This window comes from Anolis carolinensis, chromosome 3 (assembly GCF_035594765.1).
Source record: "Anolis carolinensis isolate JA03-04 chromosome 3, rAnoCar3.1.pri, whole genome shotgun sequence".
NCBI classification, from domain to species: Eukaryota; Metazoa; Chordata; class Lepidosauria; order Squamata; family Dactyloidae; genus Anolis; species Anolis carolinensis.
The window spans coordinates 113,677,466-113,806,031 of NC_085843.1; the positions used below are offsets into that span (position 1 = coordinate 113,677,466).

At 42.0% G+C, this 128,566-nt stretch overlaps 3 protein-coding genes and 1 non-coding gene across 5 annotated transcripts; 1 reads left to right on the forward strand and 3 right to left on the reverse strand.

Annotated features, from left to right (window-relative positions):
• The first annotated feature begins 25,351 nt into the window (after window positions 1–25,351).
• Window positions 25,352–42,101, forward strand: cnot11 (CCR4-NOT transcription complex subunit 11). The gene is made up of 7 exons (XM_008121264.3): window positions 25,352–26,105; window positions 31,641–31,805; window positions 36,948–37,100; window positions 38,646–38,848; window positions 39,263–39,465; window positions 39,851–39,947; window positions 40,576–42,101. The coding sequence occupies exons 1-7, from the start codon at window positions 25,655–25,657 to the stop codon at window positions 40,771–40,773; spliced, it is 1,470 nt and encodes a 489-aa protein (XP_008119471.1). The 5' UTR covers window positions 25,352–25,654; the 3' UTR covers window positions 40,774–42,101.
• A 1,311-nt stretch (window positions 42,102–43,412) lies between these two features.
• On the reverse strand, window positions 43,413–80,283 carry rnf149 (ring finger protein 149). The gene is made up of 8 exons (XM_062975384.1): window positions 79,745–80,283; window positions 72,493–72,743; window positions 70,420–70,488; window positions 68,506–68,588; window positions 66,343–66,439; window positions 48,412–48,598; window positions 45,823–47,572; window positions 43,413–43,647 (listed from the first exon to the last, which is right to left on the reverse strand). The coding sequence occupies exons 1-7, from the start codon at window positions 80,151–80,153 to the stop codon at window positions 47,517–47,519; spliced, it is 1,152 nt and encodes a 383-aa protein (XP_062831454.1). The 5' UTR covers window positions 80,154–80,283; the 3' UTR covers window positions 43,413–43,647; window positions 45,823–47,516.
• On the reverse strand, window positions 44,490–44,599 carry LOC134298171 (small nucleolar RNA SNORD89). The gene has a single exon (XR_010005120.1). It is a non-coding gene; the product is annotated as a small nucleolar RNA SNORD89 (small nucleolar RNA).
• Window positions 80,284–85,082: 4,799 nt separating the features above from the next.
• creg2 (cellular repressor of E1A stimulated genes 2) lies at window positions 85,083–110,187 on the reverse strand. Of its 2 annotated transcripts, XM_003227875.3 has the most exons (4): window positions 109,680–110,183; window positions 101,152–101,321; window positions 90,968–91,081; window positions 85,083–90,463 (listed from the first exon to the last, which is right to left on the reverse strand). In XM_003227875.3, exons 1-4 carry the CDS (start codon window positions 110,106–110,108, stop codon window positions 90,316–90,318), a joined length of 861 nt encoding a protein of 286 aa, XP_003227923.1. In that variant the 5' UTR covers window positions 110,109–110,183; the 3' UTR covers window positions 85,083–90,315. The 2 variants fall into 2 exon arrangements, with proteins under 2 accessions (XP_003227923.1, XP_008119469.1); XM_008121262.2 differs by lacking the exon at window positions 90,968–91,081 and having other exon boundaries at window positions 109,680–110,187.
• Between the last annotated feature and the right edge of the window lie 18,379 nt (window positions 110,188–128,566).

Sequence of the window (128,566 nt, forward strand, 5' to 3'; positions counted from 1 at the left end):
ATTATTATTATTCAATTGTATTATTACTACTACTATTACTACTACTACTACTACTACTACAACCATGGGGTATTTCTTCTTGAAATGCTTGGGACCAGAAATGTTTTGGATTTCAGATTTTGGAGTATTTTCATATACATCGTGGGACTCAAGTCTAAACCTAGAATGTCATATATGTTTCATTTCCACATTGCCTGAAGGTGATTTTGTACACAATATATTGTAATAATTTTGTGTATATTTTGGATATATTGAATCATCAGAAAGCTAAAGTGTTACTATCTCAGCCCCCCAGGTGGACCATTTTGGATTTCTAGATAAGGGATACTCAAACCTGTGTTGTTGTTGCCCTCACAGTTCAGTGTAATAGTATGTGCCTTGGTGAATGTAGTAAAACAAAAGGAAATAGCAATTTTAGAGTGTGTATGCGTAATGTTGTGTGTTTGAGTTATGATGTTCCTATGATTTGATAGAGTTTTCTGAAATATAGCCTACAGTACATAAACACTGAATAACAATCTCACTCTCATAGTGGAGGTGGGGCAAAGAAGTTCCAGCTCCAGCACAGAGCGGATATGGCTTCCAAACTTAATTTTTGGAAATGAGCCAGTGGAAATACAGTACTGTATGCCAAAAGAACAACAGGGCTCACCAAGATAATTATGATGCGTTCCATTAATGTATTTTTGCATTTCCCACAGTGTGGTGGGAATGGAAAACTTTCCAACACCCACATGCACATGCTCCTATAGGTAAAGTGCAGAATTTAAATGTTATTATTGATTTATTTAGAGTATTTATATCCCTCTCTTCAGCAACAAAGGCTCTCAGAGCGACTTACAAAACATTAATTTGCCCTCAGGCATTCAATCTACATAAAATAATAAGATATGACAAGTAAGACATGATGGAGCTGTGTCTGTCTGGCTGCCTCCCACACGTGGCCAACAGAATGACAGTTATATTCACATTTTAATGTGAAAATTGCAGAGCAATTCTGTACTCTCATTCATGGATGGGGTGGGTAGCTCTTGTATTCCCACCTTTTATTTCCCTGTGGAAGTGCTGGAACTGCATTGGAAAATAATCAAGAATAGCCTTCTCCAGTCTGACATGCTCCAGATATGTTGGAATACAACTCTCATTACCCCATAGTCATTGGTATTGGGAGTTTGCAATCCAACATATCTGGAGGACACTAGATTGAGGAAAGATGATCGAAGGATAAATAGACACAAGTCAAATATTAGGAATAATAAAAACAATAGGAATAAGAATACCAAACTTCAGTCTTTCTGGGCATTATATTTTGGCTCACCTCAAACAAAAAAAAAGTTTTAAAGGGAGACTGGAAGGAGGAACAGGTGGATTAGGATATATCCACAAAACTCAATCAATTGAGAGTGGTTTAAACATAGATAATGGCTTCTTGTCATAGTACACACAGTACTACACCAGTAGCTGATTGACATTCCAGTTACTAAATAGGGATTTAATGCCTGATTTATTGCAACACTTTATTGGTCCTGTACCCATATCAAGGCAGTAGACCAAGTCCCCCACCCAAAAAACCCCAACTATTTGTATGTTTACTTGATCATCTTGGCTTGTATGTAAAACACATCTTCTAGTATCCCTTTAACTACTTTTTTGAACATCATTGACAATGAATTTGTGACCTCATCACCATACCCAAATATTTCACATTTCTACTACTATATAAGGAGCCCCTGGTGGTGCAGCAAGTTAAACCGCTGAGCCGCTAAACTTGTTGACTGAAAGGTTGGCGGTTCGAATCTGGGGAGTGAGGTGAGCTCCTGCTGTTAGCCCCAGCTTCTGCCAACCTAGCAGTTCACATGCAAGTGTGAATAGATCTATAGGTACTGGTTTGGCAGAAAGGTAACGGCGTTCCATGCAGTCATGTCAGCCACATGACCTTGGAGACGTCTACGGACAATGCCGGCCCTTTGGCTTAGAAATGGAGATGAGAACCATGACCCGGAGTCGGATACAACTAAACTTAATGTCAAATTGAAACCTTTACCTTTTTACTATTATATACACTTCCACGTTGGTATATTTATGTGTGTACCAAGACTTCCTACCTTGTGTTTACAAAATTCACGTGGCGCACTTTACCCAGTCCTTTTTTATGTCTTTTTCGTGTTTAAATCATGTTTTATTAAGCTTGTCATTTTGTCTTTATATGTTAATGTTTAAAATTTTATAATTGTGCATGTCTTTTCTTCATTTGATGTGTTTTATATTGTTAGTGTTTTTACTTGGGCTCGACCCCATGTAAGCCACCCCAAGTCACTTCGGGGAGATGGAGGTGGGGTATAAAAATAAATGTATTATTATATTATTATTATGAAGTGGGTTGAAGTTCAGGAAAGCTCATGTAATAAATAATTCTTCTCAGTTAATCTTAAAATATTTGTATGCTGAAACAGACTATGGTGACTCCGGTAGATCTTTGTATTATAGATAATTAGCATTACACAGACATATCTAGAGTTTAACCACTACAACATTCTGGAACATTTTGCTCCTAGTGGTTTATTTGAAATCAGCTGAACTCTGCAAATTCTTTCTATGGTTTTATCATAGAAAACATCCAATATCATACCTCCTCTCAAGCACGGGTGCTGCTTTTCTGGCCACGTTAATTACCCTGTTTCCCCTAAAATAAGACATCCCCAGAAAACAAGACCTAGTAGAGGTTTTGCTGAATTGCTAAATATAAGGCCTCCCCCGAAAGTAAGACCTAGCAGAGTTTTTGTTTGGAAGCATGCCCATCAAACAAAACACCAGAGCATGCAGGATTGGTAAAGGTACGTACCATAAAGTGTTATACATGGAAATATTGGCAGTAATAAGAAATTCTTGATAGGATTCACAGTTTATCTGGTTATGCTGGTTTGTGATAACAACTACTGTACAGTATATAATAAATGTTCATTTTTTTGTTCAACAGTAAATGTGAATTCTTCTTCATGGAAAAATAAGACATCCTCTGAAAATAAGACCTAGCGCATTTTTGGGAGCAAAAATTAATATAAGACACTGTCTTATTTTCGGGGAAACACGGTAGCAAGAGTCAATAACTGGCTTTGTACTTTCAAGGGTGCTGTACAATTAAATGTTCTTCTTAAACAGCAGGTTAACTGGAGGCCAAGATCCTATTCTATGTATGTAAGTACAGTAGAGTCTCACTTATCCAAGCCTCACTTATCCAAGGTTCTGTATTATCCAAGGCAGTCTGCCTTTTAGTAGTCATTGTTTTTGTAGTAAATGTTGCAATATTTTGATGCTAAATTTGTAAATTCAGTAATTACTACATAACATTACTGTGTATTGAACTGCTTTTTCTGTCAATTTCTTGTAAAACATGATATTTTTCTTCTTAATTTGTAAAATCATAATGTAAGTTTATGTTTAATAGGCTTTTTTCTTAATCCCTCCTTATTATCCAAGATTTTCGCTTATCCAATGTTCTCCTGGCCCGTTTATCTTGGATAAGTGAGACTCTACTGTAGCTGTTGCTTCTTTCTCTTTGTAGTAACAATTTGCCATTAAACTGCTGCAAACTGGATATACTATACTGATTAGTTTGAAACCAAAATAGAGCTAAGCACAGTAGTGGCCATAGTAGAATCAGGCTGTTCAGTAGCTTTTTTCTGAACTTTTGTGCTCTGCATCTTGATTACTTTTTACAGCTGGGGGGTCAAACTAGAGTACTTCAGAGCATATTTTCCCTAAGGCATTATAATAGAAGTAAGAATGATGATTATTCTTGTATTAATTCTGTAGGAAGTTGTCTTGCCAACACATTGTTGATGTGATCAATAACATTAAAGCATATTGTAAGATTAAATAATATATACAGGAATGCACATAGCCAGAATTACATATCTTCCCACAAAACTATGTGAGAATGTTATGCAATATCCTTAGTTTGTTTTACTTCATAATCCTTCAACTGAAATATCTTTCAATATGTTTTTGTCTTTGTCTCTGTTCTCCCCCACTCTTTTTTGTGTGTGGCCATGACAGACACAATAGGCATACACATTGTTTAGGCTCATTAATCTTCATAATAACGCCTTTACTTTCCATTCCATGCTATTCTGACTAACCTTTAGGCAGCTGTACAGAAGATAGTCTCTGAACTGTACTCACACAATACAAGGTCACACCATGTTTCAAGACAGTTTAAAAAATCAGAATAATGCCAGAATTTATCTGGTTATATCAATGTTATTACTGACCACAATAATATAGAAAGTGTATGCCTTGCCTTGCTATTTTGCTTTTTCCAGTCATTTTATTTTGAATTTCAAATATACCACTGGTGTTTCAAAATGTAAATATTGAAAGCAGCTGCAGAAAGAGATGGAGTACATTCTAAATGTGTTCTGTTATCCCTGAAATTTGAGCATTAGGCTATGACTCTGGACAAAAGGGTTCAAATCCACACTCAGCCATAGAAACCCATCAAGTGACTTTGGGTATTTGTTATGCATTGTTTTTGACACGAAATAAATAAACTTCGGGTAAAAGGTCACATTTTCTCAGCCTCGGGAGGCAAAAGCAACACCCCTCCCCCCAACTAAATCTTGCCATGAAAATCCCATGATAGTTTTTGGGTCATCCTAAATCATAAATGATTTGCATGCACACACAGTTGGTACTAGGTCTAATCAGGAAATTAAGTAAATTAGTAAGCTGATTTCTCTTTCCCACTCATAGATCTACACTCATTCTCTACTACTACTAATAATAATAAAACTTTATTTATACCCCGCCACCATCTCCCCAGCGGGGACTCGGGGCGGCTAACATGGGGCCATGCCCAAAGCAATACAAAATAATAAAATATAAAACAGCATATCATAACATAATTAAAAATAATACAATACATAATAATAAACATCACATCAAGAAATCAAGAAACAGTCAAACAAGAGCAGGCCGCATGAACACAAAGATAAAACCCGGAGTGTGAGGGACAGAGGGGTACTCCAATGTGTACAGGGACATATGAGAGTGGGGCAGTTTAGAGGATAGATGTTTGGGGGAAGTAACACCGAAATATATAACAGAAGTTACTCACCAAAAGCACAGCGGAAGAGCCATGTTTTCAGGTCTTTCCTAAAAGCTAACAAAGTGGGAGCTTGCCTGATTTCAGTAGGCAGTGAGTTCCATAGTCGGGGGGCCACAGCAGAAAAGGCCCTCTCCCTTGTACTCACAAGGCGGGCCTGGGATAACGACAGTGGTGATAAAAGGGCCTCCCCGGATGATCGTAAAGATCGGGCAGGTTTATGGAGGGAGAGACGGTCACGGAGGTAGGTGGGTCCCGAACCGTTTAGGGCTTTATAGATTATGGTCTGCACCTTGAATTGGGACCGGAAGATGAACGGCAGCCAGTGGAGCTCCTTAAACAAGGGAGTGGATCTCTCCCTGTAACTTGCCCCTGTTATTAATCTGGCAGCCGAGCGTTGGACCAATTGTAATTTCCGGGCCGTCTTCAAGGGAAGCCCCACGTAGAGTGCATTACAGTACTCCAGTCTAGAGGTAACTAAGGCATGTACCACCGTGATCAAGTCAGACTTCACGAGGTATGGTCGCAGTTGGCGCACAAGTTTGAGTTGTGCAAAGGCCCTCCCGGCCACCGCCGACACCTGAGCCTCAAGCGTCAACGCTGAGTCCAGGAGGACCCCCAAACTGCGGACCTGTGATTTCAGGGGGAGTGCAACCCCGTCCAGCACAGGCTGCCACCCAATACCCCGATCAGACGAGCGACTGACCAGGAGGGCCTCTGTCTTGTCGGGATTGATTCTCAGCTTGTTCCTCCTCATCCAGTCCGCCACAGCGGCCAGGCACTGGTTCAGCATCCGAGGGGCTTCCTTGGAGTCAGATGGGAACGAGTAGTGGATTTGCGTGTCATCTGCGTAGAGATGGCAACGCCCTCCAAAACTCCGGATGACCTCTCCCAGTGGTTTCATGTAGATGTTAAAAAGCATGGGGGATAAGATAGATCCCTGCGGAACCCCACAGGTCAATGGCCAGGGGTCCGAGCAGGTATCCCCCAGCTTCACCATCTGGGAACGACCCTCCAGGAAGGACCGAAGCCACAGCAGAACTGTGCCACCGAGCCCCATCCCAGAGAGTCGTCCCAGAAGGATACCATGGTCGATGGTATCGAAAGCCGCTGAGATATCCAGGAGAACCAACAGGGTCACACTCCCCCTGTCCAGTTCCCTGCGGAGGTCATCCACCAAGGCGACCAAAGCCGTCTCAGTACTGTGCCCAGGCCTGAAGCCAGACTGCGAGCAGTCCAGAAAATTGGTATCATCGAGAAACCCCTGGAGCTGCGTGGCAACCACCCGCTCCAGAACCTTGCCCAGAAATGGGAGGTTGGAGATTGGTCTGTAGTTGTTACAAACCGATGGGTCTAACGAGGTCTTTTTTAGTAGCGGTTTTACCACAGATTGCTTAAAACAAGATGGAAATGACCCCTGACCCAAGGAGGCATTTATTATAGCCACAAACCACTCCAACAACCCATCCCTGGCCAGTTTAACCAGCCAAGAGGGACAAGGATCCAGAGCACAAGTGGTCGCCCTCACAGACCCAAGAATCCCCTCCACGTCATCAGGAAGGACAAGCCGGAAAGAATCCCATAAGATCGAACAGACAGGTACCTCGGTTACCTCCGCTGGGACCACAGTTAAGCTGGAGTCCAACTCACGACGTATCTGAGCAACTTTGCCTGCAAAATGGTGCGCGAAATCGCTGCACCGAGTTGCCAAGTCATCAGGAAGCCCCTGGGTCTCAGGAGGCCGCAGTAGCTCCCCAACAACTCGGAACAACTCCGATGGCCTGTTGGCCGCAGACGCTATGCGGGCAGTCGTGAAAGCTTTCCTGGCTGCTCGCAGAGCCACAGAGTAAGCCTTAATAGCGGCTTTAGCCCGTGCTTGGTCAGACACATCCCGAGATTTCCTCCAGATGCACTCTAGTCCCCTCCTCGCACGCTTCATCACAGCCAGCTCCTCAGTGAACCAAGGAGTCAACGTGACTCTACGCAGCGAAAGGGGACGTTCGGGAGCGATCGTGTCCAGTGCCCTTGCCAACTCGCTGTTGTAACGATCAGCCAGGACATCGACAGGATCGCCAGTCTCCAGAACAGGAAGATCCCCAAGAGACCTCAGGAGTCCATCCGGATCCATCAGCCTCCTGGGGCGGACCATCTTAATGGGTCCACCACCCCTGCGGAGGTTAGAAGCCACGGCGAAACTTAAACAGATCAGATGATGGTCAGACCATGACAATGGAAGAATATTTTGCTCTTCCATTCTGACTATCCCACCGTCCACAATAAAAACCAGGTCCAACGTATGTCCCGCCTGATGTGTGGGCCTGTCAAGACCCAGGCTGCAGAGCACCAATAACCATACACAGAGGCCAGAATCTATCTAATATCTTTATTGAAGGAATATATAAAGTTAATAAAAACAAGTGTAGAAAATAGTCCAGAATTAGACCTTTCAGGAAAGGTCAGAATTAGTCCAAGAAAGCAATGTCCAATAAGAAATATTAAGGTCCAAAGTTGTAATCCAATAACCGAAACACTCACTTTGCCAAGCAAAGTGAGGGGAGATGACAAGGTCCTTTAGTCCATGAAACTTGAGCGAGGCTAGGAAATAACTTGATACTTGAAACAAGGCTTGAACGTGGAACAAGGTAACTAGGAACAAGAACAAGGTCCGTGGAATAACTTGGTAAAATCCGTGGTACAAGGCAAGGAATGGTCCTGGGAAACAAGGCAAAGTCCGTAGGTAAACAAAGGCTGGGAAGCAAGGCGAAGGCTGGATAGCAAGGCAAGGCTTGAGCGAGAGCGAGGCTTGAATCGGAGCGCGCTGTCCAGACACGACCCGCTCCGTAGGCTGACGAATTGACTCCGCGAAGTTACTACGCGGGTAAAACACCTAAATAGAGTCTAGCTTTCCCGCCGAAGCAGTTCTCTGGGAATCAGAACCGAAAGCTAACTCTGAGACCAGATGTGAGACTCCCCAAAGATTCTCACGAGAAGCAGTCTTAATTGGCCACATTCTTAGCTGCAATCCTTGCACTCCTGCGCGAAGCTGAATCCAAACTTCTCTGTTGTTTACAAAACTCCCGGCGCAAGAATACGGGAGAAGTAGGCTCTGGGCTTGTTTGACATACTTCTGGGACACAACTTTCTTGCAGGTGCAAGGTTCCCAGATCTGCCTGGGAAAGATCTGGCTGAGAGGAATCCAGTTCAGACTGGGAAGGTAAAAAACCCAAGTTTTCATCTTCATCAGGAATTACAATGTCCTGAGCAGGACTACAAGGCCCATGGGTCATCACACTATCCCCCTCCTCAAGGCCCCTCCCAAACTGGGGCCCTCTCCCCGAGGCGCGAGGTCGTGGTTTGGTGGGATAGGTCTGATGAAAGCGACGGGTTAGATCAGGAGCATGGACTGTGGAGGCGTCTTCCCAGGAGCGTTCCTCAGGGCCAAAACCCACCCAGTCAATGAGATATTGTAGGCGGCGGCGGTGAAAGCGAGAATCCAAAATGTCCTCAACCTCGAACTCCTCCTCCCCATTCATCAAAACAGGAGGGGGGGCCGGTTGGTCTGTATCAGGTCGCACACCATCCGCCGGAAGGAGCAGGGAACGGTGAAACACTGGGTGAATGCGCATTGAACGCGGAAGTTGGAGTTTGAAAGTCACGGGGTTAAGTTGCGCCACCACTGGATAGGGGCCAATGAAACGGGCATCTAACTTCCGGCAGGGGCGGTGGGAGGGCAGGAAGCGAGTGGACAGAAAAACCCGATCTCCTACCTTGATTTCGGGGCCCGGCTGGCGATGTTTGTCAGCGTGGCGTTTATAGTCCTCCTTGGCTTGGTCCAGTTGCTGGAGCAAAAGTTGTTGCACCGCTGTGAGTTCCTGCAGCCAATCCTCTGCTGCGGGAACTTCTGAAGTTTCAATGACAGGGGGAAAGAAACGTGGATGGAAGCCGTAGTTTGCAAAGAACGGCGTTTCTTTTGTAGAAGCTTGAACTCCATTGTTGTAGGCAAACTCAGACAGTGGTAACAGAGAAGCCCAATTGTCCTGTTGGTAGTTTACATAACAGCGAAGATACTGCTCCAAAGTGGCATTGGTGCGCTCCGTTTGCCCATCTGTTTGGGGATGATGAGCTGAAGATAAGCGAGAGTCTATGCCCAATAGTTTTTGTAGTGCCTTCCAAAAACGAGAGGTGAATTGAGATCCACGGTCTGTGACTAAACTCTTGGGCAATCCATGTAGTCTGAAAACATGTTGAAGAAATAGGTCCGCAGTTTCTTTGGCCGTGGGGAGGCCTTCACAGGGAATGAAATGGGCTAACTTGGTGAAAAGGTCCACCACCACCAAAATCGTGGTGAATCCACAGGAAGGTGGTAGGTCAGTGATGAAATCCGCGGAAATTATTTCCCATGGGCGAGATGGGGTAGGAAGGGGGTGTAAAAGCCCTGAGGGCTTCTCCCTTCGTATCTTGGAGCGCTGGCATACTGGGCAGGTGTTGACATATTTTTCCACATCCTTGCGGATCTTGGGCCACCAAAAATCCCTTAGGATCAAATGCATAGTTTTAAATAGTCCGAAGTGTCCTGCTGGTTTGCAGTCATGACACAGACGAAGCGCTTTTTCCCTGCCCGGTCCGGGTGGGATATAAACATGATTTCTATAGTAGAGCAGCCCATCTTTGAGCGAAAAGGGAAAGTGCAGACCTTGGCGAAGTCGGTCCTGCGCCCAGGCATCTGCTTGCTGACTAGCCCTGATTTCTTGAGCACAGATGGGTCCTGGAGTAGGGGAAGTTGAACCAATGGGAATGGATTTGGTGTTCCCCACCGTGAGCGTGGCAAAGTTCTCGGGTTGTAGCAGTTGGGATTCAAAGGTCTCCTTGCGTCCTGCAGCGTATTCCGGTTTACGTGACAGGGCGTCTGCTTGCTTGGTTTGGGCTGGGGTCACATAATGGATCTGGAAGTTGAAACGTTCAAAGAATAAAGCCCAACGTTGCTGCCTCTGATTTAGTTTGCGGGCAGTTCTTAGATGTTCTAGATTACGATGATCAGTGTGGACTTCAATGGGAAATTTGGCCCCTTCTAGCCAATGTCTCCAAGTTTCAAAGGCTGCCTTTATGGCCAGTAGTTCTTTTTCCCAAATGGTGTAATTCCTCTCTGGTGTGGTTAGTTGACGAGAATAAAAGGCACAGGGATGGAGGTGATCTCTCACCGGTTGTAAGAGTACAGCCCCAATTGCCACATCAGAGGCGTCCGCCTGCACCACAAAAGGGGTTCCAGGATTTGGGTGCTGTAGAATTGGCTGGGAGGTGAATAGTTTCTTTAGTTGCTGGAACCCTTTCTCTGCTTGATCAGTCCAGCGGAAAGGCTGCTTTCCACGGATGCAGCTAGTGATGGGGTCGGACCAGCGGGCAAAATCTGGAATGAACTTGCGGTAATAGTTCGCGAACCCCAAGAAACGCTGCACCTCTTTCTTGTTAGTTGGCGCCCGCCATTCCAATACTGCTGAAACCTTGGCTGGATCCATGGAAAGCCCTAGAGGCGAGATGCGGTAACCAAGGAAATCTACCTCTTGTAGATCAAAGGCGCATTTTTCCAGCTTGGCATAAAGTCCATGATCCCGCAATCGTTGTAACACCATTTTGACGTGGTTCTCATGTTCTGATTGTGATCTAGAAAACACCAAAAAATCGTCCAGGTAGATTATCAAGAACCTGTCTAGATAGTCCTGAAAAATGTCGTTGACAAAATGCTGGAACGTTGCGGGGGCTCCGCATAAACCGAAATTCATAACTCGGGACTCGAATAATCCGAATTTGGTCTGGAAGGCGGTCTTCCACTCGTCCCCTTCCCTGATGCGAACTAAGTTGTAAGCCCCCCGAAGATCCAGCTTGGTGTAAACCTTGGCTCCTCGAAGCCGATCCAATAGATCCGAGATTAAGGGCAGGGGATAGCTGTTCCGCTTGGTGATATTGTTCAATGCTCTGTAGTCCACCACCAAGCGTAGTTCCCCTGACTTCTTCTTCACAAACATCACTGGGGAGGCGGCTGGGGATTGAGAGGGTCTGATGAATCCCTTGCGAAGGTTTGTCTCTAGGAATTCCCTGAGAGCTTCTTGCTCTGGTTCAGTCAGGGAGTAGAGATGCCCTCGCGGGATCGGGGCCCCCTCCACCAAGTCAATGGCACAGTCATAAGGTCTATGTGGGGGTAATTTTTCGGCTTCTTTCTCATTGAATACATCCCAATACTCGGAGTACTTCTTTGGCAAGGTGATGATGGGCTCGGTGTCCGTGGCGTGGCATACCTTGGCTACGAGGCAATGGTTTTGGCAGTACGGTGAAGCAAACTGCAGTTCTCTGTTGGACCAGGAGATGTTAGGGTCGTGGAGAGTCAGCCATGGAATTCCCAAAATCACAGGGAAATGAGGAACCTCGGTAACAAAGAAGGAAATCTCTTCCATATGTTCCCTTATCCACATCCTGGTGGGTTCCGACCACTGACTTACGGGGCCCGTCTTGAGGGGGCGGCCGTCTATGGCTTGCACCACACGGGCATTCTTGAAATCATGATATTGTAATCCCAGAGAGTCGGCATACTCTCTATCGATGAAATTGTTGGTAGCTCCAGAGTCTATCATGGCGTGGATCATGACGGGTCCCCTTTTTGCTGACCATAATGTGACCACGAGAAGGAACAGGACCCCGGTTGGCGGCTCTTGGATGGATTTTTTGACCGGGTTGGCGAGCCTCTCTACACCCGGTCGTTGGCTTCCCCCGCCGGCTGTGTGCCAGTCGGCTCAGACGTCTTCGTCTCCGTGGAGGACGCCGCCGCAAGACGGGCGGCAGGCTTCCCTTTGGCTGGGCACTCTCTGGCGAAGTGGCCCCCGTTCCCGCAGTACCAGCAGAGGTTTAAGCGTTGACGACGGGCCTTCTCGGCGGCATCTAGTCTGGGACGCACATTGCCCAACTGCATCGGCACCTCCTCGCTCCCTCTGGGGTATGGGGTTGGCGGTGGGGGTCTCCAGACCGGACGTGGCTGAACGCTGGCGGGAGCGGGGGGTTTTGCCCCGGCTCTACCGCCCTGGCCTCGAACCCACTGTTTCCTGTTGGCAATCATGACTTCAGCCCGTAAACATTGATCAATGAGTGCCTCGAGGGTCTGGGGAGGATCCACCTTGGAGATTTCTTCCAGCATTTCAATGTTGAGACCCTCCCGGAATTGTCCCCTGAGGGCTACATCGTTCCAGCCGGTGTTGTGGGCCAGCACTCGGAACTCGGCTATATACTGAGACATAGGTCTGTCTCCTTGGAAAAGGCGACGGAGTTTGTGACCGGCTGCCTCCAAATTGTCCTCGATTCCCCAAGTCTCCTTGAGGTGGTCCAAGAAGCGTTGCGCTGATCTTAGGTGTGGAGAGGCTTGGTCGTACAGTGCCGTCGCCCAGCTGGCCGCTGGCCCGTCTAGAAGACTGTAAACCCATGCCACTTTGATGTCTTCTTGGGGAAACTCGGCAGCACGGGCCTCTAGATAAGCTTGACATTGGCGACGGAAGACATGAACCTTAGAAGCTTCTCCAGTAAACTTGGTTGGCAACGCCATGGCCGGAAGACGAATTCCGCGTTCCTTCAAACCCCTTATTTCTCCATCCTGTGCATTGAGCTTATCACGGATTCGGTCCACCTCCTCCTTGTCGATGGTGTAGGTAATCGGCTGGCCGCTCGGCCCAGGTACGACTCCGGTAGACATTCTGGCCGAGGTTAATTGGTGCTTAGGGTGGCGGAGTCAAACTGTCAAGACCCAGGCTGCAGAGCACCAATAACCATACACAGAGGCCAGAATCTATCTAATATCTTTATTGAAGGAATATATAAAGTTAATAAAAACAAGTGTAGAAAATAGTCCAGAATTAGACCTTTCAGGAAAGGTCAGAATTAGTCCAAGAAAGCAATGTCCAATAAGAAATATTAAGGTCCAAAGTTGTAATCCAATAACCGAAACACTCACTTTGCCAAGCAAAGTGAGGGGAGATGACAAGGTCCTTTAGTCCATGAAACTTGAGCGAGGCTAGGAAATAACTTGATACTTGAAACAAGGCTTGAACGTGGAACAAGGTAACTAGGAACAAGAACAAGGTCCGTGGAATAACTTGGTAAAATCCGTGGTACAAGGCAAGGAATGGTCCTGGGAAACAAGGCAAAGTCCGTAGGTAAACAAAGGCTGGGAAGCAAGGCGAAGGCTGGATAGCAAGGCAAGGCTTGAGCGAGAGCGAGGCTTGAATCGGAGCGCGCTGTCCAGACACGACCCGCTCCGTAGGCTGACGAATTGACTCCGCGAAGTTACTACGCGGGTAAAACACCTAAATAGAGTCTAGCTTTCCCGCCGAAGCAGTTCTCTGGGAATCAGAACCGAAAGCTAACTCTGAGACCAGATGTGAGACTCCCCAAAGATTCTCACGAGAAGCAGTCTTAATTGGCCACATTCTTAGCTGCAATCCTTGCACTCCTGCGCGAAGCTGAATCCAAACTTCTCTGTTGTTTACAAAACTCCCGGCGCAAGAATACGGGAGAAGTAGGCTCTGGGCTTGTTTGACATACTTCTGGGACACAACTTTCTTGCAGGTGCAAGGTTCCCAGATCTGCCTGGGAAAGATCTGGCTGAGAGGAATCCAGTTCAGACTGGGAAGGTAAAAAACCCAAGTTTTCATCTTCATCAGGAATTACAATGTCCTGAGCAGGACTACAAGGCCCATGGGTCATCACAGGGCCCAGATATAACTTGAGTCAGCCCCATGGTCGTCATGGCAACCATGAAATCCTGAGCTGCACCTGTCAAAGTGGTCTCGGCATGAATGTTAAAGTCCCCCAAAACTATAAGTTGTTGGGAGACCAGGGCCGAATTGGAGACCACTTCTGCTAGCTCGGACATAGAGACTGCTGGGTCGCGGGGTGGACGGTATACCAGCAGAATCCCCAAGCTGTCTCGGGCTCCCACCTTCAGGAAGACACATTCAAACCTCGAAGACTGCGGAACGGCGCATCTGATCAGGGCGATGGACTGCCGAAAGATCACCGCGACTCCTCCTCCCCGCCCCCCAACCCTGGCCTGCTGATGCACCCCGAAGCCTGGTGGACACAGCTGGGTGAGATTCACACCACCCAGCTCGTCCAACCACGTCTCGGTGATGCAAGCCAGATCCGCTCCCTCATCCAGGATCAAATCCTGGATGACAGCTGTTTTACCGTTTACAGATCTGGCGTTCAAAAGCAAGACCTTAAGGCTGGGGGGTCTGTCCTGAAGACTACCACACCTATTCCTCTCCAGGGTCGCAATAACTCTGTTGCGCTTCTCCCTGGGTCGTTGGTGACCGCTCTTCCTTCTCCCCCACACCACCTCAATGGGGCCCCACCCATGGGAACCCTCTTCCTCCTGAGAGATTGGCTGATTGAAATTGCCATTTAAGGGGGATAGTCAACTGTCCTGACATGAAAGGCCTCCAAGTGTGCTTGATTGTTTAAAGGAGAGGCTTATCTCTGCTGGTATGAGAGAAGAGGAGTCATCTAATATGATAACATCATCTAACGTGGGAGGGGGACTCGATACAACTGATGACTGATGACGGGGTTGGGGGGTAGAACAGACATGGCTTGAAGTTGGGGACTCTTGTATATCGCGATTCAGCCCGATGGCTAGAGGGCGAATCAATGGGTCTACCAATACCCTCTTAAGAATGATACCCCACTGTTGGAGTTTGGGTCCGTACAAAAGCAGTTCTTCCAATAACATTCTATCTTCCAGCCCAATGAGAAGACATAAGGAATGGTTCCAGGATTGATAGTCTCTGCGAAGCCAGTCAATGGTCTTAATCTTCACTTCCGACCGGCTTAGAGAAAGAATTTGTGAGATAGATATCTGGACCGCTCGCTTAGATGTCCATTTGCCTCTATTCAATAAAGAGTCCGAAACTTCTACTGCCACCTTGTTGGTTCGCAACAGATTGTAGGAAGTATCCCGAGATTGTCCAAACAGTTCCAGGGGCAGCGTGTTGTTTGTCCTCTGAGAGACTCTATTAGTCTCCTTCCAGGCAACCCTCCCCTGACCCTCTTTCCCAGAAAACAACCCATCCCCGTCCTTGGCCACTTCCAAATCTGACCTATTCACTACCTTCTGCTCCTCTAGCTTTATTCTTCCACGGCCTTCCTGAGCTTTTAATTCCTCATTAATGTTAGTAGAACTGATTGGTACAGTTGTTATAGTGTCTATAGGAGAAGGATTTTTCGCAATCAGGGAAATTCCCTTGAATAAATGATCAATTTTCTTGTTCAGTGTTTCCAGTTGATACCAAACAGTGCTGAATGATTTCCCCAACAAATCACATAAGTGTAGAAGTTCATTTTTCCTCGGAGATTCCTGCCAACTCATTTCTAATACTTTCTCAAGCACCTTCCTATAGTAACCACTCAAAACTTTCAAAGTTAACATACCATTTCTACTGTCTCTTTCCACTCAAGCAAATACCAACCAACATGCACACACCATCATTCACATTCTAATACCATCAATATACCAGTCAATTAACCTCAAGGAACTCACAAATCCTATGTGATCACTTCCTATGTCTAAGTACCAAATACACAAGCCCACTTCCTATCAACAATCAGATCTGTCTCCCTGCATCAAGTTTTCTCACTCCTATCTATAATATACACACATAAACACTCAAAGGTGAGGAAAAAAAACACACACACACACACACAATTAAAAATATAATAAAGTAAAATCAAGTAAAATAAAATAAAATAAGTAGAATAAAGTAGATGGCGGCTTCAGCACTGAGGATCCTGGCACCGCTGCTTCGTAAAGTCCACCCAGATCACAGAAGCCGATGAAGAGGCCCAGCTGTCTTCTCTTTGAGAGTTGATGGAAAGGCTTGGGGGGCCGCCCGGTCCGGCACGGCTTCCAAGGCCGAATTCTCACGATGAGGAAGGCTGGGAGGGGAGCTGGAGGCAGCAAAGGCAGAGGCAGAAGCAGGAGGAGCTCAGGCCGGCGAGGAGTTGGGGGAGGGCCGACAGGAGTCGAGAGAGGCCGCCCGGTTCGGCGCGGCCTTCATCATCAAAGAGAAGCTGAGGAGGAGGCCAAGGGTGGCCGCCCGGTTCGGCGCAGCCACCCAAGGACAGCGGCGGGAGTGGAGGAAGGTCTCAGGGGTCGCCCAGGACGCCCGCTGGAGGCCGCCCGGTTCGGCGCGGCCTCCACGATCGAATAGGAGACCGAGAGAGGCCACCCTGTTCGGCGTGGCCTCAATTTCCCCAGACAAGAAGTTGGAAGCAGTCACCTGGTTTGCCCAGCATACACCACCATCGGTATTCTGGGTTTTGAAGGCTCTCGGCTCTCGGAGGCTCTCGGGCCGAGCAGATAAAATGGCAGCCGGGCTTCTTCTCCTCTTCTCCCTCCCGATCCTCTGAGGCTCCCGTCAGCAACACCTGCAGCCCTCACATACCATCCAGGACCCCGAGAGTAGGTCAGAAATCTCTCCCCTCTGGCAATAGCAGCAAACGGGGGGCCCGCAATAAAATATATAATGGTTTTAAATTCTTCACCAGCAGCGCTGATCATAGGGGCTGTTACTACGCCACCATCTTTAAAAAAAAACAAAAAACTACTACTGACAATTAATGTTAATAATATAATAATTGCAAGGTCACCACTGGATGTGAAAGCTATATAGCCACGTGGCAGAAAATCTGTAGATACTAGTCAAGTCTTTGCTCTGATAGGACATGTCCTTTAAAATAGAGTAACTGAGAAATGCATCTTTCAATTTTATTGTGCAAAGAAAGTCTGATAAAACAATGGCTGGAATTCTTTTTGAGGCACTGTGGAAATGTAAAAGCTGTGTGCACAATAACTATGCTTTTTCAGAGATTAAATGCAGTTCATAGTGCAGAAATCATTTCACATGCGATAAGCTCACACCCCACCCTCTTCACTTTTTACTTGGTAGGTGGGGAGCAAAGTGACACAAAACTGGTAGGTGAGCTCAAGATCTGATCAGGCAACTGTGGGATCCAGCACAATTGTGCTGGTGCATGCACACACATACACACATTAAAAGGGTATTGACCATTATGTGCCTAGTGCTGTTTGTTTCTGAACACTTAACTGGTTTATTGTTTGCAGTTAGTTCTCTACCTGCTCAAGAGCCAAGAATTCTCTGTGGTGTCCAGCAGTTCTTGCCCTTTCCACTTTTCTTTTACCTTCTGCCATCTTTGGGCTGCTACCTGTGCATTTGGTAGAGTACAATACCCAGCATGGCCATAGGCATGCTGGTTGCAGGGAGAGGAATTGAGTAATTAAATAAGGAAGGTTAGCTTAGAAAGAAGTTATTACTTGAGAATGCTCATTTGGAGCCAAGGGCAAATTAGATGTAATCTTTGCAGACATATTATGTAAAACATGCATTTTGGGGTGGGTGTGTATGTGAAGATCACCAGCAGACAGGAAGACTGCTTTGCTTTACCCCTCCAGCACACACTAACCTCCTTTTGTTTTCTTAGGCAAAAGAATAAATGGTTGCATTGGGTTTTTACTGAAAAGGGGTAGTATTCATTTTGCTCTCCTTGAACAGAATGCAGAATTATATCCATCTAGTGCTGTCCTGTATGGCTTAATCTCATGAAATGGTATATAGATTAAAGTGTAACAACTCTATGTTGGAAGGATACTAATGGTTAAAGTCGTTATGAGACTGTCAAAACACACTTAGGTTGGATTCCTTTTCAAACTAAAAATACATTTTATGCTTTATATTAGCTATGAAGACTGCAGTGTTCATGTATCACAACTGCTGAGGAAAATCAATAATTCCCTACTAAATGCATTTGCTGCTGTAGTACTGTATAAAAGCATCCTCCTTTATCATGTGATGAGGGGAACAACAGACACTATAGACATACTTCATACTTCAGAGGTGCTAAAGAATTGGATGTAGAACTATGTAATGAAATAGAAAAATCATCCAAAAAGCTACTCAAGGCATTTATAAAATATTGTCAACAGGAAGTAGAAGTAGAAGCCATGAAACAAGAAGCAAATGAAGAAAATGGTATAAAACGTTTTTAAAGATTTATCCACAAATGTTCTGCAATGGTAATGATTTTATGTAACTGTATCACATTTTATTTGCTTGCAGAGGACAGTTCATCTCAGCCCACATGACTTGGGAACAAACACTAATCCAGCTATCATGAGAGATGCAAAAATATAAAAGAAATTATGACTTTCTTTCTCATTCTCTTTCTGTTTTAACCCCAAAAATGAATACTATACGGCACCTGCGCTGAGGGCCAGATGAACTCTGCAGTTCCCAGCAGCCTCTATGAACTGCTAAATACGTTTTGCTCTGCCCAGCACTTCAAAATAGAATTTGGACCATCGCAAACCGCTTCCTGGGGAAGCAAAGAAGTTCCAGTTTCCTTCTTAAATGCCCTATAGGGTGATATAGTGTGTTATTTCACTTCCTTCTTTACTTCTTGTAAAACAAGCTAACTGAAAGCCATCCAAGGTGGGTTATTATCATCATCATAATCACCAATTTATATAACACCACCAATGTGCATGTTGCTTTACAAGTAAATAGAAACCCACAAGAAATAGCTCTGTCTAAGGCGTACAGTCTAATACACACAAGGTGAGGAAGGAGTAATACAAATACAGAAGTATGTAATATGATTGTGTTAACGAGCAATTTAGAGCAGCATTGGCTAGTGAGATCCAAGCTGTGGGTTAAGCCTGGTAAGAAGAAGAAAAATAAAATGAAATCTGAGGTCTGAGCAATCTCAGATCAGATCATGTAGTCTGCAGCCCCTCCCACAAATTCTCAGGAAACATAGAACAAAAGAAGCTGCATGTCAGAACATACGTACAAAACAGTAAGCAAACAGAATCATAGAAGGTTGTAATTTCCAACAATAATTGTTAAGAGAGCTGTGGTCCTAAATAAATCCACATGAATTGGATTGTGTTGCAATGTATTACTTTTATATTAGAAAAGAGCTTTAATATTCGTAGACATGAGTATATCAGACAAGGCTGCATTTTATCATCCTGGCCCCTTCTACACTACCCTATATATCAGAATCTGATCCCAGATTATCTCATTTAAACTGCACTATATGACTCTCCACTGCCAGATTCTGGGATATAGGGGCAGTGTGGAAGGGACCTCCGTTTCATTAAAACTCAGATCAAGGAAGGAGATGTGATATTAGCAGCAGTAGGGTAAGTTGGAGATCTCATGTTTAGTGCTATTTCGGAAGCATAGTGCCACTTGGTTCCAAATAGGTAGCAATGTGGGGGTGGGATAAGTAGAATTCCTCACAGAGACTATAGTCAAGAAATCAGAAAAAGATAAAGATTTGGAAGAGCAATTGCAAAGAAATTGAAAAAGAACCTTCAGTGTAAATGAAATACCAAAGTCAGAATCATGCATACTGTAGTACTTCCTAGTGCCAGGTATAAATGTGAAAGTTGAAGAGTGAAGAAAGCTGACAAAGAGATCCATTTATTTAAAATCTGGTGCTAGATAAGAGTTCTGCAGATACCAAGGACTGCCAAAATTACCACTAAATTAGTCAAAATGATTAAATTGAGATTATGGTATTTTGGACATACCACGAGATAACATGACTTACTGAAAAAGACAATACAATAAGGTAAAGGTTTCCCCTGACGTTAAGTCCAGTCATGTCTGACTCTGGGGGTTGGTGCTCATCTCCATTTCTAAGCCGAAGAGCCAGCGTTGTCCGTAGACACCTCCAAGGTCATGTGGCCAGCATGACTGCTTGGAGCACCGTTACCTTCCTGCCGGAGCGGTACCTATTGATCTACTCACATTTGCATGCTTTTGAACTGCTAGGTTGGCAGAAGCTGGGGCTAACAGCGGCCACTTATTCTGCTCCCCAGATTCAAACCTGCGACCTTTTGGTCCACAAGTTCAGCAGCTCAGCGCTTTAACACACTGCGCTATTGGGGGCAGTGTGTTAATACAATACAGTATTTCTCTGTAAAGTTAGACTGGTCAATAGAATTAATTGAGGAAACCACAACTTTATGTTTGAAGACCTGAGCAGAGGGACATTATTAGGTAGAGCTCTTTCATTTATAGCTTGCCGTAAATCAGTCAGCTTGATGGCATAGAACAACTCCAGGTACAGCAGAGTCTCACTTGTCCAACATAAATGGGCTGGCAGAATGTTGGATAAGCGAAAATGTTGGATAATAAGGTGGGATTAAGGAAAAACCTATTAAATGTCAAATTACATTACGATTTTACAAATTAAGCACAAAACATCATGTTTTACAACAAATTGACAAAAAAAGCAGTTCAATACACGGTAACGTTATGTAGTAATTACCGTATTTATGAATTTAGCACCAAAACATTGCAATGTATTGAAAACATTGACTATAAAAACACTGGCTACTAACAAATTGCATAAAATTAACTTGCAGTAACAACATTGTCGGAAGTTAAATCCATAAAAAGTTCAGTCTTTGATGCCTAGAGAAACAGCTGTGGATTTGGGCAGGGGGCAGACTGCGTTGGATAATCCAGAACATTGGATAAGCGAAGGTTGGATAAGCGAGACTTTACTGTATATATATTTTGGGGGAATACATTCAATTTATGTTGACATATATTCTTAACCCATTTTAATCTTATATCTATGTCTCCTTCTCCTTTTGCATGTATATTTTTATGATGCTTATGCGATTCTGCCTTTCCAAGACTCCTTAGCCTTAGATTAATGAAAACAGTGTCCTATTTTGATTATTTTTGGAAGAATGGGCACATGATCCACATACTGTGTAAGATGAATAAAAGGAACATTAATTGGAGGTGTAATTTGGATAGCTTATTTATTTTGGGGAAATATCTGTTATGCTTCAGAAGGAGAGATGGTTTGGTCTTTGGAGGCTCATGACATATTTGCACCTTGTATTCAGCTTGTGGCTTTGGGCAAACGGCTACTATCCATTTAGACTAGCACTCTTTTATATAGTCCAACACTCTGTCAGCTGAATGTCCCTGAGAAATTGACAAGAGAATGTGAATAGAGTGAACCATTGGGAGGTTTCTGGGAATGAGAGTAGGTTTTGATGTCTGAGCAGGGAACTGAACCTGGTCTCCACAGTCATTATGCCGTTTCTCTATGAGGAAAAAAATGAAAGCTCACATTCAAAAGTTAATCTTACAGAAACAAACCTGGTTTTCACTAGAGACTTGTTTTACTAGTATTTTAACTGTGACTAATTCTGTCCATGATTAATTTTATATAATTTGCATAACATACCATTGAAAAGCTCAGTGTTCTCAGAACTGAGTTAAACATCAAAACAAGCTGCTAGTCTAATTAAGAGAGTGACTGTATTAGAATGATACTTAATTTTACATATTACAAAATTTGTGGTTTCTTTTATAATTTCCTATTTTCTAAATGGAAAAAATCCAGAGCACATTGTGTATTTTGTATGTCTTTTAATAGTGATTTATCTCTTATTTAATAATGTTGTACCCTGCCTCGAGCAGCAGGGAGAGGTGGGTAATAAATTCATTATTATCATTATTTGATACACAACAAAATTAGTACACAGCAAACAAGATCACTATGCTGACTGTTGCATTGGATCACATGTTGGACATTTTCCAAGTGTCTAGGACTATGTGATGTGTCGGCGAATAGTACGTGCAGAACCGAGTAATAATAATAATAACTTTAATTTTATATCCCGCCACCATCTCCCTGAAAGGACTCGGGGCAGCATACAAGTAGCACCAAGCCCAGTAACAACAGAGTTAACCAACTAAAAACACCTTTAAAAACATAATAAACAATAACCATCTAATTAAACAATTTAAAACAGTAAAGTATAAAAACATTAAAATGAATAAAAGCAAACCGCGATAACCAGAACTAATAATATGGTGGGCAGATCAGAAATTAGAGGGGGCTTGTGCAAAAAGCGGATTATAGGGCCAGGGCTGGGGGTAAAGCGCTGAGTTCAATCTGCGTAGGATGGCCTTTTGCAGCTGACATGGTAATTTTGTCAGTACTGATTGTTTTTAAGTGCTGGCCACGGTCTTTAGGCACTGCACCCAGTGTGCTGATCACCACTGGGCTCACCTTTACTGGCTTGTGCCAGAAACTTTGCAGCTCAATCTTTAAATCCTCGTATCATGTAAGCTTTATTGTTGTTGTTGTTATCAGCATCATCATCATCATCATCATCATAATCATCACTGTTTAGGTGACACAGAGTTACATTCACAATCTTGCTTATGTAAACGTAAGGATTTTAAATGTCTAAATTTCACAAATACACCAAACAGTACAATTTTATATTCTAAGTAAGTTATCAATTAAGCTTTTAATGTTGCTAAAGTAATAAAACAAACCTAGGGCAATTATTTCAGTTCCCCTCTAAATCTGTTTCCCCATGCCTGAAAAAAGTTTTTTAAAAGCAGAAAGAACATAAGAAAAAGAGATAGCAGCACCCATATTTATTTCTTTATATGCTACCTTTCTCCCAGGATGGGACTTAAGATGGCTCACAGATAAAACTGGTCAAAATAAAACAATATTGTTCAATTAAAAAAATAGCATATCATTATTTTTTACATATTTATATGGCTTATATTTAGTGAATTTTTCTTGAACTTAATGGCTCGCAAAACAGGTTGCTGTGGGTTTTCCAGGCTGTATGGCCATGTTCCAGAAGCATTTTCTCCCGACGTTTTGCTCACCTTTATTGCAGGCATCCTCAGAAGTGTGAGGTCTGTTGGAAACTAAGAAAGTAGGGTTCAGCATTTCTGTATTCTCAGATAATATGCTGAGAAAAACATATTTGTGCTCGATAACATTAGGACCATGGAGAAAAGCCTCTGGGAGAACAGCCTCCGGGGAAGAAGGTGAGAAACTGGTTTAATTATACCATGTAACAAAATCTGAATGATTTTCTGTTCCTGGTTTGAAAGTGATATTTCCTGTTTAATTGTGTGGCACTTACTTTGAAAGGAGCTGTTATACTCCGTAAACTTTGTTTTTGTGGCTGCCAAAACTATGTTGAATTGCTTGAGTCTCTAGGAGATATTCATTGAAAAACTATAGCAAAATGTGCTGCAGGATGACCCGCAAAAGCAAAGATTTTGCAGTTTAATAAACATTTCCCATGCCTTTATGACAGAATGAATTTGGAAATGACATTTTTAACCCAGGAACAAAAATCGTGTTACATGGTGTTATCCCTCCATCCCTGACTTTCTGCTTGGAAAAGAGAATGCCAATCACTGGGTTGCTGTGAGTTTTCCGGGCGGTATGGCCATGTTCCAGAAGCATTATCTCCTGACGTTTCACCCACATCTATAGCAGGCATCCTCAGAGGTTGTGAGGTCTGTTGGAATACCATGCAAGTGGGGTTTATATATCTGCAGAAGGTCCAGGGTGGGAGAAAGAACTCTTGTTGTTTGAGGCAGCTGTAACTGTTGCAATCACCTTGATTAACATTGAAAAGCCTTTCAGCTTCAAAGCCTGACTGCTTCCTGTCTGGGGGCATCCCTTGTTGGGAGGTGTTAGCTGGCCCGGATTGTTTCCTGTCTGGATTTCCCGTTTTCAGAGTGTTCTTTATTTAGGTTTTTCCTTAATCCCTCCTTATTATCCAACATTTTTGCTTATCCAATGCTTTTATTTTTCAGTGATTGGTTTGGTGGGGGGCGCCAAAATTCTGTTTGCTTACACTTGAAAATTACCTAGGGCCAGCCCTGTCCACATGCTTGTGGATTTCAGTGGCTTCTCTGTGTAGTCTGACATAGTAGTTGTTAGAGTGTTCCAGACACAATCAGGGCCAGCTAACACCTCCCAACAAAAGATTCCCTCAGGCAGGAAGCAGCCAGGCTTTGAAGCTGGCTTTGAAGCAGCAAGGCCAAATGTATATCTAGCTAGCATTTACTGTTTCCCTGCTCCTGGTACACACACTTTTAATCCACATTGAATTGAAAAACACGAGCCTTGTTGTTGTTTTAGAATTAATGATGTTACATATCATTGATTTTGTCACAGACTGAGAATTTGATTTTGCAAAATTTAAGAACAGTGTTCCCTCACTTATCGCTGGGGTTAGGTTCCAGGACCACCCGCAATAAGTGAAAATCCGTGAAGTAGGGACACTATAATTATTTTAATATTTATACATTATTTTAGTAGTTATACACTATTTTAAGTCTTTATCAACCAATCGTGTGTTGATAAATCATCTCCTTCTCCTCCCATCTACCAGCTTGGGCTCTTTTTCTCTCCTTTTGGCTTCTCCTTCCTCCCTTCCTTAGGCTGTAAATTGTAATTTTGTTATGATTTATAATAGTCTTTTAGAGTTTATTGAAAAACTGTGAAACAGCAAATCCAGGAAAAGTGAACCGTGAAGTAGTGAGGGAACACTGTACCAGGATTTTATACATTAAGGGAATAATAGCTTTTAATTGAGCTGCACAGAAGCCTAGGATATATAGCGCTTTATAGTGTCGATCTCCATATGGGACATTTAAGATTGTTTTCACCTATTTTAACTGATTATTTTAATGTCCTACAAAGAAGGACCTATGTTCCAGTTTGAGTTATTTATAATGGCTTTATTTTTTATTGTGTGTTTTAATGCTGCTGTAAACCACCATGAGTCCGTTGGAGAAAGGCTATATAGAAATTTCCCAAATAAATTTTCCAATCAATCTCTGAGGATGCCTGCCATAGATGTGAGCGAAACGTCAGGAGAGAATGCTTCTGGAACATTGCCACAGAGCCCAGAAAACTCACAGCAACCCAGTGACTCTGGCCATGAAAGCCTTCGACAACACAAAGTTTTTGCAGTTTAACAAACATTTCCCATGTCTTTATGACAAGAACCAATTAGGAAATGACATTTATAACCCAGGAACAAAAATCGTGTTACATAGTATTATCCCTTCAACCCTGATTTTCTGCTTGGAAAAAAGAATGCCAATCTCTGAGGCAAGACATGTCTCGTGCCATGTGATAAAAGCGCTCCACCTGGAAAGGAAGCGCCCAATCCCTTTCTTCCTCTTGACGTCTCCAAATCCAAGCAGCCAATCCCGTCTTTCCCTCAAGTATTCGAGCCGAGAAGAACCAATCAGATTGGCATGGCTCAGATACTTGGCGAAGCTCAATCTGGCCCATAGAGAATAATGGTTCCTCCCTCGAGCCAGTTTCCCGCTCCTCTGCCTGTAGTTTTGCGACAGTGTTGCAAAACGTGCGGCGGGTACCTTTACGGCAGGAAGGTGAGGGGCTGAACAATAGAGCAAGCGCGGAAGAAGTGGTGCGGGAAGGAAAACCAGGAGGGAAAAAAAAGGGCCGGGGGTCGCGAGAGATAAGAGAGAGGGCGCGCGCGCGTGGGGCGGGGCTGGATGCCCGTGCGAGTTGTGAGGGCGGCTGAGCCCCGGAGGCGGCGGGTTCGATTCCCGGCCGCGGTCTACTACTGTGCTTGGAGCGGCCTTTCCTGAGAAGATGAGCCTCTCCCCGAAGGAGCTGTCGAGCCTGTTGAGCATCGTCTCGGAGGAGGCGGGCGGGGGCACCTTCGAGGGCCTCTCCACGGCCTTCCACCACTACTTCGGCAAAGCCGAGCACTTCCGCGTGGGCTCCGTGCTGGTGCTGCTCCTCCAGCAGCCCGACCTGCTGCCCACGCCGCCCCAGCGCCTCACCGCCCTCTACCTGCTCTGGGAGATGTACCGCACCGAGCCCCTCGCCGCCAACCCCTTCGCCGCCATCTTCGCCCACCTCCTCAACCCCGCGCCGCCCGAGCGCGCCGCCCCCGGAGCGCCCTCAGCCCAGCCCTCCGCCAATGCCAACGCCGCCGCCCCAGGCTCCACGGGCTCCGGCTCGGCTGGGCCAGGCCCGGCCGGAGGAGGAGGAGGAAGCGGAGGGGCCGGCGACGACAGCGAGAAGCCCCCGCTCTCAGGTAACCCGCTCTCTTGGAGCCGCCCATTCAGGCCTGGGCAAACCTGGGCCCTCCAGGGGTTTTGGACTCCAACTCAAACCATTCCTAACAGCCTCAGGCCCTTTCCTTTGCCCCCTCAGCCGCTTAAACGGCTGAGGGAGAATAGGAAGGGGCCTGAGGCTGTTAGTAATGGTGGGAGTTGGAATCCAAAACCCCTGGAGGGCCCAGGTTTGCCCAGGCCTACACAAGCTGATCCAGCCTCCAACTCTCAGAATTCCGCACAATTGGACCATCTGGCTAAGGTTTCTGGGACTTGGCGGCTCAAGCACACGGGTATGGATGTTTGTTTGAACCACAAGGGCTCTTACCTAGTTTCATGGATCTAGACCAACCTTGGCACACATATCTCTCATGATCCAGATTAAAATACTGGTGGGGCTTTTTGGGGGGGGGGGGCTTGATAGAGCACAATGAGAGGTGTAGTCCAGTCATATCTGGAGAAGCGTGTGAATCCCACCCACAATGGATCTGAAGCAATGGCTCTCAACCTGGGGTTCCCAGATGTTTTTGGCCAGGAATCCTAACAGCTGGTAAACTGGCTGGGATTTCTGGGAATTGTAGGCCAAAAACATCTGGGAACTCCATGTTGAGAACCACTGGTCTGGAGCAAACTGACTCAATTGTATGGTGAGCGCGGATGAGCTCCCTCTATCAGCTCCATGTGGGGACATGAGAGAAGCCTCCCACAAGGATGGTGAAAACATCAAAACATTCTCTCACACTAGAAGCAACTTGGCGGTTCTTCAAGTTGCCCCTGACACATACAAAAATACACTTTATTTATATTCCGCTCTATCTCCCCAAGGGGTCTCAGAGTGGATTACAACATACACAGATAGGCAAACATTCAATGCCTTAATACAGTGGAATAACAATGACATACAAATACATAGAACAAAAATAAAGCCTTCCCCTTTCATCTCTAGTTTTCTGGAGGCGGTACTCAAGTCTGGCCATGGGGAGGTGCTCATGTTCCATTTCCAAGCCAAGGAGCTTGTCCATAGACACCTTGGTTGTGTTTCCGGCAAGGCTGAATTACCTTCCTGCTGAAGCAGCACCTATTGATCTACTCACATTTACATGTTTTTGAACTGCTAGGTTGGCAGAAGTTAGGGCTAACAGCAGAAGCTCACCTCAACCCGCTTTGAGCTGCCAACCTTTAGGTCAACATATTCAGCAGTTGAGCAGTTTAACCCATTGGGCCACCGCAGCCCATCATATGCCTGTCATGACCAATTTTAGGGGGGTTAAACTAAAAAAAAACAAACCCCTTTGGGGCTCAGAGCTGAAGGAAAAAAAAGGACATTACATTGAGATAGGGAATAAAATAACAATGAGGAAAAGAGAACTAGAAAAAAGGAAGAAAAAAAGACGACTTTGTATCTTCTTCTCGGCAGTTAAATCTTGATGTCTGTGCCTTCACAGAAGGTCTCCAGCCATGGTTTATGTATTGGTGAATAATCGATTTTAATATACACTGAAAGATGTCTGGAAAAAAATAAAGAAAAATGTAAAAGGAAAGAAAAAAAAGGAGAAAAAATAAAAGACCACTGTCATATTGTCAGTGAGATATTACTGCTGTGTGCTTTCACAGGTTTCACCAGTCGTGCATTATCTAGTGATGTTATTTTTATTGTCATTGATTTTAACTTTACAGTGAAATATATCTTAACAACAATTTTAAAAAAGAAATATAGAAAGAAAAATACATTATATCTATTGTCTTTTCAGCCATTATATATTGCTGATGTGTGCCTTCATAGAAGACTTCTCTAATAGTGGGGTCACTATTGATATTGTTATTAATTTTATCATTACACTGAAAGTTACCGTAATTATAGATCCATATCTAGCTTTGCGTTGTTTATATAGGCATTAAATGTTTGCCTGTTACTATGGAAGCCGACCTGAGTCCCCATGGGGAGATAGGGCGGAATACAAATGAAGTTGTTTTATTATCATCATCATTATCATCATCATAAAGTTATTGTTGATACCATATTGTTTTTGTTGACCCTACTTTTCCACTTCCAGAGCTAGTTTACTGTTTTTCTTTGAAATACAGTAAATATTCAAAAACATTTAACCTACTGATGCTTTAATGCCATTATATTGGCATATATTTTTATTTTGAAATTTACCAGTAGCTGCTGCATTTCCCATCCTAGGCTTATACTTGAGTTAATAAGTTTCCCAGTTTTTTGTGGTAAAATTAGGTTCCTCGGCTTATATTCTGGTTGGCTTATATTTGAGTATATATATATATATATATATATATATATAGTATCTGAGGAGCCTCCAGTGGCTCAGTGTGTTAAAGCGCTGAGCTGCTGAACTTGCAGACTGAAAGGTCCCAGGTTCAAATCTGGGGAGCGGAGTGAGCGCCCGCTGTTAGCCCCAGCTTCTGCCAACTGAGCAGTTCAAAAACATGCAAATGTGAGTAGATCAATAGGTACCCCTCCGGCGGGAAGGTAACGCCGTTCCATGCAGTCATGGCGGCCACATGACCTTGGAGGTGTCTACGGACAACGCCGGCTCTTCGGCTTAGAAATGGAGATGAGCACCAACCCCCAGAGTCAGACATGACTGGACTTAACGTCAGGGGAAACCTTTACCTTTACCTTTATGATATCTGGAAAAAGGAAAGTAGAAAAAGGAGAGAAAGAAGGAAAAGGAAAAATATCAGATGACTTCCCTTCATCTTTTTAGTTAATATATGTTGTTACTGTTTGCCTTCACAGAAGGTTGCTCTGCTAGTGCTTTATCTCTTGATGTTATTGTTGATTTTTAACACTACACTGAAAGATTTCTATAAAAATAATGAAAATTAAATATGATTGCAGTGTGCTTCACAGACGGTTTTGCTAGTGGTGCTTTATCTGCTGTTGTCGTTATCATTATTAATTTTAAAATTACACTGAAAAATATCTAGAAAAAAAAGGAAAAAAGAGAGCGAAAAGGAAAAAGATTTCTAATCATATTTTCATCAGTTATACATATTATATTTCCTTTATCTGGAAATCTGAAATGTACCAAAATTGTTCACATGGGTGGTTGAGATAGAGATGCCTTTGCTTTGTTGTGGTTCAATGCACACAAGCTTTTTTTTCCTGCACAAGAATATTAAAAATACTGTGTATAAAATTCCCTTCAGGCCATATGCACAAGGTGTATATAAAACAAATGAATTTTTGTTTAGATATCTCATCATGTATGTATGTATGTATGTATGTGCAAATCCAGATGTTTCAAGATCCAAAACACTGCTGGTCCCAAACATTTTGGATAATGGATAGTCAAACTGTACAATTTTCATATACAATTTGGAACTATAAAAATATTGGCCAATAAGGAGACATGTTTTATATATTGCTAACTCTTGGAGCCAGCAAAACCAACACAGCTATAAACACCCCTTGGCATTGGCAAATGGCAAAAATTCAGACTCCATGTCTGAAATTCAACACAATTATAAAACTTATAATTAATGGGAGTCTCCAAATGCTACAGAACACTTGTTTGGAGAAGAAAACGATTATTCAATCTCACTCTCTAGTATTAACATAAGTTCTCTTTTTCCCATAGTACATTTTTTCTAATAATCAAACCCAAAAGTTACCAAATCATTTTCTTTCTTTGCAAAAAGTCCAAAAGGAGTTTCCAGTCTTTGAGAAATGTCCGTTATGATCTTTCTGCGGCCAAACAAGACAATTTGTCAATGTCTGCTAAGTATCCGTTCCGTCAGCCACGCTTCCATAATATATAAGATTTATCAAATAAAAGTCTGGTTAGATTCCCAAGCAGAGGAGAATGCCTAGTGAGTGAAGCACAATTCCAAGGCCTTATAATTTAATTATAATCGGGGTACCCATTAATTGTATGCACCCTTAACATCTTATAATTTGGGATTCTTTTTACATTTCTACAAATTGTATTGCTTTTTAAGGGGAAATGTAAGCATTCATATATGCTAATTATAGGCAGTTAAATGTCCTTGTCAAATTCACATTCAGCTACATAAATTTATTTTTCAACTACATTTATATATAGTTGCACAGCACTGCTGTCTAAGTAGCTCATTTGGTATTAGGCCAACAGTGGAAAAGGCATAGGCTACTTTCTGAGGAAAGTAGTTAATAATGTGATCAGTGACTGGGCTACTTCCTGTCTCTTTCTTTCTACCACCCAGGGCATGAAGGTGGCGGGTTTGAAGCAGGGTAAACTGCCCTTTAGCCATGAATCCCTTCCTTGTTCAAGTAATTAATGAAGGAGCAGCAGGGAGGAGATGTGTGAGGTGTGATCAGATGTATCTCCAGTCAATTAAGCAGTGTAGGTTGGTTATGGGAGGAGACATTAAAATCTCCTCTCTTCATGATCCCATTTTACCAACACACGGAAAATTCCTGGAGGGCCAGTTCCAGGTTTGAAGAAACCACTAAATTAGTTAGAAGGCAGTTTGCTAGCACTTATTTCCTGTTTGTATTAGTACCTATATGTGTTAGAACTGGATGGCCTTGAGTAAGTCGCAATTTTCTCGACTTAGGATCTATCTATAAGGGAAATTATGATTATTTTCTTTGCAGAATTGTGAGGATGAGTTTGAGAAACATAACAAAACAATTGTTAACCAGAAGTATATTAAGCAATGGCAATTATTATAAAATTATTTTGAAAGTTTTTCAAGTGAGAGCAAACGAGATGAGCATAGCTTTCAAAAATACTGTATTAAGATCCCGCAAAAGCTAAATATAGTTCTATACTATATAGACTATTCTAAGTATAGTCTGTCTAGATCTTTTAGCTTAATTTATACAGGAGCCTCCGGTGGCCAAGGGGATAAAAGCCTCGTGACTTGAAGGTTGGGTTGCTGACCTGAAAGCTGCCAGGTTCGAATCCCACCCAGGGAGAGTGCGGATGAGCTCCCTCTATCAACGCCAGCTCCATGCGGGGACATGAGAGAAGCCTCCCACAAGGATGGTAAAATATCAAAAACATCCGGGCGTCCCCTGGGCAACGCCCTTGCAGACAGCCAATTCTCTCACTCCAGAAGCAACTCCGGTTGCTCCTGACAGGAAAAAAAGAGCTTAATTTATAGCCAAGCAGTACCTTCGTAATTCTTTTTTGCTATACCCTTATGGTCACACACAAATTATTTGCCTGTTAAAAACTAGTTATCAGTGCAATATCCAAACTGTTTTTTCTTCCTTTATTCTTTTTAATCAGCTGCATCCAGAGCTACTTGTTCTGGAAGAGACAAGGTCCTTACATTCATAGACAATATCTAGATGCACCTGAGGTTTCCACTGTTAACTAGAATTTCCTGGTTTTGAAAAGAAGGCAGGTGGGTTTCACTAATTTTCCTTCCCTCATGGGAGTTCCTTGGTGCCACTACTAATGGTCACTGTTTTGCCATGCAATTCTGGAATCACTGCAAATTGACACTTCAGTACATGTAAAATACTTTTCTTGTGGTATGACTGTTATTATTCTTTGCAGGTTTTCTGCCTCCAATAACACCTCCAGAGAGATTCTTTCTTTCCCAGTTGATGTTGGCTCCCCCGAGAGAACTGTTTAAAAAGACTCCACGACAGATTGCATCAATGGATGTAGGAAATATGGGCCAATCTGTAGACATAAGTGGCCTTCAGCTGGCATTAGCGGGTAAGAAATAAACTATTGTTGCTGCAGTTTGGTTGCTGTACAGTGAAATGTCGATTTTGGGTAGGAGAGTGTCTGTGCGTAAGATAGAAAGGACTACTCCTTTCCCCATAAGTCCCATCAGTCACTTTTAAAAGTACATTGACTTTTGTGATCAAATCATTTGTGGCATTTAGGCGTCAACATTTTCATGCCAAAGGTTATTACAGTAACTGGAGAGCCATGTTTTTATATTGATATATTTTTATACAGATTTTATTCAGCCTGTGGTGTTATTTATGAGGTCTAGCTATTACATGTTTTAGCCTTGGTTGTTTTATTGGTTCTATTTGTAACTGTTTGTTTTTGCTGCTTGTTTGTTTCTATTTTATTCCTATTGTTGCCTTTGTAAACCGCTCTGAGTCCCTTTATGTTGTTGTTGTTATTATTATTTTCCAATTCATAATTACATTTTCTTGTTTTTTTCTTTCTGATGGAATTATGGGACAAAATGAAAGCTTTTGAATTTTTTGGTGTGGGGGCATGATGATCACTCTAAGTTCATAGAGATATATTTATGCCTGATCCTATAAGATAGCCTATGGGTTTTGGAATTGGCATATTGAATACTCTGTTTATTATGAAACATATACAGGTAGTCCCCAAGTTACAGACATCTGGCTTCTAGTTAATAATGGAGGTGAGACCACAGAGAAAACCTACCCCTAAGAAGGTAAATTCACTCTTAAAAGAGTTATCATGGGGAAAAGGTATTTCGACTGAAGCTTTATCACCAATCCTTGTTTCCATGGTAACTCAATTTTTTCAGAATCTAATTGTCACAGGGACAGAAAGTGAAGTGGAATCTTCTGAACCAGGAGTACAGACAGAAAAAGAAACCTTACAGGGTTGTTAACCCTTCCTATGCTATCCAACACTTTAAAAAATCTTTTGGTTCGAGTTACACTTAATAAATGTACCTGTTTCAACTTACATACAAATTCAACTTAAGAAAAAACCTACAGATCTTGTCCATAACCTGGAGACTGTATACAGATGTACAAAATTACACCTGGTATGTTGCATTACCTCACGTTAAAGCAAACAATGTCATATTAGATATTAGGGCATGTAACAGTAAAATAAGTTTAAACAACAAATAAAATAAAGTGCCAAAAGTGTATTAAATAATTTATGTAGAACCAGTTAAAATAATTCAAAATAATACAAGCCAAAGCACATATGCAATTTAGAATTGGTTAAAATAATGTTGAATAATGCTAATCATAGCACATGTGCAAATTGAATAAAATTAATTAGGCTAATAAGACTAATAACAAGCAATGCTTTGACTTGGTGCTGGAATGGTAACAGCATTCACACCAATTGGACCACTTCCAAAAGAAAAGTGCCATTAGAAGTATCTTTTGATTAAATTTGGTGTTTATTCTCCATACTGCATAGTATTCTTCATGTAATCTACATATTGTTTTCAAGTTTCATTTTCATGCAATGGTAGCACTTGTTTTTGCCAGTTAGAACCTATGTCCAATTATATGTCCCTGCCTGTGGAAAAAACGAAAAATATTTTGGCAAGGGTCTATCTTAAGTACTGACTGTTTATTTGACAGAAGACTTTGTTGATTAAGAATCAGTGACCTGAAATAAAATCAGTATTTTTCCAGAACCCTTCCTTTCAAATCAAAGCAGACTTCCTGGAATTGATGAATATGTACTAAACTACATCTCCAGTTGTTTTATTTTGAACTAGCTTATGTACCCGGCAATGCCCGGATTAGGTCTTTTGTAACAATAAATTTAAAAAGTATTCATTGTTGGATTTTGGATTTTAAAATGGACCCATTAGAAAATGCATAGGAAGGTGGGTAAACTACAACTCCCATCATAATCTGCCATTGTTCCAAACCCGTCTGTATTCAAAGTTGGCCATGTTGCGTTTGTGTGCCAGGTTTGGTCCAGATCCATCCTTATTTGGGTTCACAGCACTCTTTGGGCGGGAGCGAACTATAAGGGGTCAGTTCCCCTTTGTTCTCTCTGTGAACTGAAAATAAATTTGAGAACAGGTGCATTTTTTCAGTGTAACTCCAGCCAAAAATATATGTTTTAGCTTTGGGTAGCATAGAAAAGGGTTAACACCCTTGTAGTGTTTGTTTTGCTGTCTACCGCTGTTCAGATTTCATCACACTTTTTATCCCTGTGATAATTGGATTTTGAAAAAAAAATGGCTTGTTTTGGAGATAAGGATTGGTGATAAAGCTTCAGTTGAGACACCTTTTTCCCATGATAACTCTTTTCAGGAGTGAATTTCCTTTCAGAGGGGTAGATTTCTCTCACTTCCTGTTGTCTCACCCCCATTCTTAACTGAGTTGTTTGTAAGTCAGATGTTTGTAACTTGGGAACTACTTGTAAACCTGGATGAGAACTGCCCATATAGCTTAAGCTGCCCCACCCCCCGGTTCAATGTTAAAAATATTGATAGGCATCTCTAAATGTACCTTGGGGCTCTGGCAGTCTTTGTAAAAATTAAATTAGTATCTTAGTGTGACCTTATTGTGCGTATATATATATATATGTTTTAAAATTAGGGTCATTGTTCCACAAAATCATGCAAGCTCTGCCTGTCCAACTTTACAGCTCTCTCAAACATATTCTGGGAGTTCAAGTCACTTTGACAACTCACTATCAGTGTCTATTTTCTAATCTGCACTGCCAGACACTCCTTTGGATATTCGATTATCATTTCGAGTGAAAAGTTCTCAAATTCATTATGCGTTCAAGGAGAGAATATAAACTTTAATAAGTTATAGTGGAACGGGAAGGCAGTGCTGCAGCTTGCAGAAGTTGTCCATAGTTTGCTTGTACTGGGAAGAAGTCTGGCCTAAGATCTCTCTGTCATTGTAGAATCTAGTAACTTGCTGCAAGATAATTTAAAACTTGCTATTATTGCAACAGCTATTACTTATCTGGAATTCAGAAATCTAAATCCCTAAAAAACTGGAACCTTTTTTTCTGCCCAGTGTCTTTGAGACATTAGATGTGGCTCCAGAGAGGAGAGGTCTGGAGAAACATGTGAGGCTAAAGAGAGGCGGAGACCTGTGAGTTGGTGGGAGGTGTAGATTTCTGCCATTTCATATAACCTCGAGTCTCCCTCCAGCCTCATGTCTCATATAAAACACAAGCAGTGAAGAAGAAATTGGAGAGAAATGCAAGGATCTGTGACATAGCAAAAGGTGTTATTTCATGCTAACTATTCTTAGATTTCAATGATTTTGCAGTTCCTGAGTCCCGTCCCCCCTCCCAAGCCATGTGTTGTGCATGAGATACAACACTGGAGAGAGATTGAGGCTCAGAAATGGCAGGAATCCAAGTTTAGTACTTGATCTGAATCCATACTTCTCCCGCCTCCCTCCGTCTCAAATCTCAGATACAGTTCATACGCATTCCAAAATCCAAAGAAGTGTGAAATATGAAACACTTAGGTCAGAAGCATCTAGGATAAGGGAGGCTTAACTTGTAATACTAATAGTAATGGGATTTCTAGACAGCACATAAGTAAAAGAGATAAAGGAAATATGTGACATGCCATTCTCATATAATGGCCAAGATCCCACATGTGTAAATCTGAACAGGTGTCCTGTATCCTCCTTAGAGCTGATGCTTCATGTGAGAGGTTTTTGGACAGAGTACAAGGGCAAGAGAGTAGCCCTCTAAGACCAGTCCAGAAAGGGATTTATGCTTATATGACATGCACATAGATGCCTGTAAATCAGTAACAGGATTACAGTGTTCCCTCACTTATCGCTGGGGTTATGTTCCAGGACCACCCACAAAAACTGAAAATCTGCGAAGTAGGGACAATATATTTATTTTAATATTTATACATTATTTTAGTAGTTATACACTATTTTAAGTCTTTATCGGAGCCCTGGTGGCGAAGTGTGTTAAAGCACTGAGCTGCTGAACTTGCAGACCGAAAGGTCCCAGATTGAAATCCCGGGAGCGGAATGAGCGCCCGCTGTTAGCTCCAGCTTCTGCCAACCTAGCAGTTCGAAAACATGCCAATGTGAGTAGATCAATAGGTACCGCTCCAGCGGGAAGGTAACGGCATTCCATGCAGTCATGGCAGCCACATGACCTTGGAGGTGTCTATGGACAACGCCGGCTCTTCGGCTTAGAAATGGAGATGAGCACCAACCCCCAGAGTCAGACATGACTGGACTTAACGTCAGGGGAAAACCTTTACCTTTAAGTCTTTATCAACCAATTGTGTGTTGATAAATTGCCTCCTTCTCCTCCCGTTGCCTCTTGGGCTCCTTTTCTCTCCCTTCGACTTCTCCTTCCTCCCTTCATTAGTCTGTAAATTGTAATTTTTTATGATTTATAATAGTCTTTTAGAGTTTATTGAAAAACCGCAAAACAAGCAAATCCGCAAAAAGCGAACAGTGAAGTAGTGAGGGAACACTGTATACCTTTGTGCATCTATTTTACTTAGGAATGTGAAAGTCTATCCAAATCATGCAGATTTAGAACTAACATTTTTTTTAAAAAAATTACATATGCCTTCATTAGATTTCAACTCAGAGAAATGTATAGATGATTGCTTCACTGGTGGAGTATGATGGTCCTGTGCAAGTGTTCCTAGCAGTATTAATTATCCCACTTACTGTTACTCACTAAATTGAAATTAGTAAATTCAAGTATTGGTGCTGATTTTAATTGTCTGGCCTAAATTCTGAAAATACGGAAGGAACTATGAAAGCTGGTATATTGTTCTTTTTTTTTTGTTAATTCTTTATCCATGTAGTCAGTAGAATCATAGTTTTTTCCTTCTGTAAAACTGCAGAAAAATCTCAAAGTATTATGAGTCTGATTAAATTAACAGTCTTTTGTGTTTCTTAAAGTTGACATGACTTCCATTTTCAGGAAAAAAACATCATGAGAATATTTTCCAGTTACAAGATGCAAATCTTTTCCTTCTGAGAGCTGTATGAAATAATGAATTTTCAAATAACTCACAAATTTATTTCTGCCATTTACTGCCTATAGGCAGCAATGTAATGAAACAGATAAATTTAATCCTCTTTGACTTGAGATTTTCTTGAGATTGCGTGCTCTAAAACTGAGTTAAACCATTTTGTCTTCCAGAGCGTCAGTCTGAGCTGCCTACACAGAGTAAAGCAAGTTTTCCCAGCATTCTCAGTGACCCTGACCCAGATTCTTCAAATTCTGGTTTTGACAGTTCTGTCGCCTCCCAAATCACTGAAGCTCTAGTGAGTGGACCAAAGCCACCTATTGAAAGTATGCATTGCTACATGATCTGCTATAATGCTCCTTTTACTTTGTAATTGCATTACAAAGTTTGTACAGTTTTCAATTGTATTGGTTGCAACTAATATTCAGAGTAGTAGACATCACTCGACTGCAGTCTGGAAGATGGATTTCCTCCAAATCAATGACTGATGTTAGGATTTGCAAAGTAATATTTAAAGTGATGGGTTTTTCTGTATAGGAGCCAATATGAGTGCTGAAATAACCTGAATTGAACTGACACATCTTGTTTAGCCAATAAGAGTCATAATCATATAATGGTAATCACATCCTACAATTTAAATAAACGTGCAAGCATTTCTCCCAGATGGCACAACAGCCTGTATAACAGGTGGGCATAGCTCTTCCTTGTCCCTGGTACTGAGAGCATGTAAGTTCCCTTCACAGTCACACAGTTATACCAATTTTAAGTCAGTCAACTGCTTTTGCATGGAGTTGGACATAGTCCTTAATGCGTATAGGTTTTTTTTTTACATTTAATAGTAAATGAAACTACTTATAATTATATTAACATATTAGCTGTATTGTAAATATTATCAGCACTCTATGAAAGAATGAAGCTCCATTCTCACTTACTAGTACAAAACTAACTGTATATAAAAACTATGTTGGTCTTTTGCTTTAAGCAACGAACTATCCAGGTGTTTGAAAATTAGCCTGTGTTTTTTCAAGCATAAAATACAGCCTTTCTTCATTTGAAGGCTACAGATACACTGATTACACTATATAAATAAGTGATAATAATATTTGCCAGCATGATGTACTAGTTTGAGTGTTAGGTCACGTCTCTGCAGAACAGAATTTGCATCTCTGCGTGGCCAAGGAAACCCACTTGAGCAAGTAATGCTATCTCAACCTCATAGGAAGGCAGAGGCAATCATCCTGAAGAACTATTGCTATGAAAACCCTGTGATAGGTTTGCCTTATGGTCGCCAATATTGGAAACTACTTAAAGGCACACAACAGTATTTGTAATGACGTGTCAATCATAAATACTTGGTTCCTCATGTGGAAAAGAAGTTGTTTTATGGAATATATTAAACAGGGAGTAATGTTATTAGTGAAATCCTGAATATTCTTAAAGAAATTACATTTCTTGGTGCTTGTAGAGGAGAAATTTTGTGCTAGTTTTATAGTAAAATTCCCAAATGCATTTTCTCATGCTCAGCGTGTCTTTCAAGAATCTGTTTGAGGATACTCATTCTACTCATTTGATAGAACACACAAGACATTCATGTCGACTGTTTATCTAGCACTCTAAATGATGGTATAGAGGTACGTCATTATCATATAAGAGCAGATAGGCACTGCAAACAGGTTGGCAGTAGAAATTGATTTATTTGGTGGGTAGGAGGTAAGCATAGGTCTCCTGCACCAAATGGTTCAAAATAGCCATGGTATATAGAAACATGGTAAGTGGTGTTGTTAAAACTATAGCTTGTCTAGCATTATGGGTATTTATTTTAAAAATGTTTTTGTTTGAGAGTTACTGTGAGTATAAATTCCTTCCCCTAGGTCATTTTCGGCCAGAATTTATCCGGCCACCACCTCCACTCCACATTTGTGAAGATGAACTAGCTTGGTTAAACCCCATAGAACCAGATCATGCCATTCAGTGGGATAAGTCAATGTGTGTGAAAAACAGTGCTGGAGTAGAAATCAAGCGAATCATGGCCAAAGCATTCAAAAGTCCTTTGTCATCACAGCAGCAAACACAGGTAGGTGTGCTGCTGTGCTGCTATATGTGCTGACTCTCATACTTTGCATGTTAATGTAACCTGTAAAGCAGAAGTTGAAAAAAATGCAGGCTGTATCAGGCCCACCAGCATGTCCCTGAAAGCCTCCAAGTTGCCATTTTGAATGGTAGGGGACAATTTTTCACCTGAAGAGAGCGTGATCATTCAATAATTTATTTTCTAGGGACGAAAAAACCTTCACCTGAATCCTGAAGTGATGCAACTTTAATATTGCATATTGGTGACATGCTGATATAGCATGTGGGGGGCAAAAATTGGTTTCAATTCCCAATGAGCAGCAGCCTCCTGTCTAAATGTGAAAAAGCTGTATAGATTTTAGTCTGTTATGCGGTATCATGTTGGTAGTAATGTTGATTGCTTTTATTTTTAATGCAGCTCCTTGGCGAACTGGAAAAAGATCCCAAGCTTGTTTATCATATTGGACTTACACCTGCCAAATTACCTGACTTGGTGGAAAATAACCCCCTAGTTGCTATAGAGATGCTGCTTAAATTAATGCAGTCAAGTCAGATAACAGAATATTTTTCGGTCTTGGTCAACATGGATATGTCTCTACATTCAATGGAAGTTGTAAATAGGTATGTTTTTACTTTCACAATGCGTGTTTTTGACAAAAATATGCTTAGAACAGTATTACAGCAACTCTCTGCCTTTCATCATCTTTGAATTTATTTAAAGGCTTTAAAAGGTTGAGGTCGATGTAGTTACAGGTGTTTAGATTAAATTAAGTTTTGAAAAATTTTAAGCTAACGTAAGAGATCTTTACGCAAAGAAACCATCTTTCATTGGCCTAATTAGAATGTATGTGTTTTCCCCTAACTTTCCCACACAGAGTAATAGTTACTATTTGAGGGCACAATGAAGGGTTTTGATTTCCCCAGCCAAGATTAGTAATGTATACAACTGTTTATGTAACAGGCTAGTTGCAGAATAATTTAAAATACTCCTTAATATTTTGAACAGGCTTACTACAGCAGTTGATCTTCCTCCAGAATTTATCCACCTTTATATCTCCAATTGTATTTCTACATGTGAACAAATTAAAGATAAATATATGCAGGTAGGTATTACTGGTGTTTTAGTTATGCAGTGCGTGTTCTAGGTTGTATGACACATTTGGGCAAAAGGTTGTTTTTCCTGAAATGTTCCCACTTAACTTATGGGAGGCAAACTGAAAAAATCTCTAGGATGGTAATGTATGCTTCCAAAAATATGGAAAGTATTTACAATCCCCCAGGCGGGGTTTTTACTTAGGAATTTGAAATATCCACCCAGTTTTAAAATCCTATGTTACTGCCTCTGGTATTCATTTTAAGCCTAAAGAATCCAGAACTGAAGATCAGAAAGGCAGAACCTTTTACTTTTTCACAGATATCAAATAGTAATTATGTTCATACCTACGTGTTTAAGCCTCAAAAATATCCTTATCTCAAAGTATTCAATATTAAAATATTTATTTTAAAAGACTAAAGATGGAAATTGTAACTTTCAGAAAATGCCTCCCCCCTCATGGAATGTTTCAATTAACAGAATTAAAAAGTGAAATCTGATAGCTTTATTGATTTGGGCTACAAAGTATAAACAGATTTGTTCCCTTAGATATTTCTCCCATTGTATTAGTTAAGGAGGATATGATTATTCTTAATCTGTTTTTACAAAGAAAGACATATGGGATTTTCTTGTTTCAGAATCGGCTGGTTCGTCTCGTTTGTGTCTTCCTACAATCCTTGATTCGGAACAAGATCATTAATGTACAGGACTTATTTATAGAGGTACAAGCATTTTGTATTGAATTCAGTCGAATAAGAGAAGCAGCTGGCCTTTTTCGATTGCTGAAGACACTTGACACTGGTGAAAATCCATCAGACACAAAGACTTCAAAATAAGACTTATTTGGAAGAATATTTTTATTGGATTAGGACATTGTAAGATTTCTGTATAGTTGACTTGCTTGCAAATAAGATGCGATTTGTGCTGTATTAAATACTGCTTTTGTTTTGGACAAGTTTGAATCCTGATAACATGTATGAGCATGCGTTGGTGTCTCTCCTCAGGTTGAAACTAGCCTAACTTTTAATTATGATGGCAAGATTAAAACCATAGAGGGAAATAGCAGTATTGAGTATGAGTACTATGAGTATGACAGTATTACTGGTGCACTCAGGGAGAGGTAAGGCATGCTAACATTTTCACTTGTTTCTAAGAGTTAGGTATAAGACTGTCCCCCATCATATATATAAGGAGTAATGGAAGCTGCATTGTCTTCATATCCAAACCAACTTATTTGGCAGTGATTTAGCTACATAATTTGAAATGTTTGTGAGGATGGCAATTGTTAGCTAATGTTACTAGCAGTATTTCTCTGTATTATCCAAATTATAGCATTCAGTTGCATCAACATTCCCATTGTAACTTTGCCCAACTCATTTTGCCTTATTTGTTTAACAAACTAAACAATAAGTTGAGCAGAAGAATATATATTTGACATTTAGGAAAAAGTTTAAGTAGAAGGAAAGCTACATCACAGACTTAGGATGTAGTGGTAGGCTTAATGCATTCTTTTGTTACATTATACATTAATTTTGTTCTATAGGTATTGTAGTTGAAGGTCCTAGTATTCAGCTCCATCAGATACATTTCAAGATAGTGATTTCTTCCCTCTTGATCAAATCTACATACTACATTGCTTTTTTGTGTCCACATCAAAGCAATTTGCTGAGGGGGAACCAGGTATCACTGCTGTGATCAGTCTTGAAAGCAACCCCCAAGAAGTTGAACTTAAGATTCAGTATTACTTTGAAAAAGTATTTCAAAGTGCAGCTGGAGTACATTAAAACTTGCTGTATAGCATGTTTATCACTAAACTGCAATTTCAAAATAGACTAGATGAATGCAAGAAGAATAAGGCTATGTTGTCTCCCATTATTTAAGCATTATGCCTCTCACTACCTGTTCCTGGGGAATGAATGGAGGGAGAATTTCACAGGAAACCTGTTTGTGGGCTTTCCATAGGTGGTCAGTTAAGAACAATACTGAACAAAATAGTTTTGATGCAGCATAATTTTGTCATTCCCCACATACCATAAAAGCAACTGGTCAAACTAAAAATTATTTAGTAGAATTGGGATCATAGACTTTCTGATCAATTTTTTTTACTATTTGTTTTATCTACAAACATCCCATTTTGATAGTAATTAAACAGAAGTTGTGTTCATTTCATGGGTATCATGTTCCAGCTGAACTGTAAATTCCAACTGCCTTGGTGGCCAGCAATGTGAAATGCTGAAGCTGCAGTCTAACAATTATCTGGGGAGCTCTGGGAAACAATGGGACAATTACACAACTAGATTAGAACTACTGATATACAGTCTGTTTTGCCGAAGGCCAAAAATTAAGAATGAAATCAGAAAATTAGATAGAATGTATGGAACATACACTGTGAACCAGCCTTCAAGTTTAAGCAAAAGCATCAAAATACAAAACCCTACAAACCGTTAGGATGCATACTTATAGAAAAGAGAATTCAATTACAACAGTGCTTCTCGAACAGTATTGGTACATTTCCAGGAAACTATGAAAATGATGATACAGCACAAATACAATAACATTCCCTGCCAGGAGATGGCTTCAGTAGTCATGTTTTATCTATATATATAAAAGAGTGATGGCATCACGGCAGCGGACAAAACAACAAAACTAAAGGCCCCCCAACCTCGAAATTTGACAACACAACCCATCATTCACGGCTCTAGGTTGATACAACAAAAAGAAAAGAAAAATAAATTCCTAATTAGAGGGAAAGGAATAATAGTTTTTATCTAATTGCTGCCAGTTAGAAGGCTAAGCTCCACCCACTTGGTCTCCTAGCAAACCTACTCAGCCCAGGGGACAGGCACAGTTAGGCCTCACTTAGGCCTCTTCCACAGATTATCAGATTTTAACTGGATTATGTGGCAGTGTAGACTCAAGGCCCTTCCACATCTATATAACCCATTTAGAATCTTATATTATCTGCTTTGATCTGGATTATCTTGACTCCACACTGCCATATAATCCACTTCAGTGTGCATGCTAAACATAAAGACAACCATACAACAGACATTCAATACCACCACTACCTCAACGATTTCTCACCAACACCACCAGACAACGCCACAGCAACGCGTGGCCGGGCACAGCTAGTATGATATAATTTTAATCATGGAAGTTTTGAAGTAATCTACATTATTCTGGACAATTTACACTATTATGAAATACACATTTTTTTTAAAAAAAAAGATCTTTTAATGCAGCAGAAATATCATAAATAATCAGTTCCTTCAAGAATATGGAACAGATCAGCATTTTATCAATGAAAATAAACTTGATCCTTTTAGAACAAAGTGCTTTAAGAACCAGTTTTGAATAGCACAAGATAAATCTGAAAGTTTGACTTAGTGGTCAGTCTGTCAAAACATAACTCGTCCGAACAACACCAAATATTTTGCAGCAAAGTGCCTTCAGAAAGTAGACATTCAAAATGAAGCAGATTCAACTGGATAATTTTATTAAAGCTCATTTAGATTCTCTGCATTTTTTTAACATTTCAGAACATGTTTGTATTCCATCCATTGGGTTTAGCCTTATGAAAATAGGTTAATATTTCATCTATTGGAAGACAAAAGTCCAGGCAATTCATTCTGTTTCAGATGACAGAAGTTATCAAGGAAGATGCATCTTGCCAGTCTCTGCTCGAATTAAACCTGCACTAATAGGTGCACCTGGATGGGGGCAGGAAGGACAGAAATAACACAATTTTCGCATGAAGTTGATTTTTTAAAAAACATTCTTTAAATAGTTGCTCAAACCATTAAATCTTGCAGATTGAGAGGCTTGGGTCTTAAGATTCCAGTAAGCCCTTTTCTATTCAGGAAAAGAGTGTTCCCACAATATACTAATAGGAAAGTGGGAGACGGAAGGACAATTTCCACAGAATTTCCCCTCCGACAGTAGCTCCTTCCTCACTTCATTAAGTATAAACCTCCTATAGATTGAATATATTTATGTAATACAATCTTTGGCTCTAATCAAAAGGATCTAACCCTTAAGAAAACCAACAACATAACATTACTTCTTAAAGGTACTGTTCTAGAGCTAGGAATTATTTCATATTTGGTAATCAATACAGTATTTTTCTAAAAGTAAAAAATGACTACATCTAGTAACTGCAATGCTAAAGTGGACTGATGCTTCACATAAGCTAAAATTGCATACCATTTCATAGTACTGGGACAACCATTCCCTCAGACGTAAAATAAATTTTGCTACAATGGGCAGAGCAGACCTGGCTTGTACTTGTCTTCAGCCACAGGTGAGATGATACAAGAGGCTTTTCTTAAATCTGCCCACAATTCAGAATCATTGATTGATTCTCATTTGCAGTTTTAACACTTGAACCTCCCCACTATGTGTGTGGCACTGAAGATGAGCACACAAGTGCAAGACTACAAGACTCCTCAACTGGCTGATTCACTGGAATATATCAAGTATATCTATCACCTGTAGTCTGGGAAAAGATTCTCTGCAGAAGTCACATAGCCTGTTTTGTACTTCACATGAAGTTGCTGAGGTCAGACAAAAAAAGTCGCTTCAAGGAGTTTTGTCATCATGCCTTTAGAGAGAAACTGTTCACAGGCACTGCAATTCGGCCTTTTATTGTCATCATTCCTCAGCAGCATTACCAAATATATCAGAATAGCAGCATTTCCTTCCAGACAAAGGGCTGTCAACATTTAGAGTGGGATTATATGCTTAAAGCTCCAAGATTCAGAAGTCTAGATATGTGTACTTAGTTTGCACAATTAACTGCTTTGAACGCTCTGTCTGGATTTGGGACCAGACGTAAGAACAAAAGAACAAGACAGCTTGCAGAAGTGGGACTAAGGAACACTATTATGTAGTGGAAATCTTTACTGTACATTTGAATTCCCCCACATACTACTGTGTTTTTATCTATCTGTCAGTATACTAGAGCTATCTAACATACTGAGCTTTTCAGGGTGGCTTATTCAGAGGGACAATGAGCAATCAAAATACACTACAAAAACACCTCTGCTAAATTTTATCTGATGCTCCCTCAATTCTTAAAAATCCCAGGAAGAAGAATATTACACATAGGATGCCTTACACAATCTAATGCAGTGGTTCTCAACCTTCCCAATACTGTGACCTCTTAATACAGTTCCTCATGTTGTGGTGACCCCCAACCATAACATTATTTTCGTTGCTACTTCACAACTGTAATTTTGCTACTGTTATGAATTGTAGTGTAAATATCTGATAATGCAAGATGTATTCTCATTCACTGGACCAAATTAGGCACAAATACCTGATATGCCGAAATTTGAATACTGGTGGGTTGATTTTGTCATTTCGGAGTTGTAGTTACTGGGATTTATAGCTAACTTACAATCAAAGAGCACTCAACCCAGCACACAATGGATCTGCACCAAACTTGGCACACTACCTACATGGCCAACATTGAATACTGGTGGGGTGGGGGCTGTTTTTGAATTCTGGGAGTTGTAATTCACCAACACTCTGAAACTGGTGATGGAACTAGTAAACTTGCCACACCTACCCAACATGCCAAACTTTGAATACTGGTGGGATTTCAAGGGGACTGACTGCATTGGTTCACGCACATCAATGTGCACCCAGCTGATGGATCTGGACCAAGTTTAGCACAAATACACAATGCTTCCAAAAAGGAAGAGGACAGGTAGGGAGACCTTCAGACTTCTCTGTTCCTAAAACCATCAGAAATAGGCGTTCTCTTATGGTCTTTGGAGACCCCTCCGATATCACCCTCATGACCTCCCCCGTCTAGGGGTCCCGACCCCTAGGTTGAGAAACGCTGATCTAATGTATTCCAATAATAAAAGTTTAATACTCACCGTGCTCTTTCTCCATGCCAAGTGCTGCAGTGATGTCAAAAAGAGTCAAGACTTTCAAGACAACAGCATCCAGCCAATCTTGATACTAAGCCAGCTGTTCTATTGTACAAACAACTACAAGTAGAACTCTACTTTTTGTAATATAAAGGATAGTTACTAAACATTCAGCAACAGATATTTTCTGAAGAAATGGCAAGTAGTTTAATAATTTTACAGCAGATTCTTGAAGACATGACGTAGTCTTGACATGTTCCATTTCATAAAATGCTGACTGAAAATGCGGGGCTTGTAGAAGAAGTCTGTGTTGACAGCTAAGGCCCTTCTGCTCAGAGAAGGCAAGAAGTTCTTCAGAGTATTTTGGGAAAAGACAGGAGCACATCCACCTGAACCATTCCATATTTGGGAAGAAGATCTTGTCTAGCAATCTATTTCACCATTTTAAGCAGCAGATTGCATATTTTCTCAGGCATTTCAAGTACCTTACCCAATGTCTAGCCTTAAAACATGTTGTAAAAGTTAACTTACCAACCCCATACATTCATTTATAATAACACTGGAATGCTAAAAAACATTTCAACATTTAATAAAACTATAAATACACAATACTTTGTTTTCTTAGACCTTCTTGTATAGAATTACCCGAAGGAAGAAGTAAAGTTTAACCAGTGCAATGATACTTATTTAGTATCATTCAGGCTCAGTGCTTTTCAACTGCTTCATAAAGGCACCATGTGACTGATCTAGCCCAGTAGTAAACAAATTAGGTGGGCACATCTCTAACAGGCTTTTAATGAGTCTTAATTTAAGAGAAAGTAAAGAATTTTCACTCTACAAACATCCCAAATGAGAATATAGAAATATTCAGAGGAAGCAACTAGGGTAAGTCAGAAGATTGGTTTAAGAGTCCTCAAGTTAAATTATGTTCTGTAAACTGGTATTGTATTCCATAGTGGATGTTTTCTCTTTTATGTTATCCTAGGCATTAATATGTGGATTTTAACAATGAAGTATCCAAATGAATAGGATAATGCAAGCTAAAAACATTTTTCAAGAAGGCAATTTAATAGTTGGTTTTCTTTAGCAAGTATATGGCAAAAAAACTTGCAAGTCTATTGTAATGTTCTGATGTTTGAAGAGGTCTACAGTACATCTTCAACACACCTTTAAAAAAAAAGACCACTAGTGGTACATATATGCTGTATGTGATACAATATAACCCATGTTTGTTTGTTAAACAGTACTTCTTCCAGGAATTGTCTTTTTAATACTCTCTAGCAATTTGTTCTTTCTCAGGGAAACTTTCCTATTTTCATGACAAAACAGGTTTCCCTCACATGGGTTTCTATACCCACAAAAACCAAGGAACAGAATCCGTTTTTTAAATAACAGGTGTTTCAAAGGAACTGTAGAAAAGTAAGCAGTAAGCTCAATATGTGGCAAGTAACATTAAAACCCAAAATATCTGTAGATACTTTCCTTCTTTCATCTCCCCACCCAGTCTGGTTCAAGCTCCTGTTCTTTGATAAAAATCAGAATAGGATTGTGGTATTTTGTATAGGGTACAGAATTCTTAGTTATCAGCCCTTTTTAAACAGAATTAGAAAATTAATACAATTCTTAGGCCAGGCACCAGTCCATATCATATAAATAAAAATAAAATAAATCTTCAGCTTTTAGTCCAAGACAAGCTTTCACTAAGTATTTCCAATAGACAGGTGTTCTTCATGTGGATTATCTTTACAAGTTGTTTCTAAAAAATAAAAATAAAATAAAAATATGAACCTTTATATTCCACCATTATGAGGATTATAACCAATACATTTTTATACAGTACATGAAAAATTAATCGGGAACCTACTTATGATAGCTCTAGGCTAGACACAATTTGCACTATGAAGAGAATTCCAGTTGGGCTTGTAACTAGTATTCAAATTAGAAAAAGGAAACTCTTTAGAAAAAAAATGAAACCTGAGAGATTTAGACCCATGGCAAGGAAGAAAATAATATCCAGGAGTACATTAAAGTTTTACCTGGAATTCATTTGCCTGTTCCTTATAATTTCTCCCATTCTCAGTGTGAGAACCTATCATGCCAAGGTAATGTCCTATTAAATATAGAGGCCTTTAGAATTCTGCATTTTTTAAGAGAAATAGTTACGGTATATGCTTAAAACTTTATCAGAGTTCAAATAGATTTTCTGGTTGTACAAGCAGTAATGCATTTGTCCTTGTGGTCTTTAGAACATGTTACAATAATTGCGAAACCAAAACATATGTTGGATTCCCACCCCTCCCCTGCTGCTTCTTCAGTTTTAGCAGTCACAAGCACACCATTTATGTTGACAGAATCATCATACATTCAAAGGAGGTATAAAGCTCCAAATTTGTTAATACACTAAAGAAGTCAAATGATCCATATTTGGATCAGTGTTGTATATTGGAAGGGAGATGTGGAAGCTTATTTGATCTCCTTAGCATTAGAGTGGAAAAAATTCCCAATATTTCAGTGTATCCACTATTAACATTTTAAACTGAAGTTGTTTCCTCGAAGTTTCATTTTTAAAGAAAAACATGCTGCAAGGTTACATACCAAGTAAAGCTGTTGTTTCACCCGCCTCCTCTTTTAAACTTCTCCTATTTATTACAGATTCATCAGTAGAAGATGCTGATAATTCACTTGTTTCATTTCTATCCTCTTCTTGTATAACCATGCTCCAACTCTCAGCTGATATGCTACCACTTACAGATTCAGGCACTGTAACTTCTTTAGGTTCTCCCTTTCAAGTTGAAAAAAAGCAGCATGATTAGCCATGATAGATGTTGGAAAGGGGAGCTGAAGAGATTAAAATGATTTTGCAAAAGAAAAAGTATTTCATCAAAACTATAATTTTCAATCTCCTTTCCTAACTTTTGTATGATCAAGAATGAGGACTGGAGAATAAAACAATATGCGTGGCTGGAACAAAAACCTCCCATTTATACTAATTGTATAATTAGTAATTAGATGTCAGTAGTTCTGCCACTGAGAGAGAAAAAAAAAGGGAGGAAGGCCTGCTCTCTCAAATAATCTTATTAGCAGGGGAGGTCTAGTTACATCCTAACAGTGGCAGGAGCCATTTATTTGTAAAATAACTAGCTGTGCCCGGCCACGCGTTGCTGTGGCGAAGTATGGTGGTATGGGAAATAAAGTATTGAGGAATTGGTGGTAGTTAAGGTAAAGGATAAAGGTTTTTCCCTGACATTAAGTCCAGTCGTGTCTGAGTCTGGGGGTTGGTGCTCATCTGCATATGTTAGCCGAGGAGCTGGCTTTGTCCGTAGACACCTCCAAGGTCATGTGCCCGGCATGACTGCATGGAGCGCCATTACCTTCCCGCCGGAGCAGTACCTATTCATGTATTCCCATTTGCATGTTTTCAAACTTCTGGGTTGGCAGAAGCTGGAGCTAACAGTGGGTGCTTTCTCCGCTCCCCCAATTCAAACCTGTGGCCTTTCAGTCCAGAAGTTCAGCAGCTCAGAGTGGTGTTGTTTGCGATATTTTATGTGCTTGTACTGTCTGTGGCCCTCAGAAAACAGAGGACTTGTGTGATGAGTCATGGGCCATGTAGTCCCATTCCTGGCACTGTAGTGCCAGATGAAGAGGAAAACTTGGGTTTTTCACCGTCTCAGTCAGATTTGGAACTTTCCCAGCCAGATTTGGGAACCTTGCACCTGCAAGAGATTTGTCTTCCAGAAGTCTGTCAAACAAGCCCTGAGCCTAAATCTCCTGTGTTTTCTCGCCACGAGTTTTGTAAACAACAGAGGGGAGTTCAAGCAGCGTCTCGCAGGAGTGCTAGGATAGCTGCTAAGTATTCAGCTGATTAAGCCTGCTTTCCATGGGAAACTTTAAGGAGTCATGCATCTGGACTCAGAGATTAGCTTTCGTTTCTGGTTCCCCAGAGAACTGCTCTTTGGTGGGAAAACTAGACCCTATTTAGGTGTTTTGCCCACAAAGGGTCCTTGCGGAGTCAATTCGTCAGCTACGGGAGTAAGTTGTGTGTGGACAGCGCGCTCCTGTTTCCAAGCCTTCGTTCCCGTTTTCAGCCTTGTTTACCTCCACGGATCTTGCCTTGTTTCCTAGGACTTAGCCTTGTTTTTCCAGGACTCAGCCTTGCCTTGTTTCCCGGATTTTGCCAAGTAATTCCACGGATCTTGTCCTTGCTTCTCGTTCCTTTGCTGCCTTGTACCAAGCCTTGTTTCAAGTTACTCCATAGCCTCGCTCAAGTTCATGGACTAAAGGACCTTGTCATCTCCCCTCACTTTGCCTGGCAAAGTGAGTGTTTTGGTTATTGGATTACAACTTTGGACCTTAATATTTCATATTGGACATTGTTTCTTTGGACTAATTTTGACCTTTCCTGAAAGGTCTAATTCTGGACTATTTTCTACACTTGTTTTTATTAACTTTATATACTCCTTCAATAAAGATATTAGATAGATTCTGGCCTCTGTGTATGGTTATTGGTGCTCTGCAGCCTGGGTCTTGACAGTTTGACTCCGCCACCCTAAGCACCAATTAACCTAGGCCAGAATGTCTACCGGAGCCGGACCGGGAGGTCAGCCACTCAGCTACACCATCGACAAGGAGGAAGTGGACCGCATCCGTGATAAGCTCAATGCGCAGGAGGGAGAAATAAAAGGGTTGAAGGAACGCGGAATCCGTCTCCCGGCCTTGGCATTGCCAACCAAGTTTTCTGGAGAAGCTTCTAAGGTTCATGTTTTCCGTCGCCAATGCCAGGCTTATCTGGAGGCCCGCAATGCCGAGTTTCCCCAAGAAGACATCAAAGTGGCGTGGATCTACAGCCTTTTAGACGGGCCAGCGGCCAACTGGGCGACGGCACTGTTCGACCAAGCTTCCCCGCATCTAAGATCAGCGCAACACTTCTTGGATCACATTAAGGCGACTTGGGGGATCGAAGACAATTTGGAGGCAGCCGGCCATAAACTCCGGCGCCTCTCTCAGGGGGACAGACCCTTGTCCCAGTACATAGCCGAGTTCCGAGTGCTGGCCCACAGCACCGGATGGAATGATATAGCCCTCAGAGGACAATTCCGGGAGGGTCTCAACATCGAGATGTTGGAGGAAATTTCCAAGGTGGATCCCCCCCACTCTCTTGAAGCACTCATTGATCAATGTTTACGAGCTGAAGTCATGCTGGCCAACAGAAAACAATGGGTCCGAGGCCAGAGCGGTAGAGCTGGGGTGAAACCTCCCGCTCCCGCCAGCGTCCAGCCGCGTCCAGCATGGAGACCCCCACCACCAGCCCCATACCCCAGAGGGAGCGAGGAGGTGCCGATGCAGTTGGGCAATGTGCGTCCCAGGTTAGACGCCGCCGAGAAGGCCCGCCGCCAACGCCTAAATCTCTGTTGGTACTGCGGAAACGGGGGCCACTTCGCCAGAGAGTGCCCAGCCAAAGGGAAGCCCGCCGCCCGTCTGGCGGCGGCGTCCTCCACGGAGACGAAGACGTCTGAGGCGGCTGGCGCACAGCCGGCGGGGGAAGCCAGCGACCGGGAGTAGAGAGGCTCGCCAACCCGGTCAAAAAACCCACTCAAGAGCCGCCAACTGGGGTCCTGTTTCTTCTAGTGGTCACCTTGTGGTCAGCAAAAAAAGGACCCGTCATGGTCCATGCCATGATAGACTCAGGAGCCACAAACAATTTCATTGATAGAGAGTATGCCGACTCTCTGGGATTACAATATCATGACTTCAAGAACGCCCGTGTGGTGCAAGCCATCGATGGCCGCCCCCTCAAGACGGGCCCCGTAAGCCAGTGGTCGGAACCCACCAGAATGTGGATAAGGGAACATATGGAAGAGATTTCCTTCTTTGTTACCGAGGTTCCCCATTTCCCTGTGATTTTGGGTATTCCATGGCTGACACTTCACGACCCAAGCATCTCCTGGTCCAACAGGGAACTGCAGTTTGCTTCAAAATTTTGCCAAAACCATTGCCTTGTAGCCAAGGTCTGCCATGCCACAGACACTGAACCCATTATCACCTTGCCCAAGAAGTACTCAGAATATTGGGATGTATTCAATGAAAAAGAGGCCGAGAGATTACCCCCACATAGACCTTATGACTGTGCCATTGACTTGGTGGAGGGGGCCCCGATCCCGCGAGGACATCTCTACTCCCTGACTGAACCGGAGCAAGAAGCTCTCAGGGAGTTCATAGAGTCAAACCTTCGCAAGGGATTCATCAGACCCTCTCAATCCCCAGCCGCTTCCCCAGTGATGTTTGTGAAAAAGAAGTCAGGGGAATTACGCTTGGTGGTGGACTATAGAGCATTGAACAATATCACTAAGCGGAACAGCTATCCCCTGCCCTTAATCTCGGACCTACTAGACCGACTTCGAGGAGCCAAGGTCTACACCAAGCTGGATCTTCGGGGGGCGTATAATCTAGTTCGCATCAGAGAAGGGGACGAGTGGAAGACCGCCTTCCAGACTAAATTCGGATTATTCGAGTCCCGAGTTATGAATTATGGATTATGTGGAGCTCCCGCAACGTTCCAGCATTTTGTCAATGACATCTTTCAGGATTATCTAGATCGGTTCTTGATCATCTACCTGGACGATTTTTTGGTGTTTTCTAGATCACAATCAGAACATGAGAACCACGTCAGAATGGTGTTACAACGATTGCGGGATCATGGACTTTATGCCAAGCTGGAAAAATGTGCTTTTGATCTACAAGAGGTAGATTTCCTGGGGTACCGCGTCTCGCCACTAGGGCTCTCCATGGACCCGGCAAAGGTTTCAGCAGTATTGGAATGGCGGGCGCCCACCAACAAGAAAGAGGTGCAACGATTCTTGGGGTTCGCGAACTACTACCGCAAGTTCATTCCAGACTTTGCCCGCTGGTCTGACCCAATCACCAGCTGCATCCGTGGGAAACAGCCCTTCCGCTGGACAGATCAAGCAGAGAAAGGGTTCCAGCAACTAAAGAAATTATTCACGTCCCAGCCAATCCTTCAGCATCCAGATCCTGAAACCCTTTTTGTCGTGCAGGCGGACGCCTCCGATGTGGCAATTGGGGCTGTACTCCTACAACCGGTGGGAGATCATCTTCATCCTTGTGCCTTTTATTCCCGTCAATTGACCGCACCAGAGAGAAACTACACCATTTGGGAAAAGGAACTATTGGCCATAAAGGCAGCCTTTGAAACTTGGAGACATTGGTTAGAAGGGGCCAAATTTCCCATTGAAGTCCATACTGATCATCGGAATCTAGAGCATCTAAGAACTGCCCGCAAGCTAAATCAGAGACAACAACGCTGGGCTTTATTCTTTGAACGTTTTAACTTCCAAATTCATTATGTAACCCCAGCCCAGACCAAACAAGCAGATGCTCTGTCACGGAAACCGGAATACGCTGCAGGGCGCAAGGAGACCTTTGAGTCCCAGCTGCTACAACCCGAGAACTTTGCCACGCTCACAGTGGGAAACACCAAATCCACTCCCATTGAATCAACTCCCTCTACTCCAGGGCCCCTTTGTGCTCAAGAAATCAGGGCTAGTCAGCAAGTAGATGCCTGGGCGCAGGACCAACTTCGCCAAGGACTACATTTTCCCTTTTCGCTTAAGGATGGGCTACTTTGCTATAGAAATCATGTTTACATCCCCCCAGGACCGGGCAGGGAAAAGGCACTTCGTTTGTGTCATGACTGCAAGCCAGCAGGGCATTTCGGGCTATTTAAAACTATGCATTTGATCCTAAGAGATTTCTGGTGGCCCAAGATCCGCAAGGATGTGGAAAAATATGTCAACACCTGCCCAGTATGCCAGCGCTCCAAGACAAGAAGGGAAAAGCCCTCAGGGCTTCTACATCCCCTCCCTACTCCATCCCACCCATGGGAAATAATCTCTGCGGATTTTATAACTGATCTACCACCTTCCTGTGGATTCACCACGATCCTAGTGGTGGTGGACCTTTTCACCAAGTTAGCCCATTTTATTCCCTGTGAAGGCCTTCCCACGGCCAAAGAGACTGCAGATCTATTCCTCCAACATGTTTTCAGATTGCATGGATTGCCCAAGAGTTTGGTCACAGACCGTGGGTCCCAATTCACTTCTCGTTTCTGGAAAGCACTACAAAAACTATTGGGCATAGACTCTCGTTTATCTTCGGCTCATCATCCCCAAACAGATGGGCAAACTGAGCGCACCAATGCCACTTTGGAACAATACCTTCGCTGTTATGTGAACTACCAGCAGGACAATTGGGCTTCCCTGTTATCGCTGTCAGAGTTTGCCTGCAACAATGGGGTCCAGGCTTCTACTAAAGAAACCCCGTTCTTTGCAAACTACGGCTTCCATCCACGTTTCTTTCCTCCTGTCATTGAAACCTCAGAAGTTCCCGCAGCAGAGGACTGGCTGCAGGAACTCGCAGCGGTGCAACAACTCTTGCTCCAGCAACTAGACCAAGCCAAGGAGGACTATAAACGTCACGCGGACAAACATCGCCAGCCGGGCCCCGAAATCAAGGTAGGAGACCGGGTTCTTCTGTCCACTCGCTTTTTGCCCTCCCATCGCCCTTGCCGGAAGTTAGATGCCCGTTTCATTGGTCCCTATCCAGTGGTGGCGCAACTTAACCCCGTGACTTTCAAACTCCAACTTCCACGCTCTATGCGCATTCATCCAGTGTTCCATCGCTCCCTGCTCCTTCCGGCGGATGGTGTGCGCCCTGATACAGACCGGCCGGCCCCCCCTCCTGTTTGGGTGAATGGGGAGGAGGAGTTTGAGGTTCAGGACATTTTGGATTCTCGCTTTCACCGCCGCCGCCTACAATATCTCATTGACTGGGTGGGTTTTGGCCCCGAAGAACGCTCTTGGGAAGACGCTTCCACAGTCCATGCTCCTGATCTAACCCGCCGCTTCCATCAGACCTATCCCGCCAAACCGCGGCCTCGCGCCTCGGGGAGAGAGTCCCAGTTTGAGAGGGGGCTTGAGGAGGGGGATAGTGTGATGAGTCATGGGCCATGTAGTCCCATTCCTGGCACTGTAGTGCCAGATGAAGAGGAAAACTTGGGTTTTTCACCGTCTCAGTCAGATTTGGAACTTTCCCAGCCAGATTTGGGAACCTTGCACCTGCAAGAGATTTGTCTTCCAGAAGTCTGTCAAACAAGCCCTGAGCCTAAATCTCCTGTGTTTTCTCGCCACGAGTTTTGTAAACAACAGAGGGGAGTTCAAGCAGCGTCTCGCAGGAGTGCTAGGATAGCTGCTAAGTATTCAGCTGATTAAGCCTGCTTTCCATGGGAAACTTTAAGGAGTCATGCATCTGGACTCAGAGATTAGCTTTCGTTTCTGGTTCCCCAGAGAACTGCTCTTTGGTGGGAAAACTAGACCCTATTTAGGTGTTTTGCCCACAAAGGGTCCTTGCGGAGTCAATTCGTCAGCTACGGGAGTAAGTTGTGTGTGGACAGCGCGCTCCTGTTTCCAAGCCTTCGTTCCCGTTTTCAGCCTTGTTTACCTCCACGGATCTTGCCTTGTTTCCTAGGACTTAGCCTTGTTTTTCCAGGACTCAGCCTTGCCTTGTTTCCCGGATTTTGCCAAGTAATTCCACGGATCTTGTCCTTGCTTCTCGTTCCTTTGCTGCCTTGTACCAAGCCTTGTTTCAAGTTACTCCATAGCCTCGCTCAAGTTCATGGACTAAAGGACCTTGTCATCTCCCCTCACTTTGCCTGGCAAAGTGAGTGTTTCGGTTATTGGATTACAACTTTGGACCTTAATATTTCATATTGGACATTGTTTCTTTGGACTAATTTTGACCTTTCCTGAAAGGTCTAATTCTGGACTATTTTCTACACTTGTTTTTATTAACTTTATATACTCCTTCAATAAAGATATTAGATAGATTCTGGCCTCTGTGTATGGTTATTGGTGCTCTGCAGCCTGGGTCTTGACAACTTGCCAGAGTTTGGTGATGGGAATACTTTGTTGGGAGGTGTTAGGTGGTCCTGATTGTTTCCTGGATTGAATTCCTGTGTTTTTAGAGTGTTGCTTTTTATTTACTGTTCTGTGATGAGAGAGTGATGAGCACGAATGGCCTTGCACCTTCAAAGCCTGGGTGCTTCCCTCTCTGAGGGGGCGGGAATGCTTTACTTGGAGGTGTTAGGTGGTCCGGATTGTTTCCTGGACGGAATTCGTGTGTTTTCAGCATGATGTTCTTTATGTACTGTCCTGAGATGAGAGAGTGATGAGCACGGAATGGCCTTGGACCTTCAAAGCCTGGGTGGTTCCCTGTCTGAGGGGGGGGGGATCCTTTGCTGGGAGGTGTTAGGTGGCTCTGATTGTTTCCTAGATGGAACTCCTTTGTTTTGAGAGTGTTGTTCTTTATTTTCTATGCTGAGATGAGAGAGCGAGGAGTACCGAATGGCCTTGGACCTTCAAAGGCTGGGTGTTTCCCTGTCTGGGGGGGATTCTTTGTTGAGCAGCCAGGCCTTGCAGTTGTGAGGGGAGGAAAGGAAATGGAAATGGGCCGTAACTTGTTTGGTGAGTCCGGTGGCGGGGCGGGGGTAGGTCCCTGAGGGGGGGCATTTTGAACCCACCTTGCTCCTCCTGAGAAGTATTAGGCTGTGGGATGGTGGGGAGGATGGCGACGGTGTGTGAGGGAGGCAAAGGAGTGCGCGCGGGAGCGGCTGTTGGAGGGAGGGATGTGGATTGTTGTGTGTGCGCGCGGGCTGGCCTCTTGGGCATGCGTAGATGGTGTGTTCCAGTTTTGGGGGGTTTTTTTTGGCCCCATGGAGGTTTGGGATGTTTAGTTTGTTTGTAAAATTGTAGAGACGTGGATGAGGGGTTGTGTTGTCAATTTTCTAGGTTGGGGGGCCTTTAGTTTTGTTGTTTTGCCCGGTGGAGCGATGCCATTCCCCTTTTATATATATAGAAGATGTGCTACATTTGAAATAATTTAATAGCAAGAAGCAAACTTGTCTCATAACAATCTTGGCCTAACCTCAGCAAAACAAAGGGGTCCTTTTAAAAGAGTGGTTCTCAACCTGCAGGTCCCAAGGTGTTTTGGCCTACAACTTCCAGAAATCCCAGCCAGTTTACCAGCTGTTAGGATTTCTGGGAGTTGAAGGCCAAAACATCTGGGGACCCGCAGGTTGAGAACCACTGTTCTAAAAGGATTTCACTATGTTTTTTACTTGCTGCCAAAGTAAGGATGCCATATAAATGGAACAATAATCAAAATGAAAGCTTTTAACAGATCCAACTAAGCCACTACTTGATATTAGGTGTGTGCACGATTCAGTTTTGTGATACCGGGTTTGGGGAATTCCTACGATCTGGCAGCCCCCCCCCCCCAAACGGACAGGGGGGCAGCCGAAGCTTTGACAGTTAATGGACCCCGTGATGGCCGATCTTCTGCTGCATTCAGTTGCATTGTGATAAGAGCAGTTATGCACATGGGTTTTTCCTATTAGCCTTGTCAGAGCCAATCAGAAGAAAAAAGCAATCACGTGTCTTTTTGCAAAGTTGGTCTATTGATACCAGGGCGAGTTCCACAATTTTTGTGTGGCATCTTGGCATTTGAGAGAGATCGTATGATAGCTAGCTTTATGTTCTATATCTCAGTGCCATCACTGCTTCTAATGCTTAGGGGATTGCTTTCTGAGAATTCCAATCTTTTTCTTCTGCATTAAATTCTCTTAGTTAATATCTTTCTGATAGTCCTTTTATTTTACTAATTTCACTAGGGAGGAGTTGGTGGGGGCTGTGAATTTTAAAAGGGCTCTTTGTGTGTTTTAAATATTTTTCTAGTTTTACATTTTTTGCTTAAGCTTGACTGAGTGTGGGATACGTTTAGGGAATAGCCTAACTCCCTTGAGTCCTCAGGGGAATATATTTTTTCAATTTTAATCCCTCCCCAGCCCTACCTTCTGATTTCTGTACTCTGTCCTTCCTTCCCCACACTTGCCACAAAATACTTAAAAATTACCAAAAAAGCCCTTTCTTCTAGTCCATCTCTTTGACTCTCTGCTATTCCCTCTCTATCCCTACCTTCTGGCTTGTGTGTATTCCTGCACCAGTCAAACAGCCTTTCTCCTTTATTTGTAGAAACCTTAAAAATTTCCTTTAAAAATCAGTGGATGACCCAAACGTCTTGAAACTTGGGAGGGCTTGAGTCATAAATGTATCCCCCAAATGTGGTCATTTTCATCCTGATAGCTATAAAAATTATGGAAAGAGGAGCCTTGCAAGTTCCCCCATTGTCGCCAATGGGCCGGATCTTCCTGGCACATAAATGGAACTTGCAGCTGACGGATCACGAAATGGTACTTCCCCCTTCCCGATTTCGGAACGAGGGGCAAATGAAAATGAGGCCAAAAATGGGCCAGTGAGGAATGGGCCAAATTCCTCACTTGCCTTCCAGACAATTTTATGGTCCAGAAGGTAGAAGAGGCAACAAGGGGATCGGCTACTCTTGATCTAATCTTAACAAATATGGAAGGCCTGATCAATACAGTCGAAGCGGTCGGATCCTTAGGGGCAAGTGACCATGTGCTCCTGCAGTTTGTCATACAAAGGAAGGTTGAAACTAAGACAAGTCAAACACGCATTTAAGAGAATGACTTCCACAAAATGAAGGAAATACTGAGCGGCATTCCATGGACGCCAATATTAAAAGACAAGGGCGTTAAAGATGGATGGGAGGTTTTAAAAAGTGAAATACTCAAGGCGCAAATGCAAACAGTGCCAACAAAGAAAAAAAAATAAGACAAGTGTGAAGAAGCCAGAATGGATGTCCAAAGAACTTCGGGCTAAGACTCAAAAGACATGCACAAGAAGTGGAAAAGGGGAGAAATCACCAAAGAAGAGTTCAAATGTATAGCCAACTCCTGTAGGGAAAAGGTTCGCAAGGCTAAAGCGCAAAATGAGCTCAGACTTGCCAGGGCCATTAAACACAGCAAAAAAGAGGCTTTTTTTTGCTTACGTTGGTAGAAAAAGGATGAACAAGGAGGTGATAGGGCCTCTGCGAGGAGAAGATGGGGTGATGGTGACAAGGGACAAGGAAAAGGCAGGACTATTTAATGCCTTCTTTGCCTTGGTCTTCTCACAAAAAGAAAGCTGTCTTCAACCTCAGCAACATGGAGTAGATGAAGGATTAGGGGAAAACCAACCTCAAATAGGGAAATAAGTTGTCCAGGAACATCTGGCCGCTCTAAACGAATTCAAGTCCCAACAGCCATGCCACTGTATAGTGTAACATGAATATCCACAGATTTTGGTATCCATGGGTGGCGACGGGGTGTGTGTGTGTGTGTGTCCTGGAACCAAACTCTAGCAGATACCAAGGAGCTAATGTAATTCCTCTGGAAGATAACCCAGAAGAAAAAGTGTAGTTACAAAAAAAGATTTAATAGTGGATGAGGAACAGGGGTTTTACAGCCAGTGGTTTATATTTTGTGTTCAGTTTGGTTGCCATTGTTAACTTTTATATAAATACTAGCTGTACCCGGCCACGCGTTGCTGTGGCGTAGTCCATAGTGGGGTTTTCTTCGTGGCATGGAAGGTGGCATAAAGAGGATTCCCCGTAGGTATGAAGCAGCCAGCCTTTGATGCTGCAAGGCTATTCAATGGTATTCAAGTTGATCGACAATGGAGTCCCCTAAGTATGAAGCAGCCACGTTTTGATGCTGCAAGGCTATTCAATGGTATTCAAGTTGGCCGACAATGTAGTCCCCTAGGTATGAAGCAGCCAGCCTTTGATGCTGCAAGGCTATTCAATGGTATTCAAGTTGGCCGACAATGGAGTCCCCTAGGTATGAAGCAGCCAGCCCTTGATGCTGCAAGGCTATTCAATGGTATTCAAGTTGGCCAACAATGGAGTCCTCTAGGTATGAAGCAGCCAGGGTTTGATGCTGCAAGACTATTCAATGGTATTGAAGTTGATCGACAATGGAGTCCCCTAAGTATGAAGCAGCCAGGGTTTGATGCTGCAAGGCTATTCAATGGTATTCAAGTTGGCCGACAATGGAGTCCCCTAGGTATAAAGCAGCCAGCCTTTGATGCTGCAAGGCTATTCAATGGTATTCAAGTTGGCCGACAATGGAGTCCCCTAGGTATGAAGCAGCCAGCCTTTGATGCTGCAAGGCTATTCAATGGTATTCAAGTTGGCTGACAATGGAGTCCACTAGGTATGAAGCAGCCAGGGTTTGATGCTGCAAGGTTATTCAATGGTATTGAAGTTGATCGACAATGGAGTCCCCTAAGTATGAAGCAGCCACGTTTTGATGCTGCAAGGCTATTCAATGGTATTGAAGTTGGCCGACAATGTAGTCCCCTAGGTATGAAGCAGCCAGCCTTTGATGCTGCAAGGCTATTCAATGGTATTCAAGTTGGCCGACAATGGAGTCCCCTAGGTATGAAGCAGCCAGCCTTTGATGCTGCAAGGCTATTCAATGGTATTCAAGTTGGCCGACAATGGAGTCCCCTAGGAATGAAGCAGCCAGCCTTTGATGCTGCAAGGCTATTCAATGGTATTGAAGTTGATCGACAATGGAGTCCCCTAAGTATGAAGCAGCCAGGGTTTGATGCTGCAAGGCTATTTAATGGTATTCAAGTTGGCCGACAATGTAGTCCCCTAGGTATGAAGCAGCCAGCCTTTGATGCTGCAAGGCTATTCTATGGTATTCAAGTTGGCCGACAATGGAGTCCCCTAGGTATGAAGCAGCCAGCCTTTGATGCTGCAAGGCTATTCAATGGTATTGAAGTTGATCGACAATGGAGTCCCCTAAGTATGAAGCAGCCAGGGTTTGATGCTGCAAGGCTATTCAATGGTATTCAAGTTGGCCGACAATGGAGTCCCCTAGGTATGAAGCAGCCAGCCTTTGATGCTGCAAGGCTATTCAACGGTATTCAAGTTGGCCGACAATGGAGTCCCCTAGGTATGAAGCAGCCAGCCTTTGATGCTGCAAGGCTATTCAATGGTATTCAAGTTGGCTGACAATGGAGTCCCCTAGGTAGGAAGCAGCCAGGGTTTGATGCTGCAAGGCTATTCAATGGTATTCAAGTTGATCGACAATGGAGTCCCCTAAGTATGAAGCAGCCACGTTTTGATGCTGCAAGGCTATTCAATGGTATTGAAGTTGGCCGACAATGTAGTCCCCTAGGTATGAAGCAGCCAGCCTTTGATGCTGCAAGGCTGTTCAATGGTATTCAAGTTGGCCGACAATGGAGTCCCCTAGGTATGAAGCAGCCAGCCTTTGATGCTGCAAGGCTATTCAATGGTATTCAAGTTGGCCGACAATGGAGTCCCCTAGGTATGAAGCAGCCAGCCTTTGATGCTGCAAGGCTATTCAATGGTATTCAAGTTGGCTGACAATGGAGTCCCCTAGGTATGAAGCAGCCAGGGTTTGATGCTGCAAGGCTATTCAATGGTATTGAAGTTGATCGACAATGGAGTCCCCTAAGTATGAAGCAGCCACATTTTGATGCTGCAAGGCTATTCAATGGTATTCAAGTTGGCCGACAATGTAATCCCCTAGGTATGAAGCAGCCAGCCTTTGATGCTGCAAGGCTATTCAATGGTATTCAAGTTGGCCGACAATGGAGTCCCCTAGGTATGAAGTAGCCAGCCTTTGATGCTGCAAGGCTATTCAATGGTATTCAAGTTGGCCGACAATGGAGTCCCCTAGGTATGAAGCAGCCAGCCTTTGATGCTGCAAGGCTATTCAATGGTATTCAAGTTGGCCGACAATGGAGTCCCCTAGGTATGAAGCAGCCAGCCTTTGATGCTGCAAGGCTATTCAATGGTATTCAAGTTGGCTGACAATGGAGTCCCCTACGTATGAAGCAGCCAGGGTTTGATGCTGCAAGGCTATTCAATGGTATTGAAGTTGATCGACAATGGAGTCCCCTAAGTATGAAGCAGCCACGTTTTGATGCTGCAAGGCTATTCAATGGTATTCAAGTTGGCCGACAATGTAGTCCCCTAGGTATGAGGCAGCCAGACTTTAATGCTGCTAGGCTATTCAATGGTATTCAAGTTGGCCGACAATGGAGTCCCCTAGGTATGAAGCAGCCACGTTTTGATGCTGCAAGGCTATTCAATGGTATTCAAGTTGGCCGACAATGTAGTCCCCTAGGTATGAAGCAGCCAGCCTTTGATGCTGCAAGGCTATTCAATGGTATTCAAGTTGGCCGACAATGGAGTCCCCTAGTGTGATGACTCATGGGCCATGTAGTCCCGTTCCCAGTACTATTGTGGCAGATGAAGAGGAAAACTTGGGTTTCCCACCGTTTCAGCCAGAATTGGAGCCCTTGCACCTGCAAGATGTTTGCCCACAAGAAGTCAGCCAAACAAGCCTTAAGCAGAAATCTCCCCCATTTTCTCGCCGGGATTATTATAATCGAGATAGAGGCGCTAGGGAGGCGACTCGCAGAAGCGCCAGGATTGCTGCCAGACAATTAACTGATTAAGCCTGTTTCCCTTGGGAAATCTTAAGGAGTCATACATCTGGACACAGTATGGGTTTCGTTTCTTGTTCCCCAGGGAAAGTGTTCCTTGGCGGGAAAACAAGATCCTATATAGGTGTTTGCCTGCAAAGAAATCCTTGCGGAGTCAATTCGTCACCTTGTGGAGTGAGATCGTGTGTGGACTACGCTACTCCAGTCCCTTGCCTCCAGGACCAAGTTCCAAGCCTTGTTTCTCGGACCTTGTTCTAGCATCAAGCTTTCCTTGTTTCCACGGACCTCGCCACGGACCTTGTTCTTGTTTCTTGCCTCTTGCTGCCACGTATCAAGCCTTGTTTGCCAAGAATCTAGTTTGCTTCCAGCATTGTTGCCAAGCTCCATTGGACTAAAGGACCCTGTCATTTCCCCACACTTTGCTTGGCAAAGTGTGTGTTTCGGTTATTGGATTACAACTTTGGACTCTAATATCACATATTGGACATTGTTTTCCTGGACTATATTTGACCTTTCCTGAAAGGTCTACTTCTGAACTATATTCTTCACTTGTTTTTATTGACTTTATATAATCCTTTAATAAAGATATTAGATAGATTCTGGTCTCTGCGTATGGTTATTGGTGCTCTGCAGCCTGGGTCCTGACACCTAGGTATGAAGCAGCCAGCCTTTGATGCTGCAAGGCTATTCAATGGTATTCAAGTTGGCCGACAATGGAGTCCCCTAGGTATGAAGCAGCCAGCCTTTGATGCTGCAAGGCTATTCAATGGTATTCAAGTTGGCTGACAATGGAGTCCCCTAGGTATGAAGCAGCCAGGGTTTGATGCTGCAAGGCTATTCAATGGTATTCAAGTTGGCCGACAATGGAGTCCCCTAGGTATGAAGTAGCCAGCCTTTGATGCTGCAAGGCTATTCAATGGTATTCAAGTTGGCCGACAATGGAGTCCCCTAGGTATGAAGCAGCCAGCCTTTGATGCTGCAAGGCTATTCAATGGTATTCAAGTTGGCCGACAATGGAGTCCCCTAGGTATGAAGTAGCCAGCCTTTGATGCTGCAAGGCTATTCAATGGTATTCAAGTTGGCCGACAATGGAGTCCCCTAGGTATGAAGCAGCCAGCCTTTGATGCTGCAAGGCTATTCAATGGTATTCAAGTTGGCCGACAATGGAGTCCCCTAGGTATGAAGCAGCCAGCCTTTGATGCTGCAAGGATATTCAATGGTATTCAAGTTGGCTGACAATGGAGTCCCCTAGGTATGAAGCAGCCAGGGTTTGATGCTGCAAGGCTATTCAATGGTATTGAAGTTGATCGACAATGGAGTCCCCTAAGTATGAAGCAGCCAGCCTTTGATGCTGCAAGGCTATTCAATGGTATTCAAGTTGGCTGACAATGGAGTCCCCTAAGTATGAAGCAGCCAGCCTTTGATGCTGGAAGGCTATTTAATGGTATTCAAGTTGGCTGACAATGGAGTCCCCTAGGTATGAAGCAGCCAGGGTTTGATGCTGCAAGGCTATTCAATGGTATTGAAGTTGATCGACAATGGAGTCCCCTAAGTATGAAGCAGCCACGTTTTGATGCTGCAAGGCTATTCAATGGTATTCAAGTTGGCCGACAATGTAGTCCCCTAGGTATGAGGCAGCCAGACTTTAATGCTGCTAGGCTATTCAATGGTATTCAAGTTGGCCGACAATGGAGTCCCCTAGGTATGAAGCAGCCACGTTTTGATGCTGCAAGGCTATTCAATGGTATTCAAGTTGGCCGACAATGTAGTCCCCTAGGTATGAAGCAGCCAGCCTTTGATGCTGCAAGGCTATTCAATGGTATTCAAGTTGGCCGACAATGGAGTCCCCTAGTGTGATGACTCATGGGCCATGTAGTCCCGTTCCCAGTACTATTGTGGCAGATGAAGAGGAAAACTTGGGTTTCCCACCGTTTCAGCCAGAATTGGAGCCCTTGCACCTGCAAGATGTTTGCCCACAAGAAGTCAGCCAAACAAGCCTTAAGCAGAAATCTCCCCCATTTTCTCGCCGGGATTATTATAATCGAGATAGAGGCGCTAGGGATGCGACTCGCAGAAGCGCCAGGATTGCTGCCAGACAATTAACTGATTAAGCCTGTTTCCCTTGGGAAATCTTAAGGAGTCATACATCTGGACACAGTATGGGTTTCGTTTCTTGTTCCCCAGGGAAAGTGTTCCTTGGCGGGAAAACAAGATCCTATATAGGTGTTTGCCTGCAAAGAAATCCTTGCGGAGTCAATTCGTCACCTTGTGGAGTGAGATCGTGTGTGGACTACGCTACTCCAGTCCCTTGCCTCCAGGACCAAGTTCCAAGCCTTGTTTCTCGGACCTTGTTCTAGCATCAAGCTTTCCTTGTTTCCACGGACCTCGCCACGGACCTTGTTCTTGTTTCTTGCCTCTTGCTGCCACGTATCAAGCCTTGTTTGCCAAGAATCTAGTTTGCTTCCAGCATTGTTGCCAAGCTCCATTGGACTAAAGGACCCTGTCATTTCCCCACACTTTGCTTGGCAAAGTGTGTGTTTCGGTTATTGGATTACAACTTTGGACTCTAATATCACATATTGGACATTGTTTTCCTGGACAATATTTGACCTTTCCTGAAAGGTCTACTTCTGAACTATATTCTTCACTTGTTTTTATTGACTTTATATAATCCTTTAATAAAGATATTAGATAGATTCTGGTCTCTGCGTATGGTTATTGGTGCTCTGCAGCCTGGGTCCTGACACCTAGGTATGAAGCAGCCAGCCTTTGATGCTGCAAGGCTATTCAATGGTATTCAAGTTGGCCGACAATGGAGTCCCCTAGGTATGAAGCAGCCAGCCTTTGATGCTGCAAGGCTATTCAATGGTATTCAAGTTGATCGACAATGGAGTCCCCTAGGTATGAAGCAGCCAGCCTTTGATGCTGCAAGGCTATTCAATGGTATTCAAGTTGTTCGACAATGGAGTCCCCTAAGTATGAAGCAGCCACGTTTTGATGCTGCAAGGCTATTCAATGGTATTCAAGTTGGCCGACAATGTAGTCCCCTAAGTATGAAGCAGCCAGCCTTTGATGCTAGAAGGCTATTTAATGGTATTCAAGTTGGCTGACAATGGAGCCCCCTAGGTATGAAGCAGCCAGGCTTTGATGCTGCAAGGCTATTCAATGGTATTCAAGTTGGCTGACAATGGAGTCCCCTAAGTATGAAGCAGCCAGCCTTTGATGCTGGAAGGCTATTTAATGGTATTCAAGTTGGCTGACAATGGAGTCCCCTAAGTATGAAGCAGCCAGCCTTTGATGCTGGAAGGCTATTTAATGGTATTCAAGTTGGCTGACAATGGAGTCCCCTAGGTATGAAGCAGCCAGGGTTTGATGCTGCAAGGCTATTCAATGGTATTCAAGTTGGCCTGGAGGAGGTACCTGTGACTTCCTGGCGTTTTCCCTGACTTGGTGAAGTAGCTGAGGAGGGTGCTCTGGTGAGGGATCCTGATGATGGCGGCGAGTGAGGGGAAGGAGGCAGCCAGAAGGAGAAGCTGGGGCTCCGGCTCCCAGGGGGGCGGGGCTTGCGAGCAGGGCGCGCGGGGAACAGCCGTTGTCGGCCGGCCGGGGAGTGACATCATGGGAGGAGGGGTAACAGAGAGAGGGGAAAGGCAAAGCTGGGGATTCCCTCTCCCGCCCTTGTTTTGGAGGAGTGTGGGGTGAGTGGATCCTGTGGAGGTTCTGACCCGATGTTTTGTTGTTTCAACCTTGAGGCGTGGATAATGGATTCTGTGGTCAAATTTGGAGTTTGGAGTGTGTTTAGTTTTGTTGTTTTGCTCGGTGCTCGAATTCCATCACTCTTTTATATATAGATTTAAATTTCCATTGAAGAAACATGAGGGATACTTTCCACCATGAATTTCTGGCAGGTTTGAATCCATTTGAATTGCAAGCCAGCCACCTTCTAAGACTTCCTTTTGAAAAAAAACAAGTAACTCAGAATGCTTATGAGTTGCACATGTATTAGCACTATACATGATAACTAGAGCTTCCTCTCAGGTTTAATTACAATATATACATTTTCACAACATACCCAATATCCTAAAGCTTTGATGACATCTAGTTTGCACATTGGACATGTTCTGTGCTCCAATAACCAGGGATCAATGCAATGCCTATGGAAGACATGTCTGAAAACAGAGAGTACTTTTAAAAGAAAGTACAAGAACACTTCTAATAATGACCTTGCTTTTATGCAATGAAATTTAACTAAACTACAAAAAGTGATAACATTAGGTTTAGATAATAGGTAGGGTATTAAAACATGGTAACACTAAGATAGCAAAGCAACATATACTATCAATTTATTTGTCAATATGCTGCTTAGGCTCAAAGTAATTGCTATCATTGTAAAATACAACATGCTATATTACAGAAGCTATGAAAACAGTCATGGACATAAAACCCATAGTAATAATAACAGACAGAATCAAGTCCCATGAAGAAGGTAGATTAGCTTGCATGAAGGGAGCACAGATATATATACACACACACACACACACACACACACACACACACACCCCTCTCATTTTCACCCCGCCTTTCTCACCCGAGGGGACTCAAGGCGGCTTACAAAGGTTGGCAAAAATTTAATATACCTACTTGTTTAATAAACTCATCATATTTTCTCCCCCTCCCCAATTCATTATTTTGGATATATGTGATCCTTTGAGGGTGTAAGTTCTTGAAGTAGAGAAAGCATGTAAATCTAGATGTCTTATCTATATATCACTTTCAGTTCTCTTGATAAAACAGGAACAAGGAATTGTTTTTCCTCTGAGGGTGGTACTTCTTTTTGAAACAATGTTTTGGGAAGACGAAAGATACTAATTAATAAGAGGTGGAACTAAAACTCAAAGGTAGGGAGGACCTAAATATGCATAGAGATATGCATTAAGCAGAGACCATGATTAAGAAAGGAAGCTCATTCATCATATATCCCACAAGTTAAGGCACAATTAAATTGCTTTGGCAGTGATATGAACTACCATTACTGTGTTCTCTAGCTTCGGTAAATTAAGTTAAAAAGAAGTTACCCACCAAATGAAAATAAGATTGGAAATATAGAAAAACTATGTACAGGCAGTCCCCAAGTTGCAAACACCCAACTTACAAATGACTCATAGTTAAGAACCAGGGGTGGGGGGGGGAAGAGACAACAGAAAGTGAGAGAAATCACTCCTGAAAAGAGTTTTCATGGAGAAAAGGAGTCTCTATTGAGGCTTTATCACGAATCCTTGTTTCTACAAGTCACATGTTTCCAATGATCACAGGGACAGAAAGGGAGATAAAATCTTCTAAACAGGGGCACAGGCAGCAAAACAAATGCCACATGTGTGATAACCCTTCCCTATGCTATCCAAAACTTACATACATACATAATACATAGTAAAGGTAAAGGTTTTCCCCTGACGTTAAGTCCAGTCGTGACCGACTCTGGGGGTTGGTGCTCATCTCCATTTCTAAGCCGAAGAGCCGGCATTGTCCGTAGACACCTCCAAGGTCATGTGGCCGGCATGACTGCATGGAGCGCCGTTACCTTCCCGCCAGAGCGGTACCTATTGATCTACTCACATTTGCATGTTTTCGAACTGCTAGGTTGGCAGGAGCTGGGGCTAACAGCGGGCGCTCATTCCGCTCCTGGGATTTGAACCTGGGACCTTTCGGTCTGCAAGTTCAGCAGCTCAGCGCTTTAACACACTGTGCCACCATACATACATACATACAAATAGATAGCTGTAGTTACACTTTCAAAATGTACCTGTTTCGATTTACATACAAATTCAACTTCAGAACAAACCTACAGAACTATCTTGTTTGTAATTTGGGAATTGTCTGTATACATTTTTTTTTCAAATCTACTAAGTAGCTCATTCACTACTAATAACACTTTGCTTCCAATCCAGTCATTTTCACTGAATAAAAAGGAGTTGTACAATAGCTTATGTTTAGAATATTAAGATCAAAATTCAAAGAAATATAGAAACATCTCACTATGGCCAATACAATACAAAACAAACACAAATGTATATACTTTGACATGCTTGAATAAACAATAAAGCAGAGAATACTGACAGTGCACTGTAATTCTTCCATCTAAATATACCGAAGGCTAAATATTATCATGCAATTCATTAAATATTTCTAAGGAAAAGCAACTGAAGCAAAATAGTTCTCACAGTTTTAATATGCTTACTTGCAAGGAAGAACTCGAACGATATCTTTTGCTTTATAGTTTTCAATGCACACAGCACAATTTTCTGCATCGACATCCAAACCCTTTAAAAAAGAGCCTTATTTAACCATGGCATCAAAAAAGGCATTATCCTTAATCTAAAATAAAAGCAAGTTCCAATTTACAAGATTGTTATAGTTTAAGAATCTAAATCTTTGCAGCTAATTGTTTTTTTTAAAAGCAGTGAATGTTTTCATTCAGATTCCCAAAGAAACATTTATGAAGAAATGATCCATAACAGATGACTGCAAGAGGACAAATGTGTGTGCCCAGGAGGTTAATTTGTAAAACAAAACAGTAAAGGAAGGGGGAAAAAACAGGAAGAAAGGAAACAATAAAGAAGAAAGACTTCAAGTACAATTTGCCAGAGAAAAACTGAAACAGAGCTTCTATGGAAATGTGACAAATGAAATAGAACCAAAAGACAGTCGGGGAATTGCAATTGCAACAAAAGGATCTACTGTTAGTCCTCCACATTTGCTGGGATTAGGGACGCATGATTCCAATGAAAGTGGCAAAACTGAAATTTAAAAAAACACATTTTTTTTATAAACCTGAGAGAATATCTTTCTGCCAGACATTGACCATAGAACGGTACTCGAAAACCTAAAGATTCCTAGAGATGTGTTTTCCTCTAGGTCCTCAAGCATGACTATATGATCAACTTCCACACTGGAGGACTCCTAGAGAAAACATTTGAATCCAATTTGCAAAAGTTAAACCCACAAATGTGGAGGGCCAATTATATTACATCTAAGAGATTCTGAAGTTGTGCTATGTACAGAACCATGATGAGGGGAAAAAAGCTATTATTCTTTTTGTTTAATTAATTGAGGCATTTACCATACAGTATATAACTCACAATTCAAGTCTGTGACCTTTTTTGTGAAGTCCAGCATGAGCAGAGGAAGCAGAGCCGGTCCAACAATGAGGCGAATTAAGCGGTCGCTTCAGGCGCAAAATATAGGAGGGCGCAGTTGAGACTGCTTTTTCTGTCGATTTGTTGTAAAACATGATGTTTTGGTGCTTAATTTGTAAAATCTTAATGTAATTTGATGTTTAATAGGCTTTTCCTTAATCCCTCATTATTATCCAACATTTTTGCTTATCCAATGCTTTTATTTTTCAATGATTGGTTTGGGGGGGACGGGGACACACCAAAATTCTGTTCGCCTACACTTGAAAAATACCTAGGGCCAGCTCTGAGAGGAAGATCCAGTAGGCAGATTTAAATATATGACTAATTATATTAAGACTAAAAGGGCCAGTTTTTAGAAAAGATAATTTAGGTATACCTCCAAACATGGACACACTCACTGTTATTCCCAATTCATGTTTTTTAAGATGACCTTAGTTTCTAACAGGTCTGACATATGCCTTTCGGAGTTTCTGTTCATATGCTACTTAGAATACACGGAGGTAGCTATGCCATTTCAATATATAATTTTTACACTGCAGCAATCTCTCTCTGTGTGTGTACCTCAACTTTAACAACAAGTGCAGTTCCTTTCATTTTATGAAAGTGTACCAATGAAGGAAGGAACTGGCAAAACCTCCTCAGAGTATTCATTGAAGGTGCGTCAAGCCAACCCTGACCAGGATTGCCTTCCACCTGGAAACCAATGTCCTCACTGTGGAAGAACATGCGGGTCAAGAATAGGGCTCTACAGTCAACTATGTATCAACCACCAAGACACTACACTTGGAAGACCATCATACTCTGACAATGAGGGATTGCCTAAGTAAGTAATTGTCTCAGAAAACCCCGTGAAATTCATGAGGTCACTGTAAATCAAAAGACTATGGCAGACGCTCACACACACACACACATCAACAAAAAAGCTTTTCACTCTACATTAGTATGACAAAAATTACCTTATCTTCTGGCTTGACAATACGCAGTGACAGATGGCCAATTGCTTTCATTGTTTCTTCTCTGTGGCTCTTAAAAAAATAATTTAGGTTAGCAATGCAAATTTCAATGATATGTTATGAAGAGAAAACTGAAATGCTGAGAATTTTAGAAACACCAGCAATCTAAGATTTAACAATTCTGTAGTGAAGGATGCCAAAGTTGTGTCGTACTGCTATTTCCACTGCCTATAGATGAACAACAAGAATTCATATAATGAGATTGGTAATTTTTCTGAATACAATAGTTTTTTTCACCATCAAAAATGTGAACCTGGTAACCAGTCCATCAGTTTACATTAATAATGAAATGAAAACAGTCACTCATTTTCTTAAGTTCTTTTTGATACTACACTTTTACTATATAGCTAAGATACCATGCAAACTGCTCGTACTTTTGTAGGAGGACTAATTGCATTTTATATATACCCTGCCTAGTTGTTGAACACCTACTTTCATTAGTTTGCTGCATACCATCTTAACGCCAATATTTTTTGTCGATGTTAACGTTTTAAAGAATTTAATATGTTGTAAATGTGTGACTGTATTATGTTATGTTTATTTAAGTTGCTATTTTTGTAATTTTTATTGAGCTTGTTTGATTTGTTATAAATTATTCTTGGCATTGAATGTTTGCCACTGTGTTTTATATTGTTGTATGCTACCCTGAGTCCCTCTGGGGAGATAGGGAGGACTATAAATAAAGCATTTATTATTAATATTTATTTTATTGTATCTTTGAAACCTTACACAACAGTGAAGACTAAGAGGATAATTTTGTTATTGCTTCTCCTATGCAGAACATAGTTATATTATACTACTACACCTTTTAGTAAACTTAAAACCTTCCCCAAATGATCATGTACATTGACAACATCAACACAAATACCATCTAGAACAGTGGTTCTTAACCTATGAGTGTCCAGCTGTTTTGGCCTACAACTCCCAGAAATCCCAGTCAGTTTACCAGCTGTTAGGATTTCTAGGAGTTGAAGGCTAAAACATCTGGACCCACAGGTGGAGAACCACTGATCTAGAGATGTCAATGAAAGGCACTAGGTCTTCCATGGAACCATTCCTTTGTTAGACAAATAAGACTACATACAAAAGTTCAGGTCTTTCTAAAGTATCCGGTGTCTTTGCTAGCTATTCAGTACCAAGTAAGAACAACATAATTTGCATTAAGGAAGTCAAGTTTCAAAGCTGCTTTAGAAAGGCATTCAAACTGTAATTTTAACTTAGCACTGATCTAAGCTGTAGGGCGCCTGGGGCAGTGAAACCTCCAACACAGACAGGGATAATATCACTCTGTACGTAGTAATGTCAACACTGCAGCAGAATTTTCAGGAGAAAACAAACAGGAAATGAAAAGGGAGTAATCAACTTGGTTGGAATTAGTATCTACCGCATACTGTAAGAACAAGATGGCACTAAGTAAAGAAATATGGGGAAAGAGCACCACAGTCAGGGTAACAGAAAATTTCAAAAGCAGCACATTGTGAAACAAAATGAGGGCAAGGATAGCTGAGAAGACTTATTAAACACAAAAAGCTTGTCCATTGAATCTCTTGCTCAAAACGTTTCATTAGGAAGAAAAGTGTGGATGAAGTGCCAAGAGTTTATTTTCTTTATTGTTTTTAACTAGGCTGTTTGTTTTTAACCACAGACTTCTAGTACAGTCGGAGAACTAAGTGGGCATTTTAAATTTGTTATGTCTCTGGAAGAAGCAAAGGCGTACAATTAGAACAATTAATTTCATCACTTGAAGTCAGCCTCAGTTCTAGTTCAAAACACTAATTTGGAGGGTAGAAGCAATTCAGGCATGTCTAGTTCTGGAAACAAGTTACACCAGATACTAATAGGCAACATAAAAATTGCTATTAAGAAACATATTCAGGTTAAGTTGCATTTATAGGTGAGGCAAGAAGATAAAGGGTTGCCATACAACATTTCAATTATGCATTCATTTAATATTTGTTTGTTAGTAAGCAAATATATTTCATAGACAGAAAAAAGAGAACCATCACTGATAATTACCTGGTTTCTAAAATGTGATCCAGTATAGAGGAAGCGTTGTATATAAAAAAATATAAGCCATGCTAAAGATATAATCATCATGGTGATAAATGCAATTGCCACAAAGACAACTGACTGTCCACTGATATATTCTTGTACATGTTGTTTACCAACACCAATTGTCATTTTTACTGGAATTCCTCTTCGCACTGGCTCCAAAATCTCCATTCCCTTTGGGTAGCCAACCATAATTACAACTGTATTGGCAGTACCTGTAGAAGGAGAAAAATATATACAGTACATCAAATTGGCTCTTTTTAGAAATCAAGGTCACTTTACGAGAAGTTTAGTAAGAAAGAGCTAAAGGCTAAATACGCTAAAAGCACCACATTCTGTCTGATCTTGTAAGCTCACAGGGTCAGTCCTGGTTAGTACTTAGGTGGAAGATACCCACTGAATACCAGATGCTGTAGCTAATTTCAGAGGAAGAAACTGAAAAAACCACTTTGCCTAAGAAAACCTTATGAAATGCATGGGTTTTCATAAGTTGACAGGTGACTTGAAGGCATATACATGCACGCACAAATAAGAGCTACTTTTGCCTATTTTTGCCCTAAGATCTCTTGATCCTAAGTATGTGACTGGGAGATAAGGGAGAAATAGAAGACAAGTAAACAAACCTTTAAGAAATATCACGTTAGGTCTATAGTACTTCAATGAAGGAGGGAAATCATGTTCAATGTTTAGTCTGAATCTACACTGTCATATAATCCAGATTATCAAAGAAGATAATCCAGATTATCTGATTTGAACTGGATTATATGAGTCTATACTGCTATAAAATCCAGTTCAAAGCAGTAATTATGGATTTTATATGGCAGTGTATTTGGGGCCTTATAATCCAAGGGTGGAGCCTCCAGTGGCTCAGTGTGTTAAAGCGCTGAGCTGCTGGACTTGCAGACCGAAAGGTCCCAGGTTCAAACCAGGAGAGCAGAGTGAGCGCCCGCTGTTAGCTCCAGCTTCTGCCAACCTAGCAGTTCGAAAACATGCAAATGTGAGTAGATCAATAGGTACCGCTCTGGCGGGAAGGTAACGGCGTTCCATGCAGTCATGCCGGCCACATGACCTTGGAGGTGTCTAAAGACAATGCCGGCTCTTCGGCTTAGAAATAGAGATGAGCACCAACCCCCAGAGTTGGACACAACTAGACTTAACGTCAGGGGAAACCTTTACCTTTACCTTAATCCAAGGGTGCATCTATAATGTAGAATTAAGGCAATTTGACACCACTTTAATTTCCATGGCTTCATGCTATGGAATCCTGGGAATTGTAGTTTTATAAGTAAGTTTATTTAATGCTTAGGCCATAGGTCTTTCACAGGACAAACAAATAAATACATAAAAACCAGATTATTAAATACAATATGAAATACACCATTGAAGTACTACATGAAGCACTAAAATGCTACATAAATCAATTATGAGATGCACCTTTAAAAATACTACATGAACTAGCTCTTGCATAGTTAAAAACTAAGTAAAATTAAGTATTATTAAAATTTAAGTAATAAATACTTTGGATATAAACAACCACATATGATTAGGTAAAATCACCTCCAGAACAGTCGACTGCAATATCAGAAATTAATCTTGCCAGTATTTTCAGTATGGTCAGAGCCAAAAGAGACACCTTGTGAGTAATCATAGGGTTAGTGTGAGCTGTAGTTTTACAAGGACATTAACCTTCTCTAGCAAAGAGTGCTGGGCTTCACCAAACTGTAACTCCCATAATTCCATTGCACTGAGCCATGGCAGATAAAGTGATGTCAAACTGCATTAATTCTACAAGGTAGATGCACCCCTAGAGTCTCTGCACCTTAAATGCCATGGAAATTCTGAAATGTGTCATAAATTGACTAGCATCCTGTTGATTAGTCCCAATTTGAGTAGATCCATTCAATCAATTTCCCAATGGTGAATCAAGATGTAGGTATATGCCACTGATTCGGTGAGTCTATCTAGAGGCCCTCCCACGCAGCCATATAACCAAGGCAGAAAACCCCACAATATCTGCTTTGAACTGGGTTATCTGAGTCCACATCTCCATATATTCCAGTTCAAAGCAGAAAATGTGGGATTTTATTCAGCTGTGTGGAAGGGGCCTAAGTAGGGCTGAAAACAGGAAATGGGCTATTGTCTCCTCGTTCCCTCTTACAGAACCAATAATCTGACCCATAATTTTATGGAGACCCCCGGTGGTGCCTTGTGCCGGCAGGACTGGAAGACTGAAAGGTTGCCGATTTAAATCCGGGGTGTAGGGCGAGCTCCCATCTGTTGAGCTCTAGCTTCTCATGTGGGGACATGAGAGAAGCCTCTCACAGGATGGTAAAAACATAAATCATCTAGGTGTCCTCTGGGCAATATTCTTGCAGACAGCCAATTCTCTCACACCAGAAGTGACTTGTAGTTTCTCAAGTTGCTTTTGACATGAAAAAAATGAGACACCTGCTCTATGAGGATTAGCAATTTTCAAAATGAGAATTCTTGTTAGCGAATATCTTGATTTTTTTCTTTCATCACCATTTTTCTTTCTAATAAATCTTTGTTGTGGTGCTATTACAGCAAACTCACACATGGGACTGCTACTCCAAGCAAATCCAAACAAGAAAATACAAAATAAGCCTCTTAAATATGTGAGAATTTAGCTGAAGATTAAGATTAATTCTGAAAACAAGCATATGAACAGAAAGCTGAAAACAATCAAAATGTAATACCAAGTATACCGATAGAATTAAATGTATGAAATTTGCTTTTTCTTCCATTGCTGACATGGCAAGAAATCTAAAGGATGAGTATAAGATCATAAGATCAAACCTGCTATAAAGGGACATATAAGAATGTTTCCTTTATATAATCTATATTCTCCTGAAAATATTCTTAAACTTTGGTTTACCAGTTCTTCATTTTAACTTGGTAAAATTGATAACAATAAGCATAAGAATTCAAATAGTTGCTGTCATTATTCTGCAAAATGCTATGTATTTAAGAGATCTGAGAACATATAACATCCAAGTAAAGGTTCCTCTGACCTAGTCAGGAAATACAAGGCTGCAAATAAACTGTGCATGTTATTAATAAGAGAAAATGAAACAGGCTGTGATTCAATTGCACTTATCCCTTGTCCTATTTCCATTTCCATATTTACATTGCTATGTTTTGGGATCTCTGAACTACAAAGCCCCTTTTATGTTTCAAATACAATAATCCTAGTAGAATTACATGAGTATACTTTTTACTTGGACACAAGGGAAGAGCTGGCGGAGTGGGTGTTAATACAGTCTGCTCACAGTATCTGGATGTGTGACTTTCGTATCTGTATTGTTGCTGTGTACAAGTAGTTTCCGACTTGTGGCATTCCTAAGGTAATCATACCACATGGTTTACTTGGCAAGAATTGTTCAGAGGGGGCTGTCTTTACCTTTCTCTGAGAATATGTCTTGCCCAAAGTCATCTAGTGGCCTTCCATGGCCAGGTAACAATTTGAATCTTGGTCCCTCAAGTCCTACTCCTATGTTCAAACAATGTTGCATACCCCCAACTATTCATGCAAATGCCAAAATACTGACAATAAATTGACCTGTTATTTTAATATAACTGAAAATAATGCAATAATGATTATTTTTTAAAAAATTTATAGCAACTTCATTAATGTCACTAATTTTTTAAGGCAAGGAATTCACTAGATTTTCTTAGACAAGGTGGTTTTGCCAGTTCTTTCCTCTGAAATATAGCCTGCAGCACATGGTATCCCTTGGTGATCTACCATCAGAGTACTAACAAGGCTGACTCTGTTTAACTTCCAAGAACTAACCCCAAACATATCCTGCTATGAGGCCTTGCGGCCATTTTAAAACAGATTACTAAATTTCAGGAAGAAACACACAAAAACAATCAGAACGTAACAAAAGAATCAGGAAGAACTCAAGGGTATTAAGCCAGGGAAGGCTTAAGGCAGAGACTTATCAATATACTTCAGAAGATTAGTTTTATTACAGACACTCCATTCATAAACATATTTTTCTAATAATCTAAAACAAGCCACTTATTCTTTCCTTAATATATCATCCTTTTATTACAACATCATCCTATTAAAACAGCAGGGCTCTACAAGCTTCTCATACAGCAGCTTTCCTTTCTTAGTCACACACCTAGTAAACATGATCACACCTCCAAACAAGGATGCTGCCACTGTGCCCAGTAGCTCTCTTATTCCCAAAGGTTGGGTCACAGAACATTTGCTGTGCCATTAAAAGCACCTCCAGTTTATGTGCTCACAAAAAATACTTTCATGTGAGGTGCTTTTTAGTTCTTCTTCTTCTATAATACTGATAGTGACAGAATAAGAAAATAAGAAGGCTGGATACAGTGTGGTAAGAGATTTTTTTCCCAGTCATAACATCAGAACATGGGGTCACTAAGTAAAATTAAATGGCATAAAAGGCAGGGCAAGCAGGTAGAAGTCCTTTAGGGTAATTCCAACTGTAGTTTCCAAATAGATACAATGAATCAATGGAACTTACATAAATGTCATTTTAGCAAGTTGCCATTGATTAAAAGTTTCCTTACTCACTAGGACATAGTTAATTTATGTGATTTGTTATCACAAACATGTAGCAATGCCTTACAACAGTGGTAAAATTAAAAGGGGACTGACAAATGCATGGTGCATCATTTTAACAAAAGGTTGTTGAGTCATCCTGGCTGTTGGCAACTTGCATATAACTAAGGGCCCTTCGACACAGCCATATAACCCAGAATATCAAGGCAGAAAATCCCACAATATCTGCTTTGAACTGGGTTATCCGAGTCCACACTGCCATATATTCCAGTTCAAAGCAGAAAATATGGGATTTTATTTAGCTGTGTGGAAGGGGCCTAATATCAACTGCTTGTGGAAACAGCAGGAGAGGACTGTGAGGACAAACTGGAGGAGCAAGCAAATAAATAGCTTATGGCTCTAGAAGACATACAGAATATAAATGCAATGCAAACAACCCAATGCAGGCATCTGATATGATTCAGCAAGGCTCATCTTTCACACTGACATGATGTAACACTTGCAATTATTCCACATGTGCAGCTGGACATGAGGAATATTTAGTTTAGAATTAAAGTGTGCTCTGAAGACGTGGAGGAACTTTCTGACTTGCAAAATTAACCCCAGGGTACAGCTGGGATTTGTCATTTCTGAAAACTCCCTGCAATTTATAGTTTTGAAAATGAAACCCTACAATCAGTGCAAGGGAAGGTGCTAAACTACACTTTTCTCTAAGTATCTTTTTGTTTGGTTCTTCATGCGAGGAATGCATTTGATTGTGGCATCTGCCAACTTTGGGCCTCCAGGTGTTTTGGATTTCAACTCCCAGAAATCCCAGCCAGTTTATCTGCTGTTAGGAAGTATGGAAGCTGAAGTCCAAAACACCTCTAAAATGTTCCACCTGGATGGCTGAGATGCTGTCACTTTTGTTTCTGATTATTCAAGATACACACACTTTTATTTTATCCACAAAATTATTTAAAATATTATTCTAATGTTACCTTCAGGCTCTGTGTATAAGATTTATATAAAACAAATGAATTTCATATTTAGATCTGGATTCCATCCCCAAGATGTACTTGTATGCAAATACAGTATTTTAAAATCCAACAAAAATCTAAAATTCAAAACACTTCTGGGTTCAATCATGTCTAATAAGAGATATTCAATCAGTATATCAATTTCTGCCATCATTTCCCCTCAAAAATAGGGTTTCCAAATACGTAAATGAATGTCTAAAGCACTTCTGGCCACAAGTATTTTGAATAAGGGCATATCCATCCCTGTCCCCTCTAAACGGAGCTTGCAATACTAAGCAACTTTTATCCAAAATCTTCCAAAATTGTTACATGTGGCAATGTCCCTTTTTGCTTTCTGATGGTTCAATGTACACAAAACTTCGTGAATAAAATGACTCAAAATATTGTGTATAAAGTTACCTTCAGACTGTGAGTATATCAAACATAAATGAATTTAATATTGAGACCCAGACTGCATCTCCAAGATTATCTTATTACGTACATGGATGCAAATCCAGGTATCATAAAACCCAACAAAATCTGCAATCTAAAACTCTTCTAGCCTCAACAACTTTGGGTAAGGACTACTCAGTTGATATATCCATTATTGTCATTGGGTTCCCTGCAAAATTGGGCCTGCAACATAAATGAGTTTCTGAAATACTTCTGGACCCAAAAAATTGGATAAGGGATAAGACTATGTAACAAAATCAGGAAAATAAATCTTCCTGGTTTGAACATTTTATTTCCTGTTTAACTGTGTGGTACTTACTTTGAAAGTAGTTGTTATACTCCAGAAACTTCATTTTTGTAGCTGCCATTTGTAATCTTTCAATGTGCCACTTTTAACAACAAAGGACAAGAGGGATCCTCTCACCTTTGCAGGAGTCTACTGTATACCATGCAGCTGTGGACAAGTCTACATAGGGACCACCAAAAGCACCAAACAAAAAAGTCATCCATAGCACTTGATGAACAACAACACTCAGATGACAGGGGAATTCCAGCTAACACCTCCCAACAAAGGATTCCCCCCCAGGCAGGAAGCAGTCATGCTTTGAAGCTGCAAGGCCATTCAATGCTAATCAAAGTGGCTAATTTACAGTATTTTTACCCTCCTCTATCTCAACCTCAAAGGGGACTCAAGACAGCTTCCAAATTGGCAAAAATTCAATGCCACATTAACATAAGGCAAACAAAATACAATACACATCTATACATTAGTATATTATTATGATTATTATACTGCCTCTTACCATTAGCATACTGTTCTGTTATTTGTGAACTGCAACATTCACACTCGACTCCAACAGACGAGTTATTTCTCCCACCCTGGACCCCCCACAGATATAAACCCCACTTGACTAGTTTCCAACAGACATCTCAACTTCTGAGGATGCCTGCCATAGACGCAGGCAAAATGTCAGGAGAGAATGCTTCTGGAACATGGCCATACAGCCCGGAAAACTCACAACTACTCAGGCTCAGGCCCCTTCCTTTTCCCCCTCGGCCGCTTAAGCGGCCGAGGGAGAAAAGGAAAGGGCCTGAGGCTGCTTGGAATTGTGGGAGTTGGAGTCCAAAACACCTGGTGGGCCCAAGTTTGCCCAGGCCTGGTTAACCGGTGTATACGGAAGGGGACCTGGCGACAGACACTGACCCAAGTGGGGCATGGAGAAGGTGGAGTTCCCGAAGCGGGGCTCGTTGTAGACCACGACGGCGGAGGCGCCCTTCCCGGCGGCGCCGGCTACCTTCTCGGCGAGGCTGCACCCCCCGTGGGCCAGCAGGGCGATCCAGGCGTGGGGCGGGGCCTCGCGGGCGCCGGGCACGTGGAAGGCGGCGCCGGGCCCGCAGCCCTCCATGGCCCCTCCGCGGGGGATGCCCACCAGGCCCTGCGCGCTCACCTTGGGGGAGCCCGCCCCATAACGCCCGCTCTCGCCGCGGCCCCACACCGTGCGGTTGGTGCCGGGATCCGTGTAGGCCGTGCTCACCCACGCCGTGTACCACACCAGCGCCTGCGACCACGGCGGCAGCAGCAGTAGCAGCAGAAAGGTCAGCAACAGCATCATGGCATCGCCGGGCCTCGCTGCGACTGCGGAGAAGACAGGCGAGCGAGGCCCAGCTCTTCCCGCCCCCTCCTCTCACCGCACGCCCTCGCTCCCGTCCCCGCCTCTTGCCTCTCGCAGCAGAAAGGGCGGGAGGAAAGGGCGCCCTCTGTCGGCCGCGCGCGGGGAATGTGGACTTCTTAAACAGAGGTTTCCTGTCAGGCTGGGGCCCATTCCACACAGCTGAATAAAATCCCACGTTTTCTGCTTTGAACTGGAATATTTGGCAGTGTGGACATACAGCCATATATCCCAGAATATCATGGCAGAAAATCCCACATTATCTGCTTTGAACTGGAATATCTGGCAATTTGGACTCAGATAACCCAGTCCAAAGCAGATATTGTGGGGTTTCCTGCCTTGATATTCTGGGATATAGGGCCGTGTGGAAAGGCCCTCAGATAACCCAGTTCAAAGCAGATATTGTGGGGTTTCCTGCCTTGATATTTTGGGATATAAGGCTGTGTGAAAAGGCCCTCAGATAACCCAGTTCAAAGCAGATATTGTGGGGTTTCCTGCCTTGATATTTTGGGATATAGGGCTGTGTGAAAAGGCCCTCAGATAACCCAGTTCAAAGCAGATATTGTGGGGTTTCCTGCCTTGATATTTTGGGATATAGGGCTGTGTGAAAAGGCCCTCAGATAACCCAGTTCAAAGCAGATATTGTGGGGTTTCCTGCCTTGATATTCTGGGATATAGGGCCGTGTGGAAAGGCCCTCAGATAACCCAGTTCAAGGCAGATATTGTGGGTTTTCCTGCCTTGATAATCTGGGTTATAGGGATGTATGGAAGGGGGGGGGGTTGTTTGTTGCTATTGTTCTTGTTGGCCTTTCGAATAGTTTCTGACTGAGGGCGACCCCGAGGCAACCCTCTCACTGAGGGCCTTTCCACATAGCCGTATACCCAGAATCTCAAGGCAGAAAATCCTACAATATCTGCTTTGGACTGGGTTAGTTATCTGAATCCACACTGCCAGATATTCCAGTTCAAAGCAGAAAATGTGGGATGTTATTCAGCTGTGTGGAAGGGGCCAGTTTTCCTGTCGAGGTTTATTCAACAATGGGTTTGTCTTGGTCTTCCCTTGAGGCTGAGAGAGTGTGACCTGCCTAAAGCCACCCAGTGTGCCCAAAAGAGCCACCATCCCAGGTTCAAACCACTACGCCACACTTTATGAATCCTTTCCCTGGGTTGCTGTGAAGCATTCCAGAGTCACTATGTCACAGAGAAGCCATTGAAATCCACAAGTTTATGGACAATTACAACAGAAAGGAGGAAACCATGAAAATGAACAAAATATGGCTACCAATATTTAAAAAAAACCTTTTAAATCATGACAGTAAATAAAGAACAACACTCAGATGACAAGGGAGTTCCAGATAGGAAACAATAGGGCCAGTTAACAGCTCCTAACAAAGGATTCCCGCAGGCCTTGAAGCTGAAAGACTATTCAGTGCTAATCAAGGTTGCCAATTGCAACATTCACACTTGCCTGAAGCAGACAAGAGTTCTTTCTCTCACCCTGGAACTTCTACAGATATATAAACCTCAGATGCCTAGTTTCCAACAGACCTCACAACCTCTGAGGATGCCTGCCATAGATGTGGGCGAAACGTCAGGAGAGAATGCCTCTGGGACATGGCCATACATCCTGGAAAACTCACAGCAACCCAGTGATTCCAGCCTTCGACAACCCACAGGCCATAGTTTGAAGCATGGGAGTGGCAATATCATGCTTTGGGGCTGTTTCGTTGCAAAGGGACCAGGATGACTGATCCGTATGCATGAAAGAAAGAATGGGGCCATGTATCGTGATATTTGGAGTGCTAACCTCCTTCCATCAGCAAGGGCACTGAAGATGAAACGTGGCTGGGTCTTTCATCATGCCAATGATCCTAAGCACACTGCCAGGGCAACGAAGGAGTGGCTTCGTATGAAGCATTTCAAGGTCCTGGAGTGGCCTAGCCAGTCTCCAGATCTCAACCCTATAGAAAACCTTTGGAGGGAGTTGAAAGTCCGTGTTGCCCAGCGACAGCCCCAAGACATCACTGCTCTCGAGGACATCTGCATGGGCGAATGGGCCAACATACCAGGAACATTGTGCCAACCTTGTGAGGACTTACAGGAAACGTTTGACTTCTGTCATTGCCAATAAAGGATATATAACAAAGTATTGAGATGAACATTTGTTATTGACCAAATACTTATTTTCTACCACAATTTGCAAATAAATTCATGAAAAATCAGATAATGTGATTTTCTGAATTGGTTTTTTCATGTTGTCTCTCATAGTTGAGGTCTACCTATGATGTCAATTACAGGCCTCTCTCATCTTTTTTACTGGTAGAACTTGTACAATTGGTATCTGACTAAATACTCCCCCCCCCCCCACTGTATATATACAGTCTATATTCTCCATTTTATATAAGGGACCCTTGTATATAATGGGGCTTGAACATCCATGGATTTGGGTATCCACTAAAACCAATCCTCAGTGGATATCCGAAGACCCAATGTCTAGAACTATTTTACTACAACACTGTATACAATATACCTCTGTATATTAATAATACTTGCGCTTTCAAGGATTTTGATATCCACGAGGTCCTGTGGCTATAAAAGGCCCAATGTATAGAGCTATTTTACTATATCACACATATAGTAATTGAGCATCTACGGATTTTGGTATCCACAAGGGTCCTCAAACCAACCCCAGCCGATACCCAAGGCCCAATGTATAGAGCTATATTACTCCCCCACCGTAAAGGGACTTGAACATCCACAGAGATACTGGAACCAATCCCTAGCAGATGCCAAGGGCCCATTATAGTGTTATGATTCCACCTTAACTGTTATGGTTTCATCCTGTGGACTCTTGGGATTTGCAGTTCAAAGAGAAATGCTGGAAGACGAGAGCTCTCGTGCCTCACTAAACTACAGACCCTAGGATTCCATAGGATAAACCTATGGCAGCTGAAATGGATTCTTGATGCTATAATTTTATAAAGTGGCCCCTCTATTATATAGATAGATAGGTATGCTGACCGAAAGGTTGATGGTCCGAATCTGGGGAGCGGGGTGAGCTCTCGCTGTTAGCTCCAGCTTCTGCCAACCTAGCAGTTCGAAAACATGCCAATGTGAGTAGATCAATAGGTGCCGATCCGGTGGGAAGGTAACCGCTCCATGCAGTCATGCCGGCCATATGATATTGAAGGTGTCTACGGACAACGCCGGCTCCTGAGCTTAGAAATGGAGATGATCACCAACCCCCAAAGTCGGACATGACCAGACTTCATGTCAGGGGAAAACCTTTACCTTTACCTTAGATAGGTATAATAATAATCATCATCACCATCATCATAATCAGGGCTCATTATCATATATAGTGGTGTAGTAAAATGGTGTCTTTATATAAAGTGACAAAATCAAAGTTTGCTTTTGGGATTTCTTTGGGGAAGTTATATTTTCAAGCTGGGGATGGTTGAATCGATGGATACAGAATCCATGAATGCGACGAGAAGAAAAACCAAGATCAGAGCCTTGTGAAGCAGGGTTTGGACATTTGTGATTTAGGAATTATCCATTAATCACTAAGGAGGAAGCTGCTTAGATGTGTCTGGTTTTGAGGTTTATTTTCCCCTTCCTTCCTAAATGGTAAAGATAACCTCTGATCTGACCATTACATTTCTCTCCCTGTATCATTTCATTGTTGAAAGACTCTTCTTAACACGGCGCACAAATCCCAAAGATTTTGGCGGAAGCAACAGTCACCCACCCAACATATTTAGTGGTGACCAATGATGGTGGTTGCAGTCAAACAACACATGGAACAACAATATTCCCGATTCTCCCGTAGATCTAGAAATTCTCACTGACATATCATCAGATTTGTTCAAAATCATATGCATTATATTCTCGTCCCGTTTTCCTTTATCAAACAACCCTGTGAGGTGGGTTATGTTAAAAAGTAATAATCGACCCACAGCTAACCACTGAGCTTCATGACTACACAACTTTCAGACTACACAACTGCAAAATTAAGATTCCTATGGAATACCTGGGGGTTTAGCTTACAGAAGCAAAATTACAATTATCAGACATAGACCTACACGAGAACTTCCAGGATGCAACCTTGCTTCTCAAAGTGGAGCCATAGTGCTATAATTGTGCTGCGTGAAAGGGCCTCAGGAATTAAGACCAGGGACATGACACATTGATGGCTACTTTTTGTTTTTCTATAGAGAGAAAACTGATGAGCTGTTGCATGGTAATTTGAGCTTGTGTAAAGACAGAAATAACCATTACATTATTGCAACATATTTGTCCATGGTTGCTTAATAAGGGGGTGAGGGGAGGATGTAGTAAATCTTGAAAGAATTCTTCAGCTGAAATCTGCTTTTAAGAGTACAATAAAATTTGGAATTTATTGTTTCACAACCTGCATGCTGATCTGCCATGGTGACACATATTGTGGTTACCTCCTACCTGCCTCATTGCACCACAAATTACATATGAAATTGCCTTTAGTTGGTTCAAAAACTTTAGTTGGTTCAAAATGTTATGACTGGACTACTGACTGAAAATGAAAACCAAAGTCCTTGCTATGCCATCTTTACAAGGTATTGGTCATTTCCCAAGTAGAATTAAAAATGTTAGGCATGACCTTTAAAGCACTTTATGGCTAGAATCCAGCCTATCTGAAAGACTCTATGGCCCCTTCTACAGCGTCATATAATCCAGTTCAAAGCAGATAATCTGGATTTTAAATGGCAGTGTAGAAGGTGTCTATCTCCCCACATGAGCTTAAAGTCTTAGATCTTGGATCCTCTCAAAAGACAAATCTTGCTTATTTTTTCCATATGTTTCAGTTAAAAGAATTCAACAAAATATTCTGACTGGATTTTTCAATCAATGTTTTATTATATTTACAAGACATCTGTGATAAGCATTGTCAGTAGAGAATATGAAAAACGCAATTTTTGTCCAATGAGGAAAATTATCTTTAAAACAACGACCATTCTTTGGTTAAATAAAAGCATACACAAGCATTACATTATACTGTTAACCAAGTGTTGTTTCATAGATCAGTGAAAAGTTTTACAATCTTTTTTCTGCAGGTGTGTGATGGGCGTAACAAGTCAAATAAAAACAGTCCTTTGCAAAATTTAATGCACTAAAATCCTGATTAGGAGTGCCATTTGTTTATAGGGAGATGCACTGTGATTCTGACCAACATGGCTAGCTGATATCAAAATAGTTTCATGCTCAGTAGGAAATACCACATACATCATGTGTTGATTTCTTCTAATGCTAATGCTTGAAGCTTCTAACCACAATTTATCATAGAATGAGGCAGATAGAAATCAAACTATAAATTGCAGTTTTCTTCAGACTGACAAGGGAAAGAAAAAGGCTAGGTTAAAGGGCTTTGCGATTAGCGCTTTTCTGGGAAGATTGCAACTTCAAGATGTGGATGGCCTAATTGAAGCTCATGGCAGGTGTCCCATCCCCTGGTACATGTCAAGCACTTCCGAATCCCAAGTCAGGAGTGGGCAGCACTTTTCAGACACAGGGCTAGGAAATCCTTTAATTTCATGTTGGGAAAGGCACCTGCCGTAAGAGGTGGGATGACTCACTAATGCATTGGTTTAGTCCTCCCAGCATCGCTCTAAGAGTCGGAACAACCACAATTTTTGATAATATGCTGCAAAGCCATTAGCTGTATTTATAGGATGTGCCGTGCCAATTTGGGGCTGGATCTACACAGCCATATACGGCAAAACAGATTATCAAAGCAGATAATTCACATTATCTGTGTTGGACAGGATTATGAGTCTACACTAGAAATGTTTAAGCAGAGGCTGTATGGCAATCTGTCAGGGGTGCTTTGATTGTGTGCTCCTGCATGAAAGAGGGTTGGACTGGATGGCCCTTGTGGTCTCTATGATTCTAGGTATTTGCTATTTTTTGTATTTTTAGCATTTTATTAGTAATGTTCTTTGCAATTTACATAGCCAGTGATAAATGTAGACAAAGATCTTTTGAGACCTGGCAGAGCATATCTGAGAGAAAGGCAAGATATAAAACAAGCAAGCAAAGGAAAAAAACATAAACAGATAAATAAATAAATACATACATACATACATACATACATACATACATACACTGCTGGTCTAGAAACTGATTGTGGTGCTTCTTCCCATCAGCATCCTAATGGTACCCAAGTGCATTATGTTCTCAGTTCCTGATAGGCTGTGCCAAATGGATACTGTTATCCTACACCATGCAGCTCTTCCTTCCTCAGAAGCATAAAATGGCATTTAGATGGTGCCTGTCTGAGCTCTCTCTGCAACCCATTAGTGGCTGGGGAGGGGAGACACATCTGGGAGCCATTTGGCTGCCCTTGTGCATCAGAAAGGAACACTCTGCACAAGAAGGCACAAGATGTCTCATTCCACGAAACTTAAAAATACTTTTTCTTTTAACCAAGTAATGTTTTCATCTCAGATTTTCCCCCTCAACCTTTTATTCTGCCATCCCAAAATCTAGGTCCTTCTCACTTCTTATAGATGTGTCAAAAGGTTTTGCTGAAGTTCATTAACTAAATCCTAGAACATACCAAATCCATTAATAAAAGACAATGGCATTTGTTGCTAGGATATTTTGTAGGACTTTTATTTATGGGAGTTATACTATGATTCACAAAATATAAAAATACATGAAACTGGATACTCCTTTACACAGAAATGCCAAAGGAATATAGCAAAGGCCGCTTAGCCCATATTTGTTGTGCTAAATTACAACATTTTAGTATTGTTCCAAACAATTCATGTTATTGTTGCTAACATCTATATGACATAAGTGTTTTTAAAAAAATATTCAAAGGGCTGTCAGTGAACAAAAGAAAACAAACAGATTTATCATACATTCCTCTGGCTCTAGGTATGACATAGGTGTTGCAATACCTACTTACTAAATGATTTATTTACTGCTGGAAGAAAAATATGCTTATATATATTTATATTAAAAAATAGGGTTACTATTATATCCCTTGGTTTCAAATTTATATTGATTATCCCTTAACTTCCTAAAAGGATGGTTTTAGAGGCATTTCAATTATCAACAGAGGAAGTGAGATTAATCTTAACACTGATTATTAGTTCAGTGTTATATGCATAAGCTTAACTGTTAAACATTAACTGGAAAATACTGGAAGAAGTCAGGACAATGAACCAGTTCTTTGAAATTAGTTTGTTAACCAATTTGTCTAAATTTTGTATATAACCACAAAGAAGTAGAAAAAGAAAAGAAAAAGTCAGTTGAAAATGGAAATAAAAGCATGGCCATTCTTCAGGAGAAGAATGGCCATGACAATAAACTTTAAAATATAATTTTTGTGTGTGTCAGGAGCAACTTAAGAAACTGCAAGTCGCTTCTGGTGTGAGAGAATTGGCCATCTGCAAGGATATTGCTCAGGGGACACCTGGATGTTTGATGTTTTACCATCCTTGTGAGAGGCTTCTCTCTGTCTTCACTTGGGGAGCTGGAGCTGACAGAGGAAGCTCAACCCACTCTCTCAGGATTCGAACCGGCAACCTTCAGGTCAGCAACCCAACCTCCAGGCCAGCAGTCAGGTTTAACCCACTGCACTACCGTGGGCTCTATTTTATATATAACTAGCTGTGCCCGGCCACGCGTTGCTGTGGCGAAGTCTGGTGGTCTGGGAAATAAAGTATTGAGGAATTGGTGGTCGTTAAGGTAAAGGGTAAAGGTTTTCCCCTGACATTAAGTACAGTCATGTCTGACTCTGGGGGTTGGTGCTCATCTCCATTTCTAAGCCGAAGAGCCGGCGTTGTCCGTAGACTCCTCCAAGGTCATGTGGGATGACTGCATGGAGCGGCGTTACCTTCCCGCCGGAGCAGTACCTATTGATGCACTCACATTTGCATGTTTTTGAACTTCTGGGTTGGCAGAAGCTGGAGCTAACAGTGGGGGCTCTCTCTGCTCCCCCAATTCAAACCTGCGGCCTTTCAGTCCAGAAGTTCAGCAGCTCAGCGCTTTAACATGCTGCGCCATCAGGGGATATTATTTCCTAAAGGTTGTGAATAAACAATATTTCTGAAAGGTTTTTTTTGTTTGTTGGAGGCAAGTATGAATGCTGCAATTAGGAAAAATGATTAGGATGTAATGGCCTTGCAGCTTTAAAGCCTGGCTGTTTCCTCCCTGAGTGAATTTTTTGTTGGGAGGTGTTAGCTGGCCCTGATTGTTTCCTGTTTGGAATTCCCTTGTTTTCAGAGTGGTGTTGTTTGCGATATTTTATGTGTTTCTACTGTCTGGCCCTGAGAAAACAGGATTTGCCAGACTTTGATGATGGGAATACTTTGTTGGGAGGTGTTAGCTGGCCCCGATTGTTTCCTGTGTGGAATTCCCCTGTTTATTTACTGTCCTGGTTTTAGAGATGATATTGTTCTGCATTATTCTATCCCAGTAATTATTTCATATTAAAGAAGAATCTAACTTATCCAACATTCGCTTATACAACGCAGTCTGCCTTTTCATAATCAATGTTTTTGTAGTCAGTGTTTTAAATTCATTGTGATATTTTAGTGGTAAATTTGTAAATACAGTACAGTAGAGTCTCACTTATCCAACATAAACGGGCCGGCAGAATGTTGGATAAGCGAATATGTTGGATAATAAGGAGGGATTAAGGATAAGCCTATTAAACATCAAATTAAGTTATGATTTCAAAAATTAAGGACCAAAACATCATGTTAGACAACAAATTTGGAAGAAAAAGTAGTTCAATACACAGTAATTCTATGTAGAAATTACTGTATTTATGAATTTAGCACCAAAATATCACGATATATTGAAAGCATTGACTACAAAAATGCGTTGGATAATCCAGAATGTTGGATAAGCAAGTGTTGGATAAGTGAGACTCTACTGTAAATACTACATAGCATTACTGCGCATGGAACTACTTTTTCTGTCAAATTTGTTGTATAATATGATGTTTTGGTGCTTAATTTGTATAACGATTACCTAATTTGATGTTTAATTGGCTTTTCCTGAATCCCTTCTTATTATCCAACATATTCACTTATCCTGCCGGCCTGTTTACGTTGGATAAGTGAGACTCTACTCTATATTGATAATCTTATATTCTCTGCTTAGAACTGGATGATATGAGGCCCCTTCTTCACAGCTGTATAAAATGCCCACTGAAGTGGATTATATGGCAGTGTGGAGTCAAGATAATCCAGTGCAAAGCAGATAATATAAGATTATAAATGGGTTATATAGCTGTGTGGAAGGGACTTGAGTCTACACTGCCATATAATCCAGTGCAAATTAGATAATCTGTGGAAGAAATCTAAGTGAAGCCTAAGTCTGCCTGTCCCCTAACTGAAACCTGGCTGTCCCTTGGCTGGTTGCTAGGCAACCAAGTGGGCAGAGATTAGCCCTCTAAACTGGCAGCAATTGGATAAAAACAATTATTGCTCTCCCTCTAATTAGGACTTTATTTTTCTTTTCTTTTTGTTGTATCAACCTTGAGGCGTGGATGATGGGTTGTGTTGTCAAATTTTAAGGTTGGGGGGCCTGTACTTTTGTTGTTTTGTGAATTGCCGTGATGCCATCACTCTTTTATATATATAGATGTGAGGGACAGAACCACATTTGATCCATTTTAGAGCATCACATTTTGTGAGACAATTATGTCCCTTAGGAAAAGTTGGAAATTACAGCATTTAACTTTACAAGACAAACTTTTCCTGTGGAACTGCAGTTTTTGTCCTGATTCAGAAATGTTTATTAATACATAGTATCATCATACTGTCAATGTTTGTAAAAAAAATCAAACCTACTTAGATCACTTACAGTGTTTGGAGTGATTCTTCTTCAGCCTGAAATGATAAAATCTACTGCAATTTCAGATCTGCTTTTGATGTTCATTTTCACATTAAAAGGTGCATACTGTTGTTTTACTCCCATTCAGAAAGATGGGGCAATTTTTAATACTTTGCACAAAATTACAGTTAAATAAATACTGGGTAGCGTAGCATATAAAGCAACTTGTTTTCAAAGTAAACAGGAAACAAAATTTCCATATTTAAATGTTCAGTCACGCTTTACTGGGAATTGCTTTGAAGTATTCCTCCAGTCCAACAGCTGCAATTTCTCCATACCAGTTCTGAAGCCAGACATGTTCAATGTTCATTTTCATAAAGAACCATTCATAACTACGAGGCCATTTTCTCATAACTGGGTACCTGGAAGAACAAAGGTAACCGAACAGGTTTATGATAAATATAGGTATAAAAGCCAACAGTCCCTAATTTCTTTGGCAATAGAGTTGGTTTTAAAACCAGCAGAATTACTTTAAGCAGTAACACACCCTACTTGCTAAATTTTCACAAGCAGACACAGCACTATGCCACTTGGAGGCAAAATGAAAATAGTAAGATTATTGTAGTATAAGAGGAATGTGGAGTACTGTCTTAATGACATATGGGGTCCCTTGTAAACTGGCCCACAGAAATCCTGGGTATTATCCATTCCATCTTAAAACCTATTTAAAATTATTCATTTAAATATGATAAAGAAGCATTGAGGGAAAGGATTTTAAAGGGCTTAGCACTGGCTAAAAGGAACAGTAGTTTTCAGCTGATACTATATTCTTCCAAGGTAAATTCTGGTATCTGAGAAAGCCAATTCCAGTCTAGTGTTTCTCACTTACACACACACACACACACTAAAAGTGGGTTCATATGGACCTAGAAAATAGCGCTTGCTTAGCAAATTCCATTTCTTCTGGAGGCACAGTAACCATTTGTCCTGTAAGAATAAGTCTTGTGCATCGTGGATCATCAGGATCAACTATCGTTTTTCTGTAAGCAAAGAAGAATGTTTATATTACTTTACTGAACATCAGAACTTTAACTTTTAGCATAGTGATGGCTCCAGATGATGTTAAACCTCAATTCCTTTCAGCTCTATCCAGCAACTGCCCAATGATTAGGAATGCTGAGAGTTAGAGTGCACTAACATTTGGAGGACTGCATGATTCGTATTCCTGTTTTAGATCTATAAGACAGTCTACAAAACAAAGATCCAAATTTTTGTTTACTATAAGAGGACATGCATTGCTTGTGTGTCATACGGGCACCAATTGGGTATGAGTAAACACAATACCACATAATGAGTCAATATGTCCACCTAGAACGGCAGGGGAACTATGAGGATGCTCTTTGCAGACTTTACTTCCATGTTTTACATAATCCTTCCACATAAACTGGTGTCTAAACTCATGGATGTTGGATTGTCATATTCAATCAGTTCCTGGATTATGGACTTCTTATCTGGACATTCCCAGAGGGTTAGATTAGGTAATCATACCTCACCAGCTCTCACTCTTGACACTGAGATGCCACAGGGCTGTGTGTTGAATCCTCTTCTTTATACTTTGTACACATATGATTGCACCCCCATCCACCATAGCAATATCATTATTGAATTCGCAGATGATACAACTGTGGTAGGGCTTATTTCTGAATGGGATGAGTCTGCCTATTGGGATGAGGTGGATTGGCTGCTCTCGTGGTGCAGGGCCAATAATTTGGTTCTTAACATCAATAAGACCAAGGAACTTATAGTGGACTACAGAAAGAACAGACCAGAAATCCAGCCCTTAGTCATAAATGAAGACCAAGTGGAGCGGGTGGCCAGTTTCAAGTTCTTGGGTATCACTGCAGGACTTGACCTAGGTAACTCATACAGCAGCGTTGCTTAAGAGGGCCCAACAGAAACTGTGCTACCTGAGACTCCTAAGGAACCAACTGTTAACAACTGAATGAAAAATTGCTGATGATTTTCTACCGCTGTGCTATAGAGATTCCTAAACTGTGCCAGAAGCATTCTCTCCTTATGTTTTGCCCACATGTATGGCAGGCATCCTCAGAGGTTGTGAGGTCTATGTTATTCTCCAGAACTCTCAATAAATGCAACCATCAATATTGTGTGATTCACAATTATTCAGGATAAGCAGAACAAAAATTTGGATTTTATTTGTCATTCATTTACTTGTCATTCATGCTCTGGGTGGATATTTTTTGCTGTCATTGTATGCCTTCAGGTCGTTTCCAACTCATGACATTCTCAAGTGAACCTATCACAGTTTTCTTGGCATTATTTGTTCAGACAATTTGTCTTCCCTTCCTCTAAGACTGAGAGCATGACTTGCCAAAGGTTATCTGATAGGTTTCCGTGGTTGAGCAGGATTCAAAGTTGTACTCAAATGTTCCAATCACTACACTATGCTGGCCTTATAGCCCTAATAGTCTCTATTACATGCAATCATTTATAGCTAACATATAATTACCAAGAGATAATGTAAAAACAATTTGACTCAATAAACCTTCCAGCTGAATGCATGTTTATTTGGTAAAAAGTTAATATGTTTTAATAGGATACACAACTAGGAAGTGGCAGATACCATCATCTAACCTGCTGGAACTGACAAGTTCCAGCACTTCAGCTCTCAGGCCCTGGCTTCATCATACTTTAATACTAATTTAAGTTCCTTGGTTTTTTAATTAGCAGAAATGATGATATAATCTACCACTTCCCTTAAGATTCTCTGATCCTTTTTGAGTTCAGCTGCAATCTTCACAGTACTGGGAGACTGGGCAAGGGAGATCTAGTGACGTGTATTTACATCATACACAATAGGAATCCCTATTAGAAATCAAAACATTTGGAAGTAGCTTAGTCTCAGCTGAGTAATTAAGACTTTACAAAATATTTACTTCTACTGAATACAAAACCAAACAGAATGATCTTCAGCTGCCTTAATTTTATGTCTTCTTTTTGGGAGTGCAGTTATAAAGACTGAAAATTTGCCACTATCGTGCTATGTCACAGTGAGTGTGAATAGGACTGCAGCCTAATAATTATAAACTTAGATAAATGAATATGCTTTACATAGCAATAGTCAAATGGCTAGTTAATGATGACTGTTCAACATAGTACTGTTATTAAAATATTTTCAAAGCCTCATTAAACAAATTGGCTTGAACTGATACACAAGAAAATTTTGGCTTGCCACTGACATACCAAGGGTTCCACTTCTTCATAATGGCCCCTGATTTTCACAGCTATTTTGATGCTGTTGTCAGTGTACTCCAACTTTACTCTTCCTCTACCCAATCATCATTCATTTTCAAAGCTTCCACTCTCATAAAATGTGGATCCAGTCAGGTGGTGTTTGGTTAAAATTAAAACTGGCGTGCAAATGAGACCCAAAGTAGTTGCAACATCCTGGAAGAGCATGCCTTCTAAGGTCTTGTGAAAAAACCAGGGAGTGCATCAAGATTGCTCTAATAAACCCCTGCAACTTGCCACATAGTTATCAAGGAAGAAGCAACACAGATGAAACATTTAGTTGTTTTGAAAACTGTCAACCCAGAGCATTGTAGCCAATACACTGTTCCCTCACTTATCGCGAGGGTTAGGTTCCTGTAATAAGTGAAAATCCGTGAAGTAGGGGCGCTATATATTTATACATTATTTCTCATAGTTTCACATTATTTTAAGACTTTATCAACCAATCGTATGTTGATACATTGCCTCCTTCTCCTCTCTTTGCTGCTTGGGCTCCTTTTCTCTTCCTTTGGCTTCTCCTTCCTCCCTCCCTTAGGCTGTAAATTGTAATTTTTTAATGATTCATAATATTATTTTAGAGTTTATTGAAAAACCACGAAACAGCGAATCCGCAAAAAGTGAACCGCGAAATAGTGAGGGAACACTGTCCTGATGTTTCATTTAAGCACAATTAGTATTACTCCTTTCCACCTAATTCCAAAAAGCTGTCCCTTGTTAAACTGGTGCCTGGCAGCTGTAATGGACTGGATGAGTGCAAATAGATTGAACCTTAATCCACATTTATTGGTTTGACTGTTGTGGATTTGATCATTTGGAAATTTGATTAATATGTTCTCTGATGGATGCAGAACTTTGATTGTTTAAAGGGAGTAGATCAATAAAGAGTAACAGCATCAAAGACGGAGTGTGTGCTGTGTAGGTTTTTTTAAAAAAATAGTTTAGTTGTAATGTTTTCCCACTTAGGTGGGGATTTTATGCCCTGAACCACAACAAATGTTGCCTTTTAATGAATTTAATATCTTTTTTGTATTTTTATTTTATTTGTATCTTTTTTAAAAGAAGGCGATAAAAGAGTGGGGGAGACAGTGAGGAAGAGTAGACTTGGAGATTGTTTTAATATTGTTTTAGCTGTTTTATTTTGGCTTCTGTATTCTTTTTAATTCAATAAAAATATTTTAAAAGAGGAGAAATTATTTTAAATGTATGTAAAACTGCTGTTTAAGTTACAACCGTGAAATAATTCCTTTACAGAATGAAGTTGAAAATGCCATACATAATTTTACTCAATATTACTTTGTCTTGAACTTGGGAGAGAATGAAGGACCTATGTAAAATTTTGAAAGCTCAATTTCTTTCCCACTTTATCTCTTGTTTTTGCTTTCTTCGTGGAATGTGTCCAGAAGAGGAATAAAATGATCAAGGGTCTGGAGAACAATCCCTATGAGGAGTGGCTGAAAGAATGGGCATGTTTAGCCTATATAAGAGAAGGCTGAGAGGAAACATGATGAGGGCCATGTATCAAGATGCAAGGGAAAGTCATAGGGAGGCGGGAGCAAGCTTATTTTCTGCTGCCCTGGAGACTAGGATGCGGAATAACGTCATGTAGTTTGAAGTTGGCTTCAAACTACAGGAAAGGCGATTCCACCTGAACATTAGGAAAAACTTTCTAACTGTGTGAGAGAGAGCTGTTCAGCAGTGAATCTCTCTTCCATGTCTGGAGTATGGTGGAGGCTCCTTCTTTGGAGGCTTTTAAACAGAAGCTGGATGGCCATCTGTTGGGGGTGCTTTGAATGCGATTTGTATGCTTCTTGGCAGGGGATTGGACTGGATGGCCCACAAGGTCTCTTCCAACTCTATGATTCTATGATTCTATCCCTTATAACCTCATCCCCTCAGCATCTGCCATTATGAGCTTCAAAATTCAGCTCCTATGGGGTGCACAGTGCAGAACCCACAATAAAACCACCTGCAAACAAAGAAGTAGGGCTTACTGCTTGTTAATTGAAATTCTCTTCCTTGATATTTATAAATCCATCATACTCTGATTATGAATAAAATCAAAGATTCATATTGCTATTTGCATCTGCAGTAATTTGAAACTTGTGACTAACCCTGGGAGACTAAAAAAAAGCACAAAGCAATTTTTCAAAAATCCAGAAGTAGTAGCCTTCGGGTAAAGAACAAGATGAGAAATGTGGGCTGTATTGGCTCCTTAGTATACTTTCTAATTTAAGTAATAGCTCAGTTAAGAACAATTATGGACTTGTTCATGTTGAAATTGTAATTGGCTGATGGCCTAAATGGCCCTTGTGATATCAACAACTCTATGATCCCATTATTGTGTGTAACTTAAATCAATTAATTTACTTATAAATTGTCAATTTTAATGAAAAATTATAACTTAATTTCTCACTTAATTGATTTTAAATCATTAGGTTCTATCACCACTCCTAAGCAGACACCATCAGTTAGGACACATTATGAAAGTCTAATGAACATGTAGAACATGTAGTGAACTTTTGATCTTGCAGATGTTATAGACTAAAACTTATCATTGGCTGCCAAACATTTTTTCACTTCTAACTACAAAAGAACATGGCATTTTGGTAACCCTTCCTCATGTTGAACTTTAACTTGCAAACTCCTCAGGGAAGAAACTTCTTTTTTTTCTGCATAAATTGCTGGGATGTCCGCAAGGAAGAGAATTATTTGTAATTTGAAGAGAAAAGAGCCTTGTTATTTATTTTAAGCAGCACAAATTCAGATTTCTCAAATAATATGTACAAATGGATTCTAGAATATGAAAATAGGCCCAGTTGTGCAAGCATGTGCTCATTAATGCTCTTGTTTCCCACCTACTTCTTTGTAGCCTTTCCTTCATATGTGTTCCCAGTTTTAGGAATGACTCAGAACAATACACTGGCAACCTGCTTATTAAAGTATGTACCAACCCAAGAGTATTGCCAACATCAAACCTTTAAATACCTACTGGAGTTTCACTGAACCTTTTTATCTGTCTGTATCTGATTACGGTATTCAGAGTCGTCAAGAAACAACTCCAAGACAATTTACACTTCTGCAACTCAAGAGACTTTTGTGTGGGACTCTATCAGTGTCAATGGTCCCTGGATATGTCCCTCTGTTGGTACAATTTGATGTTTTAAAAAGGTCAAACACACAATCGCTGTATTTCTCAGTGAAGGACGAGGTGATGCTGGAAATTTGAAGGGGCTATGGATCTTTAAGAAATCATTTTTAGTACAGTGCTTTCTATTCCTAAAATTATTCAGCAGAAGTAATGGATGCTCAGTTTCAAAATCTGCCATGTTAAGCACCAATGCCTCAGGAAAGGCAAAATAAGCTACAGGTGGGCAAGTATAAGGCAGGCCAGAGACTTGTAGTCTAGGAGAATTTGTGATTTCCCAATAATGAATTGCCCATTGAAAGGACACTAACATGTTACAAATAACATGACTCCTGTAAAATTATTTTTGAGGGGCAACAGGGGCACAAAGTATTACTTTCAAAAATAATATAAACCTCAACAATGTCATTATCCTTCTAAAATTGAATTATTGCCTAGGCTTATAAAACCTATTTAGTTGTTATTGTTGTTGCTGCTGTGCATCTTCAAGTTGTTTTTGACCTAGGATGGCCCTAAGGCAAGCCTATCACAAGATTTTCTTGGCACAATTTGGTTTAAAGAGTTTTGCCATTGCTTTTCTCTAAGGGTGCTTCCAAATAAGGTTGAAACTCGCACCAAAACGGGTTTTAAAAACCTGCATTGGCGTGGGTTTTTGTCCCCACAAGCTACGCAAAACCCAGGCTTACCAAGGCAGGGTGGCTACTAGGCTTGATCGATCCACGAAAAATTTGATTCTAAACTCGTTGCAAAAGTAGAGGGGGGCAGCGTTTCGTTTTTGAAGGTATTTCCGAATTTTGCCCCCCAAAAATTTCGAAATTAACGAAAATTCGTTATTTTCTAAATTAATTCGTTAATGGCGGACGCGCATGCGCAATTCCCAAAAACAGCACAGAGGGAGAGGACTTTACAGGACTCTCCCACCCTCATTTTTTGAGTGATCTTCTTCAAACTTGGTACAGTGGTAGAACACATTTAACACTGATAGCTCACCAAAATTTGGAACGTTTCCCTTATCCTCTGATTTTTGGCGAATTTTCATAGCTTTTATAATAAACCATTTTTTAATAATTGCAGAAATCTGTTCCTGGTTTGAAAGTCTTATTTCCTGTTAAATTGGGTTGTCTTTACTGTGAAAGTCATTGTTCTACTTCAGAAACTTTGTTTTTGTGGCTGAAACTTTGTTAAATTGGTGTGTGTGTGATATATACTGTGTATATATATATAGTCCCTGCATATGTGTGTGTGTGTTTGTGTGTGTGTGTGTATAGGTAAAGGTAAAGGTATCCCTTGACGTTAAGTTCAGTCATGTCTGACTCTGGGGGTTGGTGCTCATCTCCATTTCTAAGTCCAAGAGCGAGTGTTGTCCATAGACACCTCCAAGGTCATGTGGCCAGCATGACTACATGGAGTGCGGTACCTATTGATCTACTCACATTGGCATGTTTTCAAGCTGCTAGGTTGGCAGAAGCTGGAGCTAACAGCGGGCACTCACTCTGCTCCTGGGATTTGAACCTGGGACCTTTCGGTCTGCAAGTTCAGCAGCTCAGTGCTTTAACACACTTCGCCATCGGGGCTCATGTATATATAATATACATACACATAAACACAATGTGGAGAATATGTGGAAAGGTAGATAGATAGATAAGTTGGGAGCCACAGCGAAGGCACCTTCCTGGGAGCAAGGTCTAATAATAATAATAATAATAATAATAATAATAATAATAATAATAAATCCCTTACAATATCCAAGATGGGTACCATTATTGGCAGAGAAAGCCAAGCTGTAGGAGTTGAAATCCAATCATTTATCCTCCCTATAGAATCAATTTTATATGCATTTTTAGCTACAGAAAAGCTAAAATCAGGACAGTAAAAGAACAACACCCAGAAAATGGGAATTCCAGACAGGAAACAATCAGGGCCAGCTAATACCTCCCAACAAAGGATTCCCCCAGGTAGGAAGCAGCCAGGCTTTGAAGCTGCAAGGCTATTCAATGCTAATCAAGGTGACCAATTGCAACATTCACACTTGCCTCCCACAGACAAGAGTTCTTTCTCCCACCCTGGACCTTCCACAGATATATAAACCCCACTTGCCTAGCTTCGCACAGACGTCAAAACCTCACCGCCGGGCCCCTCTCTGTCTCTCTCGGTCTCTCCATTCCCGGCTCCATCCGCCGCCTTCCCGCCTCACAGAGAGACACCAGGCCTGAGCTGAGGCGAGGCGGCGGCCATTTCCCCCCTCCGTCTTCCTCCTCCTCCTCGGCCTCCTTCCCCCTCGCCCCCTCCCATTGGCTGAGCCCGTGACGCCCCTTTTGCTGAGGGGCAAAAGGAAAGGGCCTGAATGGTGGGAGTTTGGGTGATTTGCAAAAGTTTTTTTTTCCTAACGAAAAAAACGACGACATAACGAAAAACGGCCTCTCGCGATTCGAAACCGCAATATCCAGACGTGTGAACAATCAAGGTCGTATATTGCTTCAAAACAAACGAAAATAACGAATTAATAACGGGTAACGGGGAAATCGAATTATTTGAGCAAGCCTACATGCCATCCTGGTAACTACTAGAATGGCATACAGCCATCCAGAAACCCCCCCCAAAACAACACTTAATTTTTTTTAAAAAACTTACCCAACCACCATTAAGGTACTTCTTCTGTCCTCCTGGTATGAAGAAATGATGCACCAGGTGACCGGGGGAGGGGGGGGGGAGACTGAAGGAGTATGTTAATGGTGGCTGTTTTTTTTCAATTTTAAGGGTTGTTTTGGGGGGCTTGGGGAGAGAGGTGGGTGCCATCCTGCAGGAGCCCAAAAGGTGTGAGATGGCTGTGGGGTCTCCGGTTGGTCCTGGAACTATCTGGTAGTAAGTTCCCACAGGCCCAATACTCCATTAGACCCAGGCCTTTCAGGAAGGCCTGGATCTAATGGGGTATTTAATTAATTCATTATTACCAGGATATGGGCCTGTATGGATGGGCCCTAAGGCTGAGAAAGACTGTGACTTCCCTAAGGTTGTTGGGTTACATGTTCGACTGGCAATTTGCACCCTGGTATCAAGGGCCATAGTTCAATGCTCAAACCACTATGTTGGCTTCTATTTATAATGATATATATATATATACACACACACACACACACACACACACACACACACACAGTATAAATAAATAAATATACGTATAACATTAAAAGCAGCATATTCATACCTAATAGGTTTAACTTGAGGTAGTAAATAATGTGTTACTTTCATAAAGTAGCATCTTATGCATTACTCTTGTAAAATAATATCCACAAAACATTCTGGATCTTGGCTTACAAGACATCTTTTAAAATATTATTCCAATAACATTCTGGATCTTTGAATGCAAGACACACAATTTCACATATTTTGATTACACCTGAAAATTACATGCGAGCTAAGTGTCCCAGTTCAAATACCTGCATCACCCTCTTCCAACAAGTTGTTTTTGTGCTACAGGGAAGCAAAGAAAGTTAATCCCTTGATTGAGCCTTGTGAAACATGAAAGTGGAAATTTTGGTTCTAGTCCTTGCAGCAATTCATGTGCAACTAGTCTACTACACTCTCATTTAACCTCCTCTTGATTCAGACCAGAGCTTTGAAAATGGCCATTGGCCATTCTGATTTAGGTATTTTGGAGCTGGTCTCCACAAAATACAAATTTTCAATGTTTCTTTCAGACTTAAGACTTTCAGAGAAAAATTAACAATGACTACCATTATTCTGAGGTTTCAAAGGTGAATCAGCTTGAAATAATGCATGATCCCAAGTATTTTTATTCCCCCGATGACCCAAAATACCACAGAACACAAGGTTTCATTCACAGATTAACACTGCAGTCATTGCTTTCATCTTATATTTCAGAATGAATGATTAAATGCCTTCTGTGCATCCTTGGTAGCTCACAAATCAAAATGCAACTCTAAAGGAAATGAACCAGTAAGCATGTATTAGCATTACTAATCTGCGCGGTACCAACGTCAAACTAAATCTCTGCTGAAAGCAAAGTTCATAAGCTGAAAAGCTTCTCCCAATGTTTGGCTTGATGCTTTAGGGCATTGTTAACCTCCTTACCATGCTGCTACTGATTTTAATATAAAGAGTTTTCTCTTTCTCCTCCCCACTCCACACTTCAAAGCTGTGAGTTAAAATATTAAATACTTTTGAGTTGAAATATCAGTATCAAATGAGATTTGTGCATGGCTAAATTACAGTCAACCCCCCCCCCCCCCATATTTACAGGGGGCACAGAACCTGAGAGAACACTTTTCTAGTTCATCCAGCTAGAGATTGAACACAGAATTGCATTGGAGACCCAAAGATTCCTGGAAAGGAAATTTTAAACAAATTCACAAATGTCAAACAAACAAATATTGAACATTGACTGCAGGAGCACTAACACATTATTCTCGCCGCCACTATTGTGCCACTGAACAATACAGGAGAATGTTTTCTGGTATCCAGTCTCTAAGGTATGTAGAGAAATGCCCGTCCTTTAAACACTCTCTAGCTCAGCTCAGACAGTCTAACTCAGTGGTTCTCAACCTGTGGGTTCCCAGGTGTTTTGTCTTTTAATGATGATCTCGAAAGATGCTAAATAACATTGGAAGGCTACTGGAAAATACTCATTTGTACCTGCAAGAATCTCCTTCTGCCTCTGGTACCGTTAATGAAGCAGTGGCATTTTTCATTAAATCAGCTACCGTATTGTCCTTTGGAGTCATATAGAAGAAAGGAATTCCTGTGCTGTTTTCTGTAGGACCATCACTGATAGATAAACAATTCCCAAATGGGATTCCTTGGATCTGAAAAAGTTTCCCAAAAATTACAATTAAAAGGAGACAATGGTTTTGTACAGAAATGTAAAGCATCAATACAGATATAATCTGCTTGCTTTGAGGTGACGAGTGACTTCCGTTTTCCCAAACAAAACAGTGTATCTGCCTCCCTCTCAGACATAACACCTATTATGGTTTCTCACCTATTCGGGTTAAACTGGGCAGATTAAAAGGTGCTACAAGCCCCCTAACTAGTATTGTTTTTACATGAATCTCTCATGTGAGTTTCTGGTACATATACTTGTTACAAGTAGCATATCTCCCTTTGGAATGCAGGCAATTTGATGTCTGATTCTTCCAGATTGGGTAGTTGGAGAGGGAAGAAGGAGAGCTCGCCTCCAATTGAAAATAATAATAATAATAAATGGACAATACTGTAGACTCCAAAGCTAAGGTACAGTGAACTATATTCATTGTCTGCATATATAGTATACATATTATACTAAATTATAAAATGTAGTGCAGCAAGATGTATGAAGGGCTAGGAATCCCTAGATAAGAATTCTGAACGACTGCCATTTCCTATGGTGTTACACTGGAGAAGAAATGGAAGTTAGTTTAAATTATAGTTATGAAAGGCTATATATCCCACTTTAGCAATGTACAGTATCCAAGGCAGCTGAATGCAAAACAAAAAAATTTAAAGTTCTAATTTCTATTGTTTCAATACCAAGATATATACACACAGCCATACATGTGCAAAATTCTGAAATATGCACAAGCATAATTCTCTTACTGTAATAATTTTCTATACGAGATATATAGCAGTGGATCTTTGCATATTTATACTGCATTGTAAGGCAAAAAAAATTAAGTACAAAATAAACGTAATTAGAATAATGATGCAACTTTATAGCTGTATCCCTGAAAGGAAGTTTCCTTTCATTAAACATGGTTTAGGATTGTGCTCTCATATTAGTAGGGATTGTCCAGCTTATAGTCTAAATCCAATTAGAGTAGACACTTTAAATCAAGAGGGACCTGTTAAGTCAACGCTTATGCAAGTTCCATTGAGTAAATTGAATTTGCTGGATTTGGGATCTTGGCCTACACATGTAGCAAATTGCTCTGAGGACAACCAGGAAGGGCTTTTACTGAAAAATCCTGTGAGAAAACAGAACATAATAGGGGAGACTTTACAGTTCAGTGTAATTGGAGACTTCAGGTGCAATTACAGTCTTCTTGTTTATAATAGGGAATATTTTATTAATGACTTCTGTTATCAACTAACCTACTTTTTTCATGGTCACGTGCACAGAAGCAGAGTAGGTGCTTTGTCAATGCTTACTACATATTATAGACACTTAAAGACTGTCTATAAAAGAAAAGGAAAAAACCCACCAGATAACCACTGGTTATATTTCTGTCAATTTCACTGAGAACATTAAAGCTCATGGTTAATTTATTTATTTATTTATTTACAGTATTTATATTCCGCCCTTCTCACCCCGAAGGGGACTCAGGGCGGATCACATTATAACACGCATAGGGCAAACATTCAATGCCCATAAACACATCAAACAGAGACTGAGAGACACACGCAGAGGCAAGTTAACCTTCTTCTGAGGGGATGTTCGATTCTGGCCACAGGGGGGAGCAGCTGCTTCATCATCCACACTGACGGCACTTCCTCATTCCAGGTCGTAAATTAGTTAATCTTGCCTCCCCACTTTATAAGTGGTACCTTATCTCCTACTTGATAGATGCAACTATCTTTCGGGTTGCTAGGTCAGCAACGAGCAGGGGCTATTTTTTTTTATTTTTAATTGACGGGTGCTCACCCCGCCACGGGCTGGCCTCGAACTCATGACCTCATGGTCAGAGTGATTTAAGGCAGCTGCTCAACAGCTGCGCCACAGCCCGGCCCCTGGTTAACTCACTAATAAGTAGCAGAGCTAGACAAAATTATTTTGCTCTCTGGTCCCATCCATTACATATAAAAGTCTTTGTTATTGAGAAATCAGACCCCACTCAACAATATGAATTATATAAATATATGAATTATGAGATGTGGCTCCATTGGAAAATATAGCCAACTGCATGGTAATTTTTAATCACCCCAAAAAGTAACATTTCTATGAAATTCCTTGGAAATTCTCCAGAACATGAACTCACTCGGCCCTTGCCTCAGCCTTACCCAGATAAAATCACCATAATCAATATCCTTTAACTATCTGACATGATGTGATTTAGGCTAGTCCTGGGAATGTTGCCTGATCTATAGCACCTATACGGACCCCCTCTGTGATTCCTCCATTGTATATGTAACTGCGCCTTAAATGCTTTTTGTCCATAGGGCACCACCTCCTTTGTCTAGCTGGCACTGGACCATCAGGACCCATCAACCACCCATCAAACCTATCCACAAGTATATATGTACACTCCACTTGCTTCACTGCCAACAGAACCTCTGAAGATGCCAACCACAGATGTAGGCAAAATATTAGGCAAGTATGCTGCTGGAACATAGCCATACAGCCTGAAAAACTCACAGCAACCCTGTGATTCCGGTCATGAAAGCCTTCAACAATACTCATCAAACTGCATTCCACCCAGAAACAACCAGTTTCTGGGAATGACTCACAACAGACACAAAACTTCCAATCCACAAATGATAGTTCATTAAATTTTCCACCTTGCCTCCGATTAGTTCAGAAGCAGAAGCAGTCTTCTTTCTGTCAAATGTACCACAAATAAACCCATGTGTTCACAGCTGGGGTATGTCAGTCTTTGAGAGTGCAGACTCTACTGACATTCTATTTAGCTATTAAGAATAAACCTCTGGTTTTGCCTTCTAACCTGTCTGTGTCTGATTTGAAGACTAAAGTGTAATATTAAAATATGTTTCCCATTGCAGGATCTTGGTCATTGTTCTAAAGTTACAAAATCTAGACAATGACACCTATAACCCTAACAAATTTATTTCATCATAAGCTTTTGTAAACTATAGCCTTCTTTCGATGTCACTGTCCCTACTCCATCTTCCAGTCCATAAAAGGCTAATGCAGAACTAAATCAGATAATTCTTAGTGTCACAAGCTTCCTTTATATTTTTATACCAAAAAAGGCTAATATAACTATGTCTTTAAAAAGAGAAAAAGACCAGCACTTTTCAGCATGATCCTGTGTGTGCTGGTTTATTCAGAAAGTATCACTGACTTACTTCTGGCACACACTGGATTGCATCCCTTAAGCCTGATTTCAACAGATGAATCGAGAACATACATAATAATCTCCCATCGATATTAAATGATGTAGTGAGCCATCACTACTCAAATTATGTAATCACTACATGATCATGTCATGCAATTCACCTTCAAATCAATGTATGAATGTTCAAAATCAAGGGAGAGGAAGTATAAAGTTCATATTAAAAGCCTAATTGCCCTTGCAATAGTAATATTTCAGTTAGCACACTATTATCCAAATTACCCTGACCCAAAAGAATCCACAAACCATACCATGATGTTGTAGATCCCTTGTGTGTGGGCTGTCAAGCTACCGGTATTGTGAGCAACAAAACCCCAAAGGAAGTGAATATTCATGCTTCATTAACCCTCCTCCAGACAGATGAGATGTTATAGTCCCCAAGAATCTCATGTTGTTGTAGAACTAGACCTACAAGAAAATAATTTTACAGTAGTGTCACCTGAAAAGCTGTAAAGAATGTCTATGGGTACATCTATGCTGTAGAATCAATGCAGTTTGACACCACTTTAACTGCCATGGAGTCATGGGAGCTATAGTTTTACAAGATATTTAGCCTCCTCTGACATTGTGCTGGTGTCTTGCCAAATTATAAATCCCACAGCATTGAGCCATGCCAGTTAAAAGTGGTGTCAAACTGCATTACTTCATCAGTGTAGATGCACTCTGTGAGTTCCAGTACTGGCTATATGCACACACACACACTGACACAGTGAGAACAAAACGTGTCTCAACAAATCTACTGTATTTGTGTTGGTTACAACTTATTTTATTTTTTATTTATTTTGCAACCAAGGAAGTGCCTTCAAGAAAACTCCAACCTATAGCAACCCTGCCATTTTTTTGCATAAAGTGTTCAAAGGCCATGACATTCCTATGCAGCTAAGACAATGTGACAATGTGATGGTTTGAATACCCACTAATTCAACATTTAAACCACTTTATCACGTGGGATCTACAAGCGATTTCTGCCCCTCTGTGGATGGATGCCATATATCTGTATTTGGCCATAAGCATGCAATTTGTATTTTACTTGTCTTAACAAAAAACAAACAAACAATGAAAACATTATTAAGAATAGCATGGTTTGGATTTTTTGAGTGAGAAGTGTGCATGGGATTGTGCCACATGTTTAGCTGACTTTTTTTTTTTCATGTCAGGAGCAACCGGAGTTGCTTCTGGAGTGAGAGAATTGGCCGTCTGCAAGGACGTTGCCCAGGGGACGCCCAGATGTTTTGATGTTTTTACCATCCTTGTGGGAGGCTTCTCTCATGTCCCCGCATGGAGCTGGAGCTGATAGAGGGAGCTCATCCACACTCTCCCCAGGTGGGATTCGAACCTGGCAGCTTTCAGGTCAGCAACCCAACCTTCAAGTCACTTAGTCCACTACGCCATCTGGGGGCTCCTAGCTGACATGGTAAGTGCCAACGCACAAGTTGGAACTTCCCTAAAATGCAGGAAAACTGTTACACTGGACGTTCCATATTAATTTATCAAATCTATGTCCAATCTTTTCACTACAAACAATTATTATTGGATCTAACAATAAAAATGTGTAAAACATAACCACTTCATCACATTAGGCAGGGAAGTATGTGGCAGAGGAAAGCAGAGAAGAGCTCAGTCTTATGCCGTTTTTTAATGAAACTGATGTTTACCATGCCTTCTATCACACTGTTAAATGTCTCTGTTTCCTTTCCGTATTCTTTCACTGCAGTTGCCTTCATACAGCAGAGATTTGGCCCCATCCACCATCCCTCTCTCTGCTCATTGTTGAAAACCGGGAGGGAGGGAAAGCAGCGACTCTCTCTCTCTCTCCCCCCCCCCCCCTTGTTCCCTTTCTCCACAGAGATAGGTGTGGACCTTGAAAAAGGCATCAAGGGAAAAGTATGGACCTTGAGAAACTATAACTCCCAGGACTCCATCGCATAGAGCCATGGCATTGAAATTGGGGTGCAAGGGCATTCATTCAATACTGTAAATGCACCAAGAGAAGAGTATGGATTTTGGAAAACGATGACTCCAAGGACGTCAGCTGATGGGGAGTTTTCCCACAATATCAGATTAGGTCTCCACACGGAGGGAGTGAGGTAAAGGTTTCCCCTGACATTAAGTCCAGTCATGTCTGACTCTGGGGGTTGGTGCTCATCTCCATTTCTAAGCTGGAGAGCTGGCGTTGTCCGTAGACACCTCTAAGGTCATGTGGCCGGCATGACTGCATGGAGCGCCATTACCTTCTTGCCAGAGCGGTATCTATTGATCTACTCACATTGGCATGTTTTCGAACTGCTAGGTTGGCAGAAGCTGGAGCTAACAGCTGGTGCTCACTCCGCTCCCAGGATTTGAACCTTGGACCTTTCAGTCTGCATGTTCAGCAGCTCAGTGCTTTAACACACTTCGCCACCAGGGCTCCACAGAGGGAGTGAAGGATAGATAAATTAGGCATTCAGAAAGGCTCTGTGAGAAGTCCTTGAAACCGAGGTGTGTGAGGCATAATCTCATGGCTTCGTGGTTGGGCCTGGGCTTAAATTAAGTGATGTTTACTTGGTGTCTCCAGAGCAGACAACACTACCATAGATTCAAGTTCTTGTTTCAGCTCTCAGACTCATGATTCAAGTCTCCTGTGTTTGCTTATGTTTCTGAAAGAGTTTTGTTTTGGGCAAAGTTCCTGTTTTCATGCTTATGGATTTATGCCTGTGATCTTGACTTCCTTGATTTCATGTACCTTGCTACCCTGTTTCCCCAAAAATAAGACATCCCCGAAAAATAAGACCTAGTAGAAGTTTTGCTGAACTGCTAAATATAAGGCCTCCCCTGAAAGTAAGACCTAGCAAAGTTTTTGTTTGGAAGCATGCCTGCTGAACAGAACACCAGAGCATGCAGGATTGGTAAATATACGTACAATAGATTGTTGTACTTGGAAATAGTGGTAGTAACAAGAAATTCTTGATAGGATTCACAGTTTGTCTGGTTATGCTGGTTTGTGGTGACAACTACTGTACAGTATATAATAAATGTTCATTTTTTTGTTCAACAATAAATGTGAATTCTTCTCCATGGAAAAATAAGACATCCCCTAAAAATAAGACCTAGCACATCTTTGGGAGCAAAATTAATATAAGACACTGTCTTATTTTCGGGGAAACACGGTATATGGGACTACTCTTTTGTATATGGACTACTGCTATTTTATAGCTCCTTTTCTACTTTTTTGGGGAAATGTCCCTTTCCCCTTTTGTACATGCTTTTCTTAATAAACTGGTGTAGTTAGTATTGCTGGACTTTGATGTGGTGCTGGGTGAAAAGGTGTCTCAAGGCTAGAGTGCAACAGTTTGATGGCCTCAGTGGGACTCCAATTTCAAAGTGTTTAGAAACAAGTGGAAGTCTGCATATGATGAAGTCCTAGGACTCTAAAAGATCAAGGTTCCAATCCTAAGTCAACCACGGAAACCCACTGAATGGCTTGGGTACTATGCTTTAGAAGAAGGGAATGCTAAATCTGTGAATAAATCTTCCCAAGAAAACCCTAAAACAGGGTCACTATAAGTTGGGATCAGCTCAAAAGGCACAAAACAGCAGAAGCAACTTCATGTTGATAACACAAAACCCTTATTAGTTATGGCAGCCAAAGGAAAAAAATTGTACACTACCAGGATCTGTAGGCTATTTCTGAGGAAGGAACTGGCAAAACCACCTCTGAGTTATGTCTTGCCTAAGAAAACCCTAAGAAATTCAGAGTATCACCACAAATTGTCAAACACACTTTACATCGGAGCCATTCCCATTGCTTTCTGCAAATGTCAAAGGTTTGGAAAACTCTTTCTGTTTTTTAAATCAAGGCAGTCACATACGCCTATAAATCTGGTAGCAATTTGGTCCCAAATTTTAAAACTGCATTTTTAAACCCAAGAAGAAAAGGGAGAGATACCAAAGAAGCCCCAGTGACGCAATGTATTAAACCCTAGTGCCCGCAGGACTGCTGACCGAAAGGTCGGTGGTTCAAATCCAGGGAGTGGGGTGAGCTCCCATCTGTCAGCTCCAGCTTCCAATGTGGGGACATGAGAGAAGCCTCCCACAGGATGGTAAAACATCTGGGCACCCCCTGGGCAATGTCCTTGCAGATGGCCAGTTCTCTCACACCAGAAGCAACTTGCAGTTTCTCAAGTTGCTCCTGACATGAAAAAAAAAAACCCCAAAGAAATTGTGACTTTTGAAATACAAAACCCCAATTCCATTTGTGCATTTCCTAGAAAGTAAGTAACATCCTCTTCTGGGCACATGGCTATAAGAGCCACACTACAAATACTGTTAAAAGATATTAAATCACCAGCATCCCCTTTCTTCAAGAAGAAGCAGGAACCTCAGTCCTAAAGAGAAGCATCAGTTGGGGATAGTGCTATAATTAATCAGTGGCATTTAACAGTGCCATTCCTGCAACTAGTATCAGTTGATTTCATGAACAGAGAAAAGCAACATTTGCCAACAGCGCCTGAGAAGAGGCTGGCAACAACCCTCCTCTCCCACAGCATCTTCCCTCGATTAGCAAAGGCCACACTTTTATACAGAGCTAAACACACCCTATAAGGCACCAGATGCTGCCTTCTCTTGGGAGCTAAGCAGGGGCAGCCCTGGTTGGCACACAGATGGGAGACTGCCAACGAAAATCAAGGGTGATGAGCTACATGTTAGTTAGAGGAAAGAACTGGCAAAACAATGCATAGGCTTGAAGGCAGCACTACACACATGCAGAAGGAATAAATGTAAAGCGCTTTTACAAAGGAATAAGGTTTTGTTGAAGGCTTTCATGGCCGGAATCACTGGGTTGCTGTGAGTTTTCCAGACTGTATGGCCATGTTCTAGAAGCATTCTCTCCTGATGTTTTGCCTGCATCTATGGCAGGCATCCTCAAAGGTTGTGAGGTCTGTTCTTAAGCGGCTGGGGGGGGGGGGAGGAAGGAGCCTGAGGCTGTCAGGAATGGTGGGAGTTGAAGTCCAAAACACCCGGGGGGCCCAAGTTGGCCCATGCCGGGATGCTCCCCTAGAAGGAGAGATGGGCTCCTGCAAGCGGTGCGTCCCTAAGGCTCCCCCACCGCCCGAGCCCTGGAGCAGAGGCTGGTACCTTCTGGTGGGCGGAGGCGGCGGCCAGGAAGCCCCAGGTGGCGGCGAGGAGGCGCTCCCTGGCCGCCTTGCCGGCCCTTTCCCCGGGAGGCGCCGCCCCCTCTCTCCGGTAGGAGAACATGCGGGAGGGCGAGGCCGAGGCCGAGGCGCGCCGCTTGGCCCCTTCCCCGCCTGCCTCCCGCTGGCCTTCGTGCTTGTAGACCGAGGCCGGGTGGCTCCGCTTCCAGAGGCGGCCGGGCTGGCCGAGCAGCGCCGGGCTGGCCCCTTCCCCGTCGTCCTCCTCCTCGGCCGAGGCGCTGTCCAGCTCTTCCTCCTCCGGCCACGAGACCGAGCTGACCACCACGTAGCCGCGCGCCAGGCGGTCCCCGCACAGCGCCCAGCACAGCAGCGCCCAGCAGGCCAGGTCTCGAAGCGGGGAGCCCGCCGGCATGGCGCAGGAGGAGGAGAAGCAGCCTTTCGGGGGTCCCCAATCGCCAAGCCTGGAAATGTATGAGGGTTGGTTGCGGAGCAGCGCCCCCTGGTGGTCGCGCCTGGTCTGTGGAATCCCTCGCTTGTCTTGCAAACAAACAACTCCAGGCCGGGCTCTCCCTGCACTGCTGCCATCTAATGCAGCCTCCTCAAAGGCAAAGCCTGGCGCTCCTCATCTCTCCCTCTTTTCAAGTCTCTTTTTTCTCCCTTCCAGCCTGCACTGACCCCCCCCCCCCAGTTTGACATTCAAAATATCTTTATTGCTTATTATTATTATTATTATTTACTAGCTTATATAATGATGATGATGATGATGATGATGATGATGATGATGATGATGATGATGATGATGATGATGATGATGATGATGTCAGGGCCATAGCCCGAAAAAAATTTGTGCGGGATTGTTTGAAACTTTTTTTTAGCAAATCATCAAGAGTAGTTCCATAATGGAAAGGAATTTAGAAATCAGGCTCCATCAATAAACTTCAATGGACACTCAAGACAGATACACTTTAGTAGACACTCATGGGGATTTGGTTAATTAGTTAAAATTCATGAGTAAACCAGAGATTTTTTTAAAACCTGAAAATTTTCAGGGGGGGGAGGGGGTTGAACCCCTAACCCCCCCTTGGCTACAGTCCTGAATACAGAAGAGTCTTGCTTATCCAACCTTTGCTTATCCAATGTTCTGTATTATCCAACTCAGTCTGCCTCCCGTTTAGATCCGCAGCTGTTTCTGTAGGCAGCAACACATAGCAGGCCAACACGCCCAACAACAACCCAAGTGCAGCCACGCTCCCAAACAAGTGGTAGACTTATTGTAAAACATGATGTTTTGGTGCTTAATTTGTAAAATGATAACGTAATTTGACATTTAATAGGTTTTTCCTTAATCTCTCCTTATTATCCAACATTTTCGCTTATCCAACATTCTGCCTGCCCATTTATGTTGGATAAGTGAGACTCTACTGTTACAATAATAGCAATAACGCAATGTTGGAGGACAGCAAAAGAGACTTAAAGATGGGCTTAAAGCTAACCTTAAAATGTGGAATAAACAAAAAACTGGGAAGCCCTGTTCCACGAGCATTCTCACTGTTGTCAGTAGTGTTAAAGATTTTGAAGAGGCATGAATAGAGGATGAAAGGAAGAAACGGGCCAAGAGGAAGGTGTGTCAAGCAAACCCTTATCAGGATTGTCTTCCATCTAGAAATCTATGTCTTCATTGTGAAAGACTATGTGGATCCAGAATAGATCTCCACAGTCATTTATGGACCCCCCACCAAGACTCTATCCTTGGAAGTCCATCATACTCAGTCCTGATCACCTATAGTATTGTAAAATCTAAAGACTATAAACATCAAAATAGAATTAAACCAAGAGCTATTTAAAAATAAATAGTTAAAACTATTTAAACCATTAAAAACCTATATAAAATACACAAAATACAACACCTCCTGTGAAGGGGATCAGGCTGACAAATAGTGGCTTCATTTGTATCTCACCAGTCCATGATCAACTGTGTCTCATAGATGTGGTGTAATGGATGTTAATAAATTATGATGTTGTAAGGAATACTGCGTGGTGTGATGATAACTCTGGAGACTAGGGTTTGAATTCCCATTCTGCCACTGGGTGACTTTGAGGGAGTCACACATTTCCAGCCACAGAATACTCCATGATAAGTCTTAGTATGACCACCAATTAGAAACAACTTGAAGGCAAACAACAACAAGAAAGCTGTCTGAACAGTTGAAATGCAATATTATTATAGGGTTGTGAAAGAAAATCAAAGTCCTTTGTACGTCTAGTAAGGAAACTCAAGGTGGAGCACTTGCTCACCAGGGAACAAATGTGAATGCCTTCTTCCACAAGAGTTGTGCTACAATGAATACCAGAGGTTTTGCTTATGGCTTCTCACCACTTGGCAGGGATAAGAGGCAAGACCTCAGTATGGAATGCCTTCCCTGTTGGAGAAACTAACAATCTTGCATGCACATTTGAAATGGTGTGTAGTCTGCATGTCTCTGAATACTTCATTCTTGTCTTGTCAAGTTTAAGGCACCCTCATTTAAATTTGCATGTGGGTTTGGGGAACTTTACTTCATTGAGAACATGGCCCAAGTCATGTAGACAGCTCTTTGAACCTATGAAGGGTATAAATGAGAGGGACATCCTTTGTTCCTTGTTGATTTGGTCTATCACCTTACTCTTAACTGAGTGACCTGTCATCTGCTGTAGTTATGCATGCCTCATGGCTTAGGCCCATGCTGAAGATATAGAATCTATCGTTTTACTGTCTATTTTGGATTGTATCTTTTGATATACTGCAACAAAGTTATCCTGTACCTGTGTGATACCTTTCAATCAAGAGTTCGTGAGTAAATTACTCTTTATTACACCAACCAGTATGACGTGGAGTTTTTGTTTTTATGTCGTCTCTGAATGTGTATTCGTATGCAGGCTTTAATGGAGTGCTCTTTATCAATGAAATAAGTGCCTGTGTATTTTCCTTTTGAAAGAGAAGCTGTCCTATCCCTTTTACCTCAGCCATCTCTGTCTGCGTTTCTTAACTCTGCTAAATGTAATACTTTAGAGAGAGCTATCTCAAATGATTTAGCCTTGTCTCAGGTCAAACGGCCGAGTTTTTCCATGCTCTAAGCATTTACATAACCCCAATATTCCCCATCCCAGCCCATTTGTGAGTGTATGTGTTGGGTAAGATGAGACTTTTAAGGGAAGTTTAGAACAAAATGAAGATAAATCAGACCAAGACCATTAAGGCAGCATATTGATTTTCCTAATAATAGCAGGGGTAAAAGACAGGCGTGGTTTTTCATGAGAACTTCCATGAAACCGGAGTCTGTGTCTACTTTGCTGCTGTTATGTCTCTTCCAGAATGGCAACCTATGGTTTTCTTTGCAATCTTTATTCCAAGAAGATTTGCTATTGCCTTTCTCTTAGGCTAAGAGGAGTGACTTGCTCAAGGTTATCCAGGATATCTTCACAACATTTATTATGATTGTCATTGCGATGGCTATTACAAATGGTGCAAGTATTAGAAGTGTGCAACAAGGGACTGGCTGAATTACTTGTAATTAAGACACTGCACCTGCATCAGCTTGGTCTATGTGAGTGCCACCAAACTGAATGGAATTGACTCCCAACAACTTAGTATAAGACAAAACTTTTACAGATAACCCAACTTGCATGCAACGAATCCCACTTCTGATTAAACACGTAAATATTGTCCATAAAGCTTTAATCTGATATTCCCAGTTTATGGCAGTTATAATAAAAAATCTTTACAGAACAACAGGATACCTAATTCATCAAGGTTTAGTTGAGCCGCAGTGGTGCAATGGGTTAAACCTTTGTGCCTGCTGAACTGCTGGCTTGAAGGTTGTGTTGCTGCCCTGAAAGTTGCCATTTCAAGTCCACGAGACGGGGTCAGCTCTAGTTTGGAAGGACATGTGAGTAGCTTCCCAGCAGGATGGTAACACATCCGAGTGTCCCCTGGGCAACGTATCTGTAGACGGCCAATTCTCTCACACCAGAATCGACTTGCAGTATGTTCTCAAGTGGCTTCTGAAATGATTTTTTAAAAAGAAAGGTTTAGTTAAGTAAGTGTCTGAACTAAGAGACTGCATTTACAGGGATTTGCTCATAAGTAATTGACCATAGGGACTTGCTCCAGTGAAATGTACTAAGGGATGCCTCGGATTAATAAAACAACCTATATACGGTATTTAAAAAGCAGAAAAGAAAAACTCAGGCTAAAACATGTGAAATATCACTGTTTTTACTGTTTATCTGTTATGGCTGAGCCTTCGGGCTCCGGTAATAGAAGAAGGGGTCATAAGACTCCTCGAGAGTCAGACTCTTTCGAGGAGCGTGAAAGAAAACGGCTCCGGGATTTGTTTACAGACCCGACAGATGAGGACTCATTTGAGGGTTTTTCTGAGGGTTTGGAGGAAGAGATGGCCAGCTCGGAGGAGGACGACATGGAATGGACTCGTGTGAGGGAGGATTTGGGTGTTGGGGAAACAGGCAATGAAAGCATGGGAGGTGATTGGCGGGTTGCAGGATCAGACCCATGGACTGGCTGGAGGGATGGAGCGGGATCCACAGCTGGGGATGCTGTGGGGCGTAGTCAAAGGTGCTTAAGCTCTGATGAGGATGATGATGTTGGGGCACCTGGAATTGGGATGGCAGCTGACAGCGATGATGAGCTTGAACTGGGATAAATTGGGGTTTGGGACCAATGTCTAATTGCGTTGGGCAAGGTAATCTGGACGAACGCTTGGGCTTTTGTTGGGGAACTTCCTGAAGACGGGTGTGATTCGTTACTGGATACGTAAGTTTACCAAGGACATTGGGCATCGACGGCGGGAGGAACTGTGCGGGGGTTTTCTCTGTGCAACTTGTGTTTAATCTCGATAGCTTGGACCTCCGTCGTCTTTTTGACGGGCAATATCTACTCGCACTGGATTGACGCTGGACTGACTGACTTCGATTCCGGATTATCCCTTCTGCTGGCTATCGGTGAGACCTTTGGATTTCTAGACGACTACGCTTGGCTATTGACCTCTGGACCGGATTGGGACCTTGCTGACTGCCGTTACCCTGACTGCTGTGCCTGGACCTGGATATCGTTGGCCGCTGAACCTTAAACTGAATCCTGACTACGACCACGCTTTTCGTTCGCTGCAGGAAGGAATAAACAAGCCTGGTTTATTCTCCTGCTGTTTCTGAGTAGCAGAGAGGAATCTGCTACCAGTCTGTTGTTTACATTCTGACTCCTGTTGATCCTCTTTTGTTTGCATTGTTTGCCAGGCTGAAGTAAGCACTTTTGATTTAATCCGGATTATACTTCTGTTTAATCCGGTTTATCCCTTTGAATCGTTTAAGCTCAAACTGAGTTGTTTTTTGTTACTTATCACACTGAAGTCAAGTGTTTGCCCTGTTCTTTGTCTCCTACGGGCGTTTTTAGTTCTGTAACTTCAATAAACTGAGTTTTGTTTTACTCGCTGGCGTTCTGTCTATGACATTATCAAACCAAGCTGACATTCCAATGAACTTGTATGTTTCAGCAAACACCTAAATTATTGTGAAATAGTGGTGCCCTCTAGAGGTTTTCTATTGCAACATCCGTAAACCGTAGCTCATTAGGCTGCCATTAACGGGGGGGGGGGACTTCAAGTGCCACCTCCTCACCATTAGATACACTAGCAAGACTGAGTACATGGATGGAGGTACATCAATGTTATTTCTAACAAGGAATCAAGTAAATGGGTCACTGCACTGTGCATTCAGCACAGAGGACTTAATTTTATGCTTACTGAATCAGTGTGATGGTTCCTCCTGACTACTGTACCACAAGGTCACCTCGGGGAAGAAAAATCCTTTTAAAAACACATTCTCAGCAGTTTGCACTTCACTGAACTATCACACAGACTGGTATTTTAACCAATCCAACAATAATACCTTTTGTATTTAAAAATTCTATACCCACGTGCTAAATGTTCACTTTCTGTAGGTATTGCTCTGAAAACCTGCTGTATCATCAGGACCACAGTGTTCCCTCACTACTTCACGGTTCACTTTTTGCAGATTCTCTGTTTTGCGGTTTTTTAATAAACACTAAAATAATATTATAAATCATAAAATAATATTACAAATTCCTCTTTCTACTTCCTTCCTAAAGAGAAACCGAAGGAAGGAAGGAAGGAAGGAAGGAAGGAAGGAAGGAAGGAAGGAAGGAAGGAAGGAAGGAAGGAAGGAAGGAGAAGCCAAAGAGAGAGAAAAGGAGGCTGAAGCAGCTTTGTTTTTGCCTCATAAGGCAGCAGCAGTGGCAGGAACATCCCTATATAGTGTCCAAATATAGCGTCCCTACTTCGCGGATTTTCACTTTTCGCGGGTGGTCCTGGAACGTAAGTGAGGAAACACTGTACACTGGGGTAGAAAAGAGAATAAGGGACTCTCTACACCAACCATTTAATGCAGTTTCAACCTGATACTGAAAAAAGTGGTTTCATTGTGCAGATGTATTTTGCCAGTTTTACTGTAAGCCACTTTGAGTCTCTTTTTCTGGAGAGAAAAAGCAGCATAAATAATAATAATAATAATAATAATAATAATAATAATAATAATAATACCATTATTACAATTTGAGGCCTAGATGATGATTACACAAACTACAGAGTACTAATGTGCATTTATGGCTTTCTTTTCAGCGTTTTCATGAGAGTTTGTTGTCTGGCTGCTGCAGTTCAAATCTAGCTTCAAACTGCATTAAAAGGTCAATGTAGATGAGGCCAAAAAGAAGTATTTCATTTTTAAACAGGCCAACAACGGTGTAGTGTTATGTTTCAGGTGCTTCATAGCCCCAGGAGAGAACCCCCCCCCCCCGAACCAGACAGCTATTTTATAAAAATGCATATATTTTTATTAAATAATTTCCAATATGATAAAATACAGTAAAAATAAACAATATACAAACAAAAAGAGAGGAAAAGATGAAAAAAATCAAAGAAAGAAAAAAACAGCTAAAAGCAGAAAGAAAAGTTTTTACATTAGATTTCCAACTTTAGCACAACAGATTAATCACCAAGCTGCAATAAATCTTGCCAACCAAAAGGTTGACAGTTCAAAGCCCGGGTCAGGGTGAGCTCCTGACCTTTAGCCCAGCTTCTGCCTACCTAGCAGTTCAAAATAAACTCAAGTAGATAAACAGGAACCACATCAGAAAAAGGAGGAAGTTTACAAAAAAGAAAGCCTTTTGGTAGGGAGATGGAGCGACAGCACTCCCCAGTGGTCGGAACCAAGCATAGCCTTCAAAAAAGATGCCGAAAGATGGGAAAGCCTATATACCGCAGTTGCCTCTCTTGTCATTGTTATAATCGGCATCGAATATTTGCCATATATGTGTTTGCCCTTTGGAGTGAGAAGGGCGGAATATAAATACTGTAAACAAACAAACAAACAAACTTTTCTAATTATGATTATACATCTAACTATATAAAATAAGGTTACCCATTTTGTAAATAGATGTGGCATTCTGGTATTATAGAGCCCACTGTGGGTTTTGCTTCTGCAGAAATAAAGTGTCTATGTTTATAGTCTCCTCGTTTCTGGTATCAAGGCTAGGAAAATATTTAAGGAAAGGCCTGTCATTTCATTAGGAGTAGCCACTGAGAAGTGGCCCTCCAAATTGTACCCAAAAAACCTCCAAGGAGTCCTCTGAGACAGCCCTCCAAGGTATCCTGTATACACCAAGGTATAGACTGAACATTAATGTATCAAATCTTAATTCATTACTGTATACAATCTTAATTTCTCTCCAAAGTTTACATTTTAATGTTGTTTTTGATAATTACTCTAACAGCATCAGATCCTTTTGGTTTTGAAGGTAAGTGGGATCACTCCTCTTTAGGACTCAGATGACAGACCACTGACCAATACCAGGTGTTGTAGGCTATATTTCAGAGTGAGGAACTGGCAAAACCACAGCTGAATATTCCTTGCCTAAGAAAACCCTATGAAATTCATGGCATCTCAATACATCAACAGGTTAGTTGAGCACAGACACACACAACCATAATGAGAGTATGATCAATCAACCCAGTTAAAAAACGGGACTTTTCTTTGCTTTAAGTGTTTTCTTTTTTCTTTTTAATTAGGAAGTGTATGTGAGCTCCCGCTGTTAGCCCCAGCTTCTGCCAACCTAGTAGTTCGAAAACATGCAAATGTGAGTAAATCAATAGGTATCACTCTGTCAGGAAGGTAACGGTGTTCCATGCAGTCATGCTGGCCACATGACCCTGGAGGCGTCTATGGACAATGCCGGCTCTTCGACTTAGAAATGGAGATGACCACCAACCCCCAGAGTCAGACATGACTAAACTTAATGCCAGGGGAAAACCTTTACCCTTTACTTTAGGAGTGCTCCTTCTCCTGCCTTTTCTTCACTTTGTTTAAGCATTTTCTTTTTAGTTAGGAAGTGTGGGATTTCGTATACAAAAAGGGCAGGAGTCATCATTTGTTGCTCTTTTTCTAGACCAAGAAAGAGGCTCTCATTTCACCCCAAACTACTTATGTACAAACTGTATTTTTCTATATTCTGTGAGCTGTCGTTTCTTATTTCACAAGTAGATGCCCCATTTCTTTTCAGGAGGCATCCAGCCAAGGTTTCTGCTGCAGCTACTGCTATAGCAACACAGATTACACATTACATGTGCCTCTCACTCAATAGCTTGGCTGGGAATTCTTGTCTAACTCCACCCCATCTTGAGAACCGGCCCAGCAACATATCACATAAAAAATCCTGTTTGTAGCCACTACAACCAAAAACCAAAAAGAAGCCGGTGCATTTTTCAGTCCCTACTTGAACAACTCATATGTACTACACAGCGCTAACAAATATTAATGCCAGTAGTATTTTGGACATCCTTGAAGTACAGAACGAATGGCATTTTATCAATTTTTGTTGTTTTCATGCTTTTGAGGATGAGACATATTCAGATTCTCTAGAGGAGGTGGCAACTGCCTTTATATTGGTGTAGTACAACCCATTATCCCATCTCCGTAACACAGTGGTTCTCAACCTGTAGGCTGCAGCCCAGCAGTGGGCCGCGAGAACGAAAATCTGGTCCGCAAACGTCCTTCCTCTTTATTTTATTTTATTAATTTTATTTCTGCTCCTTTCTGCAGAGCTGACCATTGCATTGGATAGACCACATCAGCTCTATATTATTAAATATGATTTTCAGTGGGTGAGCAGATGGCAACTACTGGATGGCATATGTTTTGTATCAGAAACTAGAGCTGATGTGGTCTATCCGATGCAATTTTCTGAATCAGCACCCTAAATAACCAAACAACATCTAAAGTTGACCAAAAACTTATTTGTAATCCTTTCGGTACTAAGGTTGGAGAGTGGTCCTTGGTCAAAGTGGTCCCTGGTCAAGTAGGCCCTAGTCAAGTGGGCCCTGGTCAAAAAAAGGTTGGGAACCACTGCCATAATGGAACAGATACCTTCATTTGATGACAGTATTGGTCCAATCCTATTAGTTTCAGGTTGCTAGTTGCTTGTAATCTAAAGGATCTTCCAGACTAAATTCTCCCGGGATTTAGTCTCCACCCCCAACCCAAACCCCAGGCTTCCCTGGAGGGCTGGTTTCATACCCTCCCAGGTCAACCAAAGATTGACCCAGAAGGGCATGGAGTCAGCCCCCAGCCCCCCAAAATCTTACCTGAGAGGCCTGGCTGCATGCTCAAGCTTCTTCGGCCTGGCTGCATGCTCAAGCTTTTTCGTCAAGAGCTCCTGGCACATCAATATGATACATCAGGAGGTTGGGGTGTGTGGTGCAGCCCCCTCAGGTAGTTTTTGGGGCTAAATGATGGGCTGGGAGGGGAGGGTGGGGTGCCATCCTGCTCCTTCAGGCTCCAGAACCAGGATCACTTTGGAGACTGACTCTGGGGATTGTGCAAACAGTCTCGGGAGTCAATCCCCATAGGGCCCATACCTGCAAAGATCTGGACTTGACATTAAAGTCCGGCTCTTTCCAGGTGTTTAATTCATCTGGAATATACTGGCTCTCTGCACTGGCTGTTGTTCTGTAATCCTTTACTTTCTATAGTACACCTGAAATAGTGCTAACTGGGTATGCCTCAGTGAACCAAATAGGTTTAAATAGTTCTACTATATGTTGGTTAGTTATCAAGACAACTTCCATCTTCTTCTTGTTCAATCATTTTTCCAAAAATATGTGATGCTTCCTCAGTAAAAGTGCTGGTAACGAGACAGTGAGCCTCAAGTCTTTAGTCTCCTAAGACGGGACTCTCTCTGATACTGTCAGCCTCTGTTCCTTGCAGACAAGTAGGGGGCAGGCAGGCAGGAGCCTGGGATCTTGAAAATTCAAGTTCCATATTGAGAGGTTATTCCCTATAAATTTGGGAATTGTCAGCTCAGTACTGCAGGAGGTCACAATTCATAGAATCATAGAATCATAGAATAGTAGAGTTGGAAGAGACCACATGGGCCATCTAGTCCAACCCCCTGCTAAGAAGCAGGAAATCGCATTCAAAGCACCCCCGACAGATGGCCATCCAGCCTCTGCTTAAAAGCCTCCAAGGAAGGAGCCTCCACCACAGCCCCGGGGAGAGAGTTCCACTGTCGAACAGCTCTCACAGTGAGGAAGTTCTTCCTGATGTTCAGGTGGAATCTCCTTTCCTGTATTTTGAAGCCATTGTTCCGTGTCCTAGTCTGCAGGGCAGCAGAAAACAAGCTTGCTCCCTCTTCCCTATGACTTCCCTTCACATATTTGTACATGGCTATCATGTCTCCTCTCAGCCTTCTCTTCTGCAGGCTAAACATGCCCAGCTCTTTAAGCCGCTCCTCATAGGGCTTGTTCTCCAGACCCTTAATCATTTTAGTCGCCCTCCTCTGGACGCTTTCCAGCTTGTCAACATCTCCCTTCAACTGTGGTGCCCAAAATTGGACACAATATTCCAGGTGTGGTCTGACCAAGGCAGAATAGAGGGGGAGCATAACTTCCCTGGATCTAGACGCTATTCCCCTATTGATGCAGGCCAGAATCCCATTGGCTTTTTTAGCAGCCGCATCACATTGTTGGCTCATGTTTAACTTGTTGTCCACGAGGACTCCAAGGTCTTTTTCGCACACACTGCTGTCAAGCCAGGCGTCCCCCATTCTGTATCTTTGATTTCCATTTTTTCTGCCGAAGTGAAGTATCTTGCATTTGTCCCTGTTGAACTTCATTTTGTTAGTTTTGGCCCATCTCTCTAGTCTGTCAAGATCGTTTTGAATTCTGCTCCTGTCTTCTGGAGTGTTAGCTATCCCTCCCAGTTTTGTGTCGTCTGCAAACTTGATGATCGTGCCTTCTAACCCTTCGTCTAAGTCGTTAATAAAGATGTTGAACAGAACCGGGCCCAGGACGGAGCCCTGCGGCACTCCACTTGTCACTTCTTTCCATGATGAAGACGACGCATTGGTGAGCACCCTTTGGGTTCGTTCGCTTAGCCAATTACAGATCCACCTAACCGTAGTTTTGTCTAGCCCACATTTTACTAGTTTGTTTGCCAGAAGGTCGTGGGGGACTTTGTCGAAGGCCTTACTGAAATCCAGGTACACTACATCCACAGCATTCCCTGTATCGACCCAACTCGTAACTCTATCGAAAAAAGAGATCAGATTAGTCTGGCATGACTTGTTTTTGGTAAATCCGTGTTGACTATTAGCAATGACCGCATTTGTTTCTAAGTGTTCGCAGACCACTTCCTTAATGATCTTTTCCAGAATTTTGCCTGGTATTGATGTGAGGCTGACCGGACGGTAATTGTTTGGGTCGTTCTTTTTTCCCTTCTTGAAGATAGGGACCACATTCGCCCTCCTCCAATCTGCTGGGACTTCTCCCGTTCTCCAAGAACTCTCGAAGATAATTGCCAGTGGTTCTGAAATAACTTCCGCTAGTTCCTTCAGTACTCTTGGGTGTAGCTGATCTGGCCCTGGGGACTTGAATTCGTTTAGAGAGGCCAAGTGTTCCTGGACAACTTGTTTCCCTATTTGGGGTTGGATTTCCCCCAATCCTTCGTCCATTCCGTGTTGCTGAGGTTGAAGATGGCTTTCTTTTTCTGAGAAGACCGAGGCAAAGAAGGCATTAAGTAGTTCTGCCTTTTCCCTGTCCCCTGTCGCCATCACCCCATCTTCTCCTTGCAATGGCCCTATCGCCTCCTTTTTCTTCCTTTTTCTACCAACGTAAGCAAAAAAGCCTTTTTTGTTGTTTTTTATGTCCCTGGCAAGCCTGAGCTCATTTTGCGCTTTAGCCTTGCGAACCTTTTCCCTACAGGTGTTGGCTATACGTTTGAATTCTTCTTTGGTGATTTCTCCCCTTTTCCACTTCTTGTGCATGTCACTTTTGAGCTTTAGCTCAGTTAGAAGTTCTTTGGACATCCATTCTGGCTTCTTTGCACTTGTCTTATTTTTCTTCTTTGTTGGCACTGTTTGCATTTGCGCCTTGAGTATTTCACTTTTGAAAAACTCCCATCCATCCTTAACTCCCTTGTTTTTTAATATCGGCGTCCATGGAATGCCGCTCAGTAATTCCTTCATTTTTTGGAAGTCAGCTCTCTTAAAGTCCAGAATGCGTGTTTGACTTGTCTTAGTTTCAGCATTCCTTTGTATTGCAAACTGCAGGAGCACATGGTCACTTGCCCCTAAGGATCCAACCACTTCAACTGTATTGATCAGGTCTTCCACATTTGTTAAGATTAGATCAAGAGTTGCTGATCCCCTTGTTGCCTCTTCTACCTTCTGGACCATAAAATTATCTGCAAGGCAAGTGAGGAATTTGTTGGACTTTGTACTCTTGGCTGAGTTTGTTTTCCAGCAGATATCGGGATAATTGAAATCGCCCATGACTACTATATCACTTCTTTGTGCCTGTTTGGTCAGCTGTTGACAGAAGGCTTCATCAAGTCCTTCATCCTGACTCGGAGGTCTGTAGTAGACACCCACGACAAGATCTTTTTGAGTCCCGGTTCCCTTGATTCTTATCCAGATGCTTTCAAGCTGGTTTCCCGGATTACAGTCTTGCATTTCTTCTGCAACGTAACTGTTTTTGACATATAAAGCTACTCCCCCTCCTCTCCCCTTTGTTCTATTTCTATGAAAGAGGTTATAGCCCTCAATGGCTACATTCCAGTGATGGGAGTCACCCCACCAGGTTTCAGTGATGCCTATGACATCGTATGTGTGGTGCTGTGCTAGGAGTTGGAGTTCGTCTTGCTTATTTCCCATGCTCTGAGCATTAGTGTAAAGACATGTAAGCCCCTGTGACCTCCCCTCGAACTGTTTATTTGGGATTATTGTGCTCTCTGTACTTGGTCCTTGCTGTGTTTGTGCAGCCCTCCGTTTAGCCTTTCGGCGGTTCCCTGTGGTCGTGGGTAATATAGTGTTCGCCAGGCTGTTGTTCCCCTCCCCCAGTGGATCTAGTTTAAAGTGCGCCTGATGAGGTTTGTGAGTCTGTGTGCAAAAAGATGTTTTCCTACTTGTGTGAGATGCACCCCATCGCTTGCCAGTAGTCCATCCTCTTGGAAGAGTAGACCATGGTCAAGGAAGCCAAAATGCTCCTCTTGACACCATTTTCTGAGGCAGTTATTGACCTGTACTATTTTTCCGGCCCTTGTAGAGCCGTGTCCTACAACAGGGAGGAGGGATGAAAAGATCATATGTACATTATACAGTTTTAGCTTTGTTCCCAGAGCTCGAAAATCATTTGTGATCTTTTGAAAAGTATGCCTAGCGGTGTCATTGGTACCTACATGAATCAACATAAGGTGGGGAGGGTGATGGGGCTTTAGGAGCCTGCTGAGCCTCTGAGTGATATGGTGTATTTTTGCCCCTGGGAGGCAGCATGTTTCTCGAGCCATCCCATCCGGTCTGGAAATGATGGCTTCCGTTCCTCTAAGGAGGGAGTCACCTACTACCAAGACCTGTTTCCTTTGAGGATTGACAGGGTCCCTTTTGTGCAAGACAGTGTGTATGTCCCCTGAAGAGTGTTCCTGTTGAAGTGAATCATGTAGGTGTAAAGTGTTGTCCTCCTCCTCAACATCCCCAGTGCATTCATCAATGACAATCCATTGAGATACATCCGAGAGCCCATTACTCTCCCAAGGGTGTTCCTGTTGCTCCTGGTCTATGATTGGGGATGGAGCATTTGCATGATTACATAAGTGTGACTGTGATGATGCACTGTCCCCGTCAGGGCTATCCCCTGTGCATTGATCCAGGGTGGTCCACTGAGTGGTATCTAAGAAACTGTGGTCCTCCACAAGATGTGTTTCCTGATTGTATGTTAATGATGTAAGAATTTCAAATCTGTTGTGTAAATGCAGCTGAGCAGAGGAGTTCTGCGGAGGCTGCCTGGTCCTGCGTCTCCTTCTATGGGTGACCTCCTTCCAAGCCTGAGGGTTGTCTACCTTTGAGTTGATCTCCCCATAAGGTTCCTGATCATGGTCTTGGTGGTGTTGGTGTAATGCAGGCTGCTGATCTACAGCAGCGTGTTGTGCAGTGTCCAAGAAGAGCTTGAGTGCCTGAATGTCCTTAAGGGTCTTAATACGGTGCTCGAGCTGTTGGATCCTCTGCTCCATCAGAGTCATCTGTTTGCATTTGGAGCAGATGTAGTTGTCTAGTTTTTGTGTGAAAAAGCGGAACATGCCACAGCTGGTGCATGTGATGGGAATGTTTTGCTTTTGTTGCATCTCTTGGTGAGCGTGGTGGCCAAGTGGGATCTTTGTACAGTTAAGTAATATGCACGCACTTTATGTGCAAACTGCAGCAAACCACCTCTTTGTGTATTTGTTTATGTTGCTTTGTTTCCTGTATGTACTGCAAAGGATAGTTAGTAAAGGTGCCTTTTTCAGGCTCTGGCAGAAACTCACACTGGCAAATAAAGCTTTCCCAGAAACTCAATTAACAGGGGACAATGCCTGCTGTCAATCAACTTAAGTACCTGGCTCTCTTTCAACACAACAGTCACACAACAGTTAGACTTTGACCACAGGAGCCAAGCCCACACTCAGTTTAAAATCTTAGCCAAATCTTAGCCAAATCCTACCTGAAGCCAGGGAGCAAAAATGTCCTCCTGCTGCCTCTGCTTCTGCGAGAACCAACTGCCCTTCTGGGATCAGGCTCTGGCAGAAACTCACACTGGCAAATAAAGCTTTCCCAGAAACTCAATTAACAGGGGACAATGCCTGCTGTCAATCAACTTAAGTACCTGGCTCTCTTTCAACACAACAGTCACACAACAGTTAGACTTTGACCACAGGAGCCAAGCCCACACTCAGTTTAAAATCTTAGCCAAATCTTAGCCAAATCCTACCTGAAGCCAGGGAGCAAAAATGTCCTCCTGCTGCCTCTGCTTCTGCGAGAACCAATTGCCTCTGTTCTCACATGTAACCTAGTTCTTTGACCTATCTTATTTTTTCACAGATCTCTTATAAACAAATTCCTGGGATCCATTAATGTGATAAAGAGTATGTGCATGGATTAGAAATCCTTATCAAGGAGAAACAAACCGAACACTTTATTATGGGAACTCAATTTTAGGATAGGAAAGCTACTGTCTTAGATTTTTTTTCGCATCAGGAGCAACCTGAGTTGCTTCTGGAGTGAGAGAATTGGCCGTCTGCAAGGACGTTGCCCAGGGGATGCCCGGATGTTTTGATGTTTTATCATCCTTGTGGGAGGCTTCTCTCATGTCCCCACATGGAGCTGTAGCTGACAGAGGGAACTCATCCGCGCTCTCCCCGGGTGGGATTCGAACCTGGCAGCCTTCAGGTCAGCAACCCAACTTTCAAGTCACAAGGCTTTTATCCCCTAGGCCATCGGAGGCGTCACCATGTCTTAGATAGGAAGAGAAGATGTAGAAAAACAACCTTGAGAGCTCTGTCCCCAATAATACATTATGCAGAACTCTGGGAAAGTTGTGGGGCTCTTGGACACATCTGAGTAGATTGTCCTTGAGGATGTATGGGGAATGAGTCTGAGGAAGAGGCCAGTTTAGAGCTATAGAATTCAGTCAAAAATGAAGAGGAACAAGAGCAATAAGGTCAGTTCTCAGGAGGTCTGCAGAGCATCTTATAAGATTCAACATAGGAAGGAGACCGTGTCAGCCCCCAGAGGAGTCGTGTGCTAGGAACAAAAAGACAAAGGAAAGGATGAAGACTTAAACCTCCTGGACTTTTCAGTGTGTTGTTGGGTCTCAGAAATTGAAGCAAAATGGCAGGATAGAAGCTGTGAACTGCTGGTATGAGGGTTGAATGAAAAGTAATGCCTCCACCTTCGTAACTCTTCAACAGATGGCAGTACTGGTATGTTCCATTTGGCGGGAAGCCTTAGAATTGAACGGTTGTGTTGTGAAAGTGTGAAGTATGGAACTCTGTGCAGACGGTCAGTCAATGCAACTTAAGCAACGTGCAGTCACTGAATTCTTGACAGCAGAAGGTGTCACTGCAAAGGAGATTCATCCGAGAATGCAAGCTGTTTATGGTGATTGTGTTGATGTGAGTACTGTGTGTTGTTGGGCGAGTAAGTTTAAAGATGTTGAGGTGGGAACATCTGACTTGCATGACAAACAAAGAGTTGGACATCCTGTGACAGCAATCACCGAGTTTCACAAGCAAAAGGTTGACAGATTGATTTGGGATGATTGCCGTATCACACAGAAATTTCAAGCATAATTGGCATTTCACAAGAATGTGTGGGTCATGTGATTGCTTTGCTTGGCTATCAGAAGATCTGTGCACAATGGGTACTGTGAGATGCTGATTGCGGAAACAGATTGTCAACTTCTTCTGTGATGGCTTCAGAAAACTTGTTCATCATTAGCAGAAATGTATCCAATTGTCTGGTGATTAAGTGGAAAAGTTAATAGTGGTAGTTAAAGGATTATTTTTGTGTTTGATTTATTAAAATATTCCCATCCAAACCCAAGTATCAAAGGTGGAGGCATTACTTTTCATTCAACTCTCGTATATTTGGCTGGTCTCACCTCCCATCCACACTGCAGAATTATAGCATTTTGATTGCCACAGGTCCACCTTATGGAATCCTCTGTAAGCCCTTCTGCACATGCTGTAAAACCCGGAAGTAACTGGGTTAAAAGGGGAGGGTAGGCTAAATGCTGTTCAGTCAAAGTGCGGGAGGAATTGAATTAACAGCTGAAAAGCACTTGTTAAAAGGGTATGCTTAAAACCCAATTTCTCCTGAAAAATGTGCACCTTTGCATGATCGTATATTCCTGAAGTCATGCTAAACACATGCTTTCCTTCCCTTCCCCCTGTCTAGACTGCTTCAGTGCATATGCATTTTTTAAAAGCCTGAAACAGCAGACCAGCTGATTGGGCTGCCAAATGGACACACGGGTGGCTCAAGAGAAGCACAAGTGGAAACCAATTAGAACTCTCTGACATTTTTTCTTTTGTACTTTATAATCTTAAACAGAGCTTAAATTAACTATTGGAGGAAGAGAGTGATCAGTTAGACTTTATATTATATGTCTAACTGATCTCTGTGTTATATTAAGATATTCACATGTTGTCACGCCCAAGACAACGGAGCACGAAGAACCGACACACAGAGGCCAAAAACAATCTAATATCTTTATTAAGGAAATATGTAAGAGTAATAAAAACAAGTAGAAAATGTAGTTCAGAAATAGACCTTTCAGGGAAGGCCAAATATAGTCCAAAAATATATTGTCCAATATTTTATATTAGAGTCCAAAGTTGTAATCCCAAACCGAAACACACTCTATTTACAAGCAATAGAGTGGGGAAACGTCCAAAGTAAGTTCAAGGCAAGAACTGGATACAAGCTTGATACTAGAAACAAGGTCCAAGGCTGGAAACACGACAAGATAGTTCTTGAACACTTAACAAGGCAAATCAAGACACGGCAAGGCAAGGTAACTGGAGTTGCAGACTTAACGCAGCCCACACAGGAAACAGAGCCGAAGTTACTCCTGAAGCTGATCAGTTGACTCCGCGAGAATTCTCCCGTGGGAAGCACTTTTAAGGAAGTTCGGTCTTCCTTCAAGGCAGATGTCCAGAGCTTCCTTTCCCAAGGGAAAGAGAAGCGAAACACATCTTTTTGCAGATGCGTTCCTCCCTAGAATTTCCCAGGGGAACATGGCTAATTAGCGTCTTGTTTAGCTGCTAATCTTAAGCTCCTCCAAACCTGCTGTTTTTCGCCCCGACTCGCCGCGTAGGATTGTTTCCTTTCAAAGGGAGGGGAGGCCTGTTCAAGGTCTTGTTTACTGGACTCTTGGAAAGAATCCACAACAACAGGCAGCTGGAAAGATTCTGGCTCTTGCTGAGCTGGCAAAAAACCCATGTTGTCGTCATCATCATCCATGATGATGCTGGGGTCAGGACTACAAGGCCCATGAGACATCACACATGTGCACAAATACAGTCCAGTGCATAATGGAGTGAAATTGGCAAAAAAATCCTCTGCTATTAAAGAAAGAGGACATAGGAAAGGAAGGAGGAAGAGTAAAACTTTCTGGACATACTTTCAGTATGTTGCTGGGTCTCAGAAAGTGAAGCAAAATTGCAGGATAAAAGCTGTGAACTGCTAGTACATTTGTGCAAACTGCATGAGCTCTTACCTCCTATCCACACTGTAGAGCTATATCCATTAGACTGCCAAACCTCCATCCTATGGAATCCTGGAATTTGTATTTTGGTGTGGCACCAGAAGTTTCTGACAGAGAAAATATCCCACATTTCCATAGCATAGACTCATGACTGTTAATGTATTGTCAAACTGCTATAATTCTGCAGTGTGGAGGTAGCCTCAGTTCTCAATTTCATTTCTTTGCATATCCC

Bases quoted from the DNA above. Each gene is read 5' to 3' on its own strand.
- rnf149 (XM_062975384.1), bottom strand. From the start codon at position 80,153: ATGATGCTGTTGCTGACCTTTCTGCTGCTACTGCTGCTGCCGCCGTGG. The intron at 70,489-72,492 runs GTAATTATCAGT...TATTTTTTTAAG, and splicing joins GATCACATTTTAGAAACCAG to AGCCACAGAGAAGAAACAAT. The intron at 68,589-70,419 runs GTAATTTTTGTC...TCTTTTTTAAAG, and splicing joins TTGTCAAGCCAGAAGATAAG to GGTTTGGATGTCGATGCAGA.
- cnot11 (XM_008121264.3), top strand. From the start codon at position 25,655: ATGAGCCTCTCCCCGAAGGAGCTGTCGAGCCTGTTGAGCATCGTCTCG. The intron at 39,466-39,850 runs GTATGTTTTTAC...TATTTTGAACAG, and splicing joins TCAATGGAAGTTGTAAATAG to GCTTACTACAGCAGTTGATC. The intron at 39,948-40,575 runs GTAGGTATTACT...TTCTTGTTTCAG, and splicing joins TTAAAGATAAATATATGCAG to AATCGGCTGGTTCGTCTCGT.
- creg2 (XM_003227875.3), bottom strand. From the start codon at position 110,108: ATGCCGGCGGGCTCCCCGCTTCGAGACCTGGCCTGCTGGGCGCTGCTG. The intron at 101,322-109,679 runs GTACCAGCCTCT...AAACTTTTTCAG, and splicing joins CCGCCTCCGCCCACCAGAAG to ATCCAAGGAATCCCATTTGG. The intron at 91,082-101,151 runs GTACAAATGAGT...CTTTGCTTACAG, and splicing joins GCAGAAGGAGATTCTTGCAG to AAAAACGATAGTTGATCCTG.